Source organism: Salvelinus namaycush, chromosome 9 (assembly GCF_016432855.1).
Source record: "Salvelinus namaycush isolate Seneca chromosome 9, SaNama_1.0, whole genome shotgun sequence".
In the NCBI taxonomy this organism is placed as follows: domain Eukaryota; kingdom Metazoa; phylum Chordata; class Actinopteri; order Salmoniformes; family Salmonidae; genus Salvelinus; species Salvelinus namaycush.
The window spans coordinates 22,593,154-22,737,332 of NC_052315.1; the positions used below are offsets into that span (position 1 = coordinate 22,593,154).

At 42.7% G+C, this 144,179-nt stretch overlaps 4 protein-coding genes across 5 annotated transcripts; 2 read left to right on the top strand and 2 right to left on the bottom strand.

Annotated features, from left to right (window-relative positions):
• Positions 1–2,509: 2,509 nt before the first annotated feature.
• LOC120053423 (E3 ubiquitin-protein ligase znrf1-like) lies at positions 2,510–53,542 on the bottom strand. Its single transcript, XM_039000549.1, has 5 exons — positions 52,501–53,542; positions 37,031–37,126; positions 4,435–4,540; positions 4,012–4,102; positions 2,510–3,730 (listed from the first exon to the last, which is right to left on the bottom strand). The coding sequence occupies exons 1-4, from the start codon at positions 52,883–52,885 to the stop codon at positions 4,045–4,047; spliced, it is 645 nt and encodes a 214-aa protein (XP_038856477.1). The 5' UTR covers positions 52,886–53,542; the 3' UTR covers positions 2,510–3,730; positions 4,012–4,044.
• Positions 53,543–55,621: 2,079 nt separating this feature from the next.
• On the top strand, positions 55,622–62,240 carry LOC120053196 (DNA replication complex GINS protein PSF3-like). Its single transcript, XM_039000355.1, has 3 exons — positions 55,622–55,628; positions 58,700–58,777; positions 60,711–62,240. Exons 1-3 carry the CDS (start codon positions 55,622–55,624, stop codon positions 60,941–60,943), a joined length of 318 nt encoding a protein of 105 aa, XP_038856283.1. The 3' UTR covers positions 60,944–62,240.
• Positions 62,241–76,952: 14,712 nt separating this feature from the next.
• Positions 76,953–104,848, top strand: ndrg4 (NDRG family member 4). Of its 2 annotated transcripts, XM_039000550.1 has the most exons (17): positions 76,953–77,093; positions 84,282–84,372; positions 89,379–89,417; positions 95,067–95,172; positions 97,778–97,898; positions 98,149–98,211; positions 98,501–98,561; positions 98,674–98,760; positions 98,934–98,990; positions 99,156–99,259; positions 99,379–99,435; positions 99,602–99,653; positions 100,816–100,863; positions 102,648–102,683; positions 103,043–103,094; positions 103,432–103,470; positions 104,622–104,848. In XM_039000550.1, the coding sequence occupies exons 2-17, from the start codon at positions 84,295–84,297 to the stop codon at positions 104,768–104,770; spliced, it is 1,149 nt and encodes a 382-aa protein (XP_038856478.1). In that variant the 5' UTR covers positions 76,953–77,093; positions 84,282–84,294; the 3' UTR covers positions 104,771–104,848. The 2 variants fall into 2 exon arrangements, with proteins under 2 accessions (XP_038856478.1, XP_038856479.1); XM_039000551.1 differs by lacking the exon at positions 103,432–103,470.
• Positions 104,849–107,573: 2,725 nt separating this feature from the next.
• LOC120053836 (olfactomedin-4-like) lies at positions 107,574–110,122 on the bottom strand. Its single transcript, XM_039001099.1, has 5 exons — positions 109,994–110,122; positions 109,726–109,845; positions 109,074–109,292; positions 108,687–108,840; positions 107,574–108,563 (listed from the first exon to the last, which is right to left on the bottom strand). The coding sequence occupies exons 1-5, from the start codon at positions 110,051–110,053 to the stop codon at positions 107,731–107,733; spliced, it is 1,386 nt and encodes a 461-aa protein (XP_038857027.1). The 5' UTR covers positions 110,054–110,122; the 3' UTR covers positions 107,574–107,730.
• Between the last annotated feature and the right edge of the window lie 34,057 nt (positions 110,123–144,179).

Sequence of the window (144,179 nt, forward strand, 5' to 3'; positions counted from 1 at the left end):
AGGACAGAAGAGAACACAGTCTTAGCCTTTTAACATTAGCTGATGGGTCAACAAAGTAGCTTAATGACAAGCATTAGCACACCATTATTTATAGAGTAGATTTGTTAAACTTAACATTTAAGCCTGAATCTAGTTAAGGAAATTACATGAAAAAGCATGTTTATTTTGTCATTTTTATTATTATTATTATTATTATATATATATATATATATATATATATATATATATATATTTATATACAGTACCAGTCAAAAGTTTGGACACACCTACTCATTCCAGCATTTTTCTTTATTTTACTATTTTCTACATTGTAGAATAATAGTGAAGACATCAAAACTATGAAATAACACATATGGAATCATGTAGTAACCAAAAACGTGTTAAACAAATCAAAATATATTTGAGATTCTTCAAAGTAGCCACCCTTTTCCTTGATGATAGTATTGCACACTCTTGGCATTCTCTCAAGCAGCTTTTTTAATTGAACCTTTATTTAACTAGGCAAGTCAGTTACAAACAAATTCTTATTTACAATGACGGCTTACCCCGTTCTAACCCGTACGACGCTGGGCCAATTGTGCGCCACCCTATGGGACTCCCAATCATGGCCAGATGTGATACAGCCTAGAATCGAACCAGGGACTGTACTGACGCCTCTTGCACTGAGATGAAGTGCCTTAGACAGCTGGGCTGGAGCCCGAGCTTCATGAGGTTGTCACCTGGAGTGCATTTCAATTAACAGGTGTGGAATTTCATTCCTTCTTAATGCGTTTGAGCCAATCAGTTGTGTTGTGACAAGGTAGGGGTGGTGTACAGAAGATAGCCCTATTTGGTAAAATACCAAGTTCATATTATGGCAAGAACAGCTCAAATAAGCAAAGAGAAACGACAGTCCATCATTACTTTAAGACATGAAGGTCAGTCAATCCGGAACATTTCAAGAACTTTGAAAGTTTCTTCAAGTGCAGTTGCAAAAACCATCAAGCATCAAATGTTTCACAGAGTTCAAGTAACAGACACATCTCAACATGAACTGTTCAGAGGAGACTGCGTGAATCAGGCCTTCATTGTCAAATTGCTGCAAAGAAACCACTACTTAAGGACACCAATAAGAAGAAGAGACTTGCTTGGGCCAAGAAATATGAGCAATGGACATTAGACCGGTGGAAATCTGTCCGTTGCTCTGATGAGTCCAAATGTTTGATTTTTGGTTCCAACCGCCGTGTCTTTGTGAGACACAGAGTAGGTGAACGGATGATCTCTGCATGTGTGGTTCCCACTGTGAATCATGGAGGAGGAGGTGTGATGGTGTGGGGGGGCTTTGCTGGTGACACTATCCGTGATTTATTTCGAATTCAAGGCACACTTACCCAGCATGGCTAACACAGCATTCTGCAGCGATAAGCCATCCCATCTGGCTTGCGCTTAGTGGGACTATCATTTGTTTTTCAACTGGACAATGACCCTAACACACCTGCAGCCTGTAAGGGCTATTTGATCAAGAAGGAGAGTGTTGGAGTGCAAAGCTGTCATCAAGGCAATGGGTGGCTATTTTGAAGAATCTAAAATATAAAACATGTATTGATTTATTTAACACTTTTTTGGTTACTGCATGATTCCATATGTGTTATTTCAAGGTGTTGATGTCTTCACTATTATTCTACAATGTAGAAAATAGTACAAATAAAGAAAAACCCTTGAAGGAGTAGGTGTGTCCAAACTTTTGACTGGTACTGTGTATATATCATTATCAGAATTCATCCCACAGATTGCACATCAAAACCATCAAACAATTAGTTGGTACCTCCAAAACAGGCACCCATTCACATCCTTGGAAAAAAAGTTCTCAAAACATTAAATGAAATCAAGGTATATGGCCCTTTAGCAGAGTCGGGCAGGGATACAGTTAGCAGGAGACATGAATATGTATAGTATACTCTATCATAACTGACTAGTAGTCTGTCTCCCCTGTGTTCCTTGTTCAGTTGAAGCTTGGTGGTTGTCTGCTTGCTAATGAATTGTTTATAGTGGCCTCACAGGTACTATATTCTCTACATTTTCATCTAGCAGAAATTGAAAAAATATTCACCCATTTGTTGAGCTATGTTAGTTTTTTTTCTTCCAGAATCATCATTCTGTTATTCTTTATACACTAGAGGCATTCTGAAGAGTAATGTATGTTTTCTGTCAGATTTGGGGAAACAAATCTTGTTAAATGTGAATAAATAAGTTATAACCCTGGAATAGCTCCACGATGTGACTGTCATTTTTGGGTTGATAGGTCTTTAATACATCCATTACATTAAGTCACATCAGCCAACACAACCAGAGAGGACCTGACCTATTTCATCAGAAAACATGTGGGGCACAGACAGTAGCTTAGACCAAGAGGCATCACACATACACACACATGAACAGACTCAAGGCCCTTACAGGGAAATTACTAATTCTGGTCAGCGTTTCCCCATCGCAGCAAACACCTGGTGGACAAAAACAAGGAGAAAGAGTGTGTATGTCATGTCGATTTTATGTAACTGTAAACATTAGCAAAATAAATGGAGCGATACCACATTCACACAGGGAAAATGGACATCTAAATTGTAAACATTTCAAACACAGACCAACACATAGTATTGTCTCAGACTTCTTTTTGACCCTTTAGCAAATCAGGCTCTCACACTACAGAGATGGCTGCATCATCACCCCAACCTCAACCACACCACATGTATGCTTACGGACACCATCCTCACAGCCCCAGAACATAGAAAAACATAAACCAACGACCCCCAACTGTCCCCCACGACACATAAGCACACTCACACACATTCACCCACCACCAAGCATAAACGACGTACCCCTCCACACACTAACGCACACAGAACAAGTGTAGTCTGACTGATATTTTCACTGCCCCGACACATATAGAAGCATTAACTACACCCCTCCACACACACACCCACCCACACACACACACACACACAACCCAAACACACATTACCCAAACAGAAACCTACATAGACAGACCCTGCCTGCCACCAATGCTGCACTTCACACATCACTGCTCCACCTCAAAGTAAAGACTAAGATAAGCGCATGTCTCTTCATCTAATGATTGGGTGGGCGGGTGCTGTAACTCTGGTGTTTGGGGGAAAGCCTTTTGTTGCATTATCAGACAACGTCCTGGGAGTCCACCCTGCCCTGGCACACAGGGTTCATCCAGCCCTATTCCTTCCTCTTCATATTTTTCTTTATCTTCATTATCCTCCTCTGTCTCTCCCTGATGAAGGCCATGAGATGGCTGGATCCAGATGAGTGATATGGAGCCAGGCAGGGCCAAACTCAGGAGGCAAAATGGAAGGCAGAGCAGAACAAGGGCCAGACCCCCGGAGGAGCCCAGAGAGGACCAGACCATGTGGCGTGGTGACTGGCTGGCTGGGGGGCCAAGCAGCCTGGTGAGGCAGTTGGCCTGGAGGGATGGTCAGCCTAGTTGGGCCAACATAGGGCCTGGCAGTTAGAAGCCTCTAGGGCTAGGGGGGAGGTGGCAGGGAGGAGGGGCACTCTTTTATGCATGTGGAAGTGACAGTATAAGCTTAATGTTTTTTCTTTTGGTTCCGTTTGCTAGGAATTCTCTTGATAGATTGATAGATCAATTGATAGATAGGTTGTTTTGATTGTTTAGTTTTTTGGTTACTTCAGTGTCCAGATATCCATGGTAGGAACATAAAGTGTCCTGATAGATAAAGAGAGAAATGGAGGGGAGATGTTAACCATACATTAAAGTGGATACACAAAGACAGTTCAGAAGGTTATTTTGAGTGCATCATTTACACTTACAGTATGCTCTAGCTTCAAACTGACTAAGAATGTGAGTTTTATTGAGGGTGGTCATATGTGTGCGTACTGCGTATGCATTAGGCAGCGAGTGAGTGAGCTATGTAATAATGTTCTTTGAAACACCTCATGTCACCAGTCTCCTGTGTGGAAGAGAAGCAGGTGAGGAGATGCTCTCACCTTGAACAGTAGGAGTAGGAGCACAGAGGTCAGTCAGTCTGAAGGATGCTCAGGGCAGGAACGATTGATCTCAAACCAGGAGTCTATACAGCTGAACAGAAAGAGGAAAAAACCCACCATCATCACATGAATGCACATATCTCGCTGGCCTTAGCTACAGTACATCGCTAAGGCCTAAATGTATTGCCCCACTGAGTATAATTAATCTAGTGGAGTCATTTCAGGCTGTGTGTAATCCTGTGAGCCTGTGTGCGTATTGTACAGTCAGGATCAGGAACTGAGCTCAGTTTGAAGGTGTGTCCTAAAATGGCACCCTATTTCCTGTGGCAACCTACTTTTGACCAGAGCCCCCAATTGGCCCTAATCAAAAGTAGTTCACTATATCAGGGATAGGGTACCATTTGAGTAGTCCCGCTGTCTCACCTTTTGTGATAGATGCAGAGGCACGGCAGTCTGGCGATGGTGTTTCCTTGCTGCAGCTCCTCCAGACAGATTACACACTCTCCGGCATCCCTGGCCAGCACGTCATCTGGAACACACACAAAAAAACACACCAGCAGACGCACACACAGGCAAGCAGGCACACACACACACAAACACACAAAAGAAAACACAAGACAACCGTGAGTGGCAATGACACATCATCAAATTGTACCTAATATGAAATAGCAGAGGCAGTGGCACATCAAGATCAACAAAGAATCTGTAAATTACTATAGGCTTTACAACTACAGCAGCAATAGAACAGAAATACCAGAATAGAACAGAGCAAAAGACACACAGCTGGGGACTAGTCAGATGGAAGAGCATCTAGTCGGTGCGTCAGAAAGAGGTCTAGGCCTGATCTGGTTGCTGCTGTGTAAACAAACAGCAGGGGGCAGCATTGAACACAGTCTAGTCTGGATCAACAAATCAAAATCAAATCGCATTTTATGTCACATGCACCAAATACAACAGTGAAATGCTTACTTACAAGCCCTTAACCAACAATGCAGTTTAATTTAGTTTTTTTTTTTTTTTTAAATGCCTGAAAAAAAAGAATAAGAAATAAAATAAACAAATAATTAAAGAGCAGCAGTAAAATAACAATAGTGAGGCTATGTACAGGGGGTACCGGTACAGAGTCAATATGCGGGGGCATCGACTACTCGAGGTAATTGAGGTAATATGTACATGTAGGTAGAGTTATTAAAGTGACTATGCATAGATAATAACAGAGAGTAGCAGCAGCGTAAAAGAAAGGGGGTGGGGGCAATGCAAATAGTCTGGGTAGCCATTTGATTAGATGTTCAGGAGTCTTAAGGCTTGGGGAAAGAAGCTGTTTAGAAACCTCTTGGACCTAGACTTGGCGCTCCGGTACCACTTGCCATGCGGTAGCAGAGAGAACAGTCTATGACTAGGGTGGCTCGAGTCCAGGGTGGCTTGGCCCCAGTGATGTACTGGTGCAGCTGTAGAACCTTTTGAGGATCTGAGGACCCATGCCAAATCTTTTCAGACTCCTGAGGGGGGAATTAGTTTTGTTGTGCCCTCTTCACGACTGTCTTGGTGTGCTTGGACCATGGTAGGTTGTTGGTGATGTGGACACCAAGGAACTTGAAGCTCTCAACCTGCTCCACAGCAGCCCCGTCGAAAAGAATGGGGCCGTGCTGTGCAAACGGTTTCAACTGGGAAGCATGCGACAGGCTTAAGCCGGTAAAACCCTGCATCAGTCTTTAGTAGAATGATGCCAGAGAGGATGGATGACGTTTTACGTGCTCCTAACAAACTGTGTTATTTGTTCGTTTTTTTGCGATGTTTGTAACTTATTTTTTTATTTTGTACATAATGTTGCTGCTACTGTCTCTTATGACCGAAAATAACTTCTGGACATCAGAACAGCGATTGCTCACCACGAACTGGAGAAGCTTTTTCCTTTAACGAGTCCGACGTGAAGGATATACTGCTTTCCCGGGAACAGGCCCAAATCTCCGTCATTTGTGTGAAGAGAAGACGGAGAAAAAGGGGGCGGAGGTCGGGCTGCATTCTGAAAATTTGTAGGCGAGCGAGTAAACCCCCACTGCCATCAGTTCTATTGGCCAACGTGCAATCATTGGAAAATAAAATCGATGACCTACGAGCAAGATTGAACTATCAACAGGACATTAAAAACTGTAATATCTTGTGTTTTACCGAGTTGTGGCTGAACGACGACATGAATAACATACAGCTGGCGGGTTACACACTGTATTGGCAGGATAGAACAGCAGCCTCTGGTAAGACAAGGGGTGGCGGTCTATGTATATTTGTAAACAACAGCTGGGGCACGATATCTAAGGAAGTCTCAAGGTTTTGCTCGCCTGAGGTAGAGTATCTCATGATAAGCTGTAGGCCACACTATCTACCTAGAGAGTTTTCATCTGTATTTTTCGTAGCTGTCTACATACTACCACAGACCGATGCTGGCACTAAGACCGCACTCAATGAGCTGTATACAGCCATAAGCAAACAGGAAAACGCTCATCCAGAAGCGGCGCTCCTAGTGGCCGGGGACTTTAATGCAGGAAAACTTAAATCCGTTTTACCAAATTTCTACCAGCATGTTAAATGTGCAACCAGAGGGGAAAAATATCTAGGCCACCTTTACTCCACACACAGAGATGCGTACAAATCTCTCCCTCACCCACCATTTGGCAAATCTGACCATAATTATATCCTCCTGATTCCTGCTTACAAGCAATAATTAAAGCAGGAAGCACCAGTGACTCGGTCAATTAAAAAAGTGGTCAGATGAAGCAGATGCTAAGCTACAGGACTGTTTTGCTAACACAGACTGGAATATGTTCCTGGATTCTTCCGATGGCATTGATGAGTATACCACATCAGTCACTGGCTTCATCAATAAGTGCATCGATGACGTCGTCCCCACAGTGACTGTTCGTACATACCCCAACCAGAAGCCATGGATTACAGGGAACATCCGCACTGAACTAAAGGGTAGAGCTGCCGCTTTTAAGGAGCGGGACTCTAACCCGAAAGCTTTTAAGAAATTCCTCTATACCCTCTCACGAACCATCAAACAGGCAAAGCATCAATACAGGACTAAGATTAAATCATAATACACCGACTCCGACGCTCGTTGGATGTGGCAGGGCTTGCAAACTATTACAGACTACAAAGGGTAGCAAAGCCGAGAGCTGCCCAGTGACACGGGCCTACCAGACAAGCTAAATTACTTAAATTGCTGCATTGAGGCAAGTAACACTGAAACATGCATCAGCTGTTCCAGGCGACTGTGTGATCATGCTCTCCGCAGCCAATGTGAGTAAGACCTTTAAACAAGTCAACATTCAAAAGGCCGCAAGGCCAGACAGATTACCATGGCGTGTACTCAGAGCATGCGCTGACCAACTGGCAAGTGTCTCCCTGACATTTTCAACCTCTTCCTGTCTGAATCTGTAATACCAACATGTTTCAAGCATACCACCATAGTCCCTGTGCCCAAGAACACTAAGGTACCCTGCCTAAATGACTACTGAACCATGCTTTGAAAGGCTGGTCATGGCTCACATCAACACCATTACACCAGAAATCCTAGACCCACTCCAATTTGCATACCGCCCTAACAGATCCACAGATGATGCAATCTCTATTGCACTCCACACTGCCCTTTCCCACCTGGACAAAAGGACCACCTATGTGAGAATGCTTTTCATTGACTACAGCTCAGCGTTCAACACCATAGTGCCCTCAAAGCTCATCACTAAGCTAAGGACCCTGGGACTAAACACCTCCCTCTGCAACTGGATCCTGGACTCCTTGATTGGCCGCCCGCAGATGGTAAGGGTAGGTAACAACACATCCACCATTCTAATTCTCAACACGGGGGCCCCTCAGGGGTGCGTGCTCAGTCCCCTCCTGTACCCCCTGTTCACTCATGACTGCACGGCCAGGCACGACTCCAACACCATCAGTAAGTTTGCCGATGACACAACAGTGGTAGGCCTGATCACCGACAACGACGAGACAGCCCATAGAGAGGAGGTCGGAGACCTGGCCATGTAGTGCCAGGACAACAACCTCTCCCTCAACATGATCAAGACAAAGGAGATGATTGTGGACTACAGGAAAAGGAGGACAGAGCACGCCCCCATTCTCATAGATGGGGCTGTAGGGGAGCAGGTTGAGAGCTTCAAGTTCCTTGGTGTCTACAGCTGCACCATCGAGAGCATCCTGACTGGTTGCATCACTGCCTGGTATGGCAACTGCTCGGCCTCTGACTGCAAGGCACTACAGAGGGTAGTGCGAACGGACCATCCAGGACCTCTATACCAGGCGGTGTCAGAGGAACGCCCTAAAAATTGTCAAAGACTCTAGCCACCCTAGTCATAGACTGTTCTCTCTGCTACCGCATGGAAAGCGGTACCGGAGTGCCAAGTCTAGGTCCAAGAGGCTTCTAAACAGCTTCTACCCCCAAGCCATAAGACTCCTGAACACCTAATCAAATGGCTACACAGACTATTTGCATTGCCCCCCTTTACACCGCTACTACTCTCTGTTGTTATCATCTATGCATAGTCACTTTAATAACTCTACCTACATGTACATATTACCTCAACTAACAAGTGCACCCGCACATTAACTCTGTACCGGTACCCCCCTGTATATAGTCTTGCTATTATTATTTTGCTGCTGCTCTTTAATTACTTGTTACTTTTATTTCTTATTCTTATCTGTATTTTTTTTAACTGTGTTGTTGGTTCGGGGCTCGTAAGTAAGCATTTAACTGTAAGGTCTACACCTGTTGTATTCGGCGCATGTGACTAATAACATTTGATTTGATTTGATTTTGATCTATTATAACAATTTTTTTGTTTTTTTGTTTTGGTGTTTGTCAGTTTTTTGGGGGGCTGTTCGCGCACACAATATTTTTTCTTGAGGCAAGGCGAAGTTCAGTAGCTGAAGTCTACGCCCCTTAGTCTGTGATTGATTAACAGTACTCTTAGTAGGAGTGGGAACTATGGATGGGATTCTTCAATGAAGTGTTGAGGCGAATAGTTTTCATGCAAAGTTTTTCACTTGAGAAATACTGCACCAACCATCCTAGTTTGATGTAAAATTTCGCGACTAAGACTTCAACAAAACGTCAATTGAATTCAGATTTCTTGATTTATCTTAGAATAATTCTGACTATTTGAGGAAATGTTATTGGCTATGTGGTTGCTATAGTGTCTCAAGAGGGACAAACAGTAATATTGCTGCTTTTTTCTCATTTTTCAAGTGAAGTTATTTTAAGGGAGTATTTTGTATTTTTTATGGATCCCTATTAGTTCCTGCCAAGACAGCAGCTACTGTTCCTGGGGTCCAGAAAAATTAATGCAGTTATACAATTTTTAAAACATTACACTACAACTCACAACAGATTTCACAACACATTAAGTATATACCCTCAGGCTACTACACTTTATTATGACAGACCTCTCCCTATCTTAGCTACTGTTGCATCAATATGTTTTGACCATGACAGTTTACCATTCAGGGTTACTCCAAGCAGTTTAGTCTCCTTAACCTCTATGCAATCGGTGTCCCTATACCGGGACGGTTGAGCTAATGTGCACTAACGTGATTAGCATGACGTTGTAAGTAACAGCAAACATTCCAGGTCATAGACATGTCTTATATGGGCAAAAAGCTTACATTCCTATTAATCTAACTGCACTGTCTAGTTTACAGTAGCTATTACAGTGAAAAAATACCATGCTATTGTTTGAGGAGAGTGCACAACAACAACAAAACATGTATTACGGCAACTGGTTTGATACATTCACCTCTGAAGGTATATAATGTACTTACATTCAGGAATCTTGCTCTGATTTGTCATCCTGAGGGTCCCAGAGATAAAATGTAGCATAGTTTTGTTTGATAAAATAAATGTTTATATTCAAATGTAGGAACTAGGTTCTACAGTCTGGACCGCTGCGGTCTCTGGCTCCACACCCACCCCACCCGGCCATCTAAATGTGTGAAAGTTAGTGTATAAGCTAATGATCCATCATGTATGACATTCCTGGCAGTGTGTAGACTTACATTTTGCATTACTACATCATTTTTGTATGTTCTCTATAGTTATGTACTTGAAAATGTATCAATTAACCAATTTGACACATTTGGGCAGACTTGACACACATTATTGTCCAGTATTGCAATGCTTCATTGGATCAATCTGAAACTTTGCACACACACTGCTGCCATGTAGTGGCCAACATTTTTTAAACTGTACCTAAACTGAAATATTATATTATGGCCTTTCTCTTGCATTTCAAAGATGATGGAAAAAAATATATATACTGTATTTAAAACACTTTTTTTTTTTTGTATTATAATTTACTTGCTAATGTGTTATATTCTCCTACATTAATTTCACATTTCCACAAATGTCAAAGTGTTTCCTTTCAAATGGTATCAAGAATATGTATATTGTTGCTTCACATCCTGAGATACAGGCAGTTAGATTTGGGTTTGACATTTTAGGCGAAAATTGAAAAAAAGGGTCCGATCCTTAAGTTAACTTTCTCAATTGTTCATAACAATATTTAGTTGAGGTTTAGGGTTTAGTGAAGGATTTGTCCCAAATACAACACTTTTTGTTTTTGAAATATTTAGGACTAACTTATTTCTTGCCACCCAATCTGAAACTAACTGCAGCTCTTTGTTAAGTGTTGCAGTGATTTTACTTGCTGTGGTAGCTGATGTGTATAGTGTTGAGTCATCAGGATACAGTACATAGACACACAGGCTTTAATCAGAGCCAGTGGCAGGTCATTAGTAAAGATTGAAAAAGTAAGGGGCCTAGACAGCTGCCCTGGGGAATGCCTGACTCTACCCGGATTATGTTGGAGAGGCTTCCATTAAAAAACACCCTCTGTGTTTTGTTAGACAGGTAACTCTCAATCCACAATATAGCAGGGAATGTAAAGCCATAACACAAGTTTTTCCAGCAGCAGATTATGATTGATAATGTCAAAAGCTGCACTGATGTCAAACAAAATAGCTCCAACCAAATTTTTATTATCAATTTTGCTCAGTTAATCATCAGTAATTTGTGTAAGTGCAGTACATGTTGAGTTCCCTTCCATATAAGTGCTGAAAATCTGTTGTTAATTTGTTTACTGTGAAATAGCAGTGTATCTGGTCAAACACTATTTTTTCTAAAAGTTTACTAAGTGTTGGTAACAGGCTGATTGGCTGGCTGTTTGAGCCAGTAAAGGGTGACTTTTGTTTCCCTCCAGGCCTGAGGGAAGATACTTTCCTGTAGGCTTAGATTGAAGAGATGGCAAATAGGAGTGGCAATACCGTCTGCTATCATCCTCAGTAATTTTCCATCCATGTTGTCAGACCCAGGTGGCTTGTCATTGTTGATAGACAACAATAATTATTTCACCTCTTCTACACTCACTTTACTGAATTCTAAATTACAATGCTTATCTTTAATAATTTGGTCAGTTATGCATAGATGTTAGAATTTGTTGTTGGAATGTTATGCCTACGTTTGCTAACCTTGCCAATTAAAAAATCATTAAAGTAGTTGGCAATATCAGTACATTTTGTGATGAATGAGCCATCTGATTCATGAATGATGGAGCTGAGTTAGTCTTTTTGCCCAAAACTTCATTTAAGGTGCTCCAAAGCTTTTTCTACCATTCTTTCTATAATTTATCTTTGTTTCATAGTACAGTCTCTTCTTCTTTTTATTCAGTTTAGTCACATGATTTCTCAATTTACAGTATGTTTGCCAGCCAGACTTTTGCCATTCCTTTTGCCTCAACCCTCTCAACCATACAATTTTTATTCCTCATCAATCCACGGGGATTTAACAGTTTTTACATTTTCTCAATGGGTGCATGTTTATTAGTAATTGGAATAAGCAATTTCATAAATGTGTCAAGTGCAGCATCTGATTGCTCTTCATTACACACCACAGACCAGCAAATATTATTTACACCTTCAACATAGGAATCACTAAAAAACTTATTGTATGACCTCTTATACACTATATGTGACCCGTTTCAGGAAACTAGGCGTATGTTGCGGGTCACTACTTCACATGAGCCATTTGAACGTAATATACTTTTTTAAATCAAAATGCATTTTTGGGGGCAGAAATGGCTTCTGGCACATATGAACTTTCATGTGCCTTAATAACAAACTTGTATGCCATCTGTAAATATGAATAAAATTGTTAAATTACGAGCCTAGTTGGTTTAGCCACAGAAAAAGAGAGATACCTTCCCGCTAGCCATGATTGGCTGAGATAATGAGTGGGCTGGACATGCCAAGAGATGAATTCGGATTGGTCTGCCATATAGCACACTTCTGTCTATTTGAGCTGTTTAGTATGTGTAGGTAATCCTGTCTAACGCTGCTTTAAAAAATATATATTGTTTAGTAGAACTGCATAAGTGTTGCTCTCCACTTTCTGGAGAACTGAGCTTTGAAATCAGTGGAATTAGAGTATGATAGCTAATGAGATGGAGAAAACACCTGTCTCCGGATTATATCTTCAAATTAAGGGCAACCATGGCATCCCTGACAGGGAGAAGCGTCCAACCATGATGTATACGAGAAAAATAGTCTAGCTAGCTACATTTTCAGATATTACACATTTCTAATGTTGATAAAGTTGTTTTCATTTCAAGTTAAAGTGAACTGTTAGCTAGCCAGCTAACGTTAGCTGGCTGGCTCGCTAGCTAACGTTATGTGTATGATCTTATTATTCGTATCTCAGAGCCATTTGCTTGGCTAGTTATAGCCTAATGTTAGCTAGCTAACATTGAACCTGGTTGGTTAGCTACCTGCAGATTCATGCAGGGTAGTAACATCGTGAATTGAGATTATGGTTTATTGTTTACCTAGCTAGCTAGCTACATGTCTTAACAAAAGACTCCACTATGCAAGTAACCATTTTGGGTGTGTTCGTAAAGTCAGCCTGGCCATCTACTCTGATTTCAGAGCACTCTCGTCTGAATGTGCCAGAGCGCAGAATATGGCCGTACGGACAATATGACAGCACAGTTGCAGTCACCAACGCTCTGGATAACATAAAAACAGCCTAACCAGCTCTGCTATGGCGAGTAATGTTCAGTGAGCTGTTCTCTCATTTGTGTCTGGAAGTAGCTAGCAATTTAGCCAGTTAGCTTGGGTGCATGTACAGAAAGCCCTGATCAACCCTTAAAGACATGGGTCGGCTAAAGCTTAAGAGGGTGTGAACGATGCTGAATGGGTGTAGACAAAGAAGAGCTCTCCAGTCGGTACCAAAACATTCAAAGGACATTTTCTCAAAAGTGAGGTTACAAGTTTATCAACTTTCAAAGCAGAATTACTTTCCCATTGTTCGTCAAATACAGTGTATGATATACCATTTTGTAGCTCTATGTCTCTGTTTGATAAAAACAAAACACAATTTCATATTTTTCTACATAAGATTGAATTAAGGCGGTCGATCACACATTATGCCCATCCTTTGGAACTTTGGTTTTCCTAGATATGGCTACTGTATTATGATCACTAGATCTGATGGATTTGGATACTGCTTTAGAGCAGATTTCTGCAGCATTAGTAAAGATTTGATCAATACATGTGGATGATTTAATTCCTGTACTGTTTGTAAATACCCTGGTAGGTTGACTGATAACCTGAACCAGGTTGCAGGCACTGGTTACAGTTTGATGAAAGCCAGTCAATATTTAGGTCACCCAGAAAATATACCTCTCTGTTGATATCACATACATTATCAAGTATTTCACACATATCATCCAGATACGGACTATTAGCACTTGGTGATCTATAGCAGCTTCCCACAAAAATGAGCTTCAGGTGAGACAGGTGAACCTCTAGCCATATTACTTCAACAGCATTTGACATGAGATCCTCTCTAAGCTTTACAGGAACATGACTCTGAACATACACAGCAACACCTCCACTATTGGCATTCCTGTCTCTTCTGCAGATATTATAACCATATATTCCTACCATTGTATCATCAAAGGAATTATCTAAGTGGGTTTCAGAGATAGCCAGTATATGAATGTTATCGGTTACTAGCAAGTTATCGATTTCATGAATGAGGCTCCACATGTTAATGTGGGCTATTTTTTTTAGGAATGACAGGGGCAATCAGGGGAGTTAGAGGGACATAAATTAGATTACTTACATTATGTCTGCCAACACCTCTGGGACAATGTACATTTGCAGCAGCACTACGACAACTCAGCGACACAATGGTAGGGATTATCTGAGCAGGTCTTGGGTCACAGATAAGTCATTGGCTGCATTCCAAACACTTAAAAGACACACCCTCTCCCCTCAGCCCTCAAATTAAGTAGGCACTTTTGATGACGTATCATGACGTCTGACGAGTTTACACTTGCAGGGAAATTCGTCCCTCGTTCGTCCCGCGACGATTGTGTTTTCAGCCACCGGTAGCTTGTGGGTGCTTTATATGTGCTACAGTCAATTATGATTGCATGTCTACTAATATTAACTCTATAATTATTCATATACACCTACTGTATGATAGCTAGCAAAATAATTAGCTAACTAACGTTAGCCTGCCTAGCTGGAACTTCTGAAGAAGGAAAATGTTTTATTTCTACAATTTCCAAAAGATAACCAAACAAAAACATTACTTTTACTAGACGTGTTTGTGCCGTCATGTGTACTAGTAGCACAATTTCTAACTTATTTACATTTGTTTTTACTTACACGTGTATGTTGACTTCTCCATATTGACGTTGAGGTTTTAAGTCTTAGCGGATGTACAATCATCGCAAATTTAATTATGGGGCGTTTCAGTCCCCGAAGTGAACATAATTGTACACTCGCAATCTCGATTCAAAATGAGGGCTGAGGGGCTTACGTTGCGAACTTCTCTTGCTTGGCTAATCATTTGGACTGACGACAAAGATGGTGATGGGGATTCCCCCAAGGGCATAAGGCGAGGGTAAGTGGACGAGCGTGTGTCTCTTACAAGTTTGAAACGCAGCAACTGGAGCCAAGATGATTTGGATTTACTCCTTTAGTATGCGAGGCACAGACGTTCGCTAGGAGCAAACCGAACCTAGTATTCGGGCGCCTTTACACAGTGCCACCACCACATCATTGTTTGGCTTGTAGACCCAACATGGCTCACAGTTACTGTCTCTGTGCACAGGAAGAACCCGGAGACTGTGTTGTGCTGTGCTGTGCTGTGTTGTGCTGTCCATTACAGAAAATACACATGAAAAGATCACAAAAAAATACAATTTTCAAGAGTCAGATGTGGGTTGAACACGTGCTAAGTTTTCCCCCTACTTCAAGCTACATCTGGTCTCCCATCCAGGGACTGACCAGGACTGACCATACGTAGCTGGAGAAAAGCAAACACTCTCAAGTCCATAGACTAAGCTGTGGATGCAAGGACTGACCATCTACGATATCGAAATTCTAGTTTTAACCATCGTTATTTTACACTATACAGTGTTTGTTTACATTTACTTTGTTTACAAACAGAGTAAAACAAGATTATATTTTGGGTTCTGATGGAGTACAACAATTGAACTAAACTCATGAGGCATTTGTACATTATATTTGTAACGGCTGCTCTCCTCCTCTTCGTCTGAAGAGGAGAAGCATGGGTCGGACCAATACGCATCGAGGTATGCAGTCATAATGAATTTATTTAAATGATAGACAAACACGAAACACTTGAGAATTTACAAAATAACAAACGCAGTCAACAGACCTGAACAAACGAACTTACATGACACGAAGAACGCATGAACAGGAAAATAGACTACACAAAAACCGAACGAACAAACAAACCGAAAACAGTCCCGTGTGGCGCAACATACACAGACATGGAAGACAATCACCCACAAACTCACAGTGTAAAACAGCCTACCTATATATGATTCTCAATCAGAGGAAATGAATAACACCTGTCCCTGATTGAGAACCATATAAGGCTAATTAACCAACACACTCCCACATAGAACAAACAACACAGACTGCCCATCCCAACTCACGCCCTGACCAACTAAACACATACAAAACAAGAGAAAACAGGTCAGGAACGTGACAATATTCTTCAAGAATCAATGGATACATGTCGTTCATTTATAAGTCCAAAAATGAATTGCCCCTTTAACAGGTAGCACCCTTCATACAGCAAAACTATGTTGCCATTTGAACATGATCCATTAACCTGCCCTCAAAAAATATTCTGTACACTGTTCCGCGAATGTCCTTCAAAATCATTCCCTTGTCCCGCATTTGGGCTTTTTAGATGTTCCTACCCTAACTCCACCAGTGGAAATCATCTTTTCACATGTGAGGAGAATAACATTATTTCAACCCCAAAGGTGCATCTGCAATTCCACATGTGAAAGTTAGATTTTCAAGTGTGGAGTTTTCTTACATGTGAAATGGCAAATGTGATTTTCACATGTGAATTTGAAAATTACAGTTATAGAATTGCAAGTTAACATGTGAAAAATAAATATAAAAAAATGATCACATGAAAGTCATATTTGCAGTTTCACGTGTAAGAAAACTCCCTTTGAAAATCTCACTTTCACATGTGGAATTGCAGATGCATATGTGGGGTTGAAATGTGAAAGTGAGTTTTTCACATTTGAAAAAATCTGATTTTCACGTGAATGGGAAACCCGCAAAATTCACATGAGGTGAAAACATGGTATTCTCCTCACATGGGTACTTTGTTGCTACTTTGCTACCTGCCAACTTGATGTTTTTTAACTTTTTAATAACTGTTTAATCAAACTCTTTATTTACACATTTACCAACGTCAAAAGTTATTTTTTTCCTCGCTCAACTTTTTTCATTCAACTTTTTCACCCCAGACGCTTATATCTGGACATGGTTCTATAGGACCTCCGCCAGCCGAAGCTAAGTAGTAACATTAACATCGCTGTACTCGTAATATACAGGAAAACTATTGCCTCATGGTGAGGATAGCCGTGCTGCAAGCGATCAGACGCAATCGTTAGGCAATGGTAATTTAAGTGTAGGAAAGAATGAAACAATGAATGAATGAACTAATTCCCCTAGCACAGTCCCCGCAGCCGGACTATTTTCTCATGGCTTCTGGAAGGAAATGCTGTCGGAATGCTCAACCAGTTCTCCCCATTAAGCAACGAGTCGGAGTCAGAGGCCGAGACTTCTCTGGTCTCTCCTCCACCCATTACAGGGTCTGAGTCACCGAAGCCTCCCACCATTAGCTCTGACAAATTGAAAACCTGTCAATGGCGACTTCATTACCCTCAGTATTAGACTTAAAAATAATCATCCAGCGATCATACACTGTTTACGAGGGGGCAGGGCTACTGACGTAAAGGCTAATCTGATGAGGGTGCTGGCTAAGGCTAAAACCTGCGAGTGTAGAGAATATAGGGATATTGTTATCCACGTTCGCACCAACGATGTTCGGATGAAACAGTCAGAGGTCACCAAGCATAACATAGCTTCAGCGTGTAAATTAGCTAGAAAGATGTGTCGGCATCGAGTAATTGTCTCTGGCCCCCTCCCAGTTAGGGGGAGTGATGAGCTCTACAGCAGTCTCACAACTCAATCACTGGTTGAAAACTGTTTTCTAACCTTTCCAAAAGATAGAATTTGTAGAAAATTGGCCCTCTTTCTGGGACTCATCCACAAACAGGACCAAGCCTGGCCTGCTGAGGAGTGATGGACTCCATCCTAGCTGGAGGGGTGCTCTCATCTTATCTATCAACATAGACAGGGTGTCACGCCCTGACCTTAGAGATCCTTATTATTCTCTATGTTTGGTTAGGTCAGGGTGTGACTCTGGTGGGAAAGTCTATGTTTTCTATTTCTTTGTTTTTGGCCGAGTGTGGTTCCCAATCAGAGGCAGCTGTCTATCGTCTCTGATTGGGGATCATATATAAGTTGTCATTTTCCTTTTGGGTTTTGTGGGATCTTGTTTTCGTTTAGTGTCTATGCCTGACAGAACTGTTCGCTTTCGTTTTTTTATCGTTGTTATTTTGTTTTGGTATCATCAATAAAAAGACGATGTACGCCTACCACGCTGCGCCTTGGTCCACTCTTCATTCTACAAACGAGAGCCGTTACACAGGGCTCTAACTCCTCTAGCTCCACAATGAGACAGAGTGCAGGCCAGGCAGCAGGCAACAGGCTGTCAGCCAGCCTGCCAGCTTAGTGGAGTCTGCCACTAGCATAGTCAGTGTAGTCAGCTCAGCTATCTCCAATGAGACTGTGCCTCGTGTCTGTGCCTCGATCTAAATTTGGCAAAACTAAACATGGCGGTGTTAACTTTAGCAATCTCATTGGAAAATAGACCTTCTCCATTCCTGTCATTATTGAAAGAGATTGTGATATTTCACATCTCAAAATAGATCCCTCACTTCCAAGGCAGTTATAGTCAATTAACTAATCACTGATCATAATCTTGATGTGATTGGCCTGACTGAAACATGGCTTTTAAAAACAAGCAGACTCGTAAATAGGCCTAACGACTCTGTAAATAATGTTCTGTTGTGTTTGTTCGCTAAGGGCTAGCACTACAGCTAATAGTAGATAAACAGTCTCAGGTATTTGATATTTGGTTTTTGCCATCAGGCTGGCACTACCGCTAACTATTAATAGGGCTAGGGTCCTTTTTTCAGAATTTCCACCTGACTGAGCCCAAAGTAAGCTGCCTGTTACTCAGGCCCAGAAGCCAGGATATGCATATAATTGGTATCATTGGATAGAAAACACTTTGAAGTTTGTAGAAATGTTAACATAATGTATGAGACTATAACACAATTGATATGTTAGCCGAAAATTCAAAGAAAAATCTAAAGGATTTTTAACATTTTTAGATTCCATGCTCTTTCAATGGAAAGCTATGGGTCCTATGTAATTCCAGCTCCCAGATTGCAATTCCTATGGCTTCCAGGAGATGTCAACAGTCTTTGTTCAAGGTTTCAGGCTTGTTTCTTCCAAAACGAGAAAGAACTTTGAGTTTTGGTACCGGGAGTCACAGTTGGAAATCAGTCTGTAGGTGCGCGAGGAAGAGAACGCGCACTTGCTAATTTTACTTTTCTATTGAACATACTTCTTTCCGTATGAAATATTAAAGTTTATTTATATTTTAGGGTACCTGAGGATTAAATATAAATGTAGTTTGACTTGTTTTAACAAAGTTTAGCAGTAGCTTTTTGGATTCCTTTGTCTGCACGTTGAACAAGTGGATTACTGAAATCGATGGTGCCAACTAAACAGACTTTTTGGGATATAAAGAAAGATTTTATCTAACAAAACGACCATGCATGTTGAAGCTGGGACCCTTGGGATTGCAAACAGAGGAAGATTTTCAAAAAGTGAGTGATTATTTCATCGCTATTTGTGATTTATAAAGCCTGTGCTGGTTGTAAAATATGTTGATGTGGGGCGCCATCCTCAAACAATTGCATGGTATGCTTTCGCTGTAAAGCCTACTGTAAATCGGACAATACAGTTAGATTAACAAAAATGTAAGCTTTTAACCGATATAAGATACTTGTATGTTCATAAATGTTTAATATTACGATTATTTATTTGAATTGCACGCCCTCCAATTTCACCGGATGTTGTCGACAGGTGTCCCGCTGACGGGACGCCTGAAGAATTTACTGTGATAAATGAGGCCTCTCCTCCTGGTTACATGAGTGACCATATCCCCCATGCATCCCGCAAAGGCGGAGGTGTATCTAACATTTACGACAGCAAATTTCAATTTACAACAAATAACATTTCTGCGTTTTCATCTTTTGAGCTTCTCGTCATGAAGTCTATGCAGTCTACTCAATCACTTTTTATAGCTACCGTTTACAGGCCTCCTGGGCCATTTACAGCATTTCTCACTATTCCCTGAATGGCAGATATTCAAATTTTTGGTGACTTTAATACTCACACGGAAAAGTCCACAGACCCACTCCAAAAGGCTTTGGAGCCATCATCTACTCAGTTGGTTTTGTCCAACATGTCTCCGGACCTACTCACTGCCACAGTCATACTCTGTACCTAGTTTTGTCCCGTAGAATAAATATTGTGGCTCTTAATGTTTTTCCTCATAATCCTGGACTATCGGACCACCATTTTATTACATTTGCAATCCCAACATATAATCTGCTTAGACCCCAACCAAGGATCATCAAAAGCTGTGCTATAAAATCTCTGACAACCCAAAGATTCCTAGATGCCCTTCCAGACTCCCTCCGCCTACCCAAGGACGTCGGAGTACAAAAATCGGTTAACCACCAAACTGAGAAACTAAATTTAACCTTGCGTAATACCCTAGATGCAGTCGCACCCCTAAAAACAAAAAACATTTGTCACAAGAAACTAGCTCCCTGGTATACAGAAAATAGCCGAGCCTTGAAGCAAGCTTCCAGGAAATTGGAACGGAAATGGCGCTCCACCAAAATGGAAGTCTTCTGACTAGCTTGGAAAGACAGTACCATGCAATATCGAAGAGCCCTCACTGCTGCTCGATCGTCCTATTTTTCCAAATTAATTGGGGAGAATAAGAACAATCCAAAATGTATTTTTGATGCTGTCGCAAAGCTAACTAAAAAGCAGAACTACCCAAGAGAGGATGGCTTTCACTTCAGCAGTGATGAATTCATGAACTTCTTTGACGAAAAGATCATGATCATTAGAAAGCAAATTACAGACTCCTCTTTGAATCTGTGTATTTCTCCATAGTTCAGTTGTCCAGAGTCTGCACAATACTGCCAGGACCTAGGATCAATGGACACACTCAAGTTTTTAAAATCCTATATCTCTTGACACATTCATGAAAATAGTCATGGCCCCTAAACCTTCAAGCTGCATACTGGACCCTATTCCAACTAAACTACTGAAAGAGCTACTTCCTGTGCTTGGCCCTCCTATGTTGAACATAATTAACGGCTCCCAATCCACTGGATGTGTACCAAATTCACTAAAAGTGGAGGTAATGGGCCTCCCGGGTGGCGCAGTGGTCTAGGGCACTAAGCTGTGCCACCAGAGACTCTGGGATCGAGCCCAGGCTCTGTCGCAGCCGGCCGCGACCGGGAGGTCCATGGGGCGACGCACAATTTGTCTAGCGTCGTCCGGGTTAGGGAGGGTTTGGCCGGTAGGGATATCCTTGTCTCATCGCGCACTAGCGACTCCTGTGGCGGGCCGGGCGCAGTGCACGCTGACCAGGTCGCTAGGTGCACGGTGTTTCCTCCGACACATTGGTGCGGCTGGCTTCCAGGTTGGATGCACGCTGTGTTAAGAAGCAGTGTGGCTTGGTTGGGTTGTGTTTCGGAGGACGCATGGCTCTCGACCTTCGTCTCTCCCGAGCCCGTACGAGAGTTGTAGCGATGAGACAAGACAGTAAATACTAACAATTGGATACCATGAAATTGGGGAGAAAAGGGGGGGGGGGAGTTGCAGTAATAAAGCCTCTTGAAAGTAAAGCATTGCAGTAGTTTAGATCTTATCTGTCGGAAAGACATCAGTTTGTCTCTGTGGACGGTTTGTCCTCTGACAAATCAATTGTAAGTTTTGGTGTTCCTCAAGGTTCCGTTTTAGGACCACTATTGTTTTCACTATATATTTGACCTCTTGGTGATTTCATTCTGAAACATAATGTTAGCTTTCACTGCTATGCAGACAATACACAGCTGTACATTTCGATGAAACATGGTGAAGCCCCAAATTTGCCCTCCCTGGAAGCCTGTGTTTCAGACATAAGGAAGTGGATGGCGGCAATTTTTTTACCTTTAAACTCAAACAAAACAGAGATGCTAGTTCTAGGTCCCAAGAAACAAAGAGATGTTCTGTTCGATCTGAAAATTAATCAAGATGGTTGTACAGTCGTCTCAAATAAAACTGTGAAGGACCTTGGCGTTACTCTGGACTTTGATCTCTCTTTTGACGAATATATCAAGAATATTTCAAAGACAGCTTTTTTCCATCTTCGTAACATTACAAAAATCTGAAACTTTTTGTCCAAAAATAATGCAGAAAAGCTAATCCATGCTTTTGTCACTTCTAGATTAGACTACTGCAATGCTTTACTTTCTGGCTACCCGGATAAAGCACTAAATAAACTTCAGTTAGCAGTAAGTTTCAGTAAGCACGGCTACTATAACCCCAAAATGTGATCATATTACTCCAGTGCTAGCCTCTCGACACTGGCTTCATGTTAAGCCTAGGGTTGATTTCAAGGTTTTACTGCTAACCTACAAAGCATTACATGGGCTTGCTCCTACCTATCTCTCCGATTTGGTCCTGCCGTACATACCTACATGTATGCTACAGTCACAAGACGCAGGCCTACTTATTGTCCCTACAATTTCTAAGCAAACAACTGGAGGCAGGGCTTTCTCCTATAGAGCTTAATTTTTATGGAATGGTCTGCCTATCCATGTGAGAGACGCAGACTCGGTCTCAACCTTTAAGTCTTTATTGAAGACTCATCTCTTCAGCAGGTTCTATGATTGAGTGTAGTCTGGCCCAGTGGTGCGAAGGTGAACGGAAAGGCACTGGAGCAACGAACCGCCCTTGCTGTCTCTGCCTGGCCGGTTCCCCTCTCCCCACTGGGATTCTCTGCCTCTGACCCTATTACGGGGGCTAAGTCACTGGCTTATTAGTGCTCTTCCATGCCATCCCTAGGAGGGGTGCGTCACTTGAGTGGGTTAAGTCACTGACGTGATCTTCCTGTCCGGTATGGCGTCCCCTCGGGTTCGTGCCGTGTCAGCCTTGTCTCAGGGTAGTAAGTTGGTGGTTTACGGATATCCCTCTAGTGGTGTGGGGGCTGTGCTTTGGCAAAGTGGGTGGGATCATTTCCTGCCTGGTTGGCCCTGTCCGGGGGTATCGTCAGACGGGGCCACAGTGTCTCCTGACCCCTCCTGTCTCAGCTTCCAGTATCTATGCTGCAATAGTTTGTGTCGAGGGCTAGGGTCCGTCTGTTATATCTGGGGTAATTCTTATGTCTTATCCGGCATCCTTTGTGAATTTAAGTATGCTCCCTCTAATTCTCTCTCTCCCTCTCCCTCCCCTCCTGGAGGACCTGAGCCCTGGGACCATTCCTCAGGACTACTTGGCCTGATGACTCCTGGCTGTCCCCAGTCCACCTGGTCATGCTGCTGCTCTAGTTTCAACTGTTCTATCTGCGGCTATGGAACCCTGGCCTGTTCACTGGACGTGCTACCTTTTTCTAGACCTTCTGTTTTCAACTCTTTCCCTCTCTACCGCACCTGCTGTCTCGAACTCTGAATGCTCGGCTATGAAAAGCCAACTGACATTTACTCCTGAGGTGCTGACCTGTTGCACCCTCTGATGCACCCTCTACAACCACTGTGATTATTATTATTTGACCCTGCTGGTCATCTATGAACGTTTGAACATCTTTGCCATGTACTGTTATAATCTCCACCCAGCACAGCCAGAAGAGGACTGGCCACACCTCAGAGCCTGGTTCCTCTCTAGGTTTCTTCCTAGGTTCCTGCCTTTCTAGGGAGTTTTTCCTAGCCACCGCATTGCTTGCTGTTTGTGGTTTTAGGCTGGGTTTCAACTGATGTGTAAAGGGCTTTATAAATACATGTTATTGATGTGAAAAGGTGGTGTTAACATGTGAACTCTAAATTAAATTTCACATGTGAAATGTCAGCTCAACATGTGAACATGTATTTTTTTATAAGGGTATGCTGTACTGTGTGTGTGTCTGTGTCTGTGTGTCCGTATAGTCTGAGCTGTTACTGAAACATCCAGCCGGTTGTTCAGCAAGTTCTTGATCAGCAGGATATGACATGTTAGCTCATTCTCCTACCGTGACTCACTGAAACACATGTTGAAACAGAGTGTTCTTTGAAGACGAGGTGGTGGATTCCAGTAAAACCTAGTTTTAATTTTGACAGGAAATGCTGCACTGTGCCAGACCAAAGTAGGAGACCAGACCACATCCTGTTACAGCAACTTTGTTTCCTTATTCTGTAAATATGTCTACCACGATCTGTGCGTATATTCAACATAACTCACAAATAAAACTATGATATGTGAATATATTAAAACATTTCTTAAATAAAACCATAATCCGTAAATATGTATAAATATTGCCCAAATGAAACCAAGATCCATATGCATGTTCAGCATGAGTCACAATTCAATCATGATCTGTAAATATATTTAACGTAGCTCACAAATAAAACAACAATTTGAATAAATGTACAACGATGTGAGCAAATGTTAAGAAATTCCTAACATTTACAACTGTGTAATGTGTATTTGCACATCAAAAAGTGCTTGTGGATCTGTATTTTCTGCTGATTTGTGTGGTCAATCAGAGAGGAAGAGGCGAAGCAAGAGGTTTTACTCAGCCCAAAATTTGTCCACGAAAGTAAGCCCACGAAGTGAGGAATCAATGAGAGTGTCAAATTTGCTAATTTGCTACATGAGGCTCATTTGAATGAATAGAAGTTTCATAATGGTTAGGTTGATACAAAAGCACTGATATAAGTGGTGTAAACCCTCAATGACAATGTCCATACTAAAACAGGTTATATCTACGATGAGTCCTCTATATATCTGTATGACAGCAGGCACAACTCAGATATAAAGTTGTTTTTTAAAGTTGCCGAAATGCCACGTGTGTCCAACTTGCCAAAACTATAGTTTGTTAAGAGTTTCCACCACTTTAAAATAGTCAACTGGGTGGAAGCAATCAACCAATGAAGAGGAAAATGGACTACTTCAAAATGGAGATAGCCTCAGTCAATCAAGTTTCAATCAAGTTTATTTTATATAGCCCTTCGTACATCAGCTAATATCTCGAAGTGCTGTACAGAAACCCAGCCTAAAACCCCAAACAGCAAGCAATGCAGGTGTAGAAGCACGGTGGCTAGGAAAAACTCCCTAGAAAGGCCAAAACCTAGGAAGAAACCTAGAGAGGAACCAGGCTATGAGGGGTGGCCAGTCCTCTTCTGGCTGTGCCGGGTGGAGATTATAACAGAACTATGCCAAGATGCTCAGTGGCACTGCCCATGGGGTCACAGACATTACAATGGCCCAGATACAAAGATGAGTCCTCCATCTATCTGTATGGCCTATTGTTCACGTGTATCTGTCTTCTCATTGGCTATAATGGTCCCACCTGATCCCGCCTCTTCCCGCCTGACTTCCATCTTTGAGGACATGTATTTCCATTGTCACTTGACTATCTTGTCAATATAATAGACAATGTTTGGTTCAATCCACAAATGGACAGTGCAGCTCCAGTCATTGAGATCTATGTCACGTAAGGCGCAGTGCGATGACGTCATGTCAAGGCAGGATGTCATATCCCCATGTATTGGGACAACATTTTCTAGAAGAATATTAAACAACAACTTCGTGAAATGTGAGAATTATGTTTATTTATTCAACAAATGATGTTAACATTTTCAACGGCATACTTTCATATGAATGTTAAATTCAATCATTAGGACATACAGTTGAAGTCGGAAGTTTACATTCACTTTAGCCAAATACATTTAAACTCAGTTTTTCACAATTCCTGACATTTAATCCTAGTAAAAATTCCCTGTCTTCGGTTAGTTAGGATCACCACTTTATTTTAAGAATGTGAAATGTCAGAATAATAGTAGAAAGAATGATTTATTTCAGCTTTAATTTCTTTCATCACATTCCCAGTGGGTCAGAAGTTTACATACACTCATTAGTATTTGGTAGCATTGCCTTTAAATTGTTTAACTTGGGTCAAACGTTTCGGGTAGCCTTCGACAAGCTCTCCACAATAAGTTGGGTGAATTTTGGCCCATTCCTCCTGACAGAGCTGGTGTAACTGAGTCAGGTTTGTCGGCCTCCTTGCTCGCACACACTTTTTCAGTTCTGCCCACAAATTTTCTATGGGATTGAGGTCAGGGCTTTGTGATGGATACTCCAATACCTTGACTTTGTTGTCCTTAAGCCATTTTGCCACAACTTTGGAAGTACGCTTGGGGTCATTGTCCATTTGGAAGACACATTTGCTTTAACTTGGTCTCAAATGGGATGTGATGTAGCTTCAATATATCCACATAATTTTCCATCTACATGATGCCATCTATTTTGTGAAGTGCACCAGTCCCTTCTGCAGCAAAGCACCCCCACAACATGATGCTGCCACCCCTGTGCTTCATGGTTGGGATGGTGTTCTTCGGCTTGCAAGCATCACCCTTTTTCCTCCAAACATAACGATGGTCATTATGGCCAAACAGTTTAATTTTTGTTTCATCAGACCAGAGGAGATTTCTCCAAAAATATGATGTTTGTCCCCATGTGCAGTTGCAAACCGCAGTCTGTCTTTTTATGGCGGTTTTGGAGCAGTGGCTTCTTCCTTGCTGAGCGGCCTTTCAGGTTTAATATATATATATATATATATATATATATATATATATATATATATATATATCACCTTTATTTAACCAGGTAGGCTATTGAGAACAAGTTTTCATTTACAACTAGGACCTGGCCAAGAATAAAGCAAAGCAGTTCGACCCATACAACAACACAGAGTTACACATGGAGTAAACAAACTGTACAGTAATACAGTAGAAAAAGTATATATACAGTGTGTGCAAATGAGGTAAGATAAGGGAGGTAAGGCAATAAATAGGCCATGGTGGCGAAGTAATTACAATATACCAACTAAACACTGGAATGGTAGATGTGCAGAAGATGAATGTGCAAGTAGAGATACTGGGGTGCAAAGTAGCAAGATAAATAAATAACTACAGTATGGGGATGAGGTAGTTGGATGGGCTATTTACAGATGGGCTATGTACAGGTGCAGTGATCTGTGAGCTGCTCTGACAGCTGGTGCTTAAAGCTAGAGAGGGAGATATGAGTCTCCAGTGTCAGTGATTTTTTCAGTTCGTTCCAGTCATTGGCAGCAGAGAACTGGAAGGAAAGGCGGCCAAAGGAGGAATTGGCTTTGGGGGTGACTAGTGAGATATACCTGCTGGAGCGCGTGCTACGGGTGGGTGCTGCTATGGTGACCAGTGAGCTGAGATAAGGCGGGGCTTTACCTAGCAGAGACTTGTAGATGACCTGGAGCCAGTGGGTTTGGCGACGAGTATGAATCGAGGGTCAGCCAACGAGAGCCAGCCAACGAGAGCATACAGGTTGCAATGGTGGGTAGTATATGGGGCTTTGGTGACAAAATGGATGGCACTGTGAATGGACTGCATCCAATTAGTTGAGTAGAGTGTTGGAGGCTATTTTGTAAATGACTTCGCCGAAGTAGAAGATCGGTAGGATAGTCAGTTTTACGAGGGTATGTTTGGCAGCTTGAGTGAAGGATGCTTTGTTGCAAAATAGGAAGCCGATTCTAGATTTAATTTTTGATTGGAGATGCTTAATGTGAGTCTGGAAGGAGAGTTTACAGTCTAACCAGACACAGGTTATGTCGATATAGGAGTCGTTTTTCTGTGGATATAGATTATTTTGTACCTGTTTCCTTCAGCATCTTCACAAGGTCATTTGCTGTTGTTCTGGGATTGATTTGCACTTTTCGCACCAAAGTACATTCATCTCTAGGAGACAGAAAGCGTCTCCTTCCTGAGCGGTATGACGGCTGCGTGGTCCCATGGTGTTTATACTTGCGTACTGTTGTTTGTACAGATGAATGTGGTACCTTCAGGCATTTGGAAATTGTTCTCAAGGATAAACCAGACTTGTGGAGGTCTACAATTTTTTTTCTGAGGTCTTGGCTGATTTCTTTTGATTTTCCCATGATGTCAAGCAAAGAGGCACTGAGTTTGAAGGTAGGCCTTGAAATACATCCACAGGTACACCTCCAATTGATTCAAATGATGTCAATTAGCCTATCAGAAGATTCTAAAGCCATGACATCATTTTCTGGAATTTTCCAAGCTGTTTAAAGGCACAGTCAACTTAGCGCATGTAAACTTCTGACCCACTGGAATTGTGATACAGTGAATTATAAGTGAAATAATCTGTCTGTAAACAATTGTTGGAAAAGTTACTTGTGTCATGCACAAAGTAGATCCTTACCAACTTGCCAAAACTATAGTTTGTTAACAAGAAATTTGTGGAGTGGTTGAAAAACAAGTTTTAATGACTCCAACCTAAGTGTATGTAAACTTCCAACTTCAACTGTACAACCGATGCTGAGTCAAGCTAGCTAACTATAGCTAGCTAGCTATAACATCGGCTAGCTAACGACGTTGGATGCGATAAAGCTAGCTAGCATAGATGGCAATCTCGTCATATTTATGCTAGATGAACAACTTACGTTAAACTAACTAATTGTAACGTCAGGAATGTGTCAATTATGAAGGACCGCACAGTTTTTAAATCCTGAATTGGTGATCTTGCTAGCCAGATAGTTAGCTAGCTGATGCTAAATGTGGCAAATCATATTTTTGTTTTCATTCAGGAACTAGAGGACAAGTGATTCGAGGCAGGACAAATCGCTCTTTCCCAACTGGTTTGAAGGTAAGAAATTGGACCATTATCTGATTAAAAAAGTAAGAAATGCTGCTTGCAGTGTTTTGCTCCATCTAGGCTTATTTGCTAGCTAGTCAAGTAACTTGTTGTTCATTGTAACATTGATTGATATGTTGTTGCCTAGTCAATGACATGCATTCTGTTTCTGTCGATTTCCTCTTGTCAGTTTCCTGCCCTTTGTCTTGTGGGTTGAGGGCAATGTTACCAGTTAAATAAAAGGCAACATTTTGTAATCATACTGTACAGACTTAACTTGAGCGTAAAGGCACATGACATGAATCTCACTTTAATGTCATACGCCTTGTCATGGGTGTCCGTGCCTCCGTGGATTGAGCTCGGCTGTGGTCCATGTTTTTCTTGGGGAGAAAAGCAGATACTGCCACTGTGGAACTATATGACTGTCTGGCCTTGGACATCCGTGACACCATTAAGCTGGTGTGTATATTGATAGTGTACATTATTGTCAGTCTAAGAACACAATATGTATTGAGTTAATGTGTCATTATAATAGATTTACTTTATACTCTTGTGCTGATCCTGAGACCACATATGCGGTCTTTGTTAATTCATGGTGTCTATACTATGTGTTGGTACCAATATCATGGACTGGGTGCTGCTCTAAGGCTTCACCACAAGGGTTGAGAGACTACAAAAAAATGGTATTTGAGACCACGTCTCTTTCTTAATTGTCTTTTCTTGTTGTGTCCCCGGGCACCGAAGGCGTGGATGTCGATTAAGGCAGCCCCCAGCACCTCTCTGATTCAGTTGAAGGCATTCAGTTGTACAACTTACGAGGTATCCCCCTTTTCCCTTTCCCTTTTTTTTGTTGATTCCTCTGAAATTTTCCTCAAATGTGTTTTTTGTTGTTGTCATGGATTCAAGGAGGTGAGGAAAACAGGAAATGCAGTTGAGAAACAGCCATGGTCTGGGATAAGACAATAGCCTATGTAATCTATCAACTCAAGAGGTCAAGATACACCACTGAGTACAGACTCTTGTTGGTTACGTTGAAGTAGAAGTGATAAAACACAACATTTAAAGGGCACCTTGCTTTGTACACGTGTAAGATAGATGAGTATGCCCTGCCAGTATGCAATGGATAATGTAAAAAAAAAACAGTATTTATCTGTCATTTTAAGATGGTTAGTCTCGGTCAGGTCTTGTTTTTCTACATTTAAACGTGTCTTGGTCTCGACACATGGGGGCTGGGGTTGAAAGCTGAAACAGTGTGACTGGCCGCCCCAGGCGCAATTGTTATTGTTTTTGTTTTAAGGAAATTAGCATATAACTGCATGAAGCCAACATTTTTATAAAACCTTTTAAAACTGTTGCACTGCTTCCTCATCACCAAAGGCTTGTGTGCATTGTAATCATGTATTTTAGGTGGTCTGACAAACAATGAGAAAGGGCCTTCAGGAGACCACCGTGTGGAACTTCCTGACACTGCGACCAGACATTGTTCCATTGGTGTTTCGGTGAGAGGCAGCCGCTGTCTTAAGCCTAGAGGTATAGTGCCCTTCATAATATTTAGACATTTTAGTAAATCTATACCCTTAACCTGGCCCTGGCTATGCATCTGGGGGCAGATCTTTGGTGTTGTTGGCACAATGAGTCAATAAATGGGGTGGATGTGCTTTCACTGGTTGCATCTCTCTGTCACTCACACGCTCACTCAAAACACACACACACACAGCCCCTGAGCGCTGCCTCCTCGCTTTGAAAACCGTTTGTTTGCAAATTCAAACAGCAGGTCTCAACCCCCCTGGGGAAAATAACTTGTGTGATAACCAATCAGCGCAATTGCTGGAAATCTGAATGCACGTTCACGCCTAACTTTCCAATGAGAAAGAGAAAAAAAGGAGCATTGGTTATGTTATACCATAGGGTCAGGATCTCAACCTAGAGATCAGCCTAGCACTTTGTGGTCCTAGTTATTCTCAAGAGGTGCTTGAATTATTTCATTTTTTTCTATTAAATTGTACTTGCACAAATAGTCTAGCCCCTGGACGACAGTGATGAATGCCCAACAGACGCAAAATGCCTGACAACTGGATACCTCTGGCAGTTTGTTGAAAACGGGAATCAAGTTCAATACCTATGTAGACATTCAATTTTGATATAATAGTAGTGTGTACTATAAAAAAGTACACACTACTAAAGTACTGGAATGATTTTGTTCTGTTCATTATTAGCCTTAAGAGACATGCTAAAGATGCTCCTCAAATTCTGGGTTGGGTGGAAGATCCTGACTCAATCAGTGAAGGTTACAGTGGTTGATGGCAGCCTTCCAAAAGCATCAATATGCTTCCAGACCCTCCGCCTACCAGGGCACCATCACCAGTACATTCTGTAAAGATTGGATTTCATCTATCAGCATAGCAGACACATGGTTCGTTTAGGAACCAAAATCTACCAAACAACCTCCTGTGTTTGCTGTGGCCCTCCTCTTCTTTCCCATATGTATTTATCAACCCACTGGTAATACTCTCAGAAAATGTTGTTATTGACAAAAATGTTTTGTGACCAACTTTAGAAAAATTTGTAAAATTGTATTTGTGGGTAAACAACCACTTTTATAGTTCATGTGACCAGATACAGTAGTTTCTCTGTTTAGAATAGGCATAAGGAGATTGTAAATTGTGTAAAAAATGTTTCTCCTTAATTCCTCCGTCCTTCTCTCCTCAGTGACCTGGAAACTGATAAGTGTTCACCATATGTGGGAGTGAGTCAAATTGTTAATAGGCGAATGGAGGACATCTAGTATATAAGCAGTGTAATGATTTATCTCACACCTTACAGAAACAAATAGTTGGGGAGTGACTTGGGACCGGACGTAAGTGTTGCTGACATCAGACCCAAAGCAGTGATCCATGAATGTCTGAAGAAAAGACTATAGGTGGAAATAGGGGTTGGAATGAAAACCAACATATATTGTATAGTTCTCAAAAATCAGTACCAGTTATAAGACACTGCATGCAAGCAGTTTGGCAAAGTCTAATGCTTTGTGCCATAGTTGTACACCCTAACCTCATATTCTGTTTATATACTTTTGTTTACTCACTGTGTATGTATATACTGCATTCTCAACATAGCCCATCCTAATAACGTTATACAGTGCATTCGGAAAGTATTCAGACCCCTTGACTTTTTCCACATTTTATTACACTACGTTACAGCCTTATTCTAAATAGTCCCCCCCTCATCAATCTACAGTACACACAATACCCCATAATGACAAAGCAAAAACAGGTTTTTAGATGAAAAATTCAGATCGGGTTCAAGTCCGGGCTCTGGCTGGGCCACTCAAGGACATTCAGAGACTTGTCCCGAAGCCACTCCTGTGTTGTCTTTGCTGTGTTCTTAGGGTCGTTGTCCTGTTGGAATGTGAACCTTCCCTATGGAGCAGGTTTTCATCAAGGACCTCGTTGTACTTTTTTCCGTTCATCTTTCTACCGATCCTGACTAGTCTCCCTGTCCCTGCCGCTGAAAAACATCCCCACATCATGATGCTGCCACCACAATACTTCACCGTATGAATAGTTTCCTCCAGACGTGACGCTTGGCATTCAGGCCAAAGAGTTCCATCTTGGTTTCATCAGACCAGAGACTTGTTTCTCATGGTCTGAGAATCTTTAGGTGCCGTTTGGCAAACTCCAAGTGGGCTATCATGTACCTTTTACTGAGGAGTGGCTTTCGTCTGGCCACTCTACCATAAATGCCTGATTGGTGGAGTGCTGCAGAGATGGTTGTCCATCTGGAAGGTTCTCCCATCTCCACAGAGGAACTCTGGAGCTCTGTCAGAGTGACCATCGGGTCTTGGTCACCTTCCTGACCAAGGACCTTCTCCCCCGATTGCTCAGTTTGGCAGGGCGGCCAGCTCCAGGAAGAGTCTTGGTGGTTCCAAACTTCTTCCATCTAAGAATGATGGAGGCCACTGTGTTCCTGGGGACCTTCAATGCTGCATAAATGTTTTCCTACCCTTCCCCAGATCTGTGCCTCGACACAATCCTGTCTTGGAGCTCTACGTACAGTTCCTTTGATCTCGTGGCGTTGTTTTTGCTCTGACATGCACTGTCAACTGTGGGACCTTATATAGACAGGTGTGTGTCTTTCCAAATAATGTCCAATCAATTGAATTTACCACAGGTGGACTCCAATCAAGTTGTACTGTGATATTAGCAAACATTTCGAGAAATATGTTTTTGCTTTGTCATTATGGGGTATTGTGTGTAGATTGATGAGGGGAAAAAAACTATTAATCAATTTTTTAAAAGGCTGTAACGTATCAATGTGGAAAAAATGTATGGGTCTGAATACTGTCCGAAGGCACTTTATGTTGAATATACACACGGATTGTGATAAACATATTTACAGAGTAAAGAAACAAATCTCACTCCATACTTCTTCCCCTGGAAATGTGTGCTGCCTGCCTGCATGCTTTCTTGCGGTGACTGTTTTGTGTGAGTGAGTGTGTGGTTTTAAAACAAAGGGTAGACTACTAGGCGATAGGCTGCTCTGAATCTCTGATGCTCTATTCAAAGCATTCAAGGAAGTGTATCTTTGAGAATGACCGTTAAAAATGTTTGATCCCTGGGTAAATACCGTAGGGTTACAAAAATCTGGGAACTTTAATAATAAATTCCCTGGTTTTCCAGAATCCTGGATGGAGGAATCCGGATTTCCTGCTTATTCCCTCCTGATTCCGGGAACGTCCCAGAATTTTGCAACTCTAACTATAAGTATTGAAGCTCCCCATAGGAACAAAGGAAAGCGGGAGAAGAGGGAGGAGGATGGATGAGAGAGGAGAGAGGGAATGTGGGGCAGCTAAGGTGAAGGGAGGAGAAGACAGCGTGAAATGGAGTGAGACAGACATAAGACATATGCTCTGAATGTAAATCAGCTTAGCTTAGCCGCCCAGTCCCATCAACCCCCTGGCTGCCTCCCCCTCTCCCCCACCCCCTTTCCTCCTCCAGCATCCTCAATCTCCAAAACTGGATCTCAGTAAGTCTATACACAGCTGTTCCCCTTCCACACCCCTGCGCTAGAACAATAAGCACCCCCTCCTCCTCCCCCAGTCCACTCTCCTGCTCCTTAGCTTTATCCTCTAAGGAGCTATGGCTTCAGCAGCTCCCTCCACATTACGCCAACCAGCCGGGGGGAGGGTGGAGACAGGTTAGTTGTGAGTGAGTGTGTGTGTTTGTGTACATGCAATGTGGTCTACAGTACTATGGATGGATTTAGGTCTAGGTCAGGGCTCTCCAACCCTGTTCCTGGAGACCTACCGTCCTGTTGGTTTTCAATCCAACCCCAGTTGTAACTAACTGGTTCACCTTATCAACCAGCTAATTACTAGAATCAGGTGAACTCGATTAGGGTTGGAGAGAACCTATAGGACAGTAGCTCTCCAGGAACAGGGTTGGAGAGCCCTGGTCTAGGTCTTCACACTGCAATGTACAGTGCATTATGTCTACAGGGCTCTCTGTATACCGCCTATGTACTATATGTTTGTGACTGTGTGGTGTGTATGTATTTTTATTTGTGTTAAATTGTTTAATTCTTGTGGTTGCTAAGATAGGTTGTCTTATGGTTGTGTTTTCTAGGATTCTAGGGGTGTTTGTGAAGTGGTTGTTGAGTGAATGAATGTGACACTGTTTTAGTGAACACGTGAGTATGAGCTGGAGAGTGAGGCCTTGTTATACCCAGTCCACGTGAGCTGACCACTGTGTCTTTTTTGGGCTACGACTTTGTATGCTTAAATATAGCCCTTGAATAGAGATAGATAGATAGATAGATAGAGAGAGAGAGAGAGAGAGAGAGAGAGAGAGAGAGAGAGAGAGAGAGAGAGAGAGAGAGAGAGAGAGAGAGAGAGAGAGAGAGAGAGAGAGAGAGAGAGAGAGAGAGAGAGAGAGAGAGAGAGAGAGAGAGAGAGAGAGAGAGAGAGAGAGAGAGAGAGATAGAGAGAGAGAGAGAGAGAGAGAGAGAGAACAAACTACTTTACTCCTATTTGATGTGTTTGGGGAGAATGCCAAATCTCTGTTGGTAAAATACTGTATGCAAATGACACTGAGTGTGGAAGGAGTTTATCAGCTAAATATTACATGAATATTTCAATACAGTCAAGATTGTCAATACATTGTCTCATATCATTTTGATGGAACTGTCTTTGACTGCTGTTAATGCACTGCCATTTCTGTATTATCTGGGTGTAACTTACGTGTCACCCCATGTTCATCCCCTAGCAGGAGCAATTCCCGCTGGGGTAGACGGGAGTTCATGGCGCTAAGCACCAGTAAATACCACAGGGTAAACAACACAATAATGTGTGGCATTTCAAACCCTTAACCAATATCACAATGCAAACCTTGTTGGCCAGATACCCACACAATGTATGTATTGTCTATCTCATTATTTCTCTATAGACACACACAACTCTCTAAATGCTCCACAAACAGAAACACAGTAAGTATACAGACAGGCACACACATTTATCACGGGCCACTGCGGGCAGGGTGTGTGTGTGTGTGTGTACATTGGCCTTGCAGAGAGGAGATCTGCTGATGTGTGACAGGCAGTGGGCCCAGCTGATTGACAATAGACCACAGAGCATTCTGGGAAATAAGATAAGCCACAGTCCTGTCCCTGTGTGTCACTTATTTAGGGGATTGCGGACAGAGAGGGGGGAGGGGGGGAGAGCGAAAGACGGAGAGAGAGACAGACTGTGAGAGAGAAAGAGAGTGACAGAGAAGGAAAGAGATAGTGATAGAGAGGGATAGAGGAAGAGATGGAGAGAGGGAGAAAAAGTAAGAAAAAAAGAGTGACAGGGAAGTGGAAAACCACACAAACAAGGAGATATGTATCTTCTTACTCCTCTCCCCTCTTACTCTTTATCAGCCATCACTGTATTACTCTCCGTACTCTTTCATCAATCCCAGTCAGTTTCTCTTTTAATTTCTTCTCACTATCTCAATCAATCTTTTACCCCCATTCCTTTTCAGCCCCTCATCGGTCTCCTTCTCCCTCTCCCTATGTGTCCAGACATACCTGGCCTTAAATGAGCCCCAGAAAGCAGACTGGTCATATGTGACACGTAGCCCACAGGGTCACCTTCAGCCCCATACCGACCAGACAGGCTGGGCCGGACAGTCAGTCAGTCAGTCACACAGGGCTGCCCAAGACTACAGGCAGACAGATATCTCAGCCAGCCACACTGTCAATCACACAACCTGGAGCCAGGCAGGCACACAGGGAAAAGAACAGCAAACAGGCACCCATAATGTTCTGGAAAGGCTGATTGTATACCTGAATCGATTTGAACATACTGTGCTCGCGAGTCAAGACAGGTATACATGTGACTCGTTTCAGGAAACTAGGTGTATGTCGCGCGTCACTACTTCACAGGAGAAGCATTTGAACGTAAACATGTATTTTTTTATCTAAATACATTTTTTTGGCAGAAATACCTTCTGTAACATGTGAACTTTCATCTGTCTTAATAACAAACTTGAATGCCATCTGTATATACGAATAAAATTGTTAAATTACAAGCCTAGTTGGTTTAGCCACGTAAAAAGAGGGGAACCTTCCCGCTAGCCCCAAAAAAGACAGGAGCCTTCCCTCTACCATTTTCTAGCTCTGAGTCTCTACTTTTATCCAATGTAAAAAACACAATTTCAAATGTTGCTATATACTGTAAGAATGAATCAAGTCGTTCGGTCACATATACAGTACCAGTCAAAAGTTTGGACACACCTACTCATTCCAGGGTTTTTCTTTATTTGTACTATTTTCTACATTGTAGAATAATAGTACAGCCATCAAAACTATGAAATAACACATGGAATCATGTAGTAACCAAAAAAGTGTTAAACAAATCAAAAGATATTTCATATTTGAGATTATTCGAAGTAGACACTTTTTGCCTTGATGACAGCATTACACAAAACACTATTGGAGCGCTAATGGCATACAGACACTATCTATGTATTTGGCTACTGTATGGTACATGTAGATCAGGCTTTTTTTGTTTGGATACTGTGATTACTTGAGTACAAGCAGGCCAAGCCATTAATATAGAAATACAGGATTCTAATTATATTTCTATAACTACTGTATTTGACAATTATGAACTCCAGTACTATCCTATCGAGACACGCCCCTAGACAGACAGACAGACTACGTAGTGCTATGGAGAGAGTCAATGGAGGGAATAACACACCACCGTGACCCCAGCTCTGGTACTAGAGAGACGGGCCATATAAAGTTCACAGCTACATTCCGACAGTCACAGCCAGCATCATTTGAGTAAGAGGGGAAAGAGAGGCTACATGAACCAGAGAGAGATGGAGGGATGAAGAGATGGCAAGAATTTGAAGTAGGAAAAGAGAGAGACGGGGAAGAGGAGAAGGTTTCAGAGATTCACATGGTGGAAAAGTGGCAGACGTGAGGGGAAGGAAGCAGAGATGAGGAGGGAGGAGGCCATATTGTATGAGGAAGGGTGTCTCACCGTTGTAGGACAGGCGGGGCTTGCTTAGACACATGATGAAGTGCACCTCCATCTCATTAGACGCCACAGACTTGGAGCAGACAGGACACTTGAACCCTGTGGAGAAAGAGAGGGAGGATTGGTTAGACTTTAGTGTATGCATGTTACACTGGCTCTCTGGCTCTCACAGCCACCATCCAACTCACAACAGTGAATAAGTGAACCAAATGATCCTAGATTATTACAAACCAGTGTTCCCAACTAGAATGGGGCACCACAAACAGTGGCATCAACCATGTAGACTCACATTGAATCACTATGTCTGTCTGTGTCTCTCTGTCTTTCTGTGTGTCAGTCCCCTTTGCATGTAATACAGACCTGTCTCTTATTCACTATGTAATAAACATGTAGTAATCTGTAAAGATTATGAATGTTAACCTGCATATGAAAAGACATTGCCGATGAAAATGAGCTATGTTGCTAAATCTGGTAAGATATTTGTTGTGCATGGTCCCTGAATAATAAAAAACGAAATGTTGATACAAATGTGTATATCCCATTCCAAATAGCAGACATAAATTACTGCAAAGCTCTATCTTAGCTATCTCTCTTACGATGTTTGTTTTCAGCTTTGTGCATATTACAGAATTAGCAAAGCACATAAAAGGAGATTACATCAATTCCTGGCGTGGCTCTCCCTCCAACCACATGAGTTGAGTTTTGCATCATGAGTCCTCAATACTGTTTTAACACAGACACCAGTAGCGTTCAGATGGCTGCACCCAACACTTTACATGTACACAACTACCATAAGCACAGACACCAGGGCTCTGTCCAAACGGCACCCTATCCCCGACCCTGGTCAAAAGTAGTGCACTATATATGGAATAGTGTGCCATTTGGGACTCAACTCAGTAGTGTTTAACTGGCCGCTGCATCAAACCCTGTACATTTACACATTTACCATCCCAGATCCCCAGCAAAGGGCTGGACTCGCCAGTCTTTTTGGGCACAACAGCAGGCCATTATCACGTTGGTCATTAAACCACTCAGTCCAGGGACCACGCTGTGCTGTGTGTACATTGCCAAAAAAAAGCTCAGCTGTGCCAAAATCAGCTTGTTTTTGGTCCAATGACAACTATGCAGTCATAAAGGTTGTTGCTATTCATTCCTCGTTACGTATTTTCTCTTTATTCAGACAATATTGAAAGTACATGTTGGGATACAGGTAGAGGAGAGATCGCGTGTGTCAGGGGTGAGTTTCGTACCCATATCGTTCATGTATACTTGGGAGACTGCAGTACTATCGCTGCTCCACGCTCCCGCACCAGAATGTGTGTTTTAATGTTAATGTTAAGTCAATATTTATTCATTCCTTCGGTGGGATCAGAGTCTAAACTCTTACTTTGAGACTTGTCTGGTTGGTCTGAGTCTGTCTGGGGTTCACCTAGAAAGCATAAAGCAATGACCAGACAGACCAGCACAGTCAGGAGAAGAGATGGAGAGATGAAAACACACCATAAAGGCCTACAGCTGAAGTGAATGAGACAGCTTTATAAATGAGAGAAAGAGAGTAAGGGGGAACTTGAACGAAACAGCAAGTATGACAAAGGGATGAGGGTGGGATTGATAGATAGAGGGAGGAACTAAGAAAGATAAAAGTAAACCTAGTCAGTCAGTAAACCGAAGCCCCACCCCCCCATGACAGCTGACCCACATTTCCCCTGGCTGCTATTTTCAGCCCTTACTTAGGGACAGACAGAGAGAGGAATGGAAGACATTTTAGAAAAAATAGAGGTGCAGGAGAAAGGTAGAGTGAGGACTTTCTATGAGAGATGGTTGGATGTGATGGACAGAGACAGCCCATGGATCACCTCCCAGAAGGCAAGAGGCCAAAGAGGCCCTATCTGTAAATGGCAATTCAGACAGTATATGGCAACAGCTCTATGACAATTTCAATGATCAAAGAAATGTTCAGAGTTCACATGATGATACTGTGGACCTCTTTTTGTATGTGTGCTCATCCATCCACTGATAGCAATGAAAAGAAATCAGTCTCTGAGAACATACTGTAACTGAGAAATACCACTCGTTGCTTGGAACAACTTAGTACGACTTCTAGGGTGGTGCTGGGAACTAAAGTTTACAGTAAGTCATGGGGGATTGATTGTATTCTAGGAAACTGTGAGGTCAATAGGGACCATTAAAGTAAATCACAAGACTGCATGAAAACATAAGCAAAGAAAGATATTCCCTACAGTGAACACAGTGTGTTTCATGAACACAGAGCTGGCCCTTTATCAAACCACTAACAAGACATACTTCATACTAGCAGAGAGAGCACAAATATCAACACAATACAATGTCCCAACCTGAAACTAACCATCACAGCAGATTCATCATTCCTTACTAAGTAATAGTACAGCCACTGTTTACTTACCCTGAACAATGTACAGTCTAGTTGTCACACTGTATAGATATCAACCCATTGGTATATGCCTAGTAACTATGGAGTGGGCATGCTCTGTTTCTACAGAAGTGAAATAGAGCCGTCACACTGCGCTCTGTTAAAACCTCTAACGCCTCACAAACCCGGATCCGGGATCCCCCCCATCACAAAAGCTGACTAGCATAGCCTAGCCTAAAGTTACAGGGATATCATAAAATAAAATGTTCATGAAATCACAAGTCCAAGACACCAAATGAAAGATACAGATCTTGTGATTCAAGCCATCATCTCTGATTTTTAAAATGTTTTACAGGGAAGACACAATATGTAAATCTATTAGCTAACCACGTTAGCAAAAGACAACACTTTTCTTACTCCACCATTTTCTTACTGCATCAGTAGCTATCACAAATTCGACCAAATAAAGATATAAATAGCCACTAACCAAGAAACAAACCTCATCAGATGACAGTCTGATAACATATTTATTGTATAGCATAGGTTTTGTTAGAAAAATGTGCATATTTCAGGTATAAATCATAGTTTACAATTGCAGCCCCCATCACAACTATCACTAAAATGACTAGAATAACTACAGAGACCATCGTGTATTAGCTAATTACTCATCATAAAACATTTCTTAAAAATACACAGCGTACAGCAGATGAAAGACACAGATCTTGTGAATATAGCCAATATTTCAGATTTTCTAAGTGTTTTACAGCGAAAACACAATATAGCGTTATCTTAGCTTACTACAATAGTCAGTCACACAGTAGCATTGATTCAAGCCAAAAATAGCAATAACGTTATAAACCACCAAACGCTATTAATTTTTTCACTAACCTTCTCAGAATTCTTCAGATGACAGTCCTGTAACATCATATTACACAATGCATATAGTTTGTTCGAAAATGTGCATATTTAGCCGCACAATTCGTGGTTACACAACGTGTTTAGTGGGCAAAAAATCAAGCAATCTGTCCGGCGCCATTTTGGAAAGGCACCTAATCTTATCGAAAACTATTCATAAACTTGACTAAAAAAATACAGGTTGGACAGCAATTCAAAGACAAATTAGTTCTTAATGCAATCGCTGAATTACATTTTTAAAATTAACCTTACTGCGCAATACTGGGTACAATACAGGGTGCGATAGCGCAACGCTACACGGAAAATAATGGCGTCTAATACATTTTACCTTTTCAACAGAACAACGTTTTATCAGCATAAATAGTACTTACTATTAGCTGAACTCCCATCAGAATCTTGGGAAAGGTGTCCGTTGGCCAAAAGAATCGTTGCTGGGTTGGAGAATGTTTCCTTTGACGTTGCAATTAGCAGTACAGAATGGCATTCGAGAGAGAGATACCCAAGTTCCTACAGCGCCATGGAAATAAATACCTGAAAATCGCAATATACTGACATAAACTGGTATAATTCGGTTCAAAATAACAAGATTATGATGTCTTTAAAGCCTATAGCGAATAAAAACAGAGCCGGATACATCTAGGAGCTAAAACCAGAGGTTCTAAAAAGACATGCCAAGACCCTTTCTGCGTCAGCGCGAAGTCCCAAAAGGCCGGACACCTCGGTTCCAACCAATTTATAGACTTTCTGAACCGTGTAGAAACTGCATTTCAACTCTCCCTATTCGCTAACAGCCAGGGGAAGGCGTATGCAGTGCATCTCAACCAATAGAAGACAGGCAAAGTTAAAGACAGGTCTCAGAGCAGATGATAAAATTTGCCATTCTCACACAGACATAGGAAAAGTGCTCTAAGTCGAGTTCTGTTTCACTTACAGACATAATTCAAACGGTTTTAGAAACTAGAGAGTGTTTTCTATCCAATATTAATAATAATATGCATATTGTACGAGCAAGAATTGAGTACGAGGCAGTTTAATTTGGAGACCAATTTGTGCTATGTCGAAATGGCACCCCCCTAGTGGCAAGAAGTTTTTAAAGTGTCCCATGGCACCTCTCCACAAAGCCGACACATTTCTCAAACCAAGCCGACTGACTCAATCTTTACTCCGTGCATTTTTTATGATACCTCTGTAGTCCTGCCCCATTCCCCATGGTCAATGATAAAGAATTTAAAACCTTACAAAAATACTTGTGTCTCGGAAGCTCATAAAATGTCCATGACTGGCCACCAGCATTATGATAGCTTCCTTCCTTAGGATCATTACCCTCTCAACATATTCCCACTCCTCTCCATGTGTTAGACAGAGTAAAGAGGGAAAGCCATATCCTCTTTTAGGCGATGTTAAACAGCATTTACCCTTCTTCAGAAGTGCTTAAAATGTGAATGACTGTGATTTGAGGGTCAATTGTGAACATTACCCTCCCCCCTACCCACCAATGTTGTCTACACTCAGACTGAATCAATACAACAAGCTATCACAGTCTCACTGTAGTATTAGACGTTTTTTTTACTTTTCTCCAAATGTGAACCGATTCAGGAAACTACGCTTATGTGGCAATTCACGACTTCACAGGAGAGCTGTTTGAACATTAAAAAAAAATATTTTTTAGCAAAATTCGTTTTTGGGCAGAAATGCCTTCTTGAACATGTGAACTTTCATGTGCCTTAATATAAAACTTGTATGCCATCTGTAAATATGAATAAAATAGTTAAATTACGAGCCTAGTTGGTTTAGCCAGAGAAAAAGAGAGCAATCTTCCCGCTAGCCATGATTGGCTGAGATAAAGAGTGGGCTGGACATGCCGAGAGATTAGTTTGGATTGGTCTGCCATATAGCATGTGTCTGTCTATTGGAGCTGGTCAGTATGTTTAGGTAATCATGTGGAATGTGGCTTTTAAATTGTTTTTTATTGTGTAGTAAAACTGCATAAACCTAATGTCAAGTTAAAGTGTACTGTTAGCTAGCTAACGTTAGCTGGCTAGCTCGCTAGCTAACGTTATGTGCATGCTCTCCACTTTCTGGAGGACCGAGTTTTGAAATCAGTGAAATTCGAGTATGATAGCTAAGGAGATGGAGAACTCACCAGTCTCGATTACATCATCAAACTAAGGGCAACGATGCATGGCATCAGACAGGAGACGCGTCCAACCATGATGTATACTGGTATGATTTTCAGATATTACACGTTTTTAATTCTTGACAGAAAGTGGTTTCATTTCAAGTCTACTGTTAGCTAGCTAACATTAGCTGGCTGTGTCGCTAGCTAACGTTATGTGTATGATCTTATTCTTCGTATCTCAGACACATTTGTTTGACTAGTTATAGCCATAGAACCTGGTTGGTTAGCTACCTGCAGATTCATGCAGGGTAGTAACATCATGAGTTGTGATTATGGTCCATTATTTAGCTAGCTAGCTACATGTCTTAACAAAAGACTCCACTCTAATTTTGACAAAGTATTTTCATTTCAAGTTAAAGTGTACTGTTAGCTAGCTAGCTAATGTTAGCTGGCTGGTTCGCAAACTAATGTTACGTCATGCGTTGGGATTCATTGTTTACCTTGCTAGCTATCTAGCTGCATTTCTTAACAATAGACTCTCGTCTTAGTATGCCAGAGTGCAGAATAACTAATGCATTTTTGAATGCTCAACACCCGTTGAATATGTACGGTGTCAGTAAACGTCGGCAACAAAGCGTCATATAATTGTTGCTAGCAGCACAGTTACAGTCACTAACACTCTGGATAACATGAAAAAAACAGCTCTGCTAGGGCGAGTATAGTGGTCAGAGTGATTTGTTCTCTCATTATGTGTCTGGAAGTAGCTAGCCAATGTTAGCCAGTTAGCTTTGGTGCTTGACTGTAGTTGTGAGGTCAGAGCTTTCGGAACAACCCTACATATTGGTCAGAGCGTCCAATGTGCGCTCTGATCGCGAAACCACAGACAGAGCGATAGGGCGAGTAATGTTCAGTGAGCTGTTCTCTCTCTGTCTCTTAGATGTCTGGAAGAAGCTGGCAAGTTAGAACAGAACGGTTGGAGATGAGTGGGGCTAAGGCTTAAGAGGGTGTGAACAATGCTGAATGGGTGTAGACAAAGAAGGGCTCTCCAATAGTACTACCAAGACATTGAAAGACGGTTTTCTCAAAGGTGAGTTTACAAATTGATCAACTTTCAAAGCAGAATTACTTTCCCATTGTTTCCTCAAATGCAGTGTATGATATACCATTTTGTAGCTCTGAGTCTCTACTTTTATCCAATGTAAAAAACAGAAATTCAAATGTTACTACGTACATAAGACCGAATCCAGGTGGTAAGTCAATCGATAGTAAGGCAATGGATAGTAAGGCAAGGTCATGCATCTGACATAATCTTTCACTCATGTGGCACAAACACCACTGCGTAATTACAATTAAATCAACTAATTTACTCCATAGGCCAAAACTGTGAATCTCTCTTCTCATTCAAGGAAAAATGTTAGCCAGATGAACCTGGGACTGAAACTTCAACTGGAAAACAAGGAAGGAAATGCAATGATATAGTTTTCTAGTTTCGAATGAATGAAGTACTAACTTTTAGACTTTAATTTCCAGATGTTCCCAAAGACCTTTATCATGACTCATCCTCAGCTTCCAAGCCAACATACTATTTTCATTCATTGTAGCAATTCATTTAGACAAATGTTCTGCTTCTATCTTGAGCTTGAATTGACTTTATAGCAATCATGAATCTGTACGCTTCATGAACCATTCATCTCTAGTTTAATGAAATTCCGTGTTATATCCTGAAGCATTCTGCATAAATGATATATAATATTTGATGGTTGATATAGATTAGAATATCAAAAAAGAACATGTATTAGATCAAAGGAGTCGGTTTCAGTGGGTTTAAAATCCATGGATGCCTACCCACATGTTCTCTTAAGCCTTCCATAAACATAAACATCTATAGGGAGTCTTCACATTAAGAAGATGCCCTCAGGGGCAGATCATTGGATTTCAAAGTCCCAATATCAATATTCAGATACATATTTTAATATCACTCACTTAGCTCATTGGTATCAATTTGTGACAAACCGGCTCGATTCGGTCCTATGTAGCAACCTTTGAAATTGCGTTTTCTACATTGGATAAAAGTAGAGACTCAGAGCTAGAAATGTGTATATCACACACTGCAGTTAAGGAACAATCGGAGAGTAATTCTGCTTTGAAAGTTGATAAACTTGCAACCCCACTTTTGAAAAAATGGCCCTTGAATGTTTTGGTACACCTAGTGGAGCTCTTTGTCTACACCCATCCAGCATCGTTCACACCCTCTTAAGCCTTAGCCCCAACCATCTCTTTAAGGATTCACATGTGAAGCCATGTGCTGAACAGACTGAGTAAGGTAGTGTAGAAAACAACCAAAGATTTCAAGACTAAAAGTGGTGTAAGTGGTAGCAAAAACACACTTTATCTAGTCCTTGACCTACAGTATATCCTAATCTGACTTTGGTGCAGGTCATGTTGTTCTTCACATTACAGTCTCTGGTAAACACACACTATATCAAATAAAAATCTAAATTTGTCACATGCACAGGACACAGAATGTGTAAACAGTACAGTGAAATGGTTAATTGCATATTTGCCTAGTAGCATCATCAAAAATAGAAAGTGTCCAGATAACTATTGTATAAATATATGATTATTAGGTGATTTTTACCCAGACACACTGGGTCATGTGAAATAAATGCAATAACCACCCGCCCAGCCACATCTAGCTAAGTGGATGGGTCACTATTGTCTAGACATGTACACATGTTTATGAAATACAATAGATGGCCATAATCATCCCCAGATACACCTGGCTAACTTGATGGGGCATGTAAACATCTGGCGAAGTGGAGTCTTTTGTTCAGACATGTAGCTAGCTAGCTAAATAATTAACCTAATGGTGCTTTCAAAACAACTGGGAACTTGGAAAAATACCTGGTCAAATCATGACGTCAGTGATCTTCAGGTCGGAAAGTAGAAACTCTAGAAAGAGGCCTGAGTTCCCGAGTTGGAATTAAGATTTGGATGACCGTTCAAAGAGATTTTTCCCAGTCTGAGCTAGTTTTTTCCGAGTTCTCAAGTTGTCTTGAACGCACTGAAGTCAGAAGTCGGAGATTTCTAAATTCAGAGATCCCAGTTGTTTTGGACACGGCAATAATCCCAACCAGGGCTGTTATGGTGATCGTATTACCGCCACACCGGCGGTCACGAGTCATGATGGCAGTCAAATTCCATGTGACTGTTTAGTCACAGTAATTAGGCTTCTCCAAGCTCTGATGCTGCTGATGGTCATTAGTATCCTACCAAACGTGCTAACTTCCTGATACTCAGCACTCTATTGTCCCTCTAATCACTCTGACATCAATGACAACGTAATCAAATATCTATAGGCTATGCAATTGCATGAAAAAACAGAGTGATGGCCTCTATTAAAAAGAGGAGGATCCCATCATCTTTCTATAGGCTAGGTCTACTATATTTATTTATCAACTTTGATAATATTAACCACATTGCTTCTATTTACAACAGGAGTATAGCCTACCTGGCTGGCATGCAAATGAACCACGGGAAAAGTGTCCTCCATTCGCTATTTAAGTGCACAGATTACATTAGGTGCATGATAATGGACCATTCTAAATCAAAACTAATTTCACACATATTATTTAGTATATGGAATAGTGTGATGGGTGAATAGTGTGATGGATGAATAGTGTGATGGGTGAAAATATTAGCTTGTGAATGATATATTATCAGTTTAAGGTAAGAAACAGCTCATGCTTTTTTTCTCGACTTCAAATCATAGCCGCACACCTCATGTAGCCTAGCCCATAGGCCTATATGTTTTGATAAGGTTTGTATCACAACTAAAGTGGACAAATAACTTCTTAAAATTAAGCTTAATAATCTGTTTTACAACGGGTATAGAGCCCACTGGCATACATAAGCAGCATGTGAGTTTCAAATTTGGGGAAGATAATTTTCACCATAAAAATGCACCTTTATAATAAAAGCATTACATGCATAATCACATTTGTAGTCACTTTTGAGAATGGCGTTAACGCGTATAGCCTACTGCCGTGTGCACTTTGCTGCACTTATAATGTGAAGAAATAGCCAAATAGTTTATCACATTTTAAGCTAAACATTCTCATCTGTTGTATCAGGCTCATTGCTTAAAACAGGTTTTTTGAGGCTAGTGGTTTTATTAATTTGGTATCTATCGCATCCCACAACTGTCCCAGACTATGTTTGGAATATTTATTTCTCACACAGAATAGAATAGGTCAACTTTTGTGCTATGGGGGATAGTAGATTGACATAGGCTAGCACTTTTGCAGTTATTTTGGCCTACTCATCTTGTCGGCTGCCGAAAAGTAAATGTGGACAGTTCTTCCAATATCTTCACTATGCGCCTCGGAATTGGATAAGGACGTGCGCAGTTGCGTCCCTGATGTATTCGTCTTCACTTGTAGCCATGTGAGTGAGAGGTGCTTCGGGCATGCAGCCGGGAGAAGGGAATTATAATTATTATATTCAGCCCAAGGGGACAACGGCCACTGGCCGCAAAAGGCATGGATTTTTTTAGTGGGCATTACGGCCACACAAAGGGGATGCAGCCGGGAAATTTGAGGCATTATCAAGTCTTTGTCAAATTGTGAATGAGAGACTGATGAAGTCTGTACAGCTTGCGCAAAACAACAAAGCAGAGCTCATGCCTTTCATGTCATCATTAGAGCTGTACCATGCAGCCTTAGAATGTATGAAAAATCAAAATATATAGCCCAACATTTTTATCACAACTAAAGTTAGATAAATAACTGTACATGAAGCATACACTGCATACACCTGTTTCTTTGTTAACCGTTCAACACAGACTAGCCACATGTGTTCACTCCCTCAAATCGTTTGTAGAAAATATCCTTTTTATTTTATTCAGTTATATTCAACTATATTCTTCATACTATAAAATAATATACAAATAATGCCACGGAATTCTAAGCAAATCTTGTCCGATAAATGAACTAGCGTAGCCCACAGCCATATGGCATAGCCAGATCAGGACCTAACATAAGGACAACTCAGAGTATGCTATTCTGTTCTTCTGAAATAGACTACATTTTCTTCATATCATGTTTCTTTAGACCTGTCTAAAATAAATAATGGATTTATTGTGATGGTGTAGGCTATATTACATGGATTTATTAGACTTTTTAAAATGTAGATGTTCCAAAGGTCTGCATCATTGGCTTGTAGGCTATGCGTGGAAACCAGGAGATGCTAAATGTGTTTATGTTAAGTAACAGTCAGTTAACATGAGACCGGCAGTTATTTGCTTGACAATCACCAGTTTACAAAATTTCATGACCGCCACAGCCCTAATCCCAACTCATACTACTAGTAATACAAACCGATTATCATAGCTAGCCACCACGCATGAATCTGCAGGTAGCTAAGGCTAACCAACTAGGTTCAATGTTAGCTAGCTAGCCAACATTAGGCTATAACTAGCAATGCAAATGGATTTCTGAGATACGAATAATATTACTAAAGAGATCATGCACGTAATGTTAGCTAGCGAGCCAGCCAGCTAACGTTAGCTAGCTAGCTAACAGTATGCTTTAACTTGCAATGAAAATGACTATCTGACAAAATTAGAAACGTGTAATATCTGAAAATGTAGCTAGCTAGACTCTTACCCGTATACATGGATGCTTCTCCCTCTCTGTCACAGATGCCATGGTTGGCCTTAGTTTGGAGATGTAATCCGGAGATTTTAGACTCCCTCCGCATACTTGCAATCAAACACTATAATTTTCTCCATCTCCTTTGCTATCATATTCTGCTTACACTGGGCATTCCGCTTATTTCAAAACTCAGGCAAGTTCTTCCGTGACAACAACACAAATTCAGGGCAGCAATGTTGAGAGCACTATAGTAACACTTTTGCATTTTTTCTTGATATCTTTCCAAAAAGCTGCAGGAGAAAGTATTATCTACACATACTGAGCAGCTCATGTTATAGACCGAAGCATGCTACATGGCAGACCAATCCGAACTCATCTCTCGGCATGTCCAACCCATCCATTATCTCAGGCAATCATGGCTAGCGGGAAGGTTCCTGCCTTTTTCATTTTATTTGTATATTTACAGATGGCATATATGTTTGTTATTAAGGCACATGAAAGTTCATATGTCCCAGAAAGCATTTCTGCCCCCAAAAAATGCATTTTGATAACAAATTAATGTTTACGTTCAAATGCCTCTCCTGTGAAGTAGTGACATGCGACATACGCCTAGCTTCCTGTAACAAGTCACATTTATAAACACATTATAATACACAAAACACAAATATCATCAGCTAGTCCTGTCTAAATGTTCCTCTGCATTCTAAATGACATTCCACCGGATCAGTCCTTCTTCAGAGAATCATGTAGGGGAGTAATGGAGAAGGGAAGAGAGGAGAGGTGGAATGGTGGTAGATGGCCAGACATAAACTCAGTGACACACAACACTGAGAGGTTCAGGAGTAGCGTTATGAACAGAGAAGAGAGGCAGGCAGATAGACAGAACATTCATCCCAAATGGCACCGTATTCCTAATATAGTGCACTACTTTAACCAGAGCCCTATTGACTCCGGTCAAAAGTAGAGCACTATATGGGGAATAGGGTGCCATTTGGGATGCACTCAGAGGAGAGAAGTCACCATTAAAGGTACAGATGGGAAGTCTGTGGCTGCCTCTAGCTCCTGCTCCAATCAAACGGCAGGCAAGCAGTGTGACAGCTAGCTCCCTGTAATACCCTGCTGTCTAGAAAGCCTCTGTCTCTCAGAAGAATAAACACCTTGCTGTTTCATGCCCTCTTTCTGTCATGTCAAGGACATCACTTGTTTACTGTCTATCACAGGTCATTAGACTAGACAACATGGATAAGCTTATTAAATGAGTGACCTTGTTTGTTTGTGTATGCCTGTGTGCATCTTCTTTCCATGTGTCTGGGCTGGTTGTCCCTCTAATGATGATACTAAATGCTGGAGTGTGTCAGCATATCTAGAGACCTGTTTAGTCCAGAATACAGGACATTATGCCCATACATGGACAGTAGCCATTTGATTACCTCACATCCAACTCAATCGCAACTCAGACAACTCTTTACCTTACCGGAAAGAACAGCAGTTTCCATGGAAACAGCTGAATGAGAGAGGTAAAGACGGAGAGGGAAATGGGGTGGAGGGAGCCGTGAGAGAGACATACTGACCTATTGTTGTGTTCCTCACTAAACTCCTTGATTGCAGGAGGTGATGGGGCCTTCAATACAGGTGAAATGGGGGGTAGAGTGTGGGTAGGAGGGAGGTGTGTAATGGCATTGGGGTGTCGTGTGTGGGAGAGACTAGGGTATCATTACACAGTGAATGAGACTGCTTTGCTGTGATGGGAAGCACTGGGAAACGATGTGATTTAGGTTTGTGATGCTTAATGACATAGAAAGCATCCTGTGATCAGTGTGATGCTTGCTATACAGTGGCATCATCTGCTTTTTTGATTGACAGAGGCTAATGCCCCCTGCTACTGAAGTCAAAGGTTTATCTTTAGAAAGTCTCTGCTGTATAATGACAGGATTTAGTCCCTGCACCATGGCAACGGTTGCCACTGCCTTTGCCCTGGCCCCCTGTCCTTTTAATTGGCCAGTTGTTTGCACTTGTGGCGTCCTTTTATTAGAAAGGTCTGTCGGCTGTCACTCAACAACAGACTGGCTGTGAAACACTGGTGACAGGAAGTCTGTCAGAGGAACATGTCAAGCCGCTCTCTCCCTCTCTCTGTCTCTTCCCTCTCTCCCTCCTTTCCTCCATCTCTCCCTATCTCCCTTCTTCCCTCTCTCATCCTCTGCGTCTTGATGAAACAAGTGTGTGAGGATATTGTGAGGGTGGTAAGGAGCAAGCAAGTGTTCATCTTGAAAATAGCAGTGACAAGAAACGTGGTTGTCACAGACGCAGCAACAGAAACTCCTCACTTAGCCATCCAGTGTGTGTGTGTGTGTGTGTGTGTGTGTGTGTGTGTGTGTGTGTGGTGTGTGTGTGTGTGTGTGTGTGTGTGTGTGTGTGTTGGAGTCTGTGTACACTGTGCTGAGACATTGGGAGAAGAGACAGAGATAGAGAAAGAGTGTGTGTGAGGGGAAGGGAAAACATAAATAAATTGAATGACCTATATTGTTGAATTCCGCTGCCAGACAGTTCAGCACAGATCTTCAGATGTTCAGTTCAGCACATCCCATCATTCCTAAAAGACTTGCCACTAAAACCCAGCCACAACACTGTGTGTCTACAGTAGTATGCGTGTGTATGTGTTCATGTGTGTTATCATCATTATTTACATTTAAATTAAAATGGCGGTGTACACAAGTGAATGATTGCTTATGGCTTTAATTTTAGAACAATTACATTGGCTTATGCTCAAAGAGAGTTCAGTCAGTGCCTCTGCTTTGCTCAAATCGGTGAGTGATTACTTAGCTCTGTGATGGGTGAGTGAGCACCATGGGTCTATCACAGGAGGAGAGATTACACAGACCATTGCTAAGGAGTCTCTAATCTGAGAGTGCATAACAACAACAGTAGGTGAGCAATTTACTAAGTGACAATGTAGACGGGACTCTGTTCAGGAACTGCATCAGTGAAACTGTTTGCTGCTGGATCAAGCAGTTGGCTATCAGAATGAGGTTTCCTGCCAGGATCAGACTAATCAGCAGTCATACAATATTAATAAGAGTATTAATGGAGTGTCAATGAGACTGCATGGAAAAGGTCAGGCCAAAACTGTCCAGTTGGTAAATATCAGAAGGCTCAGTAATATTTGTAATGCTTCAAGCCTAAGAAATGTGTGTGGTGTGTTGTGTGTGGTGTGGTGTGTTGTGTGTGTTCGTGCGTGCGTTCGTGCGTGCGTGCGTGCGTGTGTGTGTGTGTCGGCATGTAATACCATTGTCATAGGGGATTTCTGATGTGACCTTGTGTCAGACTTTTGGTTTTAAAGTATGAATTACATTGTTTATTATGCTGCAGAACTGTCTACTGTCTACCTGCCATGGTGGCACCTCACCAGAGTCTTTCATGCTTTGCAGACCGTGAGTACTGTTTCTAGTTTGACTAATCAATTGAACGCAACAATATGTCTGACCAATGCTCCACCGAGATAAGAGAAATGCTCCAAGAAATTTCCAGAAAATATATATTTTTAATGGTTCTTTCAATCAATTCTGCAATTCCACAGTCAAATCCATACTTTGATAGGAGTGTGACCACACCAGACTTGAGAGTTTGAAATTGGTAGAATTTAAGCTCTGGTGTCTCTGTCTTCCTTCTATCCCCCTCCCCCCCCCCCCCCCCCTCCCCCCCACACACTCCCTCACCACTTCCCAAGGGCACTTGACGGAGGCACCTGTGATCAGCCTTATTAATAGCCATTTTACAGAGAGGACAGAGAGAGACTCCATGTCTTGAAAACAGGGCTGAATTATGTACCTGAAGCAGGACCATAGCCTTATCCTTTATGGGAGCGTCTCAGTCATCAAAAGGAACAGCAGGGTCACCTAGCGATAAAAGGCAAACAGTCTGGATGTTGATGCCTGACATTCCCTCCTGTGGGTTGCTGGTTTGGGCTTTGGTAATGAGTGCCTGGGGACCTGAGTCAGTGTCGTCAGTATTCTGCAGCTCAGGCCCTGACAAGCCCAGTCAGTGAGACATATTGTGGTCTGAGGTAAACAGATGATAGCTGTGCCCTCCCCCCAATAAGGTACATAAGATACAAAAGGTCAGACACTCAATGAATCCCTGATTAACTGCCCTGATGCACACACATGCACACACACACAAACACACACACACAAACACACACACACACACACAAACACACACACACACACACACACACACACACACACACACACACACACACACACACACACACACATTCATTAATGAAGTTCCATGGATGGCAGGGAAGTTTGCTGATGACATCGAGGCCTAATGTCATTGTAAACCCTGATAACTGTGATGTGTGCAGCCAGCCATGGGTGGCTGTGTTGATACTTACCACTGTGGGCGCTAAACCATCGGGGTGCAATGTGCAGGGGCAAGGTGTCTGCCAATGACCCTCGGGAGCCCAGATAGAGCATACCATCTGTGTGATGCCCGCTGCCTGTTTCCTGGTAGCCATTACCATGGGCGGCGTTAGTGCCAGACCCCCCTCCGGCCCTGTCCGAGTCTGTTCCTCTGGGGGTATAAAACCCAAAGGGCACCGTAGGACTATGTTCTATGCCCATCCCAGCCACAGAACTCACTGAGCGGCTGCGTAACCCCATAGTGCCATTTGGTCGGTAGTGCCCAAAGTGGGCCGAGGGTGGCACTGCGCTGTCATCCGCCGAGACACCGTGAAAAGCACCCCGGGGCCGCCCTGCCGTACTCTGCTTGCCCCCCATCCAAATCGCCCGATAAAATTGGGTGGGGGCTGTTGAAACAGGGCTCCGCAAAGAGTCGAGAGCCGTCACTGGAATCGCCCCCGACACGCCTGTCTGCAGTGCACTTGATCGCCCCTTGCCAGGGTCAAAACGGCAGCTTTAAAAAATCCCGGTTGTCAAGTCTGACTAAAGCAGCTGTGTATAACAGACGCAACAGCCCATTTCCCTGACAGGAACATGAGCGACTCGAATGTTTTGATTCAGCTCAACAGAGAAAAACGATCATTTATAGGAGGATGATGTCAAATTAATGATAGAAAAACAACTCCCCTTGATGAAGATAAGCTAAACGCAAGACGTTTTCCCCTCACAACGAATGACAGGACAGCCTGCTCCAAATCACAACAGGGATGATGACAAGCACAAAGCGCAACAACGGTTCCGACAGTCGCGCTTCTCTGCAGTAGGCTAGGCTACCCCCCTTTAATGTTATTATTTTTGTCTTGAAGACTGGTTCAGCTGATCATAACCATAGCCATGACAACTGTTGCTGTCTGTCTGCCAGTCTGTCTTTCCAACGACGTACGTGTGTCCGGGTCCGCTTGTTCTCCGGTTCCCGGAGATTTGGGTCAATGTATGCCGCTCCCCTGCATTCTCATATCCGCGCGCTCGTTCTCACTCCTTGCTGCTGGTAGACAATGGAGGCGTTCAGTGCGCATACTCGGATTAACAATGTAACGCGTGTGAATAGGGAATATACAGTAGTCTATATATATTCTTAATCACGAGGAATTGAATATAATATTGTCCTAATTGTCTGTTTATCTTTTAGAAATCCAATGAAGGCGCTTGTCTGGCTCGCCCCAGGCTACCATGTCAGACGAACGCAGTGTGAGCAGAGGACAGAGATTGATATGAACTAGTAACGCTGTCATAACCAAGTTAACATGCAGATGGCACAGCATTCATATACTTTTTTTTTAACCAAATGCTGAATTATTGAGATTGTTGACAAATGGCAATTAGCAGCCTAAATGTATTTCCCCCAAATAGGCCTACTTGTTATTGGCATGAATTTATCACGCAATTAGCATACAACTGTTTATTACTGCTTCTTAAACTATAAATTAAAAAAACTATAAACACTATTAACCATTAACAAACCCTTTATAAACGGTACGTAAATTATTACTGCCTCTGTTTGCTATTAATGAGAAAACTATTAGTCATGCATGCATCAAAGTTGAAAGACAAATGATATACCATGAACACATCGTGTGTGTGGAATGTATCAGTATGATGATGATCTCTTGGATTTAGGCTAATGAGCAGGTTTGAGTGACAGCACAGTCAGTCACTCCCATTCACTCCTGCAGAATAAAGCCAGTCTAACACACAGATTCTCTGATTCTCATATCTGAGGTCAAATAACCCAATTTAGGACATCATTGTTGATGTATAGTCATTGCTGCTGCATTAAACATACACACACGCACAGACATACTGTACACACACACACACACACACACACACACACACACACACACACACACACACACACACACTAATTAAAATGCCAACCTGGCCCTCATACCTTCATGGACACTTAATCCCCAGCTTCCTATTGGCTCATTCAATCATCCCTTCTCCTCTCCCTTGTAATTATTGCCCAGGTCGTTGCTGTAAATGAGTATGTGTTCTCAGTCAACGTACCTGTTAAAATAAGAGTAAAATAAATCAAAACAATTAGGGAAATCTACCAACTGCTTTTTAAGAAGGGGCAATTCCATGGTAACAGAATGATGCTGAGACTCGAATTATTTCACTGTAAAATGTATGTCAAAATGCAGATGCAAAGTTTGGTAACAGAATCAGGGCACAAAGAGCACAACCCATCATTATGTTACTAATCTTTGCATCTGCACGGTTCTTCAAGTGATTTTGTAAAATCTTCTGTGGAAATTGTTAAAAGTAGTCCTTGTTTAACCTTGCAATCATTGGTTTTTGTTTGACATACATTTAAAGTGAAACATCTGAGTCTGAGGATCATTCTGTTATCATGGAATTGCTCAAAGGTAGCCCAACAGGCAGCAAGATGGCGCTATTATTCCTTTTAAGCTGTTTGTCATAGGTTGTTTTGACAATATTCTGTTTTTTTTGCTTGCCAAAATTATAATACAATTTGTTTTTTATTCCCAAAATTATACTAGCATACTCCTGTCTGAACATACATGAATAAAATAATTTAAAATACTACACCAGAGAGCATCATTTAGCCACAGAGGATCAATAGCTTCTAAAAAATAGCTGTGGAAAACATTTTATAGTAAGCACTTACTGTCATGAAGGCTGCAATTTGGGCAGCGCTTGCCAAATATAGAACAGCTTGTTGCATTGTGGCCATAGACATATAATCCATAGAAGGATTTTGGAACCTTTAACCCCGGCACTTTGACTGTTAAACTCATGTGTACCCTAGAAATGGTTGCCAATCCTGATTTGACTGGAAACTGCATCTATGGATTATATTTCTATGGTTGGTTGTGGCTGTCAATTAGCTTTTGCAAATTTCAAAATACAATCACGAGAAAATCGTAGGCATACAGTTTGGAAAGCAAATGCCTACTGCTGAAAATAAATTACTAATCTGCCTGTAGAAGCTAACCACAATTTTTTGAGTGATTCTGAGCGAACAGCGCTGTTTTTCAAAGTAACTTATTTTAAGATAGGCTATTGATTGGCACGAGCGCATCAGCCATGACAGGTGAGTAGCCTAGGGTTCATCTTCATCATTGGGTGAGTCAGTGTCACTGGAAAGTCTATTTTGTAGCCTACTGCAGCCTATAATATATACTGTATATATATATTTACTGAGTATAGCAAACATTAGGAACACCTTCCGAATATTGAGTTTCACTCAGACCAGCCTCAATTCATCAGGGACATGGACTTTACAAGGTGTCGAAAGCGTTCCACAGGGATCCTGGCCCATGACTCCAAGGCTTCCCACAGTTGTATCAAGTTGGCTGGATGTCCTTTGGGTGGTGGACCATTCTTGATACACACTGGAAAATGTTGAGCGTGAAAAACCCAGTAGCATTGCAGTTCTTGACACAAACCAGTGCCCCTGGCAACTATTACCATACCCCATTCAAAGGCACTTAAATATTTTGCCGGTCCATAGGGGACGCTAATGTATTACCGGCTGGGCTGACTGCGTCAACCTACAGGTATTACAACATCAGGAAAATTACACCCTCTAGGGGTCTCGGCGCTAGCTCAAAAGCGACCTTGGGCACTCCACTGGATAAATTACTAATTGCAAATGAAATCACTCACCTCCACTGAAACTTTTATTGTTGTTGCAAAGGAATACAAGTCACCTAAGATAAACATGCTGTCTACTTTATCATCAGAATTTAATATCGAGAATGTGTTTAATGAGACAGGTGAGCCTATTTATTCTGTGAAAATGTAGCAAGTCTGCTATATATTTTTTAAAGGATTAAGCTAAGCACATGTCTCTCATGTGCTCTTCTCATAATACCACGTAATTACAGGCCAAATGTTTACAAAGCTCTCTGTTTTATCCAATTGTTTTGACTGTTGGAAATTGATTGCTCTCGCTTGACTCAATAGCTGACTGTTGCGCCATTTCGAAGTTTCGTGCCAAATCAGGGAAGCAAAGTGTAAACACACCAGGGAAGCAAAGTGTAAACACACAGCAGAAGCTAGTAGCTAGCTAATTACTTGTTACTTGGCGGGTATCTACTTTTTAACTACAGTGACTTTTTAATGGAGACAGTCGGACCTTCCCCTGCCTCCCTCTTCTCCCTTGAAGATATTTTGCTTCCTCACGAGAGGCTGCCTAGCCGGACAGAACGCACGTTTCCCTGACTTGAAATCCTGGAGAAATCTAGTGACCTGCGGGGCATTCAAGAGGTCCGTCGCAAATGCGAAACAATGTACAGTGCATTCGGAAAGTATTCAGGCCCCTTAACTTTCTCCACATTATCTTACGTTACAACCTTATTCTAAAATGGATGAAATTATTTTTTTCCCCTCATTTCCCCTACACACAATACCCCATAATGACAAGGCAAAAAGTGAAATATCACATTTACATAAGTATTCAGACCCTTTACACAGTACTTTGTTGAAGCACCTTTGGCAGCGTGCCTCGTCCCCTTCAGGAGACTGAAGAGATTTGGCATGGGCCCTCGGATCCTCAGAAAGTTCTACAGCTTCACCATCGAGAGCATCTTAACTGGCTGAATCACCGCTTGATATGGCAAATGTACGGCCCTCGACTGCAAAGCGCTACAGAGGGTGGTGTGGATAGCCCAGTACATCACTGGGGCTGAGCTCCCTGCCATCCAGGAGCTCTATATCAGACGGTGTCAGAGGAAGGCCCAAAGAATTGCCAAAGACTCCAGCCACCCAAGCCATAGACTGTTTGGCAAACGGTACAGCAGCATCGGCTCTAGGACCAACAGGCTCCGAGACATCAAAAAGAAAGAAGGACCAATGCACTCTTCATATTAATTCATTCAAATGCCTTTATTTGTATGGCAAGTTCAATGGAACAAAGAATTTAAAACTTCATGGCCTTCATCAGGGAGTTTAAAGATACGTCTTATTTTTTAACAAAACATTTTCCAATCAATTCTGATTGAAGAGGGAGTGGTTACAGAATACTTAATAGTCAATATTCATTGGACTAAACAAGAGACCACTTGAAACCCCAAAGCCAGGAGACTGCTAAATTCCCAGACTGCTAAATAGCCAGACTGCTAAATAGCGATATAGTCAATTAATGGTACCCAAAATATCTGCACTGACCCTACCTTGCACTGACCCTACGCACACACACTAAACTACAGTATATACTGTATACACACCATATACTACTCACTCATACACACTACATTGACACAAAGCCCACACAAATTCACATACACTACATACGCACACACACACATAAACACACACGCATACCGACACAACACGAACACACATATATGCACGTCACACACACACACACACGCACACGCACACGCACACACACACACACGTTACACACACGTTACACACACACACACACACACACACACACAGTGCCTTCTGAAAGTATTCACACCCCTTGACTTTTTCCACATTTTGATGTGTTACAGCCTGAATTTAAAATGATTTAAGTTGAGATATTGTGACACTGATTTACACATAATACACCATAATGTCACAGTTGAATTTAGTTTACAAATAAATTATAAATGAACAGCTGAAATGTGTTGAGTCAAGTATTCAACCCCTTTTGTTATGGCAAGTTCAGGAGTACAAATTTTGCTTAACAAGTCACATAATATGTTGCATGGATTCACTCTGTGTGCAATAATAATGGTTAACATTATTTTTGAATGACTACTCCATCTCTGTACCCCACACATACAGTTACAGTATCTGGTAGGTCCCTCAGTTGAGTAGTGCATTTCAAACACAGATTAAATCCACAAAGACTATGGAGGTTTTCCAATGCCTCACAAAGAAGGGCACCTATTTATAGATGGGTAAAACAAGTTTCAAGGTGAAGTTATCAATTACGCTTTGGATCGTGTCTCAAAACACCCAGCCGCTACAAAGATACAGGCGTCCTTCCTAATTCAGTTGCCGGAATAATACTGCAAAAACTATGGCAAAGAAATTTAAAAAAAGCCATGAATGCAAAACTTTATATTTGGGGCATATCCAACACAACACGTCACTGATTATCACTCTTCATATTTTCAAGCATGGTGGTGGTTGCATAATGTTATGGGTATGCTTGTCATCGGCAAGAACTAGGGAGTTTTTTAGGCTCCCAGATGCTGCACTTCGACAGCCCTGAGAATCCAGAGATTTCACAGGTGGTGCTTCAGGATACAAGTAGGCCTACAGCATGCCCTCAAACACACAATGCACCTACTCCCTGCTAGTATTTTTGTGTTGAAGAGCACCCTGTCTGCCACCACACGAAGGTGTGTTGCTCAGTTGGTGGGGCATGGCACTTGCGATGCTCACCCTTACAAATGCATTTTTATGCACGCACTAATGTAGGTCGCTTTGGGTCAAAGCGTCTGCCGTATAGGCCTATATGAATCTATATGAAACAGCTCATTTTATAGATTTTGTTTTGTAGATTTTGTTTTGTTGCTGCCATCGGAATCTACTGCATATAGGCTATATTGATCTTGAACTGCTTAATGTGCTTTGTGCAGCACATGATCAATTAACTAGCCTACAGGATTTCATACCACTCAGCTATTGACCTTTCAAAACCCTTTCATAGCCCCTTTGTTCATAATCTTATTCATTACTATTTCTCATTTGTTGTTGCATTGTCGAGAAGAAACCTGCAAGTAAGCGATGTGTACCATACATATCCCGTACATACAACTAATACAACTTGAAACGTGATGTCCATGAACAACTCATTCAGTGTTATGTCCCATAGTGGGCCACTAGAGGGTGCCATCTGATCATGTTGTCCTCATTGGGCAAATTTGTTTTGCATGGCCCGGTGCCCAAGAAAAGATTTATTTAAGGGACAATGGAATGGTTTAAAATATAAAATATAAAATTCAACTCACCCGGGGCACCGAGCCATGTAAAACGAACTTGCCCGTTGACTAATGTAGGCTACTGTGGTGTTGGTTTTTTGCTGGGCAAATCACATCACAGTAATCTTTGAAAAACAACAAACAAGTGAATTCAACAGGATTATTAGTAGATAGTAATTTGTGTTTCATCATGTTTTTATTAACCTCTTCTTCTTGAGGTATGTACACTCCCACACGTATTTGTTTGGACAGTGAAGATGAAACATTTAATTTGGCTCTATACTGCTGCATTTTGGATTTGAGATCAAATGTTTTTGAGGCGACAATACAGAATGTCACCTTTTATTTGAGGGTATTTTCATACATATCTGTTTACCGTTTTGGTAATGAAAGCACTTTATGTATCTAGTCCCTCCATTTGAAGAAGTCCTAAATATTTGGTCCCATATCCCTACCACACATTGATTACATCAAGCTTGTGACTCTTGTCAGATGCATTTGCCGTTTGTTTTGGTTGTGTTTCGGAGTATGTTGTGCCCAATAGAAATGAATGGTAAATAATGTAATTTGGAGTAAATTTTATTCTAAAAAAATAGAATATGTTTCTGTACACATTAATGTGGATGCTAGCATGGTTACAGATAAGCATGAATGAAGGATGATTGAGAAAGTTACAGATGCACAAAGATCATGTCCCCAAAACATGCTAACCTCTCAACATTACCAATAACTGAAGAGATTAGCATTTTTGGTGCGGTATGATAGTTAAGCCTCTGTAATGTTCTCGCTCAAAATTACTTACAATTAATTTATATTGGGCACAACATAATCTGAAACACACCCAAAACAATCTGCAAATGCATCCAACAAGTTTGTAGAGTTTGATGTAGTCATTGCGTGCTAGGAATATGGGATCAAATACTAAACTTTAGACTAAATTTAATACGATATAAGTGAATTTGTCCAAATACTTATAATACCATGTATGAAAATAACCTCAAATTAAAGGTGACACTCTTTACTGTCGCCTCATATAAAATATTTGTATCTAAAATCAAAAATGCTGGAGTCTAGAGTCAAATTAAAAGTTTTAGCTTCACTGTCCTAATAAGTAAATAGAAGAGTGTATGGTTGTGTGTATTATAAACCATTATATTCTGTATGGAGCTCTGTCTTACTTCACCTCTTGTATTTCCTTAAGCTGTTGGTATGGTTGTGTGTATATTTGTTTTTGTTTATTGGTTACCTCTAGACATTCATCTGTCGTTTCTGTCGGACCGTGGATTCTTCCCAGAATGCCTACAACGAGGACACGTCTGCCCTGGTGGAACGCCTGGACTACCTGGAGAGAGCGCTGTTTAGGGCGGGGCAGAGTGGCCTCAACAGCTTCCAGAGCTGGGAGGGGGGCCACGCATCAACCCTCAATGCCTCCAGCCTGGTGCTCAACTACCGCAAGAGGATGATCGCTGATCTGCAGCCCTGAGGGGCATCTTCAATGATACGTCCAGAGTGGCCCCCTACTCCCTTTATAGTGCACTACTTTTTACCTGAAAGTAGTGCACTATAAAGGGAGTAGGGTGCCATCTGGAACACAATCCAACACAACATAGGCGAAAAAGGACTGAGTTGGAAGTTGAGCAATGAATTAGTGTGTGTTATAAAATATACGTTTCATGTGGGAATCAGTTTTCTAAGGCTGCGCTTAAACTGGCAGCCGAATTCTGATATTTTTTCCACTAATTGGTCTTTTGACCAATCACATCAGATCTTTTCACATCGTATCTTTTTCAGAGCTGATTTGATTGGTCAAAGAACAATTAGTGGGAAAAAAATCAGAATTGGACTCCTTGTCTAAATGCGGCCTATATTACGGTGTAAGCTTGTGTTTGATTTCTGAGATCTGCACACACATGCTGTACACATGTTTTTCAAAGGCTTTGTTCTATGTTATGTAAGTCAGTCTTTGAATTGGATGTTATCCTTGTTCTTATGTAACATATGAATGCTGGGGAAAAACGGGAAAGGTTTTGTGAGATCTTATTTTGAAAAGTATGTGGTTTGCATATGATCAGAGATGATGTAGGCCAAATAACTTTAAAAATGGTTGTGTAACATGTATTTATTACCATAGTCTAGCTCTGCATGTGTAATGAATATAACCTACCCTTTCTCCATAAATGTAATTTCTACAACAACTTAATGTAAATATGCCATAACTGATTTACATCTAATGAGTCCATTTGAACCCCATCTACAGTACATAAACATTAGGCTGCAGAAGAGCTTGGATCTGCCATAGAGTCCATAGTGTCAACATAGTAAACAGCGCGGGAGGTAGCCTAGCTGTTAAGAGCGTTGGGCCAGTAACTGAAAGGTTGCTGATTCCAATCCCTGAGCTAGGTGAAAACCTGTCTATTTGCCTTTGAGCAAGGCACTTTACCATAATTTCTCCTGTAAGTCACTCTGGCTAAAAATGTGAATGGCACAGAGAGGTTGATGCTGCTTCATTGGCTCTTTTTCATTACACTGATACTGTCATAAGGTATTGCCTAGTTAAGAATAGATCTCAGTTGTACTGTGTCTGCATCATAAAGTTTCAGCCTGTGAAAAAAAATGAATCACAGGGTATGATTCTTGACTAAAACACGTGTAAGAAAAACTCATTCTCGCATTTGTTTACCTGTAATGTTGACATTTAATAATAATGACATCTGATTTTATCCTCTCTTTACAGTATATATTCATGAGATGCATTGTCTCCATATATATATTTGATACACTGCCGATTTTGCAGGTTCTCCTACTTACAAAGCATGTAGAGGTCTGTAATTTTTTATCATAGGTACACATCAACTGTGAGAGACGGAATCTAAAAAAAAAAGCCCCAGACCGAGGGTGATTGACCATCATCTTGAACTTCTTCCATTTTCTAATAATTGCGGCAACAGTTGTTGCCTTCTCACCAAGCTGCTTGCCTATTGTCCTGTAGCCCATCCCAGCCTTGTGCAGGTCTACAATTTTATCCCTGATGTCCTTACACAGCTCTCTGGTCTTGGCCATTGTGGAGAGGTTGGAGTCTGTTTGATTGAGTGTGTGGACAGGTGTCTTTTATACAGGTAACGAGTTCAAACAGGTGCAGTTAATACAGGTAATGAGTGGAGAACAGGAGGGCTTCTTAAAGAAAAACTAACAGGTCTGTGAGAGCCGGAATTCTTACTGGTTGGTAGGTGATCAAATACTTATGTCATGCAATAAAATGCAAATTAATTACTTAAAAATCATACAATGTGATTTTCTGGATTTTTGTTTTAGATTCCGTCTCTCACAGTTGAAGTGTACCTATGATAAAAATTACAGACCTCTACATGCTTTGTTAGTAGGAAAACCTGCAAAATCGGCAGTGTATCAAATACTTGTTCTCCCCACTGTATATATGTCTGTAATGTCTATGTTAATGTTTTAAATATACGTAAATTGTAAAGTGTATTTTTCTGTAATGTCTTTTTCGTTATGTGTTGGACCCCGGGAAGACTCCCTGTCACTAATGGGGATCCTAATAAAAATCATAAATCATGTCTGCAGTCAGGGAGCCCTCAGGAGATGTTATAGCCAGCTGAGGGCACATGCTTACAATGTCAACCTTTAATGTTTTATTTGGAGAAGTGTTTTAGTGTTAATGTGTGATACATGAATGTGAGTGTGTTGACCTTTTACTGCCGCTGTCATTCACTAGCCTTAGTGTTAATGTGCACTGCCTGTTTCCCAGAGGTGACATTGACACACGCATCACATTTCTGTGTGTGAGAAATCAAAAGCTCCATCTACGTCATTATGCACAAGGGCAAATCTCAGACTTGGTCCGCAAACCTCAGCACTTCACAAACACACACACACACACAAATGAAAGACCTATAGGAATTTAATAGGACCTATAGAAGTTTACTAAGGAGACTGAGTGCAGCACATTCTCTGTTGTCAAACTATTGAACTTCATCCCTGTTGGGAGGAAATGCACATACCATTTGTGTCGTATACAGGAGGTTGGTGGCACCTTAATTGGGGAGAACAGGCTCGTGGTAATGACAAGTGGAATAGGTGGAATGGCATCAAATACATCAAACACATGGTTTCCAGGTGTTTGATGCCACTCTATTTGCTCCATTCTGGCCATTATTATGGTGTGGTAGTTAATCAGAGTGTGTTTGTTTAGTGCAGTGAAAGTCCTAGCTGTTCTCTCATGTGTTAAATGTGGGTCAGCTGATGGCTGTCCTGTCCTGTTAGTGAGTTGGTGATGTGATGGACGCTATTGACGTTCCCCTCTGGGGTCTAGCTATTGATCCTGGGGTGACTGCCCTCTGCGGGGAGGGGTGGGGTTGAAGAATATGATCAAACTTTACCTCGTGATGGTCCTACATCACAATGTACTGTAACTTTTTATGCTGGACCATCAGGAATCTTACCAGTCCAGACCATTTGGAGGGACAATGCAGTATAGATGGAAGAGGAAGCGAGACATCCCACTCCCTAATATTTATGTTTAGATGAAAGTCAATGAACTTAACAGACTGCTATCGCATTGGTGTCTATGGGAGAGCCACCCCCTTAAGCAGACAATGGTAAATGGCCTGAGTGAGCTATCTTCATTTATTCACCATCTTTGTCTGCAGTTCTGGTAATGGTAGAAGTGTGTTGTCATTGATTGGGCAAAGAGTGTTTCCTGACCACATGACCTGACCAGGAAAACTTCTGGTTCCAGTCATTGATGCTGAAGAAATGTTCTTAGCTCTAGCACGGGATCTATTTCTCCATGGTCTTGAGGTAAGAGTGAGACTATCATGGCTTGGCTTGAGTAGCTGTCAATCAATGATCCGCCAGACTGAGCCAGGGTTGTCTATCAGGGATTCCCAAACGGAGTCCTGGGGCCTCCCCTGGGTGCACGTTTTGGTTCTTTCCCTAGCACTAAACAGCTGATTCAAATAACCAACTCATTATCAAGCTTTGATTATTTGAATCAGCTGTGTAGTGCTAGGGCAAGAACCAAACCGTGCACCCAGGGGAGGCCCCAGGACTCCGTTTGGGAAACCCTAGTCTAGAGCACTGGTTTTCAACACTGGTGTTCTGCGGGGTGGGCCGCATTTTTTTATTAAAAAATATATATATATTCCAAAACTAACATTTGGGAGTATTAATTTTACTATAAGCAATCATTTTGATCTACAAGTTATTTTATGTTAAAAAAAATCTGGGATTCCATTTAATGGTGTTCCTAGAGCTTTTGGCAGTGAATTGGTGGTCTCCGGAAGGTAAAAGTTTGGGAACCGCTCATCTAGATATCTGAAGATTGTAATGCAATGTGTGTGCGTGCGATTGTAATGTATGGCTGATTTGCAGACTTCTAGAAAGTTCTGGTCTGCTCTTGTCTGGTGCTGTGACGACTGTCAGAGCTCTCCCTGGAGCCAACTAGAGACTATGCTTGGCCAAAAGATTATAATTAACAGGGTAGAGTTGCAGATGGAGTCCAGGAACTGACACACACAACCCCATACAGCAGCCTCTGCTTTCTGTTTAGTTTAAGGGTCTCTGACAGGGGAATTTAAAACTAACCTATTTATGTACTCTTGCAGTGTTGAAGTAAACTTCCATCTAATTTTCTAGATGTTATGCAGGCAGAGTTGGGCTTTTATTATGACCGTAGTTGCCAATACTACTACAGCACTTCTCATTAAAGTCGTTGTCCTTATTTGAATAATGGTGGAAGTGGACGAGTACTTTTTCTGCTATAACACTATCTCGTCGAAAGTTGTGTATTCTCACCTTTCTACTTTCTGATTGTCTTCTGTGGTGTGTCTGCCCTTCTTACCCACATGACTTCACAGATAAAAATCAAGGTAACACCAGCATAAAGTATCTTAATAGGGTTTTGGGTCACCACGAGACAGAACAGTTTCAATGCACTTTGGCATAGATTCTACACATGTCTGGAACTTTTAATTTTTTTTAATATTTTTTTTTTTAAATAATGTAGAATAGTCTGTATACATACAAGAAGTACACAAATAGACAAATAGTCTGGAACTTTACTACCATTCTTCCAAGAGAAATTCCATAATTTGTTGTTTTGTTGATGGTGGTGGAAAATGCTGTCTCAGGCACTGCTCCAGAATCTCCCATAAGTGCTCAATTGGGTTGAGATCTGATGACTGAGACGGCCATGGCATTTGGTTTACATCATTTTCATGCACATCATACCATTCAGTGAGCACTCGTGCACTGCGGATGGGGGCATTGTCATCCCAACCACGGTAGCCAAAATAATGGCCTGCCCACAGTGCTCAGCATTTTTATACATGACCCTAAGCATGATGGGATGTTAATTGCTTCATTAACTCAAGAACCACAACTGTGTGGAAGCACCTGCTTTCAATATACTTCGTATTCATCATTTACTTAAGTGTTTCCATAATTTATGCAGTTACCTGCATTCTGACGTATGGAAGCGGTTTCAGTGCATAGCATGGTTGAATAGGAAAACTGCACAAAAAGGTGAACAATACCCTACACACTAGAGTTTTATAAGAAGGTATTATCATGAATTTTAAGGAGGTATAATGCCAAATTGTACTCATGTACGTTATGTGTTTGTAATCTTGTGTATAAAACTTATATGCTACTTTCTTGGATACGGCTCACTTGTAAAAATGGATGCCCACCGCAATGTGAACTTCCTGGTTAAATAAATGATAAGATACATTTTTTATAGAATGTCCAATACCTGACCATGTTTTGAACTACACTATCCAGTGGCATAAAGTATCTTGTTTAATCAGTACCATGACTTCAGTGAGGTAAAACTTTAACACAAGCAACTAAAAGTAAACTTTTGATGAGGTGTACTTCTGTGAGAGATGACACCTTCCTCTCATCCTCACCACAGGGAGCATGTAGCCTAGCTACATCAATAGAACTATCGCTGCATCTGTCTGCTTTCTCCTCTTCCTCTCTGTCTCCTCAGACTCCATGTCTGTGTGAGTGCTCTGCAAGAAGCTGAGGCTAACAGAGGCCCCCTGCCTGAAGGCATAGTGAGGGAGAGGAGCTGAAGCGAACATTGCAACCACAGTGATGAGGTGTCAGGATTAGCCATATCTGAGCGAACACCCCCACAATGCTCTTCAAATGGTTATAATCTCCGCCCCACTTTGCACTCATTGGCACCGACGCAACAGCCCAACAACGCCATGGGCTGGAGGTGGGAGGATAGAGAGAGAGGAACATATTCTTCCCAAAATTATGTGGCAAACACTGGTTTTGTAATAGGTTGTAAACAGCTAGGTAGTGGTAATGTAAAAACTGTGATACAGAACCATTGTTTGCCTATAGTAGGTGATGACACACAGCATGGCTAAACTACCTATACACGCTCTATAAAGTATACCTTAATGTACAGTACCGGTCAAAAGTTTGAACACACCTACTCATTCAAGGGTTTTTCTTTATTTTTACTATTTTCTACATTGTAGAATAATAGTGAAGACATCAAGACTATGAAATAACACATATGGAATCATTTAGTAACCAAAAAACAAAAAAGTGTTAAATCAAAATATATTTTATACTTGAGATTCTTCACAGTAGCCCACCCTTTGCTCCCGAGTGGCGCAGCGGTCTAAGGCACTGCATCTCAGTGCAAGAGGCGTCACTGCAGTCCCTGGTTCGAATCCAGACTGTATCATGGTCGTATCTGGGATCTACATCTGTTTATATTAGTTACTATGCTGTTACTAAGCGGTGATGTATTACGACAGTGTTACGTTACTACACCTAATAGGAAATGCACATGCGCACTATTGTGCCCGGGAACTGTAGAGCACGAGAGGTTTTGACTAAACAAAATCTAACTGTACTCCCGTCTCCTGCCTGGTAATTTCTCCACAACACAAATATTACAGTGGCGACGAGGTGATTAAACTTCTTTAACGGACATTGCTTGAAGGGAAGAATGTTGCGTGAGTAATGAAACTCCAAATAATGATGTAATTCGTCAGTTATTTTTTATTTTCTTTCGCCAGTGGAAAAGGCTAAGCACTGCTAGTAAGTACAGTGTTCAGGAGCTGCCAAGTAGCAAGACTATTGGAGTCCAGAATAGCGACACTGCTCTCTGGTGGTTACATTTTTAAAAAAACTCATTGAACCCATTGAAATTAGGTGATCTCAGTGGAGAAATATTGTCAAGAAGAGAAAAAAAGGAAGAAGGAACGTAACACGGTGTGTACATTATTACAAATGAGTGCAGTGAATGAAGTAATTGCAGAAACTTCTGAAGTGAAGAATTAGATGAAAATCCTGAAAATTAAGGAATACAAGGAATAAGGAAACTGAACAATTAACTGTGAAAATGGCAACCATTGGTCGAGTACCAGAGTTTGAGGCTACAATAGAGGATTTTGATTCCTATTTGGAGCGTTTTGAGCGTTGGCTGGCTGCAAATGAAATCAAAGATAAAAGAATGCAGACGTATTTCTCAGTGTTTTGGGTCCAACTGAGTATGGATTTCTGAAAGGTCTCATTGAACAAATAAAAGCAGTGGAGTTGAACTATGCAGAACTGACTGAAACTCTTTCAAGGCATTTCAAGCCTAAGCCAATTCTCATTGCAGAACGTTTCAGATTTTACCAACGTCATCAGAGTCAAGGGGAAACCGTGGCTGACTACATCCTTGCTTTGAAAAGGCTGGCAAGTACATGTGAGTTTGCACGATTTCTTGATGATGCTCTTCGAGACAGGTTTGTATGTGGTCTCACAGGTGAAGCATATCACAAAAGGCTTCTGTCAGAGAAGGACCTGACCTTTAAGAAAGCCTGTGATATCGCACTTGGACTCGAGCTTGCCCACAGGGATACTATTGAGCTATCGGGACATGCAGAACGTCAGAAAGGTGTTCACAAGGTCAGTGATGCACGTGGTGAAAAAGGCTCACAAAAGTCACACTTTTCTCAGTCCCATCCTCAAGGTTACACAAGAACAAAGCAGCCCACATCTCAAAGGTCTAAGCCAAGTTGCTACAGATGTGGGAGAGATAATCATCAACACAGTGAATGTCGATTCCAAAAATGAAAAGTGCCACAATGGTGGAAAGGTTGGACATTTACAGAGAGTGTGTAAAGCCTCAAAACGCACAGCAAGAGCGCACAAAGTGTCAGACGTAGCACAAGAAGAGGAAGGTACAACTGAAACAGTATTGGAACTGTCCACAGTGTACACAGCTCAACAACAAAAAGATGGAATCTATCTCAACATGGAGTTAGCGGGGAAACCAGTAAAAATGCAGCTGGACACCGGAGCGTCTGTATCTCTGGTTCCAGAGAGACTCTACAAAGAAAAACTGAAAGAGTGCCCTCTTCAGCCAACGTCCATCCGCCTTTCTTCATACACTGGTGACACTATTCCTGTGTTAGGGCAGATCCAGGTACCAGTCCGGTATGAGGGGAAGGAGTGGACGCTACCGCTTGTCATTGTTAAAGGAGACAAATCAGCCTTGCTAGGCAGAAACTGGCTACAAAAGATCAAGTTGAACTGGGAAGAAATCTTCGGTCTGAGAAATGACAAACCAGTGAGTCAGACTACACTCACTAACATGCTGGAGAAGCACAAATAACTTTTCAAAGATGGCTACGGCGAAATACAAGACTTCACAGCTAAAGTCAGAGTGCAAGAAGGAACCAAGCCTATCTTTCACAAACCACGTCCAGTTCCCTATGCTCTTAAGGAAGCAGTAGAGAAGGAACTGGACCGCCTACAGAAGAATAACATAATCACGAAAGTAGCGAGGAGCGACTGGGCCGCTCCGATTGTTGTAGTCCCAAAGAAAGACAAGACCATCAGAATGTGCGGTGACTACAAGGTCACAGTAAATCGCTGCATACTACCAGAGGAATATCCACTACCAAACGCTAAAGATCTGTTTGCCACTCTAGCTGGTGGGAAGGTTTTCAGTAAGCTGGACCTGGCATTCGCTTATCAGCAACTGAAGCTGGATCCGGATTCAGAGCAGTATCTGACCATCAATACACACAAGGGGCTATTCAGATTCAATCGCTTGGCCTATGGAATCTCAACAGCTCCAGCGATATTCCAACACACAATGGATCAGATCTTGGACGGTATAGACAACGTTGTGTGCTTCATGGACGACATCCTCGTGTCAGCACCAACCATTGGAGAGCACCTTGCTCCTGAACTATTACGGAAAGTGTGTGGCAAACTTGTCCACATTGTTGCATCCGCTTCACCAACTGCTGCAGGCCGATACAAAGTGGAAATTGGTCCCCACAATGTGAAGAAGCATTCAAGACTTGCAAACAGCGTCTGCTAAAGAGCAAGTGGCTTGCCCACTACAACACAGAGATGAAGCTGAGACTCGCGTGTGATGCATCTCCATACGGAGTAGGAGCCGTCATCTCACATGTTCTATCGTCAGGTGAAGAACACCCTATTGCATTTGCATCACGGACTCTGTCACCAAGTGAGAAAAATTATGCTCAAATTGAGAAGGAAGCCCTGAGCATAATATTCGGAGTGAAGAAGTTTCACAAATACCTGTACGGAAGGAAGTTCCAACTGCTGACAGATCACAAGCCTCTGTTGGCCATCCTTGGACCAAAATCAGCTATACCAACCCTTTCTGCACTTCGAATGCAACGTTGGGCTCTGATATTGTTAGCCTACGACTACGAGATTGAGTACAGACGATCCAGTGATCACGCAAATGCAGATGCACTATCAAGACTACCATGCATTAGTGACTCCGACAGTGAAGATGATAGAGCAGTCTTCCAGATCTCTCTCATCGACGAACTGCCCATATCTGCTTCAGACATAGCAGAGGAAACAAGGAAAGACCCAGTGCTTTCCAAAGTCTTGGACTTAACATTAGGCGGTTGGCCAACCTTCGTAAATGACGATAACCTTTGTCCATTCATCGACAAGAAAGACCAGTTGTCCACTGATCAAGGATGTGTTCTGTGGGGATCAAGGGTGGTGGTACCTCACAAATTCCAGAGGAGACTGCTATCTGACCTGCATGAGGGACATCCAGGGATCACTCGAATGAAAGCACTCGCTCGCAGTCATCTGCTACGGTCCAACGCCCCAGCAGAGACGTGCCGAGAGAACAAGAACAATAACGACCCCCAGGACTATTCTCCTGACTGTGGACGTATGGGAGAGACAGAGCCTGACCTTCCACCCGAACCTAGCCCACCACCGGAAGCCCATGAGGAGCGGAGATATCCTATTCGACAGCGAAGAGCACTTCAAAAGCTTGACCTGTGAGTTGAGCTGTTTAAGGAGGTAACAGACAGTAAAACAAACAAACACTTTAATATGTCCTAGATAAAAGGAAAGAAAAAGGACATTACCTGGGTTAGTTATTAGGACACAAACTCCATCTTCGGGGCAGAATAATCCCCTGGATTTGTGCTGGGCTCTGAAAAGTCTGCTTCAACCCAGTAGTTGAAAAATGTTTAAGAATGCATTGTTCAGATATTGCATTAGTAGTTCCCTAACATATTTACCTTGTTCTCTGGGAGTTAAACACTATGGGGGAGGAGTGTAGTATCTGGGATCTACATCTGTTTATATTAGTTACTATGCTGTTACTAAGCAGTGATGTATTACGACAGTGTTACGTTACTACACCTAATAGGAAATGCACATGCGCACTATTGTGCCCGGGAACTGTAGAGCACAAGAGGTTTTGACTAAACGAAATCTTACTGTACTCCCGTCTCCTGCCTGGTCATTTCTCCACAACACAAATATTACAATCACATCGGGATTCCACATTGGGAGTCCCATAGGGCGGCGCACAATTGGCCCAACATCGCCTAGGTTTGGCTGGGGTAGGCCTTCATTGTAAGAATTTGTTCTTAATTGACTTGCCTAGTTAAATAAAAATATATATAAACCTTGGGCCAAACAAGTATCTTCTTCTTACTGGTGTCCTTTAGTAGTGGTTTCTTTGCAGAAATTCGACCATGAAGGCCTGATTCACGCAGTCTCCTCTGAACAGTTGATGTTGAGATGTGTCTGTTACTTGAACTCCGTGAAGCATTTATTTGGGCTGCAATTTCTGAGGCTGGTAACTCTAATAAACTTATCCTATGCAGCAGAGGTAACTCTGGGTCTTCCTTTTCTGTGGCGGACCACATGAGAGACAGTATTATAATAGCGCTTGATGGTTTTTGTGACTGCACTTGAAGAAACTTTAAGTTCTAGAAATGTCCCGCATTGACTTAAAGTAATGTCTGTCGTTTCATTTCTCTTTGCTTATTTTAGCTGTTCTTGCCATAATATGGACTTGGTATTTTACCAAATAGGGCTGTCTTCTGTATACCACCCTTACCTTGTCACAACACAACTGATTGTCTCAAACGGATTAAGAAGGGCAGAAATTCAAATGAACTTTTAACAAGGCACACCTGTTAATTTAAATGCTTTCCAGGTGACTACCTCATGAAGCTGGATGAGAGATTGCCAAGATTGTGCAAAGCTGTCATCAAGGCAAAGGGTGGCTACTTTGAAGAATTTCAAATTTCAAATATATTTTGATTTGTTTAACACTTTTTTGGTTACTACATGATTTAATATGTTTTTTCATAGTTTTGATGTCTTCACTATTATTCTACAATGTAAAAATAAAGAAAATCCCTTGAATAAGTAGGTGTGTCCAAACTTTTGACTGGCACTGTACATGTAAAGTGTTACCACTCATCTATCTCTCTTTCTGTCTTGATTGACTCTCTCTGCCTTGATCCCTGGTTCTCTCTGTGTTCTATACCTCTCTGTTGGTGGATTGAATGTAGCACTGGGTGTTCTGTCAATGGACAAGGGAGCGTCTCAAGAGAAGAGGTTTCCATAAATACATCAGAGGAGAGTCACCCTCGCTGCCTGAGAGCTGCCCAATCTCAGCATAACACACAGATGAGTCATTACTCAGCTCACTGGCACTCTGGGTGCCTGTCACCACCACAGCCCCTCGACTGGCACAGTAGCATTAGTGGTGACAATTAGGGTCTCTTACTGTGGGCCATGGATGAACAGATGGACAGCAGATAGGAGTGTTGGAGTTTATTTACTGTTTAAGGCATGTTGTTGTCAACGTGCAGTACAACGAGAGGGCTACCCACTAGGGAGATGTTGGGTGTGATTGATTGTGAAATTGGAAGTGTTAGCGAATGGGCAAACAAATGGAATCAAAGTGATTTCAATAAGCACACAGAACTAAACCACAACTAACCCACAAAGGCTGTTCACCACTTCACAGTGTGTCTCAAATGGAACCGTATTCCTTATTGGTGAACTACTTTTGACCAGAGCCCTGGGCACTATAAAGGGAATAGGTTGCCATTTGGGACACAGTCCCTCAGTGTGCCAGGTCTCCCCTCAGCCTCTCAGCTGGCCACGCCCCTTCAGCTAACGGCTGTTCTCTACTCAAGTCTACTCTCCTGTCTACAACCTAATAAAGTCTCTGACCTGTTTACTGTACCGGACCATCATCACCAGTATCCCTGCACAGAGACAAATTAAGGCCAATTGCTCCCTGTTTGTGAACACTGTGTATACTAATCTGTCTGGTGAAGACTGAGCATTTTGTCCAGACCGAACAGGTCAGCGTAGAACTGTGACTCACCCTGCTAAATTAGCTTTTCTTGGACATTCTCTCTCTGGCCCCAAAACATACATGGCACTGGTCCCAGCAGTGGATTGTCAGTTCTCTTTCTTAAGAGCATGGTCCTCTATTTGTATTTCTGCTCCTGTCAAATGTACTTATGTTTGGTCTTGCTGTTAATGAAACTGATCGAAGCACTGGCCCAAAGGAGATCTTTTTCTAGTAAAGCGGGCTCTGACGAAAGGCTGTGTCCAAGATGACCGCACTGGCAGCCTCAGGATGCTAGATAGATTATTTATGAGACTTTGATATTACAGCTTGTGACACATGTCACTCCATAAGTGTATAATAATAAAAGATGACACTCCTCACTCATGGTGGTGGTCAACAACCAGGCTGTGGTGGTACGCTCTGCCAATCTGTACAACTGTATGCACTCCATGTTCAACAGTAACCTCACTGAACCTAAAATAAATTGGAACCCTGGTACTGTGTGTAGCTAGTGTAGATATACAGGTAACGGCCAAAACAAAGGAAACACCAACATTGTGTCTTAATAGGGCTTTGGGCCACGAGCCAAAACACCTTCAATGCGCCTTGGCATAGATTCTAGTGTCTGGAACTCTATTGGAGGGATGTGACACCATTCTTCCACGAGAAATTTGGTGTTTTGTTGATGGTGGTGGAAAACACTGTCTCAGGCTCCAGAATCTTCCATAAGTGTTCAATAGGGTTGAGAGCTGGTGACAGAGACGGCCATGGCATATGGTTTAAATCATTTTCACACTCAACAAACCATTCAGTAACCACTCCACTCGTGCCCTTTGGATGGGGGCATTGTCATCCTATGGGGGCATAGCCATAGTTGACAAAATAATGGCCAGCCCAGCTTTTTTATACATGACCATAAGCATGATGGGATGTTAATTGCTTAATTAACTCAGGAACCACACCTGTGTGGAAGCACCTGCTTTCAATATACTTTGTATCCCTCATTTACTCAAGTCACATCACACCCACTATACTACTACCATCTTTCTCACAAATGCATACAATTGTACAGACATGTTCTACATACCTCTTTAAAGTGCACATCCTCATCTGTGAGCAACCGATTGAGTCTGACAGCCTGTCAGGAGCTGCATGAGACATTTCTGAGGTGTCTGCCTCAGTCAAAACAGACAATAGACCGTAGAGCCATACCAACGCAATACCGTTCTCAGACATTTTACATTTACATTTTAGTAATTAAGCAAATGCTCGTATCCAGAGTGACTTACAATTAGTGCATTCATCTCAAGAGTCAAGATACTGTAGCTGGGTGAGACAACCACATATCACAGTGGTAGCAAGTACATTTTCCCTTAATAAAGTAGTTATCAGGAAAGCCAGTGCTAGTAGGAAAATACTCTTTGAAAAGGTAGGGTTTCAGACGTTTTCGGGAAGATGGGCAGTGAGTCTGCTGTCCTAGCTTCAGGGGAAGCAGATTCCACCATTGGGGTGCCAGGAGAGCTGTTCAATTGGGTTGAAGAGCTTTGACTGGGCTGAGCGGGAGCTGACCACCCATAGGGGTGGGGCGGCCAAGAGACCAGAGGTGGCAGAACAGTGCTCGGGTTGGGGTGTAGGGTTTGAGCATAGCCTGAAGTTAGGGAGGGGCAGTTCCACTTGCTGCTCCGTCGGTAAGCACAATGGTCTTGTGGTAGAGCCAGTGAAGTTTGTGGAGGAGCGTGGTGACATGGGAGAACTTGGGAAGGTTGAATACGAGGTGGGCTGCAGCATTCTGGATAAGTTGCAGGGGTTTGACAGCACAAGCGGGGAGCCCAGACAACAGAGAGTTTCAGTAGTCTACAGTAGATGGGAGATGACAAGAGCCTGGATTAGGACCTGCGCCGCTTCCTGTGTGAGGAAAGGTTGTACTCTACAGATGTTGTAGAGCATGAACCTGCAGGAGTGTGTCACTGCTTTGATGTTAGCAGAGAATGACAGAGTGTCGTCCAGGGTCACGCCAAGGTTCTATGCACTCTGGGAGGGGGACACCGTGAAGTTGTTAACCGTGATGAAGATGTCTTGGAGCTCGCAGGCCTTCCCAGGAGGAAGAGGTTGAGCTTGAAGTGGTGAGCCGACATCCAAGCTGAGATGTCTGCCAGGCACACAGAGGGATGACTCAATAACCAGGACACATTAATTCAATAGGCTGGTCATCGTGCCACAGTCTAATTGATCGCCCAGGTTAAGACAATGGGGGAGGGGGGGATCTTATCAACTCTTCCTTTTCCCTCTAACCAGGGAAGATTATAAAAAATGCCCCTCAGACATCCATTCCAGCTGTGTCGACCTATCTCTAGATAGCTTATGATTGATATATATCTTAAGAGAGATACCATACAATAACAAAAAACATGTGTGATTTATCTCAATTAATGTACCAGTTTACCCCCACTTACACGGAGAAAAACACGTAGAATATAATTTACAGTAATGATTACATTTCATGAACGTAAATTCACATACGTTAGACATAAGCATATTTGAAACCAGGGGCGCAACTTTCACTGGGGATGAGGGGGACATGTCCCCCCACATTCTGAAATTGCATTCCCCCCACAGTTTTATCACTGGAATGTGATACAAAACGAGGTAACGGTGTGCTTTTGGACCATGCGAAAGCCTCCGACCGATTTATTAATTAAATAAAAAGTTATGTCCCCCCCACTTCTAAAACCAAAGTTGCACCCCTGTTTGAAACCTTTTTTAATTATTGCATACAAACAGTCTCCTCTTAGCTGAGATAAATAAGGTATGAAAGAGATTTTGGCAATCGCTCCATCTTGTCTGATACCACTGTGTCTAGTCCGTCTGATAACACTCTGTGTCTAGTCAGTCTGATAACACTCTGTGTCTAGTCAGTCTGATAACACTCTGTGTCTAGTCCGTCTGATAACACTCTGTGTCTAGTCAGTCTGATAACACTGTGTCTAGTCAGTCTGATAACACTCTGTGTCTAGTCAGTCTGATAACACTCTGTGTCTAGTCAGTCACACAATGATGTTCTAAAGTAGGTCACTTTGTCACTGTGAAATGAAGAAAACAGACGTTAATCTAGACGTAAGGGACAACAGAGTGCGAAGAGAGAGGGGAGAGATGTGATGGGGCATGCTCTCTGGATTCAGCAAATAAACACAGATCCAATGTTGTCTGCATGATGTCCACTGTGTTTTGATATCAAAGGAGAAAAAACATTATGTTCAAAAGTAAACCGTCTGATCCCCGGTAGCCCATTGTATTGGTTTATGCCTGTGTGGGTGTGAGGGAGCCTGAGAGAGGCTGAATGTGAGTTGAAATGTGTCAAAGGGAATGATAAATCCATTATGTACTATATGTTTTGTGTCATTTTGTGGGTGTTGTTAAAAATAGTATTCTGGAACTCTGTGTATTCTGAAACATAATTGTGAACTTATTGGTGCAGTGGAAGCTTCACTCTTCTGTTTTCAAGAGCAATAATTGTTACCCCAAAAGGATCTATCCTTTATCTTCTATCACTCTAAATCTCACTTTTATGACCATATCCTTCTCTCAAGCAGGCTCTCAGCATCTCTCCTTATCTCTATCCTCTATTTAATTTACCTTCCATCACTTTCACTCTTCCCTGTTTAATTTCATCACCCTCTCCCCTCTCCCCTCCTCTCTCCTCCCTCGCCTCTGATCTTTTAGTGTGGTGGCGCTCTCATGCTGCATCATCGGGGATAACACGTGCTCTCTGTTTATTATCAGGGAGGGAGGGAGTTGGAGAGAAAGAAGGAGGGAGGATGAAAGGGTAGCAGAGAACCCATAGAGTAGACAGCCTTTCTCTGTAGCACACACAGACACACAGACCAGAACAGACTGGGGGAAAGAGAGAGGGAAACAGAGGCACTGCAAAATCCAGACGCATCAACAGCCACCCTAGCAGCTCAAACCACCACAGCAGGTAAGTTCTTATCTGTCTGTATGTTCACTGTGCTCAGTTTGGATCAGATAACAAAATACCTACATGAGATAGAATGACAGAACAAATTTTTGCAAAGCTTGACTTAACTCTTTTGTAGTGCATAAGGACGTTATATTACATAGATGATGGGAGAGGGAATTGACAGTATAGAGACATTAGCCCCCCAGATCCTCTACTGTCTCCTCCTAGCTGTATAAGTGAGACTCTGACTGTGTCCCAGTACTGTAGGACAGTGTGCCAGCCTCTGCATTGGCGCGAGTATGAGGTCGTCAGGTTGAATTTATTAACCCTAGAAACAGGAGTGCGTCATATAGATCAGTCCTGCCTTTAGACGTCCCTGGCAGCCTGCGTATTAATACGTCATGTAGAGAATATACAGCCAACTTTCTTACCAGGTGCAGGCCTTCTGCTTTCCAGTTAAAGAGACTAGCGAACAGCGAACTGCTTTAAGTTGTTGTGTTCAGTTGTGTGTCAGCCGTAGAACACGGTTTACGTTCTACCCTACCCTTCAATAAACAGCAGCCACACTAATCACAAAAGAACCAAACTTCATATCTAAGGCCATTGCATGTGGCAGAGTTAGAGATAGAGGCAGGACAGTTGATATTCTGGTCCAAATAGACTGTTACAAGTTTTACAGTTTCAATAAAGAGTTCATCAGAGGACATTTAAATCGGATATCTGTTACCTCTCCTTTGATACCTGTGTGTGTCTGTAGATGTTCATTTACATGCTGTGTGTGCACGGCCGCCTGCCTTGTTGAATGGTAGTTGCACACTGGGACCTGTAGGAAAAACGTAGAGATCTGAGGCTGAATGTCAGGCCTGACATGTTGTGAGTGATCACCATCTGTCAGAAAAATGATGACATGCTCCTGGTCTGGGATGAAGGTAAATGCTGATATGTATGATTTTCACCCTGTGAGAAATATGTTCTGTTCATTTGTACAGTTTCTGTCGACAAGATAATATGAAATCATATTGGTGCAGCCCCAATTCATTGTATTATATTAGACTGGTGGAGAACCCTAATACTGTACATTTGATTATAGGATCAAACGCTTTAACAATTGGACATTAGACACAATGTTCCTGTTATTTAATTCACACTGTTTATTAGGTTGTATTCTCACCCTGTACAGTGTAAAAATAACAGTTATGAGGTTCACTTTTTCCTTTAGCATATGCAAGCTCAACAAAGCCCACTGTATGGGACCAGGTCTGTTTCTCTGCTGCTTCTGGGTATTGATAAAACTTCAAAGAGCAATATACCCGGTGTGTTTGTTCCTCCATGTAAAGCTGCTCTGTTCCTATCACTGTAAAAATCGACCCATGAGTCATGATGATATGGCTTAAACTTTGCTGTTCACTTTTTTCCCCTCTTTCTTTCAATCACCAATGGATGACTTTATTTTGTACTGATAGATGGGGCCCGGATTGTTTTGGAACTTCTCTTCAAAGGCTAACTGCTCGGTGCCGCAGAGCCTGCTGCAGACCATGTACGTAGTGCCTTCTGGAATGGACTTCATATGCTGTATATAGCTTCCATAACTTGTGTTTTTGGCGTCTAGTACATCACTCCTTCCATTCACTGTCCATCCTTCTTAAAGTCATGGGCTGATGACTGCAGTGTTCCACACCAAGACCTAGCTTGTGGACCGTAACTTATTGTGCTGGAGTACAAGCCAATGGCCAATCACTGCAGAGCCTTGGACCACAACTCATGAATCTGATTGCTGCTCGGTGTTGGAACATGTCTTTTGAGTCATTAAACACTTTTTTGGCAAAGTTGAAAGAGACTCATGAGCCATGGACCAATCACAGCAGAGCACTGGACCAACACATCATTTGATGAATCGTATCTCACTATCACCCCATTAAGGCCCTATTAATGATGGTCAGAAGAGCTGTAGCCAAGCATCACAGCACACATTCTCTATGTGTGTGTTATATTACCAGCCATCAACTTCAACCCCAACCATGGCTGTTTCTGTACTGTGTTGTATCAGTCTGGACGGAACTGCATGTTCCACACATCTTGCATGCTAATCATGTCCTTGCTTTAGGGTTTGTGGGTATAGTCTAAAAACTCAGTATTATCATCTCCTTGATAGTCTTTTGGCATAAGGTATAGCTAGTTGTCAAGTGGTTGAAACCTGTTGCATATTTTCTCTGTTTAGGCTTTTGGATTTGTTTCCTGAGACTAACCACCTTACTTACTACTTTTAGTTTTCAATATCTCAAATACAAATTGTCCGGCTCAATCAAACAACCTGAGTTTGGGGGACAATAAAGAGACATTGCGTGCTATAGGCTGAAATGTTGTGGATGTTTAGCTTAGAATAGCCAGAGAATGGGTGATTTCATGTAGCTAGTTGACATATTGGTCATTGAGTGTGCCTTCACTGGGCGAGGCTGTTGTCACTAACGGCTGACATCTGACATCCAATGTAGGGCCTGGCAGCATACTGTACCATGAGATAAAACAGGATTTTCTGGCAAGTGTAGGTATCCACCACTATGTAACCTTTAACAAAACTGAGTCAGGTGGAAGAAGAGGGCTGGATTTCTAAGAGATTCCAAGAAGCTTCCAAGATCAGGGCAGTCAATGTAGGGCAAATACTTCCACATCTACCTACAATACTTATAGTACTTTCTATTGGCTCGTTTAAAGTAGGCCTATCGCATTTAATATTAAAATCATTAAGAGATCCATCTTTTGATATACAAGTACGAATGCAGCGATAAAAAATGAAGTCTTCTGAAACAGTAGTGGTCAGTCGGGAAGGTTTTAAGAGCTCCCCTGCCTCTTCCTTCTCTGTTTTGCACGCGTCCCATTGAGAGTCATATGCCGTGCCCTTCTGTCCAGCTTGCTCTGTCCCATAGCACAGGGTACCTAGTGACAGGAGGCAGGGCCAAGCCAGGTCAGGCAGGCTGTAGCGACAGCCCTGTGGATTCCTCAGGGGCCACTGTCCTATCAGGCTGTCTCTGATGCCAGCTCTGAGAGCAGCACAAACATGGAGATAGAGATAGGGTTGCCTCCCAAATGGAACCCTATTCCCTTTATAGTGCACCACTTTCGGCCAGTCCTGTAGGAATATGTCCAATAGGGCTCTGGTCAAAAGTACTGGGAGGCAGCCTATCTCTATCTCCATGTTTGTGCTGCTCTCAGAGCTGGCATCAGAGACAGCCTGATAGAACAGTGGCCCCTGAGGAATCCACAGGGCTGTCGTTACCATTTTGTAGTCTCTAAGTTTATCCAATGTAAAAAAAACACAATTTCATATTTTGCGACATAAGACCGATTTGAGCCGGTCGGTCACATATTGTACATTACTTTTGACCAGAGCTCTGGTCATAAGTCATGCACTATATAGGGAATAGGGTCCCATTTGGGATGTTTTAATGCAGGATCTATCAGTAAGCGCAAAGCCTCAGGTATGGCCAGTGTTCTTGTTTGTGCTCCCTTCCTCTCTTTCTCCGATATTAATTTGTTAGTGTGTTTAATTGATTTTGTTTCTTGGGTTGTTAGATTCCACAAGCGTGAAGGTGTGGTCTGTGCTCTCTGCTGCAGAGCGGAAAAGGGCCATTTTCTCCTTTGGATGAGTTGGCCTTTAATCCTCTCTAATGTTATCGTCCATATGGCTAATTAATCAGCCGGACCAGAGTTAATTATGTTACTGACAGCGAGAAGGCTTGAAAAATCATGAATCAAGTCACAGTGCCTTTCTGGATGTTTTTTAGGGATCACTGCTGGGTCAGTTTTATTCAATTTATGGGAAAAACAAACTGTTCAAACACACACACACACACACACTGCACACACACACTGTACACACACACTGTACACACACACTGTACACACACACTGTACACACACATAACACAGAGCTGAACCTGGCCCAGTTTCCAGGTATTGATTCTGAATTTGTGCATTTGGTCTGATGCTTCCCCCCACATACACATCCCATTGATTTCCTGTCCAGCAGAATGCTTTTCCCACAGCCTTGTCGTCCCCATCTCCCCATAGCCTCTTTCAGACACTGGCTGTGTCTATCTCCCTCCCTCACACTCAGCCTCACTCACTCTCTATCACAGATATGAGTCACACAGAATGGACCTTATCCCCCTGTGAAAGAGATTCTCAGTAACCCTCCAGCTCTGCACCCTATGAACCCCATGAGAGTGGGAGAGTGCTGTTACAGTAGATATACATGATGGGGTGGGAATGGAGCATGGCCAGCCAGACTGAGATAGGGGGGGTGGGGGGGGGGGGGTAGATGGGAGAGGGGAGCAGCTGGTGGAAATGAGATGATGTTAAAAGGAAAAGAGAAGCTAAACCAGGTCCTGTTGGAACCCAGCCGGGCTGGGCCGACAGCGCTGCTGGTGGTTGTCATGGCAACAAAGTCTGGGTAGAACCGAGGCCCGATTAAAGAACAGAGGAGAGGGAGAGAGGGGGATGAGAAAGGAGGACAGATTTATTTTACCCTCCTTGACCAAATACTGTAAAAGGAAGATCTTCAACCTCACGGAGAAAAATAAACTTCACATCTTCTTTTTACTGGCAGAGAGCAGATTCAGAGAGCAGATTCAGAGAGCAGATTCAGAGAGCAGATCCAGAGAGCAGATTCAGAGAGCAGATCCAGAGAGCAGATTCAGAGAGCAGATTCAGAGAGCAGATTCAGAGAGCAGATTCAGAGAGCAGATTCAGAGAGCAGATCCAGAAAGCAGATTCAGAGAGCAGATTCAGAGAGCAGATCCAGAGAGCAGATTCAGAGAGCAGATTCAGAGAGCAGATTCAGAGAGCAGATCCAGAGAGCAGATTCAGAGAGCAGATTCAGAGAGCAGATTCAGAGAGCAGATCCAGAGAGCAGATTCAGAGAGCAGATTCAGAGAGCAGACCCCAGGCCCACATTGGATGAAAAGAGACTTAGAAGTAGCACTTGACCCTTTTGACTCCATAGACCATGGATGCACACACACACACCACCTGCACCACTGAAAAGTGAAGTTGATGTTTCCGATCAGACTCATTTTAGGTAAATGAAGTCCCATTCATTTAATTCCATTAGTACGATGAATAGTTCCTCAGAAAAAAATCTAAAATCATATTTGTGGATTTAGGGAATATGAAATAAAGCAGCAGCTAGCAAATAAAAGTAATGAGTCATCTAAACCCAAATCAGTGGGTTTGAAACAGCGTCAACAGGGACAAATATAGACTGTGTAATGATAATTGATTTCACAGTGAGCCATCTTATATAAGGAGGGAGGGAGGGAGGGAGGGAGGGAGGGAGGGAGAGAGAGAGAGAGAGAGAGAGAGAGAGAGAGAGAGAGAGAGAGAGAGAGAGAGAGAGAGAGAGAGAGAGAGAGAGAGAGAGAGAGAGAGAGAGAGAGAGAGAGAGAGAGAGAGAGAGAGAGAGAGAGAGAGAGAGAGAGAGAGAGAGAGAGAGAGAGAGAGAGAGAGAGAGAGAGAGAGAGAGAGAGAGAGAGAGAGAGAGACTGAGAGTTAAGCAGGCAGATTGATGAGGCTGGTGTCTGGTTAGTTCCTAATTAAAACTGGTCATGGGCCCATTGTCATGCTTATGCAAAGGTCACTTTCAAACAGAGAACAGCAACAGTGTTGTCAACAAAGAGAGGAGTATGGTTTTGTTTTCAAGTATCTGCAAATTACTTTTATTTTGGATTGTCTGCATCTGGGTTTTGTCTGTTTAAGGGTGTTCATGGTACACAAAGACAGGTTTGGAAACTGCTGCTGACAGAGAGAGAGAGAGAGAGAGAGAGAGAGAGAGAGAGAGAGAGAGAGAGAGAGAGAGAGAGAGAGAGAGAGAGAGAGAGAGAGAGACAGAGAGAGAGAGAGATAGAGAGACAGAGAGAGATAGAGAGACAGAGAGAGAGAGAGACAGAGAGAGAGAGATAGAGAGACAGAGAGAGATAGAGAGACAGAGAGAGAGAGAGACAGAGCTGTCCAGCTGATGATTTTACTGCATCCCAGTCATTAAACAACCTGTCACGGTGTGAACTTACCGTTTCTAAATATTTATGGGGCCACAGCTCCTCCGTGCCTGACTCAATTTGGTAGGGAGACTCAAACAGAAAATCTTTTGGTGATAACTGAGTCTATATTTCTGCCAGTAAGGTACTTAATCCAGGAAGGACAAGTTGTTAGTCTCATAGGTTTCCATATTTCCCATACTGTACATGCTTATTGTGCTGGCAGTCACTCATTACTGCTTCTTTACCTTTATGTCTTGCTCATCTGTAAATGTTTTATTCAATAAGCTTTCTTTTATCTTGTTGCATTTGTTTTTCTTGACAATGAACAAGTTAATGTGTCTGTGTGTGCATGCACAATGTGTATATGCAATGTCTAACTGCATCTGTGAGTGTGTGTGTGCACTCGCATATGTGTGCTTGAGTGTGTGAGTCCATGTGTGCATTGGCTGTATTTCAGGCTGTATCACACCTGGCCGTGATTGGGAGTCCCATAGGGCGGCGCACAATTGCCACTGCGTCGTCCGGGTTTGGCCGGTGTAGGCCATCATTGTAAATAAGAATTTGTTCTTAACTGGCTTGCCTAGTTAAATAGAGGTTACATTCTGCTCTGCTCTCTATGGGTTTAGCGGTGCCCTTGTATCAACATATCACTCAGAATTGATAGAGTCCCTCTGTGTCCACTGTCATCAGCCACACTGCTGGAGTTTAATTATATCCTAATGGGGAAGCTCATTGTCTGACTGTCTGGCTGGGTCCTCAGACCTGCTTTATTCAACAGTCTATGACCCAATCCATGAGCTGAAACCACTGGAGACCCAAAGAGAACAGACTACTACTGTTAAATCTGTTTTCCAACAGACTAACACCAGAATGTATTCTCTATTCAGATACTGTGCATCACTGGACCTCCCTTTACATGTCCAACATAAGGGGACTATGAAAACATTGGGAGGCTGGTGAATCAATTATATTGGAAAAAGTAGAAAATGGACTCGCCCAGGCCCAGCCACAGAAACCATGGTTGATATATTGTAGATCATTATTGGGGGAAGAAACCTTATGATAGGGGTTTGCTGCAGGGATTTGAGTTGGTGGATGGATTTAAGAGGTTTTACTAAAGTAACAAAGTGGGCTATGTAATCTCAGGTGTGCATTGCTATGGTAATTGCAGGTTGCTCTCCAGGATGGCTGGGATGAAGGAGCAGCAATTTACTGAGGAGAAACCCCTACTGCAAGAACAGAGAGGACAAGACACTGAAATGGTGAGCATTTTCTTTATGTACCTCTGTGTGTGTGTGTGTGTGTGTGTGTGTGTGTGTGTGTGTGTGTGTGTGTGTGTGTGTGTGTGTGTGTGTGTGTGTGTGTGTGTGTGTGTGTGTGCGCGTGCGTGTGCGTGTGCGTGTCTGTGTCTGTGTGTCTGTTTGTTAGTTATTCTGTGCGTGCGTGCATTGGAATACTCATTTATTTTTGTGCATTTGTGCAAGTGTGTGTAGTTGATATAATAGTGTATTTGTGTGTGTCCTGGTTGGGAAACAGAAAATGTGTTTAATTGTGTAGGAGGGATTCATCATACAGTGCATTAATATTCACATTTAGGAGTGTGAAATGATGGGGGAGTTGAGAGACTGCAAGGTCTTACAGAAACCAGTGACTGCAACAGTATACTTCTCTTAGCATAATAAGTAACTCAGTAAACTCTTGAATGCTGTGACTGAAAATGAGGAGCAGAAGAGAGGTGGCATCAGTAGAGAAAATAAGTGCTAATCACATTGATTAAAATGCCAACTGTCTGAGAGGATATGTCACAGTCATTTATACACTTCACTGACATTCTTGATAATGATTGAGAGAGTGGAGAAACTGATTACTCAGACAATATCAAGACAGTGGCCGTTAAAACACAGAGGCCAAGTAAAAATGTATTAATCAAAGCAATGTTGATTATTGCTGATTATTACATAGTGGTAATTAACCATGAGGACTTACAGTGCAAATTGAAGTAAAGAGCTATGTGGAGTGGATGTGTGACCCAGATTTATTTGTTTCCTTTAAAAGACTTTGTTTTGATTTGATCAGGATGACATCATGACAGCAGCTTATCCAGACAGCCTTGCCTCTCTTGTCCTCCTCTACGTGGGTCATGACCTCCCAGGTCTGTTAGATACAGATGTAGGATCTTAATTTGATCACTCTTTTGTTGATGAGAATGTTCCTACACAACAGGAAATGCAAACGTGTAGTGTATTTAAGGTTTTCCACTTTAAAATGTCATACTTGATTTGCCCTAACTTAAAATGTATCAAACCCTACAAAAAATGTTCATTAATTATAATCCACAAAATAAATCACATTTACTTTTGCTGCAGGTTTATTTTACTGCTGCAGGATTATTTTCCTGCTGTAGCAAACTGGCTCAAATTAAGATCCTACATCTGTAGTCTTCACCCCTCCAGGTCTCGCCCGGCCTGGACCTCTAAGGTGGACTGATCAGCCATTGTAATACACCTCTGTTTGTGTTTATGACACAGAAAGACCAAGGGTGGTGTATGAACGCACTCCCCTGTGCAAACCCTGCGCCCCTCACTAACCCCCTCCAACTCAAGTCACCCCCAACAACAATGTCATGTGATCGCGCGGCACTGGCTCGGCCAGACCCGCAATCAGTCCAGTGGGTGCATCCCGGTAATTACAAACCCAGAACACGCCCTGCAGGGGGACTAGTCCCCTCGCCCAGTGGGGGCACCAAATCTCGGATTCCTTCAGCTGTGCTATTGGTTGCTCCTTTACATAGCTTATCCTCACCTGCAACACATGCTGAGTCACATAAATATGGAGGCCACAAACAACAGGGGGAAGAAACCATTGATGCACAGCCTATAGTAATAGAATCAGCAGGGTGTCATACTTCCAGATAATCACACAGGATCATTTCATATAGAGAAATGTTCAACTTCCTGAAGAACAACATGCATCCAGCCACCAGCAGCACAGTGCCACAGCTCCCTCCCCCACCATGCTGTGCTACTGCAGTCACATCTGGGCTCCAGAGGACAAGAGTGACACCTGCTGGTCCGACCGCCCCACTGAAGCAACTAACCTGCTGTCTCTCCTCTAAGAACAAGTGCATGACATACCCCTCTCAGTCGTGTCTCTGATCTTAATGGCATCACCCTCTATCAATGGACTGCTGATGTGTTCTGATAATAATGCAACCATTTGACAACTTTCTTCTTTTCTTCACCTCATCTGTGTTTTTATGTATAATCCTTTTGTGTTTCCTGAAACCACTGTATATGAATGCACTAGGATTCCACCTTCAGGATCTCTAAGGGTTAGGGGACTATTTTTCTTAAACCACTCTAATGATGCTTGGTCTGATTCAACAACAGTATACCCTCCACAGATATAACCTCTCTATATATAACCTCTCTCTCTATATATAACATCTCTATATATATCCTCTCTATATATAACCTCTACATATAACCATATAACCTTTATATATAACACTTATATATAACCTCAATATATATAACCTCTATATATATAACCTCTATAGATATAACATCTCTCTATTTATAACCTCTCTATAGATAACCTCTATAGATATAACCTCTCTATATAAATAACCTCTATAGATATATCCTCAATATACATAACCTCTATATACATAACCTCTATATATAAATAACCTCCATAGATATAACCTTTATATATAAATAACCTCTATAGATATAACCTCTATATATAAATTATCTCTATAGATATATCCTCAATATACATAACATCTATATATAAATAACCTCTATAGATATAACCTCTATATATAAATTATCTCTATAGATATATCCTCAATATACATAACATCTATATACATAACCTCTATATACATAACCTCTATATACATAACCTCTATATACATAACCTCTATATACATAACCTCTATATATAAATAACCTCCATAGATATAACATCTATATATAACCTCTATATACATAACCTCTATAGATATAACCTCTATAGATATAACCTCTATAGATATAACCTCTATAGATATAACCTCTCTATATATAACCTCTATAGATATAACCTCTATATAAATAACCTCTATAGATATAACCTCTCTATATATAACCTCTATAGATATACCCTCTATAGATATAACCTCTATAGATATAACCTCTATAGATATAACCTCTCTATATATAACCTCTCTATATATAACCTCTCTATATATAACCTCTATAGATATAACCTCTATATATATAACCTCTATATATATAACCTCTATAGATATACCCTCTATATACATAACATCTATATACATAACCTCTATATACATAACCTCTATATACATAACCTCTATAGATATAACCTCTATAGATATAACCTCTATAGATATAACCTCTCTATATATAACCTCTATAGATATAACCTCTATATATATAACCTCTATAAATATACCCTCTATATATACCCTCAAAGATATAAACTATATGTATAATCTCTATATACATAAACTCTATAGATAACCTCTCTATAGATATAACCTCTATATACATAACCTCTATAGATAACCTCTCTATAGATATAACCTCTATATACATAACCTCTATATATAACCTCTATATATAACCTCTATAGATATAACCTCTATATACAAAACCTCTATATATAACCTCTATATACATAATCTCTGTATATAACCTCTATAGATATAACCTCTATATATACATAACCTCTATATATAACCTCTATATATATATCATCTCTACATATAACCTATCTACATATAACCTCTATAGATATAATCTCTCTCTATATATAACCTCTATATATAAACCATTTTTATATAACCTATATATATAACCTCTATATATAACCTATATATATAGAGAGATTTAACCTCTATAGATATAACCTATATATAACCTCTATATATAACCTCTAAAGATATAACCTCTATATATAATCTCTATAGATATAACCTATATATATATAGCCTCTATAGATATAACCGCTATAGATATAACCTCTATTTATAACCTCTATTGATATAACCTCTATATATATAGATATAACCTCTATAGATATAACCTCTATAGATACAATCTCTCTATATGGGGCGGCAGGGTAGCCTAGTGGTTAGAGCGACTAGTAACCGAAAGGTTGCAAGTTCAAATCCCTGAGCTGACAAGGTACAAATATGTCGTCCCTGAACAGGCACTGTTCCTAGGCCGTCATTGAAAATAAGAATTTGTTCTTAACTGACTTGCCTAGTTAAAAAAAGGTAAATATATAGATATATCCTTTATAGATATAATCTCTACAGATTTAACCTATATATATAACCTCTATAGATATAACCTCTCTATATATGGATATACCCCTGTAGATATAACCTCCATAGATATAATCTCTCTATATATAACCTCTCTATATATAACCTCAATAGATATAACCTCTCTATATATATAACCTCTAGAGATATAACCTTGTAGATATAACCTCCATAGATATAATCTCTCTATATATAACCTCTCTATAACCTCTCTATATATAACCTCAATAGATATAACCTCTCTATATATATAACCTCTAGAGATATAACCTTGTAGATATAACCTCTCTATATATAACCTCTTCATATAACCTCTATATACAGTATTTAACCTCTATAGATATAACCTCTTCATATAACCTCTATATACAGTATTTAACCTCTATAGATATAACCTCTTCATATAACCTCTATATACAGTATTTAACCTCTATAGAGCATGTCCTCCTTGTTGCACTGACGTCTAGGGGAATGCTTGGGTTCTGGTTTGACTCTTCGGGCAGGGAAAGGCATCTTTCTGTCTCTCCTTTCTCCTCTCTCCTACGGTCTGTTTGTTTGGACCCACACAGCATCTATCTATGTTACTCTCTGGATCCATCCCTTCATCTCGAACAGCCTTCTCAGCCCTGTGGCGTCTCATAGGTTTAACCAGAGTGACTGTGTCATAATGAGCGTCAATTGACATTGTGTTTCTGTTCTCTCTCTCTCTCTCTCTCTCTCTCTCTCTCTCTCTCTCTCTCTCTCTCTCTCTCTCTCTCTCTCTCTCTCTCTCTCTCTCTCTCTCTCTCTCTCTCTCTCTCTCTCTCTCTCTCTCTCTCTCTCTCTCTCTCTCTCTCTCTCTCTCTCTCTCTCTCTCTCTCTCTCTCTCTCTCTCTCTCTCTCTCTCTCTCTCTCTCTCTCTCTCTCTCTCTCTCTCTCTCTCTCTAGGAGAACTGTGAGACCCTGATGCCCATTGGAGACTGGAAGGTACTGAAACTGTTTTCTATATTTTCAATGTACCGTACTCTCTTTCTCTCTCTATCGTTCTCTGGTTGTTGTTATTACTGTACATCCCAGGAGGTTGCTGAGGGGAAACGGCTCATAATAATGACCAGAACGGAGCAAATAAAATGGCATCAAACACCTGGAAACCATGTGTTTGACCTATTTGATACCATTGCACATCTTCCGCTCCTGTAACGTCCTGACCAGAGTTCTTATGTGTTTTGCTTGTTTAGTGTTGGTCAGGACGTGAGCTGGGTGGGAATTCTATGTTGTGTGTCTAGTTCGTCTGTTTCTGTGTTCAGCCTGATATGGTTCTCAATCAGAGACAGCTGTCAATCGTTGTCCCTGATTGAGAATCATATATAGGTGGCTTGTTTTGTGTTGGGGATTGTGGGTGGTTGTTTCCTGTCTTTGTGTTTTGTCTGCACCAGCTAGGACTGTGACGGTTAGTTATTTTGTATAGTGTCTATGTCTAACGTTAGTAGCTTGTGCATTGCACTTTTGTTTGTAGCTTCACGGTCGTTTGTTGTTTTGTATTAGTTTGTCAGTATCTTGTCTTTGTGTTAATTAAATTCATGGAAAATTACCACGCTGCACATTGGTCCTCCGATCCTTCTCTCCTCTCCTCGTCCGAGGAGGAGGAAGAGCTAGACTGCCGTTACAGCTCCTTACCACTAGCCCGTCCTCCCCAATTAAGGTGCCACCAACCTCCTGTGCTGTACACTCACCCACGTAACCATGGTGACTCATTGGGAGGAGAAGAGGGAAGAAGATGGGGAGAAGGAGAAGTGACTGTTTGGTCATGGCACAGCCTAATATGAGTTGGGACCACTACATACTGATGGAATCATTCACTATCACACTTCACTACTCACACAGTGCAGAACCACAGTAGTTTTGAAGTCCTTAGAAGTTGATTTCTGTACCGTGATGTTCAGAGTCTATTTTAACATGAATCCACGTAGCGATGAGATCAGAGATATGACTAATCGTCTAGACACCTCCTTTCTCCCCTCTGTCTGACACCTCCAGTGTCACCTCCCCCCTCTCTCACCTTCCCCTCTGCCCCCCTCTGCCTCCCTCTTCCCCCCTCTCTCACCCTCTCAACTCAACTCATTTCAAAGGGCTTTATTGGCATGGGAAACATATGTTACATTGCCAAAGCAAGTGAAATCGATAATAAACAAAAGTGAAATATACAATTGAAAATGAACAGTAAACATTACACTCACAAAAGTTTCAAAGGAATAAAGACATTTCAAATGTCATATTATGGCTATGTACAGTGTTGTAACTATGTGGATATAGTTAAAGTACAAAAGGGAAAATAAATAAACATGAATATGAGTTTGTTCTTCAATGGGCGCCCTTTTCTTGTGGTTTGTTCTTCACCGTTTGCCGTTTTCGTGTGGCAACAGGTCACAAATATTGCTGCTGTGATGGCACACTATGGTATTTCACCTAATAGATATGGGAGTTTGTCAAATTTAGATTTTTTTTTCAAATTCTTTGTGGGTCTGTGTAATCTGAGGGATATATGTCTCTAATATGGTCATACATTTGGCAGAAGGTTAGGAAGTGCAGCTCTGTCTTCTCTTGAGAGCCAGGTCTGCCTACGGCAAGGCTATGCTCACTGAGTCTGTAAATAGTCAAAGCTTTCTTTAAGTTTGGGTCAGTCACAGTGGTCAGGTATTCTGCCACTGTGTTCTCTCTGTTTAGGGCCAAACAGCCTTCCAGTTTGTTCTGTTTTTTTGGTTAATTCTTTCCAATGTGTCAAGTAATTATCTTTTAGTTTTCTCATGATTTGGTCGGGTGTAGTTGTGTTGCTGTCCTGGGGCTCTGTGGGGTGTGTTTGTGAACAGAGCCCCAGGACCAGTTTGGTGAAGTTAGCTGTGGTGCTGATGTTCAGGCCAAGGGAGGTATAGTTTTTTGTGTGCTCTTGGGCAACGGTTGTCTAGATGGAAATTTTATTTGTGTTCCTGGCAACTGGACTTTTTTTGGAACACCATTTCCTGTCAGGGCCCAAGTCTGACATAATCTGTGCAGAAGATCTAGGTGCTGTTGTAGGCCCCCCCCCCACCCCTTCTCTCTCTATCTGTTAAATGCTTTGCACAAATCAGCAGGCCTCAAGTTGTATCACAAAGTGGTTGATTGTATGGTGCCATGTAGCTCAGTTGGTAGAGTGTTGCTCTTGTAACGCAAGGGTTGTGGATTCTATTCCCACTGGGGACCATTACGAAAATGTATAAAAGCTAAAAATGTAAATGTTTGTATGTGTGTTTTTCTGAGGGTGTCCTTGCGTGTGTGTGTGTGATGACAGTGCATATGATTATGGGTGAGAGAACGAGGTTGTGTATTTAATGAAGACTGGAAATGTTGAGTCAGCCGGGGAGTGGGTTAATCCCTCTCTTCCGCAGAAAAGGGGGACCGAGCTAGAGAGAAAGAGACATGGAGAGTTTACAGTTGAGTCAGCTTGCTAAGTTCTCTGTACACAGGAAAGGCGGATACCGACGAGAGAAAGAAAAAAATTATGTTGTGGAGAATATGGACAATGGCTCCTGGTGTGAATAAATGTAACCTACAGCAGAGAGAGCCACTACTGCCATATTGATCTGTAGTCAGCACTGTTCCAGCATCTCCTGCTCTCTGAGTAGACGTACGCACATACAGTACTCTGCTCCGCTCTACTGGTGACCTATGGCCAGTTACTGTCCCATCAATGTCCCATTACACAGGGGCATGGAGGAGCCTACTGGCTGCTGCTGCTGCTGCACAGAGACAGAAAGAGACGTCACTGTTCTCTGTTTAATTTTTATTTGTAAAAATAAATCTCACTGCATGCTAAGCATTTGTTTATGCATCACCGTCCATGACTGTTAAGGAGCAATAAGAGGGATGGGAAAGGAGAGGAGACAGGTAGGACAGGGTCAATGAGAGAGAGAGGGAGCAAAAGAGAGAGGGAGATAAGCCATCTTCTCCTGAAACAGAGCACTGGTGCTGATGAGAGAGCAAAACAAGAGCACAGCAGAGAACCTGCTGTGACTGACAGAGCAGCCAACCAATCATGTGCAGAGAGGCAGCACTGGCAGCGAATAGGCTTGAGTTCGGCACGCCCTTATGGTGGGGTTTATAAGGTGTCGGGGGAAGAGAGGGGGCACAGCACTGCAGCGCTCAGCCCCAGAGCAGGACGAGGCTAGGCGAGACAAGACAAGACGAGACAAAGAGACCACCAGCAAATCCCCCAGCAGGCTCTGCTCTAAAGCCAGGACCTAGTCCCACTACAGGAGAGGACTGGCTCTGTCTGTCTGTTTGTCTGTCTGTCTCGTCTCCACTGGCTGCTCCTCCTCCTCTTCCTCCTGCCATTCTTCCTCCTCTTTCTCCTCCACCGCTGAGCACGCTTACTGAGGCACCATGCCTGAATGCTGGGATGGGGTGAGTGACAGTATAATGTATCTACAGCTTTATACTGAGTGACTGCTTGAGTGTGTTCAGTGTTTCTGCTGGTGCGTGGATGACTCTGCATATTTTGGTTGATAGAGTGAGGATATTTTGATGAAGGGGAAGTGAATCCACTACTATAGTATGTCTTCATTAATAAACACCTTTGTTCATGGATATGTATGTCATGCACATACACACCCACCTCTTACCTTATTCATGTTCTCATATCATGTTTATACCTTATCAAAATAACTAGCTATCTATGATGTACCGGGCTGTTGTAATACTCTGGAATAATTAATTAGCTATCTATGATGTACCGTGCTGTTGTAATACTCTGGAATAATTAATTAGCTATCTATGATGTACCGTGCTGTTGTAATACTCTGGAATAAATGTGCATTGGATAAGATCATCTGTAAAAGATTCTCAAGTTATGTTTATATTGAATGTTTTATTAACTAATTGAATGTATGGGTTAATCATGCATACTGAAATGGTTGTTGTACTGTTATTGTGTTCCTCTAATGATCAGTCATGTAATGTATGAGTCTTCGTGGAGACAAGCTGACACACTAATGCTGCGACAAACAATAATGCATTCTGCCACACATGCATGTCTAAACAGGGAAATAGACCTGAGAGTGAGTGTGTATGTGAGTCTTGTAAGTTGCCTAATTATTCCGTACTAGGACAAACGTCTCTCTGACCTTGGGAGCCAGAAGGAAGGGAGTGAGAGAGGAAGATGAGAGGGAGGGACTGAGAGAAGAAGTGAGCGAGAGAGGAAGATGAGTGAGAGAGAAAGGGAGCATGGAAGGGACTGAGAGAGGAAGGGATAGAGGGAGTGTTTGCAGTATGTGATACAGGCGCTGTTTTTACCTGCAGTCTATTGTGCTCCACCGAGGTGGTCTTTGTCTTTGTCTATGATATTTCAGACAGGCAGCCATACAGAAAATACTAAATCATTTTTAGTATTTTACTATCAACCCCTATCATACTGCAATCGTGTATCGCATAATCTTTAGCGCCCGATATGACCTTGTTGACCTACATTGTATCTGTCAATCGTTCACGCAAGCAATTCATGTTACACAAAGACAAAAGAGACAACAGATATTACAGGTGATTAACTGTACTGCAGTACCTGCAAATGTATAGCTTCACTGCAGAATACTGTCAGATATATTTGGTGCCAGAATGTTGCGTGGTTAGGGTGCACTTTCCGTGCAAGACTATGGCTGCATCCTTAATGGCACCCTATTCCTTATTTAGTGCACTACTTCTGACCAGGGCCCATAGAGCTCTTGTCAAAAGTATATAGGGAATAGGATGCCATTTTGGACGTTTCACTGCACTGCACTGCTCTCAAGAAATCAAGAAATGTCAGAACAAATGCAGTTAACACCCTGAATAACACTGTATCAGTCATCCACACGCAGTGTATGAGTATATACACCGAAAATATATACTAAGAATGATATGTACAGCAGTAGATATATTCACTATGTCAAGAATCCAGTATATAAATACACGGTGTGTATAAACAGTGGAACAAAATGAAATGTACAAACATATTAGAATGAGCTATGTGGAGAATCCAGTATATAAATCCAGTGTGAAAAACAGTATAAAAGAAACAGGAAGTGTCCAGTGTTTAATGTCTCTATATACATGGGACAGGAGCATTGGCTGTGGGAGTTTGTTTGTACAGTATGCGTGTGTGTTTGTGTGTGTTTGTGACACCCATATGGGCATATGGGTGTCTGACTGTATATGTGAGTACAGGAGTCTGCGTGTGTATGTGGCGTGTGAGCTTGTGTGTGTGTTTTGTGTGAGTGAGTGTGTGTGTGTGTGTGTGTGTGGGTGTATGCTGCACAGAATGTTTTTTTCCCCCTCACCAGAGAAGAATATTATACACATAGTGTGGGCCAGACATGTCTTTGCAGTACTCTATATACACCGTGTTGTCAGTCATCTCTATCAGCATTCCCATGTGAATCCGTAAAGCTTTTATGTTGATCAGAGGCAGACAGTTGAGTATGCAGCCTATTATATCAGTCATAGTTATTGGGTGATAGTAACTCTCTATGGTCATCAGTGAACCCAAGATTGTCTGTCTGAAGGTACAGTATGTCTCTGTGAGTGTAAATCTATGCATTCCCATTAGAAATAAGCATTTGTATGTTTCAGGAACATGACATTGAGACTCCTTATGGGATGCTTCATGTGGTGATCCGTGGTGCACCCAAAGGAAACAAGCCTGCCATCCTCACCTACCACGATGTTGGGCTTAACCGTGAGTACACATTGTCCCTCTACCTGTGTGTGTGTGTGTGTGTGTGTGTGTGTGTGTGTGTGTGTGTGTGTGTGTGTGTGTGTGTGTGTGTGTGTGTGTGTGTGTGTGTGTGTGTGTGTGTGTGTGTGTGTGTGTGTGTGTGCATGCGTGTTTTGTGGGTGTGCTCCATGTGTGCGTGATCATATCTGTGTTGCACCATCATCAGTCACACAACAGTGACCTGCAGCTGGTTCCAGGAAGCATCTCTCCACACTTCCTCAGAGTGTTGTTCATGGTGTGACCTGGCAGAGATATCTGTGGAGCTGTCAGCCTGTTATCTGAGGTGATAAGGGGACTCCATTCTGGGAGCTATATCATTCCCTGACAGCCATCCCACTGCAGAGTGCAGACAGACAGTATGAATCTCTCTCTACCTTTAAGGGTCTATTAGAGTACTGTACCAAACAAGTATGTGTACGCACAGCAGTGTTCTAGAATATTGGACCATTGGCATTCTTACTTTTCAAAGTGAAAAGCTCAAGCAATTTCTCCAACAATCAACACATTCAAATGAAGAGGACACGTACCAGAGATGCGTTGGTTTGGAATTGTAGGGAGGTGCATGTTCGTGCTGTACGTCTCCCGCAGATGGTGGTCTCAGAGCATGTAGCTACAGTATGTAGCATGTAGCTACAGGAAGACTTTTCAATGTTGCTGCAGTTTGCAGGGTGTCTTGTCAGTGGTCAGAATGACTCATAGATACAAAACACAATATTTCTTCTGCATTACAACAAATGTACATTACCAGTTAACTGCAATTTGAAATACGTTCCCACAAAAGATCCAGTGTGTCTATTGAAATTGCCAACACAACCTGCATTCCACAAGATAACACTGTCGGTCAGAGTGGTCAATAATTCAATAAAGGAGTGGATAATTTAATGATGATGGAGAGAGAAAAAGAGAAATAGCAACAGAAAGGGAGGGAGAGGGAGAAATGTAGGTCAGAAAAACATCCCTATCATGCAGTGTTAAAGCGAGGGGAGGGAGGGAGGGCAGGAAGGCAGGCAGGGTGGGGTTGTTGTTGGGGGATGGTCAGCATTGCGGCGCTGTAGATCAGCTGCTCTTCTGCCTGCCTCCCTCCTTCCCTCTGCAGCTGCAGCTGGGGCTATTAGTATGCACTGCCAGGAACCACAGCTCTTCTGCCTGCCTCCCTCCTTCCCTCTGCAGCTGCAGCTGGGGCTATTAGTATGCACTGCCAGGAACCACAGCTCTTCTGCCTGCCTCCCTCCTTCCCTCTGCAGCTGCAGCTGGGGCTATTAGTATGCACTGCCAGGAACCACAGCTCTGCAGCCTGACTCAGTCTACACAGACGTAGGAGGAAGGGTGAGGGGAGAGGAGAGGGGAGAGAACAGGGGAGAGAACAGAGGAGAGAATGAGATAGAATAGAGGAGACCCTGGCCTATATATGGCTCTGTTACTCCTGTACTGTGTCCTTCTGCTGTGCTGGGGAGGAGATGGGTCAAGTTTCCACAGGGAGACAATACGCCTGTGGAGGATGAAGATTAATGGTCTTCTATTGCCCTATTGCTGACTGTGTGTGGGCAAATCAGAATCACCTCGCTGCCATTGCTGCCAGATAAATTCAATAGCACAGAACATACCAGCTTCATCACATTTAAGCTTTTTAATTTCTGTCCGGTTATTGGTTAATTAGCCTGTGTAATGATGTTTGTTGGTTTTTGATGAGATGGCATTAATGTCTCAGTGTTTTTATCACCTTCTTAGCTCAATGGAGTAGAACAGTGGTGTTTTTGACTGACTCACCACAAACAGAAGACAAGAAGGACATCAGTGGTGGTGGGAGGGGGGAAACAGAGTTGTTGATATTAGAGTTGTTGATATCAGAGTTGTTGATATAAGAGTTGTTGATATCAGAGTTGTTGATATCAGAGTTGTTGATATAAGAGTTGTTGATATCAGAGTTGTTGATATCAGAGTTGTTGATATAAGAGTTGTTGATATCAGAGTTGTTGATATAAGAGTTGTTGATATCAGAGTTGTTGATATCAGAGTTGTTGATATCAGAGTTGTTGATATAAGAGTTGTTGATATCAGAGTAGTTGTTATAAGAGTTGTTGATATCAGAGTTGTTGATATCAGAGTTGTTGATATAAGAGTTGTTGATATAAGAGTTGTTGATATCAGAGTTGTTGATATCAGAGTTGTTGATATCAGAGTTGTTGATATAAGAGTTGTTGATATCAGAGTTGTTGATATAAGAGTTGTTGATATCAGAGTTGTTGATATCAGAGTTGTTGATACGGTTGCAGATTTTAAGAGGTACTATATAAATGTTAAATGTCTCAGTTTAAGTGCAGTATATCAAAATAGATTGGTTTATATTTACTCTGACTTACTGGAAGACCGCTCAAGCATCCAGATGATGCTGATGGAATGAGTCCCAGTCAAACCTGATTGCCCATTCTTTCATACCTGTCACATCTATTCTCCCTGCTGACAGGGTAGCAATGGCACAGATGGCCACCTTCAAGGTTCTCTCTCTTTAATGCATATTTCATGTGTTTCGCCTCTCTGTCTCTCCCTCTGTCTCTGCCCTCCACAGACAAGCTGTGCTTCAACAGCTTCTTCCACAATGAGGACATGCAGGAGATCACCAAGCACTTTGTGGTGTGTCATGTGGATGCTCCTGGACAGCAGATTGGAGCCTCTCAGATGCCACAGGGGTAATATATAGTACCTCCACATTCACATGCACACACGTTAGACACACAGACACACACACACAAGCGTGTACACACACACACTTGAGAATTCTTGCACACACACACGTATACGCAAGTATGCTTGTTTCCTTACACCTTTGTTGTTGTATTGCATTGACTGGAATATGCACATAGACAGTCATTTCTACAGTGATGTCTCTCTCTGCCATGTCACTGTTTAACTAAAGGTCTTCACCTCACCTCTCCACAGGTACCAGTACCCCACCATGGACCAGCTGGCAGGCATGCTGCCCAGCGTAGTGCAGCACTTTGGGTGAGTGGGCCTTTTGGATGGATTCATCATCCATCCAAAAGGGTTATTCTGCTGTCCCCATAGGAGAACCCTTTTTGGTTCCATGTAGAACCCTCTGTGTAAAGGGTTCTACATGGAACTCAAAAGGGTTCTACCTGGAACCAAAAAGGGTTCTCCTATGGGGACAGCCGAAGAACCCTTTTAGGTTCTAGATTGCACCTTTTTTTTCTAAGAGTGTATAGTTGAACTTTGAATGAATTAATACTACTGATAAACCTTTAGAGTAATTCAAACCATTCTAATATTCCAGATTCAAGAGCATTTTGGGCATTGGAGTTGGAGCAGGCGCCTACATCCTGGCCAAATTTGCTGTAAGTTATTCCCTGTTATTGTTCTTTGCTTGTCCATATATTTCATATTTGTGTTGCCTGATGTACCCAGGTGTATCTAACATAACAGACCCCTGCTCTGCTCTGTCCTCAGCTGATCTTCCCTGACCTGGTGGAGGGCCTGGTGCTGCTCAACATCGACCCCAACGGGAAGGGCTGGATCGACTGGGCCACCGGCAAGGTAGCAGACACTGCACCTATGTGGCAAACACGTAAACAGTTACCTTTAAAACAGCCATTTTATCCCAACTATCAAAATGGCTGCTCTTGTTGCAATGGGTGCAAGGAAATAATATCTCTTTCATCCTCCCTCTCCCTCTCCCTCTCCCTCTCCCTCTCCCTCTCCCTCTCCAGCTGTCTGGTCTCACCAGTGCTCTTCCAGACACTGTGCTGCCCCACCTCTTTAGCCAGGTGAGCTCTCAGTCCAGATAAATCATTACCCACCTACAACATTTTGTGGCAACACATGGTACTACATACAACAACAACACTAGCCTACGGGGTTTTTATGCTCATAAACCTTTCAGAGACACCAGTCTCTCAGTCTACCTGTGCTAATAGTTGATTGGTGTACAGGAGGAGCTGATGAACAACACAGAGCTGGTCCAGAGTTACCGTCAACAGATCAACAACACTGTCAACCAGGTCAACCTGCAGCTCTTCTGGAACATGTACAACAGGTAACACACACACACAAACACAAACTTCAGACTGTGTGTGTGTGTGGCAGATGGGAAGAGTTCTATATTCTGTGAGAGAATGTAAGCAGTGTGTCTCACAGTTTTCTTCTCCTTCTCAGCCGTAGGGATCTGGAGATGAACCGCACCGGGACCATCATCAATGCCAAGACCCTGAAGTGAGTCTCTCTACTACACTAGACAATTCTCCATGGTCCTTCATGTCATTGGCGAATAGTGTTTAAGTACCCTTATCATTCATAACAGGTTACTTGGGATTTGCCATGTTTACTGTTTGTGTATGTGTGTTGGTGTTGTTTGCTGATCTGTGCTCTGTGTTTCTAGGTGCCCCGTGATGCTGGTTGTTGGTGACAATGCTCCAGCTGAGGAGGGAGTGGTGAGTCCTCTTCCTTCTACACCTTCTCTCCATTTCTATCTCTTCCTTCTCTACCACCTAATCCCTCACTCCCTGTCTTATCTCCCTCACTCCCTGTCTCACCTCCCTCCCTGCCTACCTGCCCTCCTGCACCCCCCCCCCCCCCTGCTGTTTTTGCCCTCACTGATGTTTGCCCTCACTGATGTTTGCCCTCACTGATGTTTGCCCTCACTGAGAGAAACAGAAGTAGGTCAGTAAATTGAGGAAATATTTAATGATGGGGGGAGGGGATGGGAAGGGGAGAGTAGAATGAGAGGTTATACAACCTAGTTAGGGAGGGAGAGTGAAAGAGCGGGAGGGAGGGATATCAAAAACAGACGGAGGAGGTGGGGTGAGGGAGAGGGAGAGTGAGATATGAAGACAGAGATGAAAAACAGAGAGAGAGAGAGTGAGAGAGAGACAGAGAGAGAGAGAGAGAGAGAGAGAGAGAGAGAGAGAGAGAGAGAGAGAGAGAGAGAGAGACAGAGAGAGAGACACAGAGAGAGAGAGACACAGAGAGAGAGAGACACAGAGAGAGAGAGAGAGAGAGAGAGAGAGAGAGAGAGAGAGAGAGAGAGAGAGACACAGAGAGAAAGAGAGAGAGAGAGAGAGAGACACAGAGAGAGAGAGAGAGAGAGAGAGAGAGAGAGAGAGAGCGACACAGAGAGAGAGACACACACACACACAGAGAGAGCGACACAGAGAATGAGATTAAAAACAGATGGAGGTCACTTTAATATTTCATGCTATTTGATGTGAAGAACCCTGCTGCTCATTTCATTTTGAGAGAGAGAGAGGGAGAAAGAGGATAGAGGGTCAGGGACCTGTTTTGACCTAGAAAGCCATCTCTCCATTTCTTTGTTATTGTTCTGAGAGATGGGTGTGTGCCAGCACACATCTGTACACACCCCTGGCTGTGACTTCGCAGCCTCAAATGTGTGTTGAAATGACTCATCACTGCAGCAGACTGCATTATCTGGGTCATCCCTCCCTCCCCACTCCCCCGCCTCCCTCCAAGCGTCTCTTCCATTCACAACATCTACATCCCTAAAATCCTATTGATTTCATGTTTTTTTAAATCTGAGAATATTAATATCCAAGCACCTTGGACCTCATCGTTTAATATGGTGTTGTTTTTCTCAAGGTCGAATGCAATTCCAAACTTGACCCAACCAACACCACCTTCTTAAAGGTATGAGTGCAAAGTAATGTTGAAGATTATTCATCTTTATTGGATTGTCTTTATTGATTCAAATAATTCATTAATTACAGTGGGGCAAAAAAGTATTTAGTCAGCCACCAATTGTGCAAGTTCTCCCACTTAAAAAGATGAGAGAGGCCTGTAATTTTCATCATAGGTACACTTCAACTATGACAGACAAAATGAGAAAAGAAATTCCAGAAAATCCCATTGTAGGATTTTTTATGAATTTATTTGCAAATTATGGTGGAAAATAAGTATTTGGTCAATAACAAAAGTTTATCTCAATACTTTGTTATATACCCTTTGTTGGCAATGACAGAGGTCAAACGTTTTCTGTAAGTCTTCACAAGGTTTTCACACACTGTTGCTGGTATTTTGGCCCATTCCTCCATGCAGATCTCCTCTAGAGCAGTGATGTTTTGGGGCTGTTGCTGGGCAACACGGACTTTCAACTCCCTCCAAAGATTTTCTATGGGGTTGAGATCTGGAGACTGGCTAGGCCACTCCAGGACCTTGAAATGCTTCTTACGAAGCCACTCCTTCGTTGCCCGGGCGGTGTGTTTGGGATCATTGTCATGCTGAAAGTCCCAGCCACGTTTCATCTTCAATGCCCTTGCTGATGGAAGGAGGTTTTCACTCAAAATCTCACGATACATGGCCCCATTCATTCTTTCCTTTACACGGATCAGTCGTCCTGGTCCCTTTGCAGAAAAACAGCCCCAAAGCATGATGTTTCCACCCCCATGCTTCACAGTAGGTATGGTGTTCTTTGGATGCAACTCAGCATTCTTTGTCCTCCAAACACGACGAGTTGAGTTTTTACCAAAAAGTTATATTTTGGTTTCATCTGACCATATGACATTCTCCCAATCTTCTTCTGGATCATCCAAATGCTCTCTAGCAAACTTCAGACGGGCCTGGAGATGTACTGGCTTAAGCAGGGGGACACGTCTGGCACTGCAGGATTTGAGTCCCTGGCGGCGTAGTGTGTTACTGATGGTAGGCTTTGTTACTTTGGTCCCAGCACTCTGCATGTCATTCACTAGGTCCCCCCGTGTGGTTCTGGGATTTTTGCTCACCGTTCTTGTGCTCATTTTGACCCCACGGGGTGAGATCTTGCGTGGAGCCCCAGATCGAGGGAGATTATCAGTGGTCTTGTATGTCTTCCATTTCCTAATAATTGCTCCCACAGTTGATTTCTTCAAACAAAGCTGCTTACCTATTGCAGATTCAGTCTTCCCAGCCTGGTGCAGGTCTACAATTTTGTTTCTGGTGTCCTTTGACAGCTCTTTGGTCTTGGCCATAGTGGAGTTTGGAGTGTGACTGTTTGAGGTTGTGGACAGGTGTCTTTTATACTGGTAACAAGTTCAAACAGGTGCCATTAATACAGGTAACGAGTGGAGGACAGAGGAGCCTCTTAAAGAAGAAGTTACAGGTCTGTGAGAGCCAGAAATCTTGCTTGTTTGTAGGTGACCAAATACTTATTTTCCACCATAATTTGCAAATAAATTCATTAAAAATCCTACAATGTGTTTTTCTGGATTTTTTTTTCTCATTTTGTCTGTCATAGTTGAAGTGTACCTATGATGAAAATTACAGGCCTCTCTCATCTTTTTAAGTGGGAGAACTTGCACAATTGGTGGCTGACTAAATACTTTTTTGCCCCACTGTAGTTAATTAATTAGATTGTACATGCTGTAGTTTGTTAAACCATTTGAAATAAAGATATTGTATATTACTAACTATGGTTCTGTTCCTGTTCTCCCCTTCAGATGGCTGACTCTGGTGGACTCCCTCAGCTCACACAGGTCAGAACACTGCCTTCAGATGGCTCTTTGCATCTTCTCATTTAACATTAAAATACTTCTTCCTGTCTGCCCCACCTCCATTTCCCCTTTACTTTCTCTAGTTTCTCTTCTGACACAACTCTCAGATGACCCCTAACTTCCTCTTTAAAATGCCCCTCAACCTCTACATGGTGCCTCCCTATAACCCTCTACCGACCCTCAAGTTCCTTTCTTATAAAACGTCCTGCCACCATGAGATGGTTTTCTATATAGGACTCACCACAGCACTCCTCAGAGGTCATTGACCTCATCTGGGGTCAGGGTTACACAGAGTCTAAGCAGGTCAAGTTTCTTACCATATTCTCCTTGTTGTTTTATAGCCTGGAAAACTGTCCGAAGCATTCAAGTACTTCCTCCAGGGGATGGGCTACAGTAAGTATCTAGAACCAGATTACAATCATTTGTCACATATGAGTGAGTGTATGAGACTGTGTGTGGGGGTTTGTGGTCTCTCAGAAACAATGCATCACTACCTTGATTGAGTTTATCTCTCCATACTGTACCTTAGAAATACATTGTTATTCCCCCTTGTGTGTTTTAATCCTCTGTTTAGACACTGTCTTTATGTTGCGTTGTTCTGAATGTGAGATTGTGTTCTGACTGTGTTGTGAATATGTTGTGAATACAGTATGTTCTTTGGTTTGGTGTGATGTCTATTGCAGGGACCTGTTGTGTTAATCTTGCCCTCTGTTTTCCTGCCTTCTCTCAGTTGCGTATGTGAAGGATCGGAGGTTGAGTGGAGGGCCAGGTACTTCCTGTTTGCTGTTCACCTCTGACCTCTGATCTCCTCTCTTTTTCCCCTACATGTGCAGTGATGATGCTCTGATCACATATCTGCCTTTTGAATTATTATAAAATGTTCTTTGTTTTAGCGCTTGATTTCTGGTCTTTGGCAATCTTATTAAAGATTTTATTACATTTTGTATTTATTTTCTAAATGCGTTTTTCCTCAACCTAAGGAAAAATATGCTATTGCTACTTTTTTCCCATCCCTGCCATTGCATTCCCTATCTTGCTCTTTGCATGGCATACAGTTAATTATGATCCAATGTTGAACACTCATTGACACATTGTAGTGTCCAAGTGAAGCAACTTTTTGAGAAATATTTGCATGGAAACGACTAGGATAGAACTTGTCATATTTTAAATGGAGAATTATAGCCAATAGGCATGTTTTGAAGTACCTGCCTTTACTGCAGCTAAATGGATGAGCATGTGCACTGGGATGATGTGCCTCAATGGAAAACATACCTTCAGACAGAGCTCCCAAAGTGTTAGAACTGCTACTTCCCAACTTGAAGATTTTTGGTAATTGTTACGCAAGGTTCATGTTTTCCATACAATAAAATGGTCATAGCTCTACTCTAAGACAATTGCAAAATCTTCACAGATAAGTTCAGGAGCAGGATAACGCTTGCAGGAGGGGGAGCTGACGGAGATCAACTCCTCTGCAGCGTTCAGACTTTCCTCACAGTCCCACTGCATGGTCCTGCTGTACTGTAGCAGGGGGAATGTGTCTGCATGCAGAGTTGCAGGCACATGTTGATGGCTTTACAGAAACTCTCAAGCATCCATAGCTAGCAGGAATGTTTGTTACAGCTAGCTGCCTTGCCGCACTAGCGGGTTGGGTGTTACTTTTCAGTTTACACATTGGCATGTTGTTCCATTTCTCCCGGTGGTTAGCTCATATTGACTTAGCTTTGCCATTGTTTAAATGCAAATATTGTCTTCCCCTCTTTTGTTCTTTCTTTCTTTCTCTCCCTCCATCATCCATCCATCCATCCATCCATCCCTCTCTCTCTCTCTCTCTCTCTCTCTCTCTCTCTCTCTCTCTCTCTCTCTCTCTCTCTCTCTCTCTCTCTCTCTCTCTCTCTCTCTCTCTCTCTCTCTTTCTCTCAGTGCCCTCTGCCAGTATGACCCGTCTGGCCCGCTCCCGGACGGCCTCCCTGACCAGTGGCAGCTCCATTGAGAGCTCTCGTATCCGGGGTTTTACACACTCTGACAGCAATGAGGGCCAGGTCAGCCATACCATGGAGGTGTCTTGCTGAACCCCCACACACACACAGACAGACGTGGGTTGGAGATAGGGACGGATAGAGAGAGAGAGAGGGAGAGAGTGAGAGAGAGAGAGAGAGAGAGAGAGAGAGAGAGAGAGGGAGAGAGAGAGAGAGAGAGAGAGAGAGAGAGAGAGAGAGAGAGAGAGAGAGAGAGAGAGAGAGAGAGAGAGAGAGAGAGAAAGATAGGAGTATCTACTTTTAAATGGTTGGTGGAGAATGTCTTCTCTATCTATCTCTCTATGTCTTTGTTGTAGTATTACCCCAAATCCCTCAGTATTTGACAACTTCTGTCACCTCCTCCCCTCATTGTAAAAACTGACACCAACGTATTACTATTTCCCTTAAACTTCGTAAGCAGTTTTGCGTTTGTGTGTCATTTGTGTTTTGCTCAGTGTCTTCTCCCCCCTTTGCCTTTGCCTTTGCCTTTTCCCTGCTCCTCTTGCCCTAAACCTACCCTCCTCCTCCCTCCACTCAGACCATGAGCCCCATCTGCCCCCTGGCACCCCTCCACTCAGGTCCCTCCCACACTCCGCTTGTCTGCTGACAATCTCTGTGAGGTGATCAATGATGGTAGTTAAGTGGGTTGTATGTAGTCAGTGAAGGTAGTTGGTCATTGGAGAAAAGACATGCTAGCAAGAGGACATTTTGTTGTAGTTGGTACTATTCATGCTATTTGTCTTGAACAATAAGACAGCAGGGATTATGGGCCTTTGTCTGGGAGGTCCCAGATTTGACAGAAAGCAGCACACAACCTATTATAGTTTAGAGAGTTTTACATCACACAGTGGATATGCCTCTTTACCTGAAGGATGCATCTGTGTCACAGGCACTAGTATTCCCACTCCACATCCCATGCCATGTGGTTTTCCCATGGATTGTCATACAGAAGCATACATTTACGTGGTGTGATTCTATATACCCATATAGCCACTAGTAGGAGCATCCATTCCTATATAGTTAGTGTGGCCACGGTCATCTCCACCTCCCCAACATGGAAGTGGTTCTGCTGAGGATCGGTTCTAGGTGGTCTCCCAAATGACAATCACATTTTGACCCAAACCAAACCAGACCTAGGAGCCAAGGCAGAACCCGTTACATCTGAGATGTTCTTCTCTCATGTCAGCACCACAGGACGGGACTACAGCTGGCCTCTCCTTCTACAGCACTCAGCCCTACACAAAGAATATACCAAAGCTACACACACACACTTACCTATGAGGGCTGGGCTCTGTAAGGGAACCGAGCCAAAGTATATCGGCACTTCTTGACACAGTAGCACAAAACACACGCGTGCCCACACAAACGTACGCATACACGCAAACACACTGTCAATGTGTCATCACAAAACAAATGTTATTGTATTTACATCCATACCCATACATAACTTACATAGAGAATCAATATCCTAACATCCCACAGACCTCTTTTTCCCCAATGATATTGAGCTGGAATACTGGCCGTTGTGACTGGAGAGGCTAGGTGTGTGCTGCTAGCTGCTGAGATGGACTACCCATTGACTCAGGCTAGTCCTTTGAGGAACTGGGGTCCCTGACAATTTGCACAGTAATAATTTTCTACATTTTATTTGCATTCGTTATTTTCAGTAACAACTGCTCCCTGTCATCTATTTGAATGTCAATCTCTCTGTTTCCCCCAACAGGGGTGAAGTGGGATAACTACTACCGCAGGGGTGCTTCCTGGGACTGTCTGTAAGGGGCAGGGCTTTTTTGGAGCCCATTGCTCCAAGCTCGGAATGTAGGGCAACACCCACCCCCAACCACCTCCAACCAAAACCACAAGCTCCCCCGCCCCTCACAGACACATCCAGTCGCCCCAAAAGGGCTATCAGCTGAGGTCACTTTTCTGTTCATAGTGCTGCCTAGCAACAGTGTACCAATGTGCAAGGGACCCCAGGGGGGCTGCAGCGAAGATTGTAGGAAAGAGCGAGGGATGAGGAGAGATTCTATCTGGATGAATGAGGTATTTTCATTTGTGAAGACGCAGAGTGTGAGAGCGATGGGTCTACAAAATGTTCTGAAAGGGGGATAATAGAGGGGTGATAAAACATGCCAAATGGGCTTCGGTGAGAGGATATTGGGACTAGTCAGAACAACAAACAATCCTTTCTACTCCTCCAATCTGTTTGCATGCACCGGAATGTGATATTCAACGTTGTTTCCATGAATTTTCTCTCTGTAAGACTACTGTTGCTGTCAGCTCTGTGCGGACCTGATTTTGCCCCCTTCCTCAGTCTCAAACATACTGCCTAGGGGGCCCTGAATGTAATTTGTCCCTTTGAAATGCTGTACAGTATAGTCAAAGTGCCCCCTTCCATCCACCCACCGCCATTACCCCCGAGGGCTTGTACCTGCTATCCTTACCACCCTACACCCCAAATCCTTCCACGTCTTCCTTGAGCTGTACATACTCACTGTTTTTAGAACAGGTTAACTGAAAGAGCACTCCAACACTATTGTATTGTGACACATTCCGCATTTTGGTTCCTCTTTACTTGAGTTCCTCTTTTTATATAACAATAGAATGGAGTTATCTGTGGTATTATTGGTCCTCGTGTATTATCATTACTACAGTATTATTGATTGATTTATATTGAGGAAAAAGTTGTTTTCTGACTGTTTGGTTTCACAGGAATCTCCCAGCATTGTTTCTGTTCACAGAGATAGTAGGGTTGAATCTTACCTGCTTCGTCATAAAATGTGAAATGTAAAGTTTAAATATATGTACTGTAAGTGGTCTTTGTCCATGTATTGAACATGTAATGAAAACAAATAAAAACTGTCAGCATAGTCACATGTTTAATCAATGCATTTCTTTGCAACACTGGTTTTATAAAAAATGATTGACAATGTGTTTTTCTCTTGCTTCCACTGATGCTGGAGGTGGTAAAGATCTGCACACAACAAACTACACACTGTCAAGTTGTATAACGTTTACCCAAAATGAACCTTGTAGGAAACAACCATCGAATCACTGTAGGCATACAGCATTTGGTCAACGGGGCTGTAGTTGAGGGACTGGATGTTGGTGGACATTTTCTTGATCTCCATACCGATGTCATAACGCTCCCGGCCGCTCACAGTATCAAAGGAGTAGAAGATCTCCTCTGCTTCCTTACTCAGGTACCGCGTGGCGTAGAGCACACCGCACGCCATAAATGTGTTGGTCACAGCCCGCTTGTGAGCTGAAGTGGTCCAGGTCCGGCCCAGGGTGGGAGGACTGTCAGGGATCACCTCAGCGAGGATCAGGTTACCAAAGTTATCAGGGGTGCTGTAGATCACCCAGACACCAGACTCATCAGTAGCCAGGTCCATGTCAGTGTAACCATAACAAGCATCCAGATGGCAGAAGTTGAACTTGCTGTTGAACCCAGTACCTTTGGGCAGGCCCATGGTGGTGACTGTTTTTGCTGTGATGTTGAAGCGGCAGACAGCGTCCTTGTTGTAGCAGTTGTAGTAGAGGGCGTCCCCATACATTACAACGTTAGGCCCCTGGATGGTGTTGGTGGTGGGGTTGGAGGAGTGAATCGCCACACTGCCTGGAACACTGACCCCCACAACCAGAGAGCTCAGACTGCTATAACGTCTCACAAAGTTAGAGAAGACATTGCTTGAAGTCAAAGGCACTATCCAAAACCAGCTCTCCTTCCCTGCAGCAGGTTTGGGGTCGCGACCCCAGGAGCCATAAGTATATGAGGCACCATACTCAGTGACTGAATATGTGTTGGGACCAGTCACGCTCCGAAGGTGTCCCAGGGGACAGTTTCCTACATGAGACACAGAATGAACATGATGACAGTGACACCAGAGTATCAAAAAACTCTTAAAATGCAGAAAGTTTTAGATTTCAATACAGGCGTTGCTGTGGGAGAAGGCATGAGAAGACGAACCAGGTGCAGGTTCAGGGGGTGGGGCAGTAGGATGGTGGCCGTTCTGGCACTGGTCCAAGTCCCTCCTCAGACGTTTGTTAACCTCCTTTCCCCTGACCACCTGCATGTTGTCAAATGTCTCCAGCTTCCCCATCTCTTCTTTGAGCTCCTGCAGCTGGGAAGAAGAGCACCTGATCATTCCTCAACACATATAATCAAACTGAGCATCGACGCTTCTCTACAACACCTCTAAACTCATACTGTATATGGTCGTCATAAATGTTCATACAGTATATAATGTAACTATAATGCATTTTTAATCAGATGTGGCATGACCATTGCTAAGGTAAAGTATTTTAGGCAACTTCTTGAGTAAAATGTTGTTTGATCTCCAGTAAGGCTCCTTACCTGTTCAGCAGTATCTGTGTTGAGGCGTTGGTGGCTGTGAGTGGTACTGTTGAGTTTGGCGATGAGGTTCTGGATCTCAGACAGTTCGTTCTCTATGACCTGAAGAGACACCGTCCCATACAGATCCCCATCGTCCTCCTGCTCCAGCACTGACACATCAGCCTCCAGCTGGGGTAGACGCCTCTTCAGACCCAGCAACAGACCCTCCACCTCCATAGTCTACAGGTGAACAGGAGATACACTCTTTGGAAAAAAAAGGTACTATGTAGAATCTAAAAGGGTTCTTTGGCTGTCCCCACAGGAGAACCCTTTGAAGAACCCTTGTTAGTTCCAGATAGAACACTTTTGGTTCCAAGTAGAACTGTTTGGGGTTCCATGTAGAACCCTTTCCACAGCATGGAACCCACAATGGTTCTACCTGGAACCAAAAATAGTTCTACCTGGAACCAAAAACGGTTTTACCTGGAACCAAAAAGGCTTCTCAGTTGGGGACAGCAGAATGACCCTTTTATAGGGAACATCCACTATTACTTTATTTACTTTTATACACAATGAAATGTGAAATATCAGAGATCTGTTTCTCACTATTTGTAGTAATTGTTTTAGAGAAAGTGGGAATTTAGAAACAGGATTTTCGAAGCATGTCTCTTACCTGCTGTGGAGTGATGTTTTTAGTGCACTTTGAGGCACTGTTCTCTACAGTCTGCAGCTTGTCATGAGGGAAGGGGTGCTCAGAGTTCTTCAGGTCACACACACAGTCACTGGGCGAAGACTGGGAGAAATGAGAGCAAACAATATTATAGTACACATCTGCAGAACATTATTGACATTTATTTTTGTAAAGATTTTGCTGTTGCTTATTGTTCCTGCATGTCATATAGAAAACATGTATTCTGGGCTGAGCAGGACAGTGTCCTTACCTGAGGGAGGATGGAGACAAGCCCAGTGAACATCAATGCGAACACCAGAGAGGACTTCATGTTTGGCTAGAGGACAGTGTGGATGTGAGACCAGTTGCTCTACGAACCATGGAAATATGCAAGGGGATCTGTGACTCTCTCTTGTGCAATTCGCCACTAGGCATGTGGTGGGTGGTGCTGAGGAGAATAGCGGTAAGAGAAGAAAAATAGGGAAGAAAAAATGATGAGGATTTCATTTTTGGAGTATGTCTTGTGTGTGGTAAGGAAGAAATCAGGAACGGAAACTAAACATGTTTGTGTGACATGACAGCTACTTCTGTTCAAGAAGACGACAGGAGAGATGATAACATAAACCTGATTACTCAAGAGCTTAACATAACTTACTCTCAGTTCCACTGTTTGCCACACTTGGTTTGTGCAATTAAATTATGGGCTCTTCAGTGCGGGCCGTTCTACTGCCAGTGTTCGTCTACGGAGATTGGATGGCTGTGTGCTCGATTGTATGCACCTGTCAGCACCTGTCAGCAACGGGGTGTCCACATACTTTGCCTTCCATAAAATAAAGAATACCTGTTCTTTATCAATCCCATCTGATCTTTGAAGATGACAGATTCTCGCTATACACTTTAGTGAGTAGCTTTATGTCTATGTTCAGTAGAGATGTGAGGCCATAAGAGTTTGGCAGCATTTTCACGTTCGGATGAAAAGCGTGCCCAGAGTAAACTTCCTTCTACTCAGGCCCAGAAGCTAATATATGCATATTATTAGTAGATTTGGAAAAAAACTATCTGAAGTTTCTAAAACTGTTTGAATGATGTCTGTGAGTATAACATAACTCCTATGGCAGGCAAAAAGCTGAGAAAAATCCAACCAGGAAGTGGGAAATCTGAGGTTTGTAGTTTTTCAACTCATCGCCTTTCTAATATACAGTGTAAATGGGGTCATATTGCACTTCCTAAGACTTCCACTAGATGTCAACAGTCTTTAGAACCTTGTTTGAGGCTTCTACTGTGAAGAGGGAGAGAATGAGAGCTGTTTCAACCAGGTGTCTGGCAGAATGCCATGACCTGCGTTCCATTGCATTTCTAAAGACAAAGGAACTGTCCGGTTGAAACATTATTGAAGATAATGTTAAAAACATCCTAAAGATTGATTCTATACATCGTTTGACATGTTTCTACGAACTATCATATAACTTTTTGGACTTTTCGTCTGAACTTTCGCCTGGACTTGCCCGCGCCTCGTAAGTTTGGATTTGTGAACTAAACGCGCTAACAAAAAGGAGGTATTTGGACATAAATGATGGACTTTAGCGAACAAAACAAACATTTATTGTGGAACTGGGATTCCTGGGAGTGCATACTGATGAAGATCATCAAAGGTAAGTGAATATTTATAATGTTATTTCTGACTTCTGTTGACTCCACAACATGGCGGGTATCTGTATGGCTTGTTTTTGTGTCTGAGCGCCGTACTCAGATTATTGCATGGTGTGCTTTTTTCGTAAAGCTTTTTTGAGATATGACACCGCGGTTGCATTAAGGAGAAGTATATCTTCAATTCTGTGCATAACACTTGTAACTTTTATCATTACTGAACATAACGCGCCAATGTAAACTGAGATTTTTGGATATAAATATGAACTTTATCGAACAAAACATACATGTATTGTGTAACATGAAGTCCTATGAGTGCCATCTGATGAAGATCATCAAAGGTTAGTGATTAATTTTATCTCTATTTCTGCTTTTTGTGACTCCCCTCTTTGGCTGGAAAATGGCTGTATGTTTTTTGTGACCAGGCTCTGACCCAACATAATCATATGGTGTGCTTTCGCTGTAAAGCCTTTTTGAAATCGGACACAATGGGTAGATTAACAAGAAGTTAAGCTTGAATTTGGTGTATTGCACTTGTGAATGTATGAAAGTTAAATATTTAAAAAATATATTTTTGAATTTTGCGCTCTGCCTTTTCAGCGGATGTTGTCGAGGGGTTCCGCTAGCCTCAAGAAGTTTTTAAAGGAGTATCACTTTTAAAATATGAGGTAGTAGTGGGATTAGCTTATCTGGAGACCATCTGGGGCTAAGGCATTTCCCACTACACAAGACACATAATGCTTGGGTGGTTGCATTATTTGAGAATGTTTCCTCAAACTCTGCCTCCAGCTCAGAATCAGTGTAGATATGCTGGTGTGTAAATGTATCCACAATGCACAACATGTTTCATACCATAATTTTGGTGAAATGTGGACCTCAGCAAAGTGGGTTGTGCAGTAAGGGAAATGTGAGTTGCACAGAGGTAAAAATATGGAACATTGTTCCCGTCACTGATTCCACCACAAACCCAGCACATGTCCATATTTTGGTTTGATGGTTTCATAACCTCTGAATTTACATAGACGGAACTGCCTTCTACAGCAAAAGTATTCACATCTGTGGCTTTTGTGCATCTGTGAATGTGTGTGTGCTTAAAATACAATGTTGTTCCTTTTAATTTCAGTGTGCCATGGGTACTCTAATGCTGCAGTTCTACTCTTTGTCCACACTGCCTGTCTACTGTTTTATGTTTCCTATCTCATCTAATACATTTTTTAAACTTCTACAGGTTTATGCTCATTGTTACTAAAGCAAACCTCAAATGTTCTTATTGTTACGTGTCATGTATTACTTATTTCTAAAGGATTGAAAGTGTGTTTTGTTGATGTAGATGTTTTTATTTGGGTGTATGTAGATAGAATAACATGCTTTTCTCTGCATACTGTGCATGTGTACACAAAGGGTAATGGTGATGACCAGCACATCCCTGGCCTCAAACAGGATGACTTGTATTCATGCCAGGTGAACAGTATCTAGGCCCAGGATCTCCAACAGGACCCAAGCAATTCTGAAAGTACATGCAATTTTTGCATGTGTTCCATTGCAAACTGTCATAAACATAAAGCTCTCGGCTACTAGTGCAAGCCTCTCTACACTGGCTTTCTGTGAAGGCAAGGGCTGATTTCAAGGTTTTACTGCTAACCTACAAAGCATTACATGGGCTTGCTCCTACCTATTTTTCCGATTTGGTCCTGCCGTACATACCTACACGTACGCTACGGTCACAAGACGCAGGAATCCTTACTGTCCCTAGAATTTCTTAGCAAACAGCTGGAGGCAGGGCTTTCTCCTATAGAGCCCCATTTTTATGGAATGGTCTGCCAATCCATCTGAGAGACGCAGACTCGGTCTCAACCTTTAAGTCTTTATTGAAGACTCATCTCTTCAGTAGGTCCTGTGATTGAGTGTAGTCTGGCCCAGGAGTGTGAAGGTGAAAGGAAAGGCACTGGAGCAACGAACCGCCCTTGCTGTCTCTGCCTGGCCGGTTCCTCTCTCTCCACTGGGATTCTCTGCCTCTAACCCTATTACAGGGGCTGAGTCACTGGCTTACTGGTGCTCTTCCATGCCGTCCCTAGGAGGGGTGCGTCACTTGAGTGGGTTGAGTCAACCCCCCTTGGGTTGTGCCGTGGGGGAGATCTTCGTGGGCTATACTCGGCCTTGTCTCAGGATGGTAAGTTGGTGGTTGAAGATATCCCTGTAGTGGTGTGGGGGCTGTGCTTTGGCAAAGTGGGTGGGGTTATATCCTGCCTGTTTGGCCCTGTCCGGGGGTATCGTCGGACAGGGCCACAGTGTCTCCCGACCCCTCCTGTCTCAGCCTCCAGTATTTATGCTGCAATAGTTTATGTGTCGGGGGGCTAGGGTCAGTCTGTTATATCTGGAGTATTTCTCCTGTCTTATCCGGTGTCCTGTGTGAATTTAAGTATGCTCTCTCTAACTCTCGCTCTCTTGTTTCTCTTTCTCTCTTTCTCTCTTTCTTTCTTTCTCTCTCTCGGAGGACCTGAGCCCTAGGACCATGCCTCAGGACTACCTGGCCTGATGACTCCTTGCTGCCCCCAGTCCACCTGGCCATGTTGCTGCTCCAGTTTAACTGTTCTGCCTGCGGCTATGGAACCCTGACCTGTTCATCAGACGTGCTACCTGTCCCAGACCTGCTGTTTTCAACTCTCTAGAGATAGCAGGAGTGGTAGAGATACTCTGAATGATCGGCTATGAAAAGCCAACTGACATTTACTTCTGAGGTGCTGACCTGTTGCACCCTCGACAACCACTGTGATTATTATTATTTGACCATGCTGGTCATCTATGAACATTTGAACATCTTGGCCATGTTCTGTTATAATCTCCACCTGGCACAGCCAGAAGAGGACTGGCCACCCCTCATAGCCTGGTTCCTTTCTAGGTTTCTTCCTAGGTTCTGGCCTTTCTGGGGAGTTTTTCCTAGCCACCGTGCTTCTACACCTGCATTGCTTGCTGTTTTGGGGTTTTAGGCTGTCACGTTGTGACATCAGCTGATGTAAGAAGGCTTTATAAATACATTTGATTGATTGATACTATCCAATCAAAGCCACTGATCCCACTCTGCAGCAGTAGGCCTAACAGAAACATTGCTAGACCAATTCCTCTCTTTCTAAATGTTAAACTAAAGGGGAATTACAAAAAAAAACTAAAACATTATTATTATTTCTTACCTCAAAATTGGTATTCTGATGTGATTTAAGCATTGACATGGACTATTTATCTATTAATAATCGTAATATCGAGAGTAAAAAACTCAATTTAAAAAAGAAATAGGACAGGAAAAATAAAACACAGAAAACAGAATTCTAGAAAATACAAATGATAATTTTATGGGGCCCCTTATAGTTGTTCATGAACCATTGTTTTGATATGCATATTAACAGAAAACACATATCTTGTACACCAAGGACCCGGGGAAGAGTTGCTGGGTCGAAGAATGTGCATATTTGAAAGATATTTTTTTTTTAAAGTAGCTTGCGACGTGTATTTTTTTTTATTTTTTAAGTAGCTCTCATGCTAGAAAAGGTTGGAGACCCCTGGTCTAGGCGTTCCCTGGCCTCAAGTTCGAGGGGGTTATGCAGTTGGTGCAGGACTGTGGAGAATTCCTGCAAAAACATGTAACGGTGAGTTAGGTGTGTCACAGTGGGCTAGGTGTTTTACAGTGGTGTCACGTTCTGACCTTTATTTCCTTTGTTTTGTCTTTATTTAGTATGGTCAGGGCGTGAGTTGGGGTGGGCAGTCTATGTGTGTTTTTCTATGTTGGGGTTTTGTGTTCGGCCTGGTATGATTCTCAATCAGAGGCAGCTGTCAATCGTTGTCCCTGATTGAGAATCATACTTAGGTAGCCTGGGTTTCACTTTTGGTTTGTGGGTGTTTGTTTCCGTGTCAGTGTTTGTCGCCACACGGTACTGTTTCGTTTGATCATCGTTTATTGTTTTTGTTCCTGTGTTCAGTTTTTTGGATTTATATTAAAGACATGAACACTTACCACGCTGCGCTTTGGTCCTCCTCTCTTCCACATTACGACGATCGTTACAAGTGGGCTATGATTATGTTCTGACATGGTTTCCTGTTCCATAAACAACATAACCATGGACATATGATCAAAATCAAAACGATGTTTTGCGGTAATCAGTGTGCATTTTAAGTTGATTGATATTTTTATTTCTCAACTGATTGTTAGGTGATGCTTTCCAGCGAGAGGCTTCCTCAGATCCAGGCCACTATTGAGAACATGACTGCTAGCCAGGAGCCGTACCAGCACCTGCGTCAGCTAGCCAATGAACTGAGGGAGCTGGAGGCTTCATACACCAAGACATGCCAAGTGATCAGACTCAAAAATGGACCAAAGAGGTACATATAGTATAGTTCACTTTATTACATGTCATCTTGGCCGATCTTTTTTTGTACGATTTTATTTGATCTTTTATAAACAATACAAAACATTCACATCATACAAACATCAACTACATCACACCTGCCCAGACCCACTAGACCACACCCCCATCTCCAGCTCCCACATCACTCTCCGCATCACTCTCCGCATCACTCTCCGCATCACTCTCCGCATCACTCTCCGCCACATAGCCTCAAACTGCACCATTTTGTTTTTCTCTCCGTCGCCCAGCACTTTACATTTTTACACAATAAAGCATTTGACCTTTCTATTGCATTAACAACAGAGGATTGGTTGTTTTCCAGTTTTTTAAGTATACATTTTTTAAAGATCTTGGCCCAATCTAACACATAACAACATAGCGGGCCAGCTGCCTCTCAACGTAAAATTATATAGATTAATTAACAACATGTAATACAATCTAGCCGAAGCGGTTATCAATGCATCTCAGATGGGTAAGAAATGAGAGCTTGCAAAGGCCTTTCTCTGGGTACTCTAATGTGTCATGTGCTAATAATGTCTCTTCACTGTGTGTCTCCCAGATCGATACGGTGCGTAAGGAGGTAGATACTGTAGGATGCATTTGTCAAACACCTTTAACATGAAGATGGTGAAAGAAAAGTGCAGCTTTCTGAAGAATGGCATGGAGTCCTGTAGGACAATCCCAGATCAGTTCATAAATGAGTGTAAATGTGTGTTTTTGAGAGACAGCTCAGATACCTTAGGCCAGCATTTCCCAAACTCGGTCCACACCCCGAAGACCAGGAGGGCAGTGAGGACTTCTACTGTATTCAGCCCCTTGTGAACGGCCACAGACTGGGGAACATCGTTCGCCGTTACAGCCCCTATGACAACTTCATGACCTCCAAGAACCACGAGGATGTGTCCGTGGCACCGTCCCACAGCCTTGCTAATGCCATCTAGGGCTCCGGCACCGTGGTATGGTGAGGCAGTGTTCTATAACTGCTGCGACTCCGCTGAGCTGGCCCGCTATGACCTACAGACCAAGGTCACAAGTCGTCTGAAGATACCTGACGTCGGCTACAACAACTAGTTCCCCTACTGCTACTACAACTGTAAAGACTGGACCGACATCGACTTTTCTGCTGATGAGACTGGGTTATCTCCAGCACCGGGGTAACCATGGTGCTGAGCCAGCTAGACAGTTCCTAATATTCTGTACACTCAGTGTAGAAACAGTGTGTACTGTGTGAGAATTCCTAATTTTGCTGTTTTTCTGCTTATCTTTATAATGTTGACTTCTTCCTAAATAAATTAAATCACAGCGATGTTAAATAAGGGTTGGCTAGAATTAGATTTGAAATGTCTTGAAGTGCTATAAACATGATAAACACACTGAAATGGGCTCTAAATTATTTCATTCAGTCAGGCATTCACTTTTATTTCCTCAAAGCTACTGAGGTAGACATACAGTGCAGCACAATAGTCTGAATGAAATATGGTTAAATTACACACAGGCGCGCACACACACACACACATACGTACACACAAGCGCCCTGTGTAGCCTTGAAGTATCCATAGTAGCGCTCTTGTTTCCTGCAAAAAAATATTTAAATAAATCATTTTTAAAAGCCACTAGATATGAGCCCTTTGTCCAAAATAGAAAGTAATATTTCAATACTCTTGTTCTGTAAATATTGTACCAGAATCTTCTTAGGCTTGACTCCATTTTCATCTTCCATCTCATACGTCTCTGCATCCAATGACAGGTCTAAAGGACTGGGAGGTGAGCTGATAGGTTCACAGGGAGATTCTGGGTCATTCTGGTCGGAATCATCGAAAAACAGAACACCCTTATAGCAAAGTAATACTGTTTAATGTCACATTCAAACATAGTTATACAATAATGTATAAAAACTGCTTCTCAGTAACCGATATCAGTAAGCTAGTATGGTCAGCAGAGGGTGCTGGGAGAACTAATAACAGGGAACAAAAGAACACACATTAGAACATGTATTCAAAGCTATAAACACTGACCTGAGTCGCAAATCACCTGCCTCTCTAGGAGCTGTCGTGTCTTCCTTAGTTTATACTCCAAGAACTGCTGTTCTATACACATAAACAGAACACATGAATGAATACCTTAGAATTCTATACAGTATTGTGGATAAGTCTGATCACAACTACCGTAAGTAGGGCCTGACATTGACAGACACACACTACTGTGGCCAAGAAACCAATGTGAAACAGACCTACTCTGTGCCGTCGCTCTCTCTCCTTGTCCAACTCATTGTTTAGGGTTTCCACTTCTCTCCTCTGTAGCTCCAACTGAATGTGTTAACACAAATGTATTGAATGTACAGTTATCTAGCAGGGCTTTATATTCCATAAAATATCCTCTTATGGCTGGTTAGTCTCACCTGTTCTCTAAGGGTCTTGACCTCTCTGACCAGCCTTGTCACACACACTGCCTGCTGCTGGTAGGCTGCCAGGGCCTTGGTGCTCCTGACAGAGATAAAGACACAACAATTAGCATCTGACAGGGCACAACCCTGACAAGCATGGCACATCGTAATGTGTGGTCTTATGTTATGATGACACTTTCTCAGTGTACGTAGAGAAACATTTTTATTTTTTATTTTACTTTTATTTTACGAGGCAGGTCAATTAAAAACAAAGTACGGCCTGGCACGAGGCAAAAAAAAAGCCAGTAATAATACTGAGACATTTCTGTGTAACCTATGTGTTACTTTACATACTCTCTGCTCTAATAAACAATGTTAACCAGGGGTGGTCTGTATGAGCACAGCGGGAGAGCACCATGCTGTGTGCTCAACTCACGCCATCTCCACCTCCAGCTCCAGCAGCATCAAGGAAAACCCTGGGTTACGGCTCTCTGACTCTGAAGAACGAGAGGAGAGAGGACATGTTACGGCTTCATTGATATGGCCTGTACTGAGCTCCCTGTGTGGTTCATGTGAGGTGGCTCACCGGTGATGGAGGGAGGGAGGTAACTCACTGGTGGTGGAGGGAGGTAGGTAACTCATTAGCGTGGTGTTGGTCCATTCATCCCTCACTTCTCTGATGAAAGACAGAAAGAGGTAGATGTAAACAACACCTGTAACACCATGGACTGGTGGTGGTGATGTGTTTCAGTACCGGAACTTGTCGTTGAGCAGGGCATCGTCAGTGAGTCCACAGCATGAGAAGAAGTCAGCGTGAGCGAGGAACGCATCGTAGGCCCCACACACAGACTGGGTCTTTAGTAGCTGACCACCACAGAGGGACACAGAGAACAAAGGTAAGCTTTTGATACTGCACCATCATCGCAAACAGATGCTGATGGTAGAACTGGGATTGACATTTACAACCATGTGAAATATTGCAGTGTGAAAAGCTGTAAGCCCTCTCATGGCCAGCAGGGGAGCTCTAACCACACACAGAGACAGAGCAGATCAAAGATGCTGAGGGACTGTGGCAGCAGCCAGTGCGCTGCCCTGATTTGGCTGACACACCCTAGCTACTGACATAATAACAGACTGCTGGTCCATAGTTAAAGAAAATGTACATTCTGTATAGTTAACTCTCTATGGTTACAGTAAACTGACCTTTCATTATGTATCACTTTTAGTTAGTAATATTATTTTTAACTGGATTTGCCTACTATTCTTTCATCTTGCTCCTTCCTATTTTTCAAACCATAGCCCAACATTACAGAGATAATTTATTCTAATTTCAGGTTCTCACTAAAGCAGGGTTTACATAGCTACTGGGAAATGATATATCCCACTGAGCTGAGAAACACATGCCCCAGCCCCACCCTACCTCTATGATGTGGCGACCCACTCCACAGTTCCGATAGCGCTTCCTGGTAGCCATTAGAGATAACTGTAGCCCCTTCTCTCCTGTTGACCTGAAAGGTAAAGGAGGTCAGTCGTTTTTTGTTTTTCAGTTCATGTTATTTGTTGCTTTCACTCAATGTTGTCTTCCTGACTCATGTCCCTATTTTTGCCAATAGCCATTACTATAGCAGTAATGCACATGATGACCACTACTATCATCCCCATTACCAGTAATGGTCTTAATCTCTGTATCGTATGCATTAGTGATGACCCCCACCAGTTATGGTCATTAGCTAGCTAGCATCTATGCCTGAGTTGATCACTCTCTTTATGGCCATTAATGTCTCGGTTAATACTGATTGTTATGTCCATAAGTAACCACTGGGGTAATACCAGGTTAAAAGCTTAATACGTCCACATTGGATTAATATTCCTGTTTCTATTTTAGGAGCACACGCAATGGACTGGTGAGGAGCTAAAGCAGCAGAGCTGAACCACTCCTAAGCTGCAAACTCTCTTTTTCTCTCTGTCCTCAGCATTCACTTTACTGGACAAACTGTGAACGTGTGGAGGCTGGGATCAGAACGGCAGAGGGGGGAGGTGGGGTGAGCCTGGCTGCCATGTTGAAGGCATTGGCACGGAGATAAGATGGGAGGGTGGGGGGCAGCAGTGGAAAGGGAAGCAGTATGCCACTGCTGCTGCTCTTTCATTGGGAGGTAATTACACACTACCTCCCTCACAGCGCAGCATTCAGTTCAGACATCCTCTGAAAATAGACACAGGCGAGCTGAGAGAGGGTGTGGGAGGGATGCAGGCCACAAAGGGTGGGACCCAGACCTGATTTACAGAAGGGGACTTATAATAACAAGGCCTCTTTAATTTTGAAGATATAAATTAAAAAACTATTTTAAAAAACTGGAGGGAATCCACTCAGTCCAAGAGGAGAGGATGGATGGAAATGTGAATGACTGCTAGCTAGACACTGTACCCAGTCTGTTCCCTATCCTAACTGGGTAATTGTGTTTAAGGGCATTTCCCGTATGGCCTTGAGGCTAAAACATTCAGTTTATTATGTCCTGCCTGAGTCATAAAAATGTGGGTTCAAATAGAATGTTTAAAAAATTGTTTATATAGTACCCTGATGTAAATGCATTTTTTTAATATGTAAAAACAGAGACAGGTTCTCTGGAATTGCTATGATGTTGACATAAGACTGAAAAAGGAGAAATAACAGAAAACAGAATTGGGGAGAGAAATGTAGATGAAGACACACAAGGAAATTATGTTTCTTTGACAAAACCTCAGCAAAAAGTTTAGTATCTCTAAGTTTGAGGTGTAACCTGTCCAAAAACCCTATCACTTCATAGTTGATCATTTTCCTCCATTACATTTTGACTGTAATCATTTTCATTTTTAGCCCAGTACTGTATGTCCCTTTGTATCTGATATATTGCACCTGCCTTCATTTCATACTGCTACTCACAATGTCTTTCATTTGTACGCTACAGCCCCTACAATGAGTGACTCAGCTCCCACGGCTGTGGGCAAGATCTGTTGGTCGTCTCCTCGAGCCTTTCTCTGTGCCCTCCTCTCCCGTGCCCTGGCAAGGAACTCCTCCAACCCCGTACAGAAGGTCTCCCACGCAGACGCAGACCTGCAGGGATGGAACACTGCACAGTTTAGACTCACAGAGATGGACTGACTCTGCCAAATAATCCTTCTACCATAAGAGGAATAATGGTATAGCTAGGTAATGAGATGCTTATAAGACACTCTTAGAAGCTAGGCCTAAGAGAACTGACACAATGAAGACAACTGACACTATGAAACTATTATACACGCTAATGAGACACACCGAGGCACACAAGAGAGTAAACAAAACTATAAGGTTTTTCACTACAAAACACAACCCGATGTGAAGCCATGTCTCTTACATGTCTGCGGACTGATAATTAATCAGCAAAATAGTGTCTACACACACTGCATTGAATGTCAGGGTTCTATACTATAATGCTTTCATGCTCTGAGAGCTCTGAGCAGTAGTACTTCAGCTCTCTGGGACATCACCTTTTACTCAATGGTATTTCAGTGCTCAGAAATAGAGTAACTTCATAATGATCGGTATGGGTTTATTTCTGCCTATGATAATGCCGTACTGCAGGCAAGAACTGGGCAGTGGGTGTTTTTATATGGGCTCTCCCTTCCAGGAAATGTCATCTCCAAATCATCAGTGCTGATGGTAGTGGCACAGAGTTTCTAAACCCAGAGGCGCAACATCGCAAGACTTCCGGGAAAGCTTGCGGAAACAGACCAAGCCGGGGTTTAGAGTTTGAGAAGTCAATGAGAATGAGTTTGAGAATTCATTAGTTGTTAATTTTCTGAAATCTAAAGGCACAACCTAGATCTGAGCCAATGTCTTAAGTAGTTGAACATGTTATTACTCCAACCTCGTGAAAGTGACAAACTGACACGTTTTCATTTTCGTCAAAAACAACTTTATATTGATTTGACAGCCTGCAAATGCGCAGTTTGGTGTGAGATGACCATTAGACCCGATGGCGTGTTTCTATGCATGAGCTTAGCTAGCCAACGTCGCTATGACATCGCCTACAAGTGTGATCGGGTATTTCTATTGGAGAAGCAGTTTTAGCCAATCTTCATACTATACTGTCTTTGGTAGTAGGGTCTGGTCTGCTCTACTGCAGGGGTGGGCTAAGTTCTAGGCGGACAAGTGAGAGCACTTGGCTGACAGCAGTGTCCTCACAGCCCTGTAATCTCATTATCTTTAATAGAGTAGCTCTTGTTAGCCAGGTCTAGCCTTGGGTTTACTTTGACCTAATTTGTCATTCATGTCAATTAGAATCACATCAAAAGGCAGTGACACAACCTTACAGCTACCAACACACTCACACATGCACTCTCACACACACATACATACACTAGCGTTCAAATGTTTGGAGTCACTTAGAAATGTCCTTGTTTTTGAAAGAAAAGCACATTTTTTGTCCATTAAAATAACATAAAATTGATCCGAAATACAATGTAGACAATGTTAATGTTGTAAATGACTATTGTAGCTGGAAACGGCAGATTTTTTATGGAATATCTACATAGGCGTACAGAGGCCCATTATCAGCAACCATCGCTAATGTACTCCAATGGCACGTTGTGTTAGCTAATTCAAGTTTATAATTTTAAAATACTAATTGATCATTAGAAAACCCTTTTGCAATTATGTTAGCACAGCTGAAAACTTTTGTCCCTGATTTAAGAAGCAATAAAACTTTTGAGCCTGTAATCGAACCCACAAATGCTGATGCTCAAGATACACAACTAGTCTAAAGAAGGCCAGTTCTATTGCTTCTTTAATCAGGACAACAGTTTTCAGCTGTGCTAACATAATTGCAAAAGGGTTTTCTAATGATCAATTAGCCTTTTAAAATGATAAACTTGGATTAGCATACACAACGTGCCATTGGAACACAGGAGTGATGGTTGCTGATAATGGGCCTCTGTACGCCTATGTAGATATTCCATTAAAAAAATAAAAAAATATGCCGTTTCCAGCTACAATAGTCATTTACAACATTAACAATGTCTACACTGTATTTCTGATCAATTTAATGTTATTTTAATGGAAAAAAATTGCTTTTCTTTCAAAAACAAGGACATTTCTAAGCGACCCCAAACTTTTGAACGGTAGTGTATATGCGCACAGGGACACACACACGCACAGCATATTGACACGCAAGCTGACAACTCACAGTCCTAAGAACACACTGAGACCATTCTACAACTTACGTAATATACTCTAACAGTACGATGGTACCCACCGGGCACAGACATCAGTTCAATGTCTAATTTTGATTTACATTTGATTGAGTTGTCAACTAATGTGAATTCAAAGTGAAATCAACCCCAAAAATTATACAAATTCCAGAAATTCCTTTAGGTTGATGACTTTTTGCAAATCCAACTCGTTTTTCACGTTGATTCAACCATATAATATAGATTTTTTGTTTCATTGACGTGGAAACAATGTTAATTCAACCAGTTTGTGCTCAGTGGGTAACATCTAAACACATTTAAATTACTATCTTTAAGCAAAAAGGGTATGTCTGCCATGCCCTGCTATTCCAGAGCAGGGGTCCCCTTCTGTTTGTAAGTGTCTTTCAGACCATCCCCATCAAGGCACCATCCCATTCTCTTAGCTGTAGGGTTCCCCCGAGGATCCACCTTTATACAGTATTCATCTATCTGTGGGACTGATGAACTAATTGAGTTGTTTGGAAATGGATGCCACAGAGCATTATTTATTAATAGACTTGGTGGTCACTTCAACCCTGTATTGAGACCAATAAATATAATTGCCATGGTACTCACTGCAGAAATGCATTTGTAAATGACTGCATTTTGAGTAAATCCTTTACTTAATTAATTAATTAATTTGTTAATTTACCCTTTTGTTAATTCATTCATTCGTTTGTCTTAAATGCTAAAATTGTTAATGGATTTGTCACGCCCTGGCCATAGAGAGGGTTTTAGTCTCTATTTTGGGTAGGCCAGGGTGGGATTAGGGTGGGCATTCTATGTGTTATATTTCTTTGTTTTTGACTGGGTATGGTTCTCAATCAGGGACAGCTGTCTATCGTTGTCTCTGATTGGGAATCATACTTAGGCAGCCCTTTTCCTTTGTATGGTGTGGGTAGTTATCTTTGTTAGTGACACTATAGTCCTGGTAAGCTTCACGGTCGTTTCTTTGTTTCTTGTTTTGTTGGCGACATTTACATAAATAAAGGAAAATGTACGCTCACCACGCTGCACCTTGGTCCGGTCATTTCCACCTAGACGACGGCCGTGACAGGATTAGTGCAACGTTTCCCAAACTCGGTCCTTGTGACTCCAAGTGGGGCACGTTTTGATTTTGGCCCTAGCATTACACAGCTGATTCAAATAATCAACTAATCATTAAGCTTTGATCATTTGAATCAGCTGTGTAGTGTTACGGCAAAAAACAAAACGTGCACCCTGGATTAGTGAGACTGACGTTGGCATTCTAAGTCAGTGCTATATGGATCCATCATGTATTAGTGTGAACTCATGCATCAGCATCCTTGAAAGAGCAGTACATCTGCCAATAACAAGAAGAGCTTTGAGAATTCAGCAGTACTACAGTACTATAAGCCAATGTAACAGTGGGTCAGCAGCAGTGCAATGTGATGCATGAGCTACTGTAGTATTGTACCTGGGCTGTGTGCCCTCCATGCCTTCTTCATGGTCATCCGAGCTGTCTGAACTGTCTTCTGATTCACTGAACACTTGGAGGTATCGTCCCTTTGATTCTCTATGCCCATTTACCACTGCAGGGACAGGGGAGCTCACAGGTTCCGCTTGAAAACTGGGCGGTGTTCTGCTTCTGTACTCTCCTAAAACATCTGGAGAGAGACGAGCAGAGGGAGACAGAGAGAGGGGCAAGAGGAGAGAGAGGGGGGCAGGGGGAGAGAGAGAGGAGCAGGGGGGGAGAGATAGGAGCAGGGGGAGAGAGAGAGAGAGGAGCAGGGGGAAAGAGAGAGAGGAGCAGTGGAAAGAGTGTAGGAGCAGTGTAAAGAGAGAGGGGAGCAGAGGGAGAGAGAGAGAGGAGCAGGGGGAGAGAGAGAGAGGAGCAGTGTCAAGAGAGACGGGAGCAGGAGGAGAGAGAGACACACAGATTACACTCCTTATGGACTCAAATGGGAAATATATACAAGAAAAACACTTTTTCCCGAACACAGTGTCTAAATTCTGGTCTCCAAACACCCAGCGCACCCTAGACCTTCTGTCTGAGGACCAACTAGGGTCACCCAGCGCACCCTAGACCTTCTGTCTGAGGACCAACTAGGGTCACCCAGCGCACCCTAGACCTTCTGTCTGAGGACCAACTAGGGTCACCCAGCGCACCCTAGACCTTCTGTCTGAGGACCAACTAGGGTCACCCAGCCACATAATAATACACACAGGCACAAACGATCTGAGAGCACAGTGATAGAAAAAAATGATAGAAAAAACCTATTCTACTTTCCCCAACGCACAAGTGGTTATCTCCACCCTGCTACCACAAAAATACTTATAGTAAACAGTATTATAGTAAATAGTAAACGCAACTATTTCCCATGACTGTGCCTCAAAACCAAATGTTTACCTGGCCCACCACTCCACCCTGGACTTGAACAGCCTTTATGACCAGGTCCACCTATACAAGGCAGCAGTGCCCACCTTCGCCCGGACCCTAAAGAACATCGCTCTCCGATGCAGCCCCAACACTTCACACAGCAGCAACAGCTCAAAAGACACCCCGCCCAGACCAGCAAGAGAGTGTCTCCCCCCCCCCCCCACACATATAGGACCATTAAGAATGAGAGACAAGTAAAGGCCAGAGGCAGGAGGAATATTACTGACGATGATATGACAAATATGCAAAAAATCGGCGGAAAAGACAGGGAGAAAATATGGAATATCATAATGAAAACTGAAGTACAGTGCATTTGGAAAGTATTCAGACTCATTTTGTTACGTTACAGCCTTATTTTAAAATTGATGAAATTATTTTTCCACAGAGTCCATCTGTGGTAAATTCAATTGATTGGACATGATTTGTAAAGGTACCTGTCTATATAAGGTCCCATAGTTGACAATGCATGTCAGTGCAAAAAATAAGCCATGAGGTTGAAGGAATTGTCAGTAGAGCTCCAAGACAGGATTGTGAGCTCCGCGACAGAATTGTGGCCTGGACCTACATCCAGACCACAACACCAACAGCCACATCCACACACCAACCCCAATCAATCAACACCCCCCCAAGTCAACCATGCCCACACCCCATTTAGGCTCCCTCAGATCAGACCTTTGCCCCTCCTGCCCACCCCATGCCCCCCACCCCCGCAAAGAGGGCCTCAACATGGAAGTCACACTTACGCCCAGGCCATGAGCAGGCAAACAGGCCCAACCCCCACTCTTACACTAGTCCAAGCCAATTTAATGTACCAGATGCTCAACAGGCTCTGCTCACACTTACTGGCCTGAGGCCAAACCACACGACCAACAACATTGGACACTTTAAAGAACACAAAGCTATCACTATCTCATCCTGGAATATCCAAGGCCTGAGGTCATCTGGCTTTGGCCTAAAGAGCAGGAACCTGGACTTCACCAAAGAAATCGGAAATACAGAAATTGTCATTGTACAAGAAACATGGTATAGAGGAGACGGACCCACTGGTTGCCCTCTAGGTTACAGAGAGCTGGTAGTCCCATCCACCAAACAACCAGGTCTGAAACAGGGAAGGGACTTAGGGGGTATTCTAATTTGGTATAAAGCAGACCTAACTCACTCTATTAAATTAATCAAAACAGGAACATTTTACATCTGGCTAGAAATTAATAAGCAAATGATCTCAACAAGAAAAATGTCCTCCTGTGTGCTACCTATATCCCCCAACTAGAATCCCCATATTTTAATGAAGACAGCTTCTCCATCCTGGAGGGGAAAATCAATAATTTCCAGGCCCAGGGACATGTCCAGTACTAGTCTGTGGTGACCTAAATGCCAGAATCAGACAAGAACCTGACACCCTCAGCACACAGGGGGACAAACACCTGCCTGGAGGTGACAGCATTTCCTCCCCCATTTGCCCCCCTAGGCACAACTATGACAACATAATCAACAAAAACGGGTCACAACTCCTGCATCTCTGTCGCACGCTGGGTATGTACATAGTCAATGGTAGGCTTCGAGGGGACTCCTATGTTAGGTACACCTATAGCTCATCTCTTGGCAGTAGTACTGTAGACTACTTTATCACTGACCTCAACCCAGAGTCTCCCAGAGCGTTCACAGTCAGCCCACTGACACCCCTATCAGATCACAGCAAAATCACAGTCTACTTGAACAAAGCAATATTCAACCATGAGGCATCAAAGCCAAAGGAACTGAGTAATATTAAGAAACGCTATAGATGGAAGGAATGTACCAAAAAACAATTAGGCAACAACAAATTCAATCCCTTTTAGACAACTTCCTGGACAAAACGTTCCATTGTAATAGTGAAGGTGTAAACTTGGCAGTAGAAAATCTCAACAGTATATTTGACCTCTCGGCTTCCCTATCAAATCAAAAAAATTCAAACAGAAAACCGAAGAAAATTAACAACAATGACAAATGGTTTGATGAAGAATGCAAAAACCTAAGAAAGAAATTGAGAAACCTGTCCAACCAAAAACATAGAGACCCAGAAAACCTGAGTCTATGCCTTCACTATGGTGAATCACTAAAACTATACAGAAATACACTACGGAAAAAGAAGGAACAGCACGTAAGAAATCAGCTCAATGTAATTGACGAATCCATAGACTCTAACCACTTTTGGGAAAATTGGAAAACACTAAACAAACAACAACACGAAGAGTTATCTATCCAAAATGGAGATGTATGTGTATAACGGCTTTCTTCCAGGGGTGAAGGAGAGGACCAAAGTGCAGCGCGGCTAGTGTTCAACATGTTTAATTAAAGAACAAGTGAAACACTACAAACAACATACAAAATAACAAATGTGAAAAAACCGAGACAGACCTATCTGGTGCAGACAAAACACAGAGACAGGAAACAACCACCCACAATCCCCAACACAAAACAAGCCACCTATATATGATTCTCAATCAGGGACAACGATTGACATCTGCCTCTGATTGAGAACCATATTAGGCTGGACACAGAAACAGACAAACTAGACACACAACATAGAATTCCCACCCAGCTCACATCCTGACCAACACTAAACAAGCAAAACACATAAGAACTCTGGTCAGGACGTTACAGTACCCCCCTCCTGAGGTGCGGACTCCGAACGCACCCCTAAAACTCAAGAGGAGGGTCTGGGTGGGCATCTGTCCGCGGTGGCGGCTCCGGCGGTGGACGAGGACACCACTCCACCACTGTCTTTGTCCCCCTCCTTAGCGTCCTTTGAGTGGCGACCCTCGCCCCCGACCTTGGCCTAGGAATCCTCCCCAAGGCCCCCACATGATTTAGGAGACAGCTCAGGACAGAGAGGTAGCTCAGGACAGAGAGGTAGCTCAGGACAGAGAGGTAGCTCAGGACAGAGAGGTAGCTCAGGACAGAGGGGCAACTCAGGACAGAGGGGCAACTCCGGACAGAGAGGCAGCTCTGGACTGAAGGGCAGCTCCGGACTAATGGCAGCTCCGGGCTGAGGGGCAGCTCCGGGCTGAGGGGCAGCTCCGGGCTGAGGGGCAGCACATGACTGGAAGGCAGCTCATGACTGGAAGGCAGCTCATGACTGGAGGGCAGCTCATGACTGGAGGGCAGCTCATGACTGGAGGGCAGCTCATGACTGGAGGGCAGCTCATGACTGGAGGGCAGCTCATGACTGGAAGGCAGCTCATGACTGGAAGGCAGCTCATGACTGGAAGGCAGCTCATGACTGGCGGGCAGCTCATGACTGGAGGGCAGCTCATGACTGGAGGGCAGCACATGACTGGAAGGCGGCTCATGACTGGAGGGCGGCTCCTGACTGGAGGGCAGCTCCTGACTGGAGGGCGGCTCCTGACTGGAGGGCGGCTCCTGAATGGCTGGCGGTTCCTGACTGGCTGGCGGCTCCTGACTGGCTGGCGGCTCCTGACTGGCTGGCGGCTCTGGCAGCTCCTGACTGGCTGGCGGCTCTGGCGGCTCCTGACTGGCTGGCGGCTCTGGCGGCTCCTGACTGGCTGGCGGCTCTGGCGGCTCCTGACTGGCTGGCGGCTCTGGCGGCTCCTGACTGGCTGGCGGCTCTGGCGGCTCCTGACTGACGGACGGCTCTAGCGGCTCCTGACTGACGGACGGCTCTAATGGCTTGGGACAGACGGGCGGCTCTAATGGCTCGGGGCAGACGGATGGCTCAGATGGCGCTGGGCAGACGGATGGCTCAGACGGCGCTGGGCAGACGGATGGCTCAGACGGCGCTGGGCAGACGGATGGCTCAGACGGCGCTGGGCAGACGGATGGCTCAGACGGCGCTGGGCAGACGGATGACTCAGACGGCGCTGGGCAGGCAGATGGCTCAGACGGCGCTGGGCAGGCAGATGGCTCAGACGGCGCTGGGCAGGCAGATGGCTCAGACGGCGCTGGGCAGGCAGATGGCTCAGACGGCGCTGGGCAGGCAAGCAGCTCAGACTGCGTTGGGCAGGCAGGCAGTACAGACGGTGCTGGGCAGACGAGCAGTGCAGGCGGCGTTGGGCAGACGGCCGACTCTGACCTGCTGAGGCGCACAGTAGGCCTGGTGCGTGGTGCCGGAACTGGTGGTACCGGACTGGAGACACGCACCTCAAGGCTAGTGCGGGGAGCAGCAACAGGGCACACTGGACTCTCAAGGCGTACTATAGGCCTGATGCGTGGTACCGGTACTGGTGGTACCGGGCTGAGGGCACGCACATCAGGGCGAGTACGGGGAGAAGGAACAGTGCGCACAGGGCTCTGGAGACGCACAGGAGGCTTGATGCGTGGTGCCGGAACTGGAGGTACTGGGCTGGAGACACGCACCATAGGGAGAGTGCGTGGAGGAGGAACAGGGCTCTGGAGACGCACTGGAAGCCTGGTGCGTGGTGTAGGCACTGGTGGTACTGGGCTGGGGCGGGAAGGTGGCGCCGGATATACCGGACCGTGCAGGCGTACTGGCTCCCTTGAGCACCGAGCCTGCCCAACCTTACCTGGTTGAATGGTCCCCGTAGCCCTGCCAGTGCGGCGAGGTGGAATAGCCCGCACTGGGCTATGCTGGCGAACCGGGGACACAATTTGTAAGGCTGGTGCCATGTACACCGGCCCGAGGAGACGTACTGGAGGCCAGATATGTTGAGCCGGCTTCATGGCACTTGGCTCAATGCTCACTCTAGCCCGGCTAGTGCGGAGAGGTGGAATAACCCGCACCGGGCTAAGCACAAGTACAGGAGACTCCGTGCGCTCTTCCGCACAACACGGTGTCTGCCCGTACTCTCGCTCTCCACGGTAAGCCCGGGAAGTTGGCGCAGGTCTCCTACCTGACTTCGCCACACTCCCCTTTAGCCCCCCCCCCCCCCCCCCCCCCCCAATAAATTTTTGGGTGAGCCTCTCGGGCTTCCAGTCGCTCTGCCTTGCCAGCGCCTCATAATGCCACCTCTCCGCTTTTGATGCCTCCAGCTCCGCTTTGGGGCGGCGACACTCCTCTGGCTCTGCCCAGGGTCCTTCTCCGTCTAGAATCTCCTCCCATGTCCATTCCTCCTTGTACCACTGCTGCTGTCCGTTTCCACGCTGCTTGGTCCGGGTTTGGTGGGTGGTTCTGTAACGGCTTTCTTCCAGGGGTGAAGGAGAGGACCAAAGTGCAGCGTGGCTAGTGTTCAACATGTTTAATTAAAGAACAAGTGAAACACTACAAACAACATACAAAATAACAAATGTGAAAAAACCGAGACAGACCTATCTGGTGCAGACAAAACACAGAGACAGGAAACAACCACCCACAATCCCCAACACAAAACAAGCCACCTATATATGATTCTCAATCAGGGACAACGATTGACATCTGCCTCTGATTGAGAACCATATTAGGCTGGACACAGAAACAGACAAACTAGACACACAACATAGAATTCCCACCCAGCTCACCTCCTGACCAACACTAAACAAGCAAAACACATAAGAACTCTGGTCAGGACGTTACAAAACCACTTCTCCAATCTGTTTGGCTCTATAACAAAGAACAAACAGCAAAACATATACATGATCAAATGCAAATCTTAGAATCACCTATTAAAGACTACCAGAACGCACTGGATTCTCCAATTACCTTGAATGAACTACAGGACAAAATAAAATCCCTCCAACCCAAAAAGGCCTGTGGTGTTGATGGGATCCTCAATGAAATGATAAAATATGCAGACAACAAATTTCAATTGGCTATACTCTTTAACAGCATCCTTAGCTTTGGCATCTTCCCCAATATTTGGAACCAAGGACTGATCACCCCAATCCACAAAAGTGGAGATAAATTTGACCCCAATAACTAACGTGGGATATGTGTCAACAGCAACCTTGGGAAAATCCTCTGTATTATTATTAACAGCAGATTTGTATATTTCCTCACTGAAAACAATGTACTCAGCAAATGTCAAATTGGCTTTTTACCAAATTATCATATCACAGACCATATATTCACCCTACACACCCTAATTGACAAACAAACAAACCAAAACAAAGGCAAAGTCTTCTTAAGCTTTGTTGATTTCAAAAAAGCCTTCGACTCAATTTGGCATGAGGGTCTGCTATACAAATTGATGGAAAGTGGTGTTGGGGGAAAAACATACGACATTATAAAATGCATGTACACAAACAACAAGTCTGCGGTTAAAAATGGCAAAAAACACACACATTTCTTTCCACAGGGCCGTGGGGTGAGACAGGGATGCAGCTTAAGCCCCACCCTCTTCAACATATATGGCTCTGGAAAAAATTAAGAGACAACTGCAAAATTATCAGTTTCTCTGGTTTTACTATTTATAGTATGTGTTTGGGTAAAATTAACATTTTTGTTTTGTTCTATAATCTACTGACAACATTTCTCCAAAATTTCAAATAAAAAAACTGTCATTTAGAGCATTCATTTGCAGAAAATGATAACTGGTCAAAATAACAAAAAAAATGCAGTGTTGTCAGACCTCGAATAATGCAAAGAAAATAAGTTCATATTAATTTTTAAACAACACAATACTAATGTTTTAACTTAGGAAGAGTTCAGAAATCAATATTTGGTGGAATAACCCTGATTTTCAATCACAGCTTTCATGCGTCTTGGTATCCTATCCACCAGTCTTTCACATTGATGTTGGGTGGCTTTATGCCCTGGCGCAAAAATTCAAGCAGCTCGGTTTTGTTTGATGGCTTGTGACCATTCATCTTCCTCTTGATCACATTCCAGAGGTTTTCAATGGGGTTCAGGTCTTGAGATTGGGCTGGCCATGACAGGGTCTTGATCTGGTGGTCCTGCATCCACACCCTGATTGACCTGGCTGTGTGGCATGGAGCATTGTCCTGCTGGAAAAACCAATCCTCAGAGTTGGGGAACATTGTCAGAGCAGAAGGAAGCAAGTTTTCTTCCAGGACAACCTTGTACGTGGCTTGATTCATGCGTCCCAATTCCAGCCTTGCTGAAGCACCCCCAGATCATCACCGATCCTCCAACAAATTTCACAGTGGGTGCGAGACACTGTGGCTTGTAGGTCTCTCCAGGTCTCGCACCCACTGTGAAATTTGGTGTAGGATCGGTGATGATCTGGGTGTGCTTCAGCAAGGCTGGAATCGGGCAGATTTGTCTAAACATCAGCGCCACAGGTAACTTCCACAAAGCTGTGAACGATCTGAGAGACAAGGCATGAAGGGACTTCTATGCCATCAAAAGGAACATAAAATTCAACATACCAATTAGGATCTGGCTAAACATACTTGAATCAGTTATAGAACCCACTGCCCTTAATGGTTGTAAGGTCTGGGGTCCGCTCACCAACCAAGAATTCACAAAATGGGACAAACCCCAAATTGAGACTCTGTATGCAGAATTCTGCAAAACTATCCTCCGTGTACAACGTAAAACACCAAATAATGCATGCAGAATAGTATTAGGCCGATTCCCACTAATTATCAAAATCCAGAAAAGAGACGTTAAATTCTACAACCACCTAAAAGGAAGCGATTCCCAAACCTTCCATAACAAAGCCATCACCTACAGAGAGATGAACCTGGAGAAGAGTCCCCTAAGCAAGCTGGTCCTGGGGCTCTGTTCACAAACACAAACAGACCCCACAGAGCCCCAGGACAGCAACACAATTAGACCCAACGGCGGCCTTTCTCAATAGCAGGGCTATGCTCACTGAGTCTGTACATAGTCAAAGCCTTCCTTAAGTTTTGATCAGTCAGAGTGGTCAGGTATTCTAACACGGTGTACTCTCTGTTTAGGCCAAATAGCATTCTAGTTTGCTCTGTTTTTTGGGAATCATGAGAAAACAAAAAGACAATTGCTTGACACATTGGAATGAATTCCCCAAAAAACAGAGCAAACTAGAATGCTATTTGGCCTAAACAGAGAGTACACCGTGTTAGAATACCTGACCACTCTGACTGATCAAAACTTAAGGAAGGCTTTGACTATGTACAGACTCAGTGAGCATAGCCCTGCTATTGAGAAAGGCCGCCGTAGGCAGACCTGGATCTCAAGAGAAGACAGGCTATGTGCACACAGCCCAGAAAATGAGGTGGAAACTGAGCTGCACTTCCTAACCTCCTGCCAAATGTATGACCCTATTAGAGATACATATTTCCCTCAGATTACACAGCTCCACAAAGAATTTGAAAACAAACCCAATTTTGATAACCCCCTTATCTACTGGGTGAAATACCAGTGTGCCATCACAGCAGCAAGATGTGTGACCTGTTGCCACAAGAAAATGGCAACCAGTGAAGAACAAACACCATTGTAAATACAACCCATATTTATGTTATTTATTTTCCCTTTTGTACTTTAATCATTTGCAAATCGTTATAACACTGTATATACAGTTGAAGTCGGAAGTTTACATACACCTTAGCCAAATACATTTCATCTCAGTTTTTCACAATTCCTGACATTTAATACTTTAAAAAAATCCCTCTCTTAGGTCAGTTAGGATCACCACTTTATTTTAAGAATGTGAAATGTCAGAATAATAGTAGAGAGAATGATTTATTTCAGCTTTTATTTCTTTCATCACATTCCCAGTGGGTCAGAAGTTTACATACACTCAATTAGTATTTGGTAGCATTGCCTTTAAACTGTTTAACTTGGGTCAGACGTTTCGGGTAGCCTTCCACAAGCTTTTTCAGTTCTGCCCACAAATTTTCTATGGGATTGAGGTCAGGGCTTTGTGATGGCCACTCCAATACCTTGACTTTGTTGTCCTTCAGCCATTTTGTCACAACTTTGGAAGTATGCTTGAGGTCATTGTCCATTTGGAAGACCCATTTGCGACCAAGCTTTAACTTCCTGACTGATGTCTTGAGATGTTGCTTCAATATATCCACATCATTTTCCTCCCTCATGATGCCATCTATTTTGTGAAGTGCACCGGTCCCCCCTGCAGCAAAGCACCCCCACAACATGATGCTGCCACCCCTGTGCTTCACGGTTGGGATGGTGTTCTTCCGCTTGCAAGCATCCCCCTTTTTCCTCCAAACATAACGATGGTCATTAAGGCCAAACAGTTCTATTTTTGTTACATCAGACCAGAGGACATTTCTCAGTTGTGCAGTTGCTGGCTTTTTTATGGCGGTTTTGGAGTAGCGGCTTCTTCCTTGCTGAGCGGCCTTTCAGGTTATGTCGATATAGGACTTGTTTTACTGTGGATATAGATACTTTTGTACCTGTTTCCTCCAGCATCTTCACAAGGTCCTTTGCTGTTGTTCTGGGATTGATTTGCACTTTTTGCACCAAAGTACATTCATCTCTAGGAGACAGAACGCGTCTCCTTCCTGGTCGGTATGACGGCTGCATGGTCCCATGGTATTTATACTTGCGTACTAATGTTTGTACAGATGAACGTGGTACGTTCAAGCATTTGGAAATTGCTCCCAAGGATGAACAAGACTTGTGGAGGTCTTGGCTGATTTCTTTTGATTTTCCCATGATGTCAAGCTAAGAGGCACTGAGTTTGAAGGTAGGCCTTGAAATAGATCCACAGGTACACCTCCAATTGACTCAAATGATGTCAATTAGCCTATCAAAAGCTTCTAAAGCCATGACATCATTTTCGGGAATTTTCCAAGCTGTTAAAAGGCACAGTCAACTTAGTGTATGTAAACTTCTGTGTAACGTTCGTCCTCCTCCTCGTCTGAGGAGGAGCAAGGATCGGACTAATATGCAGCGTGGTATGTATCCATATTTTATTTCTTTAAGCAACGTAATGAAGAACACTTAAACAAAATACAAAATAACAAAAAAACGACGTGAACAGACCTGAACTTGAGAACATAAAACATGAACGCACGAACAGGAAGGAACACACGAACGAACGAAACGAAACAGTACCGTGTGGCGAACAAACACAGACACAGCAACAATCACCCACAAACAAACAGTGAGAACAGCCTACCTTAATATGGTTCTCAATCAGAGGAAACGTAAAACACCTGCCCCTGATTGAGAACCATATCAGGCTAGTTGACAATGAACCCAACATAGAAACACATAACATAGAATGCCCACCCAGCTCACGTCCTGACCAACTAAACAATACAGAACAAAGGAAATAAGGTCAGCAACGTGACATTCTGACCCACTGGAATTGTGATACAGTGAATTATAAGTGAAATAATCTGTCTGTAAACAATTGTTGGAAAAATTACTTGTGTCATGCACAAAGTAGATGTCCTAACCTACTTGCCAAAACTATAGTTTGTTAACAAGAAAATTGTGGAGTGGTTGAAAAACGAGTTTTAATGACTCCAACCTAAGTGTATGTAAACTTCCGACTTCAACTGTAATATGACATTTGAAATGTCTTTATCTTTTGGAACTTCTGTGAGTGTAATGTTTACTGTTCATTTTTATTGTTTATTTCACTTTGGTTTACTATCTTCTTCACTTGCTTTGGCAATGTTAATATATGTTTCCCATGCCAATAAAGTCCCGTGAATTGAATTGAATTGAATTTGAGAGAGGAGCAGGGAGAGAGAGGGGGGAGCAGGGGTAGAGAGAGCGAGGGAAGCAGTGGGAGAGAGAGAACGGGGAGTAGGGGTAGAAAGAGAGAGAGAGGGAAGCAGGGGGAGAGAGAGTTGGTGAGACAGAGAAATGGAGCAGGACATTAATAGAACAGAGAATTCTGATGTCTATATCCAAAGAAGGCCACTTTAACCATGTGAATAATAACCATACTGTAGAAAATCAAGTATACCTGACTGTTGCCTGAAAAGGATAATAGTGTGCGTTCCATGGCTGCGTACCGTGTCATGGACGTCTCGAGGGCCAACATCAGGGAGAGACACATCAAACAGAGCAACCACTGAACACAGGATATCCGTATTATCTACCTATAGAAAAAAACACACACATACACACACATAGAGTACTGTTACAAAACTTATTATAGTCATATTCAGAAACAGGAATGAAGAAATAGCCATTGCCATATCCTCCCCTTCCAAGACACTGATATTTTGCAGGATTTGAAAGCATAATCAATTAAGAATGAGAGTTCTGAGCCAAGTAAAGGCCAGAGGCAGGAGGAATATTACTGACAATGATATGACAAATAAGACAAAGGGGAGAAAATATGTAATATCATCATGAAAATCGGGAAGTATTCAGACTCATTTTGTTACGTTACAGCCTTATTCTGAAATTGATTAAATTATTTTTTCCCTCATGAATCTACACACAATACCCCAAAATGACAAAGCAAAAACAGGTTTTTAGAAATGTTTGCAAATTAATTAAAAAATAAAAACTGAAATACCTTATTTTCATAAATACTCAGACCCTTTGCAATGAGACTCGAAATTGAGCTCAGGTGCATCCTGTTTCCATTGATCATCCTTGAGATGTTTCTACAACTTGATTGGTCCACCTGTGGTAAATTACATTGATTGAACGTGATTTGGAAAGGCACCTGTCTATATAAGGTCCCACAGTTGACAGTACATGTCAGAGCAAAAAACAATCCATGAGGTCGAAGGAATTGTCCGTAGAGCTCCGAGACAGGGTTGTGTTGAGGCACAGATCTGGGGAAGTGTACCATCAAAAATTCTGCAGCATTGAAGGTCCCAAAGAACACAGTGGCCTCCATCATTCTTAAATGGAAGTAGTTTGGAACCACCAAGACTCTTCCTAGAGCTGACTGCCCGGTCAAACTGAGCAATCGGAGGAGAAGGGCCTTGGTCAGGGAGGTGACCAAGAACCCGATGGTCACTTTACAGAGCTCCAGAGTTCCTCTGTGGAGATGGGAGAACCTTCCAGAAGGACAACCATCTCTAAAGCACTCCACCAATCAGGACTTTATGGTAGAGTGACCAGACGGAAGCCACTCCTCAGTGAAAAGCACATGACAGCCCGCTTGTAGTTTGCCAAAAGGAGCCTAAAGACTCTCAGACCATGAGAAACAAGATTCTCTGGTCTGATAAAACCAAAATGTACCTATTTGGCCTTTATGCCAAGCGTCACGTCTGGAGGAAACCTGGCACTGGCACCATCCCTACGGTGAAGCATGGTGATGGCAGCATCTTGCTGTGTGGATGTTTTTCAACGGCAAGGATAGGGAGTCTATTCAGGATCGAGGGAAAGATGAACGGAGCAAAAGTACAGAGAGATCCTTGATGAAAACCTGCTCCAGAGCACTCAGGACCTTAGACTGTGTACCAAGCTTGTAGCACCATACCCAAGAAGACTCGAGGCTGTAAGCGCTGCCAAAGGTGCTTCACCAAAGTACTGAGTAAAGGGCCTGAATACTTATGTAAATTCTCCCTCTTAAATTGTTTTGTTTAATACATTTCGGGTCCAGATGGTGCACGTTCATTCTCCAAATTCTGTACCTAAGTGTATTTTATATTGGTGTAATTAAACATGATACCGGAGAATGATCCGATATCACTATTTCATGAATTCTTGAATCCAGTAAATTGTTGAGTGCATTTTTGGAAATAATTGTGCCTTTTTTATTACTGCATCTGTCAATCTTATTGAATGTATAATTTAGGTCACCTGCTAAAATCATAGTCCCTGTCTGGATTTGTTCTAAAATAGATTAAATTCTATCTGAAAACAGAGTTGCCCCTGGTGGGATATACAAGGAAATCAATGTGTATTTTTCACCGTGTAAGGTACAATTCAACATTAGAAAAAGGCCTTGTTGGTCCATGTGCTGGGATATAAGGGAAAATGGGGTTTTGTTATTTATCAGGATGCCTACACCTCTGCTGCTTCTACATCAGGTGGCAGCAAAGGCCTCTCCAACCCAGCTCCTCTTCAAATGTTCAATTTCAATAAAATAAAAAATTTAACTCTTGCAAGAAAACCACATCTGCTGACAATCTCTTTAAGTGTTCAAGAACCATATACTTTTTCTCCCATCATGGAGCCAGTGCACATTCCATGTGATAAGTTGGATTTCTGTCTATCATTGAAGAACCAAGTAAAACATTTTAGCAGACATTACATGTTTGGGCGGTGGGCTTTCCATAAAATGGGAGGATCATAGTATTAATACATAGTTATTGTATACATTACATATATAGAGTGTGTGGGCATTTGAGCAGACATTTAACAAAAAACACAACAAAAAAACTAAGAAAAGTAAGCCTTTTTAGGGCCAACTCCTCTCCTAATGTACCAAAACTGTGGATACATACACCAATTGTACATACTTTTGAAAAAAAACTGCCACTTAAGTACTGTGGTTTGTTTGTTTTACCTTATAAATTAAAGTATAGTGGCTGGTTGTCACGCCCTGACCTTAGAGATCCTTTTTATGTCTCTATTTTGGTTTGGTCAGGGCGTGAGTTGGGGTGGGCATTCTATGTTTTGTTCTACGTTGTCCTTTTCTATGTGTTTGGCCTGGTATGGTTCCCAATCAGAGACAGCTGTCAATCGTTGTCTCTGATTGAGAACCATACTTAGGTAGCCTGTTCCCACCTGTGTTTGTGGGTAGTTGTTTTCTGTGTTGTGTGTTTTCACCATACAGAACTGTTTCGTTTGTTCGTTCGTGCTCTTTGTTATTTTGTTCAGTGTTCAGTTGATTTATTTAAATACATATTATGGACACTTACCACGCTGCGTATTGGTCCGATGATTCCTATTCCTCATCATCAGATGAAGAGGAGAGTCGTTACACTGGTGGGAGTCTACTTGGGTTTAGTAGGTCCTCCGATAGACTGAAATGGGATGAGTGGAGGCCCCACGCACACCTCAGAGAAGTGTCTGATGCTCTCCCAGTCACCCCATCCCAATCCTCCGGACATAGACCCTCTCCATTCTCACCAATAACCACCATTAAAATACATATTTTCCAGATGTTGAAATCAGGTTAATTTTCGGTTCTGATTGGAAGTTGAAAATACGTATTTCCTGGACTTTGAAAATAATAATTTTTCCGGACGTTGAAAATACGTAATTTCTGGATGTTTAAATCAGGTTCATTTTCAGTTCTGAATGAAAGTTGAAAATATGTAATTTATAGACGTCTATGTTTGGACCAAATCAAAACTGGTCCAGACCGGACCAAATCTGAAGTAAACATAGACATCTATGACTGGTTCAGATTTGGTCCGGAATGGTCCAGAGAGGACCGAAAGAACTGGGGTGTAGCCTACAGTGTCGGCCGAAATGTAATTTTCTGAATGTCCATCTATGTGGTAGACCTAACGTTTGTAAAACACCAACAACAACAAAAGACAGCCGAAAAGACATTGGCGTCGGTCCGTGCTGACTGGGGTATAGCTTACAGTGTCAGCCGCAATGGAATCTTATGAATGCTTTGTAAAACAGGCACTTGCATTGGCTTTTTTAGTCCTGATTCCTGTGATCAATTACTTGGATTACTTTTAATCTCTGAATATCAGCTACCCAACTTTACAGGAGTTATCCTGAGCCTATTTGCAATGAGAATCAATGTGTTTACACAGTGGGAAATGTAGAAGTATCTTATTTTTGGCTATGATCAGCTCGTTAAAAATGGATGGATACAAACTTCATACCACTGATCATTACATTTTAGCCCATGGGGTGAAACTCCAGGACAGCAGGACATCAGTAGCCTGATGCTCCATTCCATATTGTCCATTTTACTTTGACATGTCCTGTTTTTAGGATGTGTTTGTTAACATGTCAACACATTTTTTATTTGATTGGGCACCAGGTTAGGCTATTTGGTTGGAGAAATGTGCAGGATGTAAAAAGTGTCTGTCTCATTACATTGTCATACATTTAGGCCACAGAAAAGGCCACATACTCTTTTTACCATAGACATGTTTCACGTTAGATTATTTTTTTACGGAACGTTGGTGGATCGCCGCACCAAGGACAGGGGCACTGGGAATGGAAAAGCAAAATGTTTTGTGCCCCTGCCTTTACAGCAGAAGATAGATTAAGTATGTCTATAAATAGGATCAGGGCAAACCAAAAACAGTAACACATGCACTCGACCCACACACATATGCATGAGAATGCAAACTTGGCTACACAACCATACAGTATCTTCTGATGTGAGAAGGGCAGGTTTTCTATATGTTGCATCTTGGTTGCTCAGCAACACTCCCTTTTTGACAGAGCCAGGCATTACTGTCCTATTTAGTTGTCCCAGAAGAGTAGATGCATTTGGACTATCAATCTATAATGCATCTGATTGCCTGTGACAGGAATTAATCATAGAGTCTGTGGGTATGATGAGACTTCTGTTGTTTCCAGCAGAAGAGGAGTGCTATGGCGGGGAGGGGATGGGTAGAGATACACACAATATCTTCAATGTGATTGAAGTATTGTCTAGAAGGTCGAAGGGTGCAGGGAGTGGATGGGGTTGCTAGTACCTGTGGAACGAGCTCAGGGGCATCACTGGTTCCCAGCAGCTCGTGGAAGTCAACTTTGATGGGTTGGGCAGTGAAGTCACTCCTGCTGCCATCTATTTTGGGCTTGAATTTCACTGTGTGGAGATGGACCACACAACCATCCATATTCACAGGCTCTTCATTTACCCTGCAGGAATACCTGCCATGTTATTATTCAAGTAGAAGCTTAGCTAACAGCTTACCTGGTCTCCCAGATCTGTTTGTGCTACCTTGCCACTTCTGCCAATGACCATGTGAATTAGCAACGCATCACAACACAGATCTGTGACCACTGGCTATCATTGTTTCCTACACTGTGTGCTACGAGCTATGTCACTTACCTGCCTGTTGCTGGTAGCCTACAAAAACGTCTCTGTTATGTTATGGTAACCATGGAAACACTGTATTGACCTGTGCTTTCTGGGAATAGAAGTCTTATACATTTTACACCGCAAAAAATATGGTAAAGAATCGAACTAGAATCTCACTGAGAAGTGTCATGCTAGGCTGAAGATGCGATTTTTGCACCTTACATTTTTTACTAGGTTGTCATGGGATCAGATAGCAATAATAGTGTAGTCATGCAACCTCACGTTTGCATTTTTTCTTAATTAAAATAGCACATGTATAAAAGTATAAATGCAATATATTGTAATGACACAGCAGGGAGCAGGTCTCGAACCCTCGACCTTCTAACCCGAGGTCCGGCGCGCTGTGCCGCAAAAGCATGCTCGTGCGGCAGAGTCGATTTCCGCGCATATAAACTCAGGGTCGTTACACTATGCCCTCCTTTCAAAGAGCGCGTCCTGGCGCTAGCTTGCGACTCTACGTCTTACAGGAACGCCCTCACCGGCCAAGCAAACGCACTGTCGTGGATGCAAGGTCAGGTCACTTCTGACAACAGTGTAATGAAACGGCAGGGAGCAGGTCTCGAACCCTCGACCTTCTAGCCCGAGGTCCGGCGCGCTATCGACTGTGCCGCAAATGCATGCTCGTGCGGCAGAGTCGATTTCCGCGTTTATAATCCCAGGGTCGTTACAATATATTGCCTCATTCAAAACAACTGGGAACTGGGAGCTCGGAAATCTCCGACTTCCGACATCAGTGCGTTCAAGTCAACTGGGAGAAAATGTTTTGGACGGTCATCCAACTCGGAATTCTATGTCGGAAACTCGGGGATCTTTCTAGAGCGCCGACTTTCCAACCAGAAGATCACTGACCTATTTTTTGGGAATTCCTAGTTTTCTTGAAAGCACCATATCATAAAACCAAATTTCTCCAACAAGCACCAAAGTGATCGTCATGAGAAGTAACAAGGGTTGTCTCTTTGCCTTGCGATTGGCTGTGGTCGTTATGAAAGGGAGTGGCATCGAGCCTGTGAGTGATGACGTCAATGGAGCTGTTCATGGAGTGGTGGTGCTGGAAGGAACCTCACGTAGTCCAACAGCTTCTGCGGGCAAGAAGTGGACTGTACCGTGGATTTCAGAGCATCAGAGGTTATTACCACGGTTCACATGGGAAGAATACCGAAGAGAAATAGGGTTCCACCTGTTTGAATAAATCTGCGGGATCGGAAAGAAGTGAGTAGCTATGCTAGATCGCATGGTTTGCAAGGGACCATGCGGGTTGGGTTTAATGAAGATATTGCGTTTTTTTAACATCTTGAGAACGTTGCTCATGTGAATTATCAACCGTTCACAAACGGTCCTGATTGGTTAGGTTACCTCCAGCCTGTAATAGCTTTATGAGTGCTTTTTTGTAGCATATTTATTATGCCGCGTCTTTCACCTCAATGCCTACAACGTGGGATGATTTGACTGGTATTTGCATGAGACCCAAAGATCGAATGTTCAAGGCTGATTGTGTGTGTGTGTGTGAGAGAGAGGTTGTTCTTTTACATAGGCTAGTCTAGTAAATCAAACCCATGGAAACGAATCTTTTTTATGCGCGCACCGTTTTGTACAGCCTAGCTTACACCTACCTCTCTCTTCTACATGGTTGAGGGGAGGGCTGCCTCAACATGGCAAAATACGCTAGCAGACGCGTTTAGTTTCAGGCGGCTAGGAAAAGTCACTTGGTCCGAGTTTGAAAAATGTACCCTTTAATAAGACGTCATAATAACCGCTTGCAAGGAATTATTAGGCCTAGATATCACCACTGTTTGCACAGAATTGCAGCCTATTGAAATAGGCTAGTTTTGTTGACTGGACATGACTACTGATTTAGCCCCTATGTTGCAGATTCAGTGGAAACACAATCTTTGATTTCGGGATGGTGATTTTATTCCAAGGATAGGCGTGGCACAGCTGCTGTGCACAGGCTGCTCTCTTGGTCAGGGCTGACCTGGTGAAAAAGCAACGTGGTCTCAGGGCAATTCGTATTATTCACTAAATGTTTTTACATTTCCAATTTTAGTCATTTAGCAGACGCTATTTTCTAGGAGCAAGTGCATACATTTTCATACTTTTTTTTGTCATACATAAAGCTGTGACACGCCATTTAGTGTGATATAGTACATTAGGTTACATTATGAATGAAAAAGCAGTCATACAATATCATACGAATTATAGCATGTATAGTATCATAGTATCAGCATGGTCGTACAATAGCGTACAAACTGGATGATGTACCTTATCAGAAATCTATATGTCTTTCTCCGAGACCAGGTTGCTTGTTGCACAAAACAACAAAGGGGAATTCTGTGGAGAATTTATGTTGGAGGTTAGAAGAACTAATGACAAAGGTTAGGATAATTTATGTAAAAGGTTAGGGGAACTAAAATGACAAAGGTTACAATAATTTATGTAGTTAGGTGAAATGGGTTAATTTTAGAATAAGGGTTAGGGGAAGGGTTAGCTAAAATGCAACAGTTGTCCCCGATGCAACTTGAACACGCAACCTTTGGATTCCTAGACGCTACGGAACGTAACTAGACCATTAGTAGGTATCATACGTCTTGGAGATGTTCAGAAATACGTAA

Excerpts from the sequence above, each read along its gene's own strand:
- LOC120053423 (XM_039000549.1), bottom strand. The coding sequence starts at position 52,885 with ATGGGGGGCAAGCAGAGTACGGCAGGGCGGCCCCGGGGTGCTTTTCAC. Across the intron at positions 37,127-52,500 it reads ATGGTTTAGCGCCCACAGTG|GGTTCAAGTGTCCTGTCTGC; the intron begins GTAAGTATCAAC and ends CTTTCTCCACAG. Across the intron at positions 4,541-37,030 it reads GCCCCGCCTGTCCTACAACG|ATGACGTGCTGGCCAGGGAT; the intron begins GTGAGACACCCT and ends TGTGTGTTCCAG.
- LOC120053196 (XM_039000355.1), top strand. Across the intron at positions 58,778-60,710 it reads GATTTCACAGGTGGTGCTTC|AGACATTCATCTGTCGTTTC; the intron begins AGGATACAAGTA and ends TTGGTTACCTCT.
- LOC120053836 (XM_039001099.1), bottom strand. The coding sequence starts at position 110,053 with ATGAAGTCCTCTCTGGTGTTCGCATTGATGTTCACTGGGCTTGTCTCC. Across the intron at positions 109,293-109,725 it reads AAAACATCACTCCACAGCAG|ACTATGGAGGTGGAGGGTCT; the intron begins GTAAGAGACATG and ends GTTCACCTGTAG. Across the intron at positions 108,841-109,073 it reads ACACAGATACTGCTGAACAG|CTGCAGGAGCTCAAAGAAGA; the intron begins GTAAGGAGCCTT and ends TCTTCTTCCCAG.
- ndrg4 (XM_039000550.1), top strand. The coding sequence starts at position 84,295 with ATGGCTGGGATGAAGGAGCAGCAATTTACTGAGGAGAAACCCCTACTG. Across the intron at positions 98,761-98,933 it reads TCGACTGGGCCACCGGCAAG|CTGTCTGGTCTCACCAGTGC; the intron begins GTAGCAGACACT and ends CTCCCTCTCCAG. Across the intron at positions 102,684-103,042 it reads GACTCCCTCAGCTCACACAG|CCTGGAAAACTGTCCGAAGC; the intron begins GTCAGAACACTG and ends GTTGTTTTATAG.